The sequence below is a fragment of the Tachyglossus aculeatus genome, chromosome 18 (genome assembly GCF_015852505.1).
Source record: "Tachyglossus aculeatus isolate mTacAcu1 chromosome 18, mTacAcu1.pri, whole genome shotgun sequence".
In the NCBI taxonomy this organism is placed as follows: domain Eukaryota; kingdom Metazoa; phylum Chordata; class Mammalia; order Monotremata; family Tachyglossidae; genus Tachyglossus; species Tachyglossus aculeatus.
The window spans coordinates 27,505,694-27,633,608 of record NC_052083.1 but is presented as its reverse complement, the minus strand read 5'-3'; the positions used below and the strand labels follow the sequence as shown (position 1 = coordinate 27,633,608).

The 127,915-nt window shown below is 44.3% G+C and overlaps 2 protein-coding genes and 1 non-coding gene across 4 annotated transcripts in view; 1 reads left to right on the top strand and 2 right to left on the bottom strand.

The window, feature by feature from the left end:
* Positions 1-13,376: 13,376 nt before the first annotated feature.
* On the bottom strand, positions 13,377-109,289 carry SYTL5 (synaptotagmin like 5). 2 transcript variants are annotated; one of them, XM_038760395.1, is made up of 20 exons: positions 109,269-109,289; positions 108,502-108,580; positions 74,461-74,912; positions 57,857-58,066; positions 49,459-49,574; positions 47,759-47,873; positions 46,085-46,219; positions 45,521-45,670; positions 43,824-43,962; positions 42,665-42,794; positions 41,420-41,526; positions 40,072-40,164; positions 36,251-36,316; positions 34,819-34,997; positions 32,368-32,467; positions 30,583-30,744; positions 19,247-19,355; positions 16,820-16,958; positions 15,389-15,597; positions 13,377-13,865 (listed from the first exon to the last, which is right to left on the bottom strand). In XM_038760395.1, exons 3-20 carry the CDS (start codon positions 74,577-74,579, stop codon positions 13,723-13,725), a joined length of 2,421 nt encoding a protein of 806 aa, XP_038616323.1. In that variant the 5' UTR covers positions 74,580-74,912; positions 108,502-108,580; positions 109,269-109,289; the 3' UTR covers positions 13,377-13,722. The 2 variants fall into 2 exon arrangements, with proteins under 2 accessions (XP_038616323.1, XP_038616324.1); XM_038760396.1 differs by having other exon boundaries at positions 16,820-16,955.
* On the bottom strand, positions 79,910-80,047 carry LOC119940510. The gene has a single exon (XR_005454984.1). It is a non-coding gene; the product is annotated as a small nucleolar RNA SNORA7 (small nucleolar RNA).
* A 16,072-nt stretch (positions 109,290-125,361) lies between the features above and the next one.
* Positions 125,362-127,915, top strand: part of DYNLT3 (dynein light chain Tctex-type 3) — a 7,074-nt gene continuing 4,520 nt past the window's right edge. The window contains exon 1 of the mRNA XM_038760444.1: positions 125,362-125,428. Coding sequence (XP_038616372.1) covers positions 125,399-125,428 — 30 coding nt within the window. The 5' untranslated portion in view covers positions 125,362-125,398. The remainder of the gene's footprint in view (positions 125,429-127,915) is intronic.

Below are 127,915 nucleotides of genomic sequence, written 5' to 3'. Positions count from 1 at the left end.
GGAGAAAGGTAGATGATGGAAGGGTTTTACACCCAGGTCATCAACTGCCCTCTGGCAATTTCACCATTGCTTTCTGCTTAGACTGTGAGCCCCATGCGAGGCAAGGACTGTGTCTGACCTGACTACACTACCTCAGCGCTTACTGCATAGTAAGCACTTAACAAATAGCACAGTTATTAGGATAAGCATCCAAGCTGGCCCACACTTCACATCATTCATTTCAGTATCTGTCTCCCCTGCCACACTGTAAACTTACTGAGGGAAGGAATCAGCTCTGCTAACTCCATTAATGATAATAAAAATAATAATGATAATAGTTGTATTTGTTAAGCACTTTTTATGTGCCAGGCACTGCGTAAAAAAAGATAATCGGGTCAGACACAATCCCTGTCCCACATGGGGCTCAGAGCCTTAATCCCCATTTTACAGATGAGGTATATGAGGCACAAAGATAAGGTTAAGTGACCTGCCCAAGGTCACAAAGCAGACCAGCAGGGACTAGAACCCAGATCCTTTGTCTCCCAGGCCTGTGCTCTAACCACAAGACAAAGTTGCTTCGCCAGTGTTTAGCACAGTGCTCTGTACCCAGGCAGCGCTCAGTAGATACCATTGATGGATACAGTGGCCTCCAGCCCAGAGATATACAGTTTCAGGATTGAGGCCCGGGAGGAGAGGGACTGTTTTCAAATGAAGGGATCTGGCTCCGAAATAAATGCATACCCCACTACAGTGGGTTTTGTTGCATCAAATAATTTACGATTTACTGGGAGCTTCAACCGGGAAAGAGTGGCAACAGACTAGGAGAAACAGCATGCTTAGTGGAGAGAGCCAGGGCCTGGGAGCCAGAATGACCTGGGTTCTAATCCCAGCCTCCTCCGCTTGCCTCTGGGTAAACTTAGGCAAGTCATTTGACTTCTCTCTGCCTCAGTTCCCTCATCTGTAAAATGCAGATTAAGACCATGAACCTCATGTGGGACATGGGCCGTGTCCAAATTGATTAGCTTGTATCTACCCCAGCGCTTAGAACAGTGCCTTAATGAATATCACCACCACCACCCCCGCAAAAGAGAGAAGCAAAAATAATTCCCAGTACACTTTACAGAGAACACACAGAGAGGCTAAATTTAATTATGCAGGCTACATTTTGGGTTTGTTCCTGATGACTCAAGGCAGAACATGTAGTTCATATTAAAGACCAGAACAACTGGTATTAGAGAACTTTGGCCAGAGCTGTAGGGAAGCCTACAGGCATACTTTCAATAGGCATATTGGAACCGCTATTTTGGACAAAGAAAGAAAACAGCACTTATGTCCAGTACAACCAAGGGGTGCTTTCTTTTTCTTATCGTTGCTCAAAAAAACATAATAATAAAGCATTGGAACAGGTCTTCCCATTAGAAAGAGAACCTCCTTTCCTCTTTAAACTATGTTGACAGGTTGTCTTCCTCAGTAGACCGTCAGCTTCTTGTGGTAAGAATAATAATAATAATAATAATAACAATAATAATAATAATAATAATAATAATAATGGCATTTGTTAAGCGCTTACTATGTGCCAAGCACTGTTCTAAGTGCTTGGGGGGATACAAGGGATTGACGCTTCGCTTTAAGAGGAGCAGCAGGGTCTAGCGGAAAGAGCACGTGTCTGGGATTCAGAGAACCTGCGTTCTAGTCCTGGCTCCCCCATGTACCTGCTGTGTGACCTTGGGCAAGTCATAACTTCTCTGTGCCTCAGTTCCCTCATTTGTCAAATGGGGATTCAATATCTTTTCTCCTTCCTACTTGGATTGTGAGCCCTGTGTGGGACAGGGATTGGGTCTGACCTGTTTATCCTATATTTTCCCCAGCATTTACAACAGTGCTTGACATGCAGTATGCGCTTAACAAATACCACAGTTTATTATTATTATTGCTCACTTACCCCATCCAGTGCTCAATAAATGCTGTTGATGCAGATGTCTGGATGGAAAGCAGGAGGCTTCCACGAACTCCATGCAGGCAGCAGTGACTCAAGTCCTCCTGGTGACTTGCTCCATACAGGCAAACCGGGCTCTTAGTGGAGTGTCAAGCAATCACACAGTTCAAAGAAAAGCTGATTGATTCACTCATTCGTGCCTACCAGCTGTTGGATTGTACTCTCCCAGGTGCTTAGTACACTGTTCTGCACACAGTAAGTGCTCGATAAATACCACTGATTGAGCCTTATCTACCAACTCTGTTGTATTGTTCTCCCAAGGGCTCAGTATAGTGCTTTGCACACAATAAGCATTCAATAGGTACAATTGGTATGTGTCTACCAACTCTGTTGTACCGTCCTCTCCCAAGCGCTCAGTACAGTGCTCCTCATGCAGTAAGTGCTCAATAAGTACCACTAATTGATCGATCATCTCAGTTCCCCCTAAACCAGCCATCCTCCACAGGATGATGATGATGACATTTGTTAATCAATCAATCAATCGTATTTATTGAGCACTTACTGTGTGCAGAGCACTGTACTAAGGGCTTGGGAAGTACAAGTCAGCAACACATAGAGACAGTCCCTACCCAACAGCGGGCTCACAGTCTAGAAGGGGGATACAGAGAACAAAACCAAACATACTAACAAAATAAAATAAATAGAATAGATATGTACAAGTAAGATAAATAGAGTAATAAACATATACAAACATATATACATATATACAGGTGCTGTGGGGAAGGGAAGGAGGTAAGATGGGATGGAGAAGGGGACGAGGGGGAGAGGAAGGAAGGGGCTCAGTCTGGGAAGGCCTCCTGGAGGAGGTGAGCTCTCAGTAGGGCCTTGAAGGGAGGAAGAGAGCTAGCTTGGCGGATGGGCAGAGGGAGGGCATTCCAGGCCCGGGGGATGACGTGGGCCAGGAGTCGATGGCGGGACAGGCGAGAACGAGGCCTGGTGAGGAGATTAGCAGCAGAGGAGCGGAGGGTGCGGGGTGGGCTGGAGAAGGAGAGAAGGGAGGTGAGGTAGGAGGGGGTGAGGTGATGGAGAGCCTTGAAGCCCAGGGTGAGGAGTTTCTGCCTGATGCGCAGATTGATTGGTAGCCACTGGAGATTTTTGAGGAGGGGAGTAACATGCCCAGAGCGTTCCTGAACAAAGACAATCTGGGCAGCAGCATGAAGTATGGATTGAAGTGGGGAGAGACACGAGGATGGGAGATCAGAGAGAAGGCTGATGCAGTAGTCCAGACGGGATAGGATGAGAGCTTGAACGAGCAGGGTAGCGGTTTGGATGGAGAGGAAAGGGCGGATCTTGGCAACGTTGCGGAGCTGAGACCAGTAGGTTTTGGTGACGGCTTGGATGTGAGGGGTGAATGAGAGAGCGGCGTCGAGGATGACACCAAGGTTGCGGGCCTGTGAGACGGGAAGGATGGTAGTGCCGTCAACAGAGATGGGAAAGTCAGGGAGAGGGCAGGGTTTGGGAGGGAAGACAAGGAGTTCAGTCTTGGACATGTTGAGTTTTAGATGGCGGGCAGACATCCAGATGGAGCTGTCCTGAAGGCAGGAGGAGATGCGGGCCTGGAGAGAGGGGGAGAGAGCAGGGACAGAGATGTAGATCTGGGTGTCATCAGCGTAGAGATGATAGTTGAGGCCGTGGGAGCGAATGAGGTCACCAAGGGAGTGCGTGTAGATCGAGAACAGAAGGGGACCAAGAACTGAACCTTGGGGAACCCCCACAGTAAGGGGATGGGAGGGGGAGGAGGAGCCTGCAAAAGAGACTGAGAATGAACGACCCGAGAAATAAGAGGAGAACCAGGAGAGGACGGAGTCTGTGAAGCCAAGGTTGGATAGCGTGTTGAAGAGAAGGGGGTGGTCCACAGTGTCGAAGGCAGCTGAGAGGTCGAGGAGGATTAGGATAGAGTAGGAGCCGTTGGATTTGGCAAGCAGGAGGTCATTGGTGACCTTTGAGAGGGCAGTTTCCATGGAATGTAGGGGACGGAAGCCAGACTGGAGGGGGTCGAGGAGAGAGTTGGTGTTGAGGAATTCGAGGCAGCGCGTGTAGACAACTAGTTCAAGGAGTTTGGAAAGGAATGGTAGGAGGGATATGGGACGATAACTAGAAGGTGAGATGGGGTCAAGAGAGGATTTTTTTAGGACTTACTATGTAAGTTACATACATGGTAATTTACATAGTAAGTTAAGCACTTACTATGTGCCAAGCACTGTTCTAAGCGCTGGGGTAAATACACGGTAATCAGGGTGTCCCATGTAGGGCTCACAGGCTTCATCCCCATTTTACAGATGAGGGAACTGAGGCCCAGAGAAGTTAAGTGACTTGCCCAAAGTGATACAGCTGACAACTGGCAGAAGTGGGATTAGAACCCATGACCTCTGACTCCCAAGTCCAGGCTCTTTCCACTAAACCATGCTGCTTAACAAATACCATCATAAGAAACCCCCTCAAAAAAACAAAGCCAGCCTCGAAGGCAGGGATCATGTCTACTAACTCTATTGTGCTCCCCTGAGAGCTTACTACAGTGCTTGGCACACAGTAAGTGGTCAATAAATACCACTGATTGACTGACATACCCCACCCTCTATTCAAATAACTGACATGGCAAGCAGCCAAACCACGAGCCCCTGTTTCAGAAAGGTATTAGTATTGAGGGAAAAGCAAATTGCAGAACAAGGACACATTCGTCTTATACAGATATCCTGGAGCTGGAATATACAGGCCCTGCTTTGGCAGCGAAATCCCACATAAATAGTTCTCAAATATTCAAGATTTTTAGAAAGTTTTTTTAAAAAATGACTTTGGATTTGTGTTAAAATATCTTTGGATTTGTGTTGAAAAGCTTTATTTTTCACATGAGCCAATGAGCTAGTGGAGAGTTTCTTTGGCTAAAAGGAATATGTGCTAAAATAAACTATTTGACCAACAGCTGGCTCCATTATCAGTGTAAGCTTAATAAATAATTCAAAGCAAAATACCCAGTTTCTAAGAACCATCAAGGGCTACATTCTAATCATTGCACTTAGAATTCTGACATTCTTTTCATTAAAACCATTCCTTTGGCTGTTCCTTGGCATCCTGAATCTAAGGGCAAAGAAATTACCAGGAGGAATATTTGTCCTTAAATAAGAACTAAAACATATCAATTCATTCTCTAGCTCATAAACTCGGTGTGGGTAGGGAACACGCTAATCCTGTGTACTCTCCTAAGCACTTAGTACAGTACTCTGAACATTGTAAGCACTCAATAAATACAATTGATTGATTCAGTATACTAGATTGTGCTTACCTCACTAACTATATAATCAATACTGCTAAAAATATGATAAAAAAGTGTAAGTAAATGAGGTACAGTTGATAATTTCATGTGAATTATGTGTTACTCTGAATAACAGTTCTCTATTACTCAGTATCTTCCTCTAGCAGGAGTAAATTTTTTATATATATTAGACTTTAATCATCTCACTTTCCCTACGGAGAGAAACAAGAATTCTGTTTATTTTACACATGGGGAAAATGGAGGACAAGTTTTAAAAAAACTCAAAAGATAATTCATTTTATCAGAGTTCTTAACCACTGACCGTTTTGGCCACATACCAGCTTTCTCTCCTCCCAGTTAAGGGCTTTCAATGATTTGATGCTTATCTAGGATCAGTGTAGTAGAAATTTTCAATTATGTCTGAACTTAAGATAAAACCATGGCCCTGTACCAAAATCACAATCATACAATTTAGACACGTGAAACATATTCTGGATTAAACTGCGATTTCTCTCCGGGTCACTGTGGGCCATTTCCTATTTCAGTCAACACATTGGCATGGAATTTTCCACAACTGGTCAGAATCTACTGGGCCCTGGTAAGTTGGGTGCCTCCCTTTTGGAATTTCTTAATTAAACACGTGTGTATTTACACCTGTGCAGTGCCCTTGTGGTCTGAGGGGAATCCTAGGCCTGCTGCTGCTTCAACTATCTCTCCATCTTCCACCCACCAACTGCTTAGCATAGTGGGGGAGAGGGTGGGAGATGGAGAATAGAGCAGCAGAAGAGGAGCCCCTCACCAAAAATAAAAAAATTGGAAACACTGGTTTAGGGTATGGAATTTAAGCAGAAGATCAAGCCCCTTGGAAACAAGAACTTTATACAAGGTCCTTCCCAGTCTGCCATGTCACCAAAAGATTACAAAACGGATGCCGAGGTTCCGCAACGATTGACTGGAGACCAGCGATCTATAGCCAGAGCCTCCGAAAATATCTTTCCTCTTCAGTTGCCAATATTTCTAGACTGAGGTCTGTTTCTTTTCATGTGAAAGTATGGTCCCTTTTATCCTCTTTGTTCAGTTTCTCTGTCATCGTTTCTGTCTCTGCCAACTCTAATGCACTGCCTCTCCAAAACGCTTAGTACAATGCTCTGCACACAGTAAATGCCCGATAATACCACTGATGGACTGATTGCCACTCTGAAGACTGACCAGGAAGATCAGAACTTCTGATCAGAAATCCTGTCTCTCCACAGTTCTGAATGTCTGTTTCTGGGGTGTTTCCAACCCAGGGTGGCAGGACTTGGAAGGTTTTGTCCACAGTAAATCTCATTCCTGCGAGCTGGATTCAGATTCCATTAGGCTAGTCAATCCGTCCAAGGACATTTCACAAGCGTTAGGTTCCACGTTTATGATTTAGGGCTAAGAAAACATTAGAGAATTTAGGCAGAAAATACTTTTTTTTTCCCTCTTAGGTTGAAAGCAGTGTGATCTAGCGGAAAGAGCATGGGCCTGGGAGTCAGAGGACCTGAGTTCTAATCCTGCCTCTTCCAACTGCTTGCTTACCTTGGGTAAGTCACTTAACGTCTCTGTGATTTAGTTTCCTCAACTACAAAATGGGGATTAAATCCTACTCCACCTTCCTTAGACTGTGATCCCCATGTGGGAGAGGGCCTGTGTCTAACTTCAAATCTACCGCCATACAAAGACCAATGCTTGACCCATAGTAAGCGCTTAACCAATACTATTTTAACAAAAACAAGCGAACGGGAACATAGCATAGAAATGTTACCTTTAAATAACCTCAACCTAAAAGAAAAAAATCTTTGTTTTAGAACATTTGAATCATTAAAGACAGCCTTAATGACAATAATATCATCAGTGATGGATCACAGTGTAAACTTGAAGATCAGTGTTTCAGATTTAGGAAGGTGCTATTCATAGGAGAGGCTCAGAAAATATGGCTTTTGTTTTAGGAATGAAAATTTTAGCTTGAAGGATTCATTTCCATTTTACTACCTGGAAGTTGTAACTTTGCCATTTGTACCTGTCAAGATTGTCTCCCTAAATAGGCCACAAGCTCCTCATGGCCTGGGACTAACTGAATCTTTTCCTTCTATTAGAAGCACACAAACACCAATTACCCTTCTGTACCCATGGTAAGTAGAGAGATTGCATAGAATAGATTCTTCATTTCCACGCATTGTTTTCCTTTATATCAATCAGTGTGTGTGTGCAGAGCACTCTACGGGAAAGTACAATAAAATGGAGTTGGCAGACGTGTTCCCTTTACATATGTGAATACCTGTCAATCAATCAATGGGGTTTAGTGAGCAATCACTGTATGCAGAGCACTGCCCTAAGCACTTGGGGAGTTCAACAGAGTTGGTATCCCCCAAACAAGTTGCTCCTCGTTGGGCTCAAATTTGGCACCCCCAGAAAAAAAATAATCCTGTAAACAAATGAACACAAACATCTATTCATCCATGTACTTTGTGATAAGCGAGTTATGTATTTGTAAAGAGAAAAATATTACTGTGAAAAATGACAAATAAACAAGAGGCAACCCACACTGACAACATAAAGCAACACATCTGTTAGCAGTCAGGCTGAGTGTTAAATCAATGGAGATCAGTTTGCATATTATTTCTCAGTTGAACACAGGGGCTTCTGTGAAAAGCAACAACCAGAGACATTCATCAAGTCATGGACCATAGCTCTTTGTGAGCAGGGAACTTGTCTACCAACTAGGTTGTATTGTACTTTCCCAAGCTCTTTGGACAGCATTCTGCACACAGTAAGCACTCAATAAATGCTACTGTTCGAAGATAAAAGCTCTAGGGATAATTCTGTCCGAAATACAATTAGGAGCTGGAGACTTGCAAAGCTAATATTTGGCTTTGATTTAGGTGAATACTTGTGTTTTACACCCTCCTCCCGTCATTGCAAATGGGATGAATCATCAAAGGAAGTTGTATGGGCAGAAAACTTGCTCATCCTATTTTCCCCCTCCTCCTGTGTCACCTAGGCACTTGAGGCATACATACCCCTAAGCAGCGTGGCGTAGTTAATACAGCACGAGGCTGAGAAGATCCTGGGTTTTAATCCTGGCTCTGCTACTGGTCTGCTGTGTGACCTGAGGCAAGTCACTTCACTGGGCCTCAGTTACCTCATCTGTAAAATGGGGATTGAGACTATGAGCCCCACATGGGATAGGGACTGTGTCCTACCCGATTTCCTTGAATCCACCCAGCACTTAGTACAGTGCCTGGCACATAGTAAGTGCTTAAGTGCCACAATTATTATTATTATTAGGTGCTCACCCCCACAGTGCTTAGGTACATAGCCTTTAAATTGTTTTCCCTCCCTTAACTGTCGATCTATTTTAACATCTGTTTCTCCCGTGAGATTGTAAACTTCTTGGGGCCTGGAATTATGTCTACTCACTCTATTGGACTCTCCCAAGAGCTTAGTACAGTGCTCTGCACTCAGTAAATGCTCAGTAAATACCACTGGTTGATTGAAAATAGCAGGTTCAAGAAAATCTTGGTGAGTTCACAGCTGGGCAGGTGCATGAACTGTTGGTTACAGGGAAAAGTTGGGAGTGTTAGAAGAAAAGCGTAGGTACAGTAGCAAGTTCAGGTTTGGGCAATTATTTGCTCTGAAGAGCTCAACAAATTTTAGTAAAATGTTGAGGGCAGTGCACATAACACAATACGTAGCGATATATTTGTTCTAGCATTTATTGCGGAAGAACCTTCATGTTATTTCCAAACACAGTTACAACACTTTGGAGCATGCGATGAGAAAAATTAAAGTGGTTTACCCTGTGGCTGGACATAGAGATGGTCTGGATGAAGGCAGGAAGGGGGAGAGGGGGAATTAGATGCACCCCTGTACTGCCCCCCTGCCCCCTCTTAAGACTGTGAGTTCCATGTCTGATTGGATTGTCTCATAGGCCTTCCCAAGTCTTCCTTTCCCCTCCCTTCTGGGTCACCTATGCGCTTGAATTTGTATCCTCAAACACTTGATATTCAGCCCACCCCTGCCCCACAGCATTTATGTACATATCCTTATACACTGCCATTTCCCCGCCACCTATAATTTATTGCAATGTCTGTCTCTCCCCCTCTAGTCTGTAAGCTCCTTATGGGCAGGGATCGTGTCTCTCCCAAGCGCTCAGTACAGTGCCCTGCACGCAGTAGGCACGCAGTGATGGATTGTAGTGCCTTGCACATAGTAAGCACTTAACAAATACCATCATTATTATTATCACGATTTCACCCCAGTGCTTAGCATAGAGTAAACACTTTGCAAACGTGACAATTATTTCTTATTATTTTGCCCTCTCTGGTTTAGAGAGGGCTATGGATGATGGGGCTAGAGTGTGTTATTAGAGGGGCAGGTTAAAGAAGAGAAGACTCAAGGGGAAGGAGGTTAAGGTAGTTATCCGATTGCTCCTCCAGTTATCTCTGGAGCCATGACCAGGACAGAACATCAGACCAATCAGATCAATGGTGATACTGATATTTGTTAAGCACTTGCTCTGTGCCAAGCACCGAACCAAGGTAGATCCAAGATAATCAGTAGGAGAAAGAAAAGGTACTGGATTCCCAATCTGCAGATGAGGGAACTAAGGCTCAGAGAAGTGACTTGCCCAAGATCACACAGCAGGCCAGTGGCAGAACTGGGATTAGAATTCAGGTGTTCTGACCCCTAGACTCATGTTCAATAACAACAACAATAATAATATTTGTTAAGTGCAGCACGGCTTAGTGGTAAGAGCATGGGCTTTGGAATCAGAGATCATGGGTTCAAATCCCGGCTCCACCAGTTGTCAGCTGTGTGACTTTGGGCAAGTCACTTAACTTATCTGTGCCTCAGTTGCCTCATCTGTAAAATGGGGATTAAGATTGTGAGCCCCCCATGGGACAACCTGATCACCTTATAACTTCCCCAGCACTTAAAACAGTGCTTTGCACATAGTAAGCGCTTAATAAATGCCATAATTATTATTATTATTTATTATTACTATATGCCAGGCACTGTTATAAGTTTTGTCTGTTTCAATAGTGACTTTCCTGTGGTCATTTGACAAGTGTGTGTTGTGAGAGAGATGGAAAGAGAGAGAGAGAGAGAGGGAGACTGGCATGATGCCAGGAGAATTTGTTTACCCCAAACCCGTCAACCACTTCTTGGGGTCATGCATCAGTCTACTCCACAAAACTTAGACAGTGTTTCATATGCCTCCTAAGCTCCAGACCATAATCTGATTTGGAAACTGCCCAATTCACTCCTCTTTCCCAATAACCCCACCTGCACACTTTGCTTCCCTAATACCAACCTACTTACTGGACCTCCATCTCTCTCTTGCCCTTAGTTCTCTGCTTACACCTTCCCTTCTGCCTTGACTCCCCCCGCCTCCCACCTTCATATCATCATCAACATCATCAATGATATTCACTGAGTGTTTGCGGTGTGCACAGCACTGTACTAAGCACTTGAGAGAAACCTATCCGACAGATCACTCTCCTCCCTATTTTCCTCATCATCATCCTCAATGGCATTCAGTGAGCACTTACTATGTGCAGAGCACCGTATAAAGCACTTGGGAAAGAAGACTACAACAGAGTTTGTAGGCCCATACCAAGCTTACAGTCTAGAGAGGCAAGACAGACACTCATATAAATACTTTATAATGTATAATTGATAGCTATATACCTATGTGCTGTCAAAGTCTTACAAAAATCACCTCCTCCAAGAAGCTTTCTCTGACTAACCCCTCACCTCCCCACCGTTTTCTCCTCTGTGTCACCCATACATTTGGGTATCATCTTAAGTACTTTGATGCTCACTGCCCCCCACAAAACAGCACTTAACAAATCCTTATACTCTGCTACTTCCCCTCTATGTAAATTATTTTAATGTCTTTCCTGTTAGATTGGAAACTCCTCAAGGCTCTGGATCGTTCTAAGACCTCTGGTGAACCCTCCCAGGTGCTTAGTACAGTGCTGTGCCATTGGCCCAGTCTTTATGAAATCAAGGACCAACATCACATCAAGTGATAAAGTTGGATGTGTGTGTGTAGGATTACAGATCCTCTCCAGCTGAAGAAGGAACAGAAAGGTTTGCTAACTCATTGTGGGCAACGAACGTGTCTACCAACTCTGTTGCATTGTACTGTTATATTGTGCTTAGTACAGTGCTCTGCACGCGAGAAGCACTCAATCAATCTATAGGCCTGAAAATGATTCTAAATTCCCCCAAACCACTGCTCCACTACCCCTCTAGGCTGTATGTTCGTTGTGGGCAGGGAGTGTGTCTGCCATATTGTTATAATGTACTCTCCCAAGCATTTAGTACAGTAAGCGCTCAATAAATACAATTGAGTGATTATCCCTGACAAAGCTGGTAGGGTCCTGGAGTTGAATGCCCTATAACATTTGAGATGCAGAATGACTCTCCTCAGAAAGATTTCTAAAAGTCTTAGCAAATACAGACAGCCCTCTCGCCTTCGATGACACTGAGGATGGTGTGATTTTATCAATGGATGTGGGTGTGCGGCTGATCTGGGTAAATGGCAATCTCTTCTGCATCATGAACACAGGGAGATTATCCCTTGCTCTCCTCTTGACCCATGATGCCTTAGCATCTCTCAAAGTCATGATCTTCTGAGGGCCAGTGCTCTGAAATAGGCACCTCTTTGTCAAAACTACTTCAGGCCAGTCAATTCAGCAGCTGTCTCCTAAGCATCCTTCTCTATGCTACATTGTTTGAAGGCTTACCTCACTGGGTCTTTCAAACATTTCCTTTTGTCCATCCCTTTTTATGATTACCCCATTTCAGATGGCTGTAGAAAAGTTGCTTGGGTATCCTGCTGCCATCCACTCTCCTCTCATGTCCAGCAAAGGCGTGATGTGCTGAGCTCCAATGGCAGTGTTACTCATTGTTCTTAACGGGCTCCTGGTACACTCTGACTGTATTCCAGGACCCCACGGTTTGTGAGTCTGGCTTGCCACTTAATCCTATCAAAAAATGACAGACAGGATAATGCAGGTAGAAGTAATAGCATTTAGGTTTCTGGGAAATCTCATTAGGACCAGCTTGATGATGGGGAAATAAAAAAAATCACTGATCAATGTGAATAATGTGACAGGACATCTCCTACAGATTTGAGAAAGCAATTTTTTAGCATTGTGATTTTGTGCGGGTCGGAATTTCTCAACTCTCCCCCTTTAAAAAACAAAAACAAAAAACCCAAACCAATATCCAGATTTGTTTTTGTACTCACCATCTGCCATAAGTTATAAGAATTTTGCAATGTTTGGGCTACTTGGGCTCACTTTCCACCTCTCTAGTTTCTTAGCAGCATGTGCCTGGTGTAAAGCAAGGGCCTGGGACTCAGAGGACTTGGATTCTGATCCCAGCTCCGCCACTCTTCTGCTTCATGAGCTCGGGCAAATCACTTCACTTCTCTGGGCCTCAGTTCCCTCTTCTGGAAAATGGGGATTAAGACTATGAGCCCTATGTGGGACAGGGACTGTGTCCAACCCAATTAGCTTGTATCCACCCCAATGCTTAGTACAATGCCTGGAACATAGTAGACGCTTAAACACCACAGTTATTATTGTCATTATTATTCTGACATTCTCCAAGCAACTCCCTTGGAGGCTTTTGGAACAGCCAGAGAAAAAGAAGAACATTCTTAGAGAAAAGGAGAAAGGGAAGGTAGAGAAAGGAAGAGGAGGAAGTAAAGGCGACACTACATTTTTCCCCCATCAGGGATGGTGCAAGGGAAAACCTGCTACCTCCAGTAAACCTGTGTTTTCATTAACTTGATCCTGATAAGAATGATTTTTTTCCAAAATGCTTAGCACTTGGCAGTGTCCACCCTTTCTAACCCTTTCTTCATCTGGGCTTCTGCCATTTCCCTTTCAGGCTTAAGCTGGTGAAATGGTCTCCAGGGCATTTACTTCAAAGCAGCAGAACACAGGTAAAATGGGCAAGTCACTTCACTTCTCTGAGCCTCACTTACTTCCTCTTTAAAATGGGAATGAAGACTGTGAGCCCCATGGGGGACAGGGACTGTGTCCAAACTGATTTGCTTGTACCCACCCCAGTGCTTAGTACAGTGCCTGGCACATAGCAAGCGCTTAAGAAATACCACACTTATTATTATTAAGATCCTAGTTCTGGCTAGACCTAGGTGAATGAGCCAAGTCAACCACTTCCTTTACTGCCTTCTTAAGACAAATGTCTTTGAATGGAGCCTGAGGGTCCTTTGGAAGCTCTCAGGACCCAGGGGCCTCAGGAGAGGGTCTGGTTTTGTCGCACCCTGACAACCTCGTGGTTCAGAATGAGAGGGAAAGTCCCCACTGTGTCCTGGGCCTAAGCCTAGCATACTGACTCCCCCAGGCCCAGAAGGCCTCCTGGCAGGAGGAGGGGGAAAGCAGCCACACCGGCCTAGCGGTGAAGTCATCTTGTGGGAAGATATTTCTTCTCAGAGTCTGCGTTTCCCCATGCTGGATCTCAGCATTAATATTCCCTCCACGGACACGCCAGGACTAGTAGCCATCCTGTGCCAGAGGAGCTGTTCTTCCCCTTGGGAATCCATCCAATCCACTTCTTTCCCATGGCTCACACCTGACAGGAGGGAAAAGAGAAAAGATTCAGCAAGGTGGTAGCAAATGATCACCAACAATAGTATTAATAATTGTGTTATTTAAACACCTATGTGTCAGGCACTATACTAAGCACTGGGGTAGATACAAGACAATCCGGTTGCACCCAGATCCTGTCCCACAAGGGGCACACAGTCTCAATTCTCATTTTACAGAGGAGGGAACTGAAGCCCAGGGAAGGGAAGTGATTTGCCCATGGTCACACAGCACCAGTCTTTTTCTACCATCAGCTTCTAAGTTAGTGACAAAGATAAGAGAAGCAGCATGGTCTAGTGGATAGAGAACAGGCCCGGGAGTCAGAAGGGTCTGGGTGCTAATCCTGGCTCTGCCCCTTTCCTGCTGGGTGACACTTCATTTCTCTGGACTTCAGTTCCTTCATCTGTAAAATGGGGATTGATTGTGAGCTCCACGTGGGCATGGACTGTGTACACCCTAATTAGCTTGTATCTACCCCAGCACTTAGTACAGTGCCTGGCACAGAACTCAGTGTGGGAAGGGCATGTTTCTACCAACTCTGTTATGTTGTACCCTCCCAAGTGCTTAGTACCATACTCTGCACACAATAAGCGCTCAATAAGTACCACTGATTGATTACTTCACAGCCAGCCCCCAGGCTGAAAAATGACAGATTTTCATGTTCCCTGAGGCCACATCTCTTGAGCAGTGATTAAAACAAGGATTTTTTTTTTTTAGAGAAAAGATCTATTCATGAGGCATTCTCAAAGTCACACAGCTGACAAGTGGAGAAGCCTGGATTAGAATCCAGATTCTGGGACTCCTAGGCCTTTGCTCTTTCCACTAGGCCAAGCTCCAAAACTTGGATTAAAGCTGGGGTGAAATACCATAGGTCAGCAAAGTTGCTGTCACACTTCCAATGGGGAAGCGAGAGGCCATGCAGCAGTTTAGTCAACTGTGTCGGTTTCAAACATCTGGAAGGAGTCACATTGCTAAAAGAACACTAGCCAGATGGAGGCTGAGAGGGAATCGTAAAAACGAAAGCAACATTCAAACGACAAATTTTCCTAATTCAAACTAAACCCAATTTTTACTCAATTTCTGAAGAATAAAAAAAAGGAAGACCCATTTAATCCTGCAGTTTTAACCCCCAGAATCCACCCCATGCGTGAATCCTTATAAGCTTTATTGAAGGCCCATATCCTCCAAGAGGCCTTCCTTGACTAAGTCCTCCTTTCCTCTTCTCCCACTCCCTTCTGCTTCACCCTGACTTGCTCCCTTTATAATAATAATAATAGTAACAATGATAATAGAGGTACTTATTAAGTATTGGCTACATGTGCTGGGGTAGATATGAGATAATCAGGTTGGACACAGTCCCGTTACCACCTGGGGCTCACAGTCTTAATTGCCTGGCACATAGTAAAAGCCTAACAAATACCATAATAATAATTATTATTATTTTCTCCAAATGCAGTTTTTTGTGGAGGGTAGCATGGGGGGAAGAGCAATTCCCAAAGGGATTCTCACCGCTCCCAGTGTTCAAGCGAACTCCACCAAGGAATATATTGCTGGAGAGGGCCTCCTTGTCCCATACAGTGAGTTCGAGACACACGTTTTTCATATCCCGGGGATTCAGGCCACAGAAGGTGAAAGTGTGATTCCACTGAGGATTCACACTCTTTTTTACCACAGGGGTTTTGTGCTTGGTGATTTTGTTGTTGTCCGGGAGCAGGTATCTGGAAGACAGAAAGGAAAGCAAATTAGTCAATCGGATTAGGGAACTGAGGGAGGATCAGTGTGTAGAAATGTGTTCTGTTGAATGCGATGTTCTCATCAAGTTTAGTGAAGGATGTCTGATTTAGAATGAACCATGTCTTCGTAAAGTATTTCCTAGCAAGCTGACTCCTCTTCACACCTTTGAACTCCTCTCTCCATCAGAATCTTCTAGCGCGCTAATAAATTTGTTCTTTTAAATTAAGGCAAGACAACTGAATCTCAAAATATTAGCTGTTGGTGAGAGACAATAACTTCTTCATTGGTTTTGGTGTCTTGCAGTGAAGCACTCTGGGATTGCTGAGCTATCTCCCCCTCTAGACTGTAAGCTTGTTAATCAATCCTATTTATTGAGTGCTTACTGCTTGCACAGCACTATACTAAGCGCTTAGGAGAGTACACTATAGCAGACTTGGTAGACATGTTACCTGCCCACAAGGAGCTTACAGTCTTTGAGGGTAGGGAACATGTCTACCAATTCTACAGAACTGTACTCTTATCAAGTGCTCAGTACAGTTCTCTGCACATAGTGTTCAATGAACACCACTGGTTGACTGACTGATCAAACATTTGCAGCTTAATAAATCAATGGTATTTATAGAGCACTCACCATGTGCAGGGCACTGTACTAAGCGCTTGGGAGAGTACAACAGAATTAGCACACGCAATCCCTGCCCATAGGGAGCTTTATCCCCAAGTTATATGTAAAACTGGGTGGCTAGAACCTGGGGTATGAACTAGAGTGAATTTTCACGGTACAATCTTGCACAACCAATTAGCAAAAAGACACTTTGCTAGCTTCTTTAACATAAGACACTAATATACTTGAGGCCTGCCTCCATCTATGCTAGATAGATATGGCATTATCTAATACTAAATTGAAATGGGTTTTAACCACACCATTCAAGTCAGTCAAAATACTTCCAAGGGGAAGGGAGCTGCTTAAGACAAACCTTGTGACATTAATGTAGGAAGGGCTCTAAGAAACGATGGCATTAAAATGTAAATAGCTCGATCCAAAAAGAGTGCCAATAGAACATTAGAAGGGGGGATAACAGGACAGTTTCCTGACAAGATCCATGTCTGGAAAGAGAAAGTTGGTTGCTCCACATTACTTCCTCACAGGAAAAACTAATCCCGAGATTCACCAAGTCCCTCTTAAAAAGGCATGGACGTAAAAATTACCCTTTCACAAATGTATCAGAAGTGCCTCCCGATTTCACCGCTGTCAAATTCTTGGCTTCTTTGATGAACACCTCTAATATTCCCTCTGTGGGCAAAGGAATGTCCTTTTTCTTCCCCTTTTTGAGAGGTTTCTTTCCTGCTTCAATCGCCAAAAGAAAAATGGACACACATTTAAGCCTTGATAATTCTTAAGCAATTAAACAATTTTCTAATATCTTCTTTACATTTGGTGGAGTTGGACTAAAAGGCTATTTTCTCTGAAAGACGTAGGAGTGCTACACTGAAGTTTGGGGATCGGTAAGATGTTTGTATAAAGTAAACCAAGGTAAAAATCCTTCTCATTCCCCCTCTAGACTGTAAACTCAATATGGGCAGGGAACATATGTCTACCAATGCACTTTCCCAAGTGCTTAGGGGAAGTGCTCTGCACACAGTAAATGCTCAATAAATGTCATTAATTGATCGATTATTTGGTAAAGTTCTTTGCACATTTCAACAATCCTAGGAGGTAGTAGTAGAATTTATTGGATATCCACTTGGTACGGTTCACTGTACTAGGCGCTTGTGAGGTAAAGAATAACCCAGTGACATATTCCCTGCCCTCAAGGAAGGCAACAAGAAGTGTTCGCGATAGCATAGCTAGGGAAATTGAGGCTCACGCTTTCCCTTAAGGTCATATGGAGAGGAAGCCAATATTCAAATTTAGGCATCAAAACTTGATCATCATCATCAATCGTATTTATTGAGCGCTTACTATGTGCAGAGCACTGTACTAAGCGCTGATGTTAGATCAACATCAGTTGATGTTAGAAAGGCACACAGAGCAGAATATTAATTGATCTGTCAATGGTATCTGTTGAGTTTGTATTATCCCCATCCCACAAGGAGCTTACAGTCTAGAGGACGAGATGGATATTAAAATAAATTACAGATAATGGAAACGCCAGACTATAGAGATATGTACATGAGTTCTGTGGAGCTGGAGTGAATACCAGGTGCTTAAGGGGCACAGACTCAAATATACAGGGGAGGCAGAAGGTGGGTGAGTAGGGGAAAGTGGAAAGTGCAAAGCCTGGGCGTCAGAAGGACCTGCGTTCTAATCCCACCTCTTCCACTTGTCTGCTGTGTGAGCTCAGGCAAGTCACTTCTCTGGGCCTCAGTCCCCGCATCTATAAAAATGGGGATTACAACTGGGAGCCCTATGTGGGACAGGGGCTATGTCCAACCTGGTTATCTTGTATCTACCCCAGCCCTCTGAACAGTGCCTGATAGTAGTAAGCACTTAAATACCCCAATTATTATTAATACTTCAGGATACTGCAGAGTATGCCTAGGTACAAGAAGCAGAGTGGCCTTTTGGAAAAGAACTCAGGGCTGGGAATCAGAGGACCTGGGTTCTCACCCCAGCTCTGCCACTTTGCCTGCTGTGTGATTTTGGTGAGTCACTTCTCACTGTACCTCGCTCTCGCCTGTCCCGCCATCGACCCCCGGCCCACGTCATCCCCCGGGCCTGGAATGCCCTCCCTCTGCCCATCCGCCAAGCTAGCTCTCTTCCTCCCTTCAAGGCCCTGCTGAGAGCTCACCTCCTCCAGGAGGCCTTCCCAGACTGAGCCCCTTCTTTCCTCTCCCCCTCGTCCCCCTCTCCATCCCCCCATCTTACCTCCTTCCCTTCCCCACAGCACCTGTATATATGTATATATGGTTGTACATATTTATTACTCTATTTATTTATTTATTTATTTATTTTACTTGTACATTTCTATCCTACTTATTTTATTTTGTTGGTATGTTTGGTTCTGTTCTCTGTCTCCCCCTTTTAGACTGTGAGCCCACTGTTGGGTAGGGACTGTCTCTATGTGATGCCAATTTGTACTTCCCAAGCGCTTAGTACAGTGCTCTGCACATAGTAAGCGCTCAATAAATACGATTGATTGATTGATTGATTGATTCTCTTGGCCCCAGTTTCCTCATCCGTAAAATATGGATTAAATACCTGTTCTCCCTCCTATTAAGACTGTGAGCCCATGAGGAATAGGGTCTCTATCTCATCAGATTGTATTATATCTTCCTATTATTAATAGTAATAGTGGTTTTCGTTAAGCCCTTACTAAGTGTTGAGCACTTTTCTAAGCGCTGGGGAAGATAAGTAGGAGGGAGAACAGGATTGAATCCCCTTTTTACAGATGAGGAAACTGAGGCCCAGAGAATTTAAGTAACTTGCCTGCAGTCACACAGCAGGCACATGGCAGAGCCGGGATGAGAACCCAGGTCCTGTGATTCCTGGCCTATGCTCTTTCCACTAAGCCACACCCACTTCCAGAGTTCTTAGTACAGTGCTTGGCACATAGAATGTGCTTAATAACTACTACAATTACCACCTCGAAGACCTGGTCACTCGAAACTGCTTGCCGTCAACGTTCATTTTACCTTGAAGCTGTTCAAGCGGCAGAAATAGACTCCTGTCAGGGGGAATGTAGCGTAAAATGACCGTCAGCTCTCCTCTGTATTCAAGTCCAACATCTGCGGCCACGTCCATCTGGCAGGGATGAAAGGAAAGGCTTTTACAGTCTCATCTTTCAAGGTCCTTGCGTGGACCACAGTATGGTTGGAGCAGCAACCCTCTGCCGCTCAGTGAGGTGATTTCTGGCTCCAACCACTTTGAGAGATGGCTCAGACCAAAATGACCAGAAGCAGAGAAGCTGAAAGGATTTGATGGGGAAGTTCCCACCCAAACCTTTAGCCCCAAAATGATGGTTATCTTGAACTGCGATAGAATCTGCGCTGCCCTGTAGGATCACAAAGTAGTCATAGTGTTTATTAAGTGCTTACTGTGGGCAGAGCACTATACTAAGCACTGGGAAAGAACACACAAATGGGAGACCAGGCAGAGTTGACAATCGTATTCTGAAAACTCTTCATCTGTCTTCGATATGGCCTAGAATGAAGTCTCTCATGGCATTATTTGTTTGTTGTTTTATGGTACTTGTTAAAAGCTTACTATGTGCCAGCCACTGTACTAAGCACTGGGGTAGATAAAAGCTAATCAGGTTGGACACAGTCCATGTCCCACATGGGGCTCACAGTCTTAATCCCCATTTTACAGGATGAGGGCACTGAGGACCAGAGGAGTGAAGTGATTTGTCCAAAGTCACACAGCAGACAAGTGACGAAGTTGGGATTAGAACCCAGACCCTTCTGACTCCCAGGCTCATGCTCTACCCAGGCTGCTTCCCTAATTACCTTACATGTGCAAGTCAAGAAAACAATAGCAATCTTTCAATCCAAAGAATTAATTGAGCACTTAGTCTGTTCAGAGCACTGTACTAACTGCTTTAGGATAGTACCTCTAGATTGTAGCCCATCTCTAAACTGTAAGATCATTATGGCCAGGGAATGTGTCTGCTAATCCTGTTGTACTCTCCCAAGCTCTTAGTACAGTGCCCTGCACATAGTAAGCGCTCAATAAATACCACTTATCCATTGATTACAATAGAGCAAGTAGGCATAATTTCTGCCATCAAAGTGTTTACAGTCCAGTGAAGCATGGATCCAAATTGATAATGTATTACTTTTAAGCATCATTAATTAATCTCTTAAAATTAAATGTGGGCACAAAAGGAATTTATGAAAAACCAGCGGTATTTCAAGCAATCAGTGGTATTTGAGTGCTTACTGTGTGCACAGAATTGTATCAAGGGCTTGAGAATGTACCATACAGTAGAGTTGGCAGACATGAACCCTGTCCAAAGGAGCTTAAAGTCTCCCTGCCTTTGCCCCGCAAAACCCACGACTTTGATGTCTTGGAGAGACAGCAGGGCAGAGTAGCTTTTCTGTCATTTATTTTTAGTGAGCTCCTTAGACGTCTGTGACTCCGAGAAACAGCTGAATTGTGTCACATTGTCAAAAGAATTGGATTTAAAGCAGTCAGCTCACCCTCTCCTAGCTCCCCTCAGTGATCTCCTACTCCAGCCCAGCCTGCACACTCCGCTCTTCTCGTGCCAGCTTACTCACTGTGCCCCAATCTCCTCTATCTCGCCACCCTTTCCCACGTCCTACCCTTACCCTGGAACTCCCTCCCTCTCTATATACGCCAGACCACCCCTCTCTCCTCCTTCAAAACTCTATTAAGGTTGCATCTTCTTCTCGAGGCCTTCCCCAATTAAACCCTCTTTTCTCCGGCTCCCTCTCCCTTCTGTGTCACCCTTGGACTTGCATGCGTTTGGGCATTTGCTGTTCACTCCACCCTCAAACTCTCAGTGTTTATGTACTTACCTATAAGTCATATATTATAAAGTATTTATTTCTATAAGTATCTGTCCCCCCTCTAGAATGTAAGTTCATTATAGGTAGGGAACATGCCTACCAACTCTGTTGTATTGTACTCTCCCAAGCGCTTAGTACAGTGATCTGCACATAGTAAGCGCTCAATAAATACGATTGATTGATTGATTGATTGAATGAATGAATGAATGAAGGGAGTCCCACATGGAAGACTACCATCGACATAGCATGAATATAGTACAGTGCTCTGCACACACATTTCATTGTATTTATTGAGTGCTTACTGTGTGCAGAGCACTATACTAAGCGCATGGGGAGGTACACAGCAATATAAAGAGGCAATCCCTGCCCACAGCGAGCAACGAATACGGTTGAATGAATGAATAGCATGGTCTTCAACATAGCATCAACCTAGCAGAACTGACTTATATCACAACTTGAGTAATGTGATCTTTTGCAAAATAGGCATATATTTCTGACATATTTGTATTGATGGCAATAGGGTCACAGAAAAATTTTGAAAGAGGGAAATGTCATCTGGAGCACTTAGCCCCAGGAGCAGAAATGGGGTGTAGTAGCTGATTACTGAAGCAGTGTGGCTTAGTGGAAAGAGCACGGGCTTGGGAGACAAAGGTCATGGGTTCTAATCTAGGCTCCGCCACTTGTCAGCTGTGTGACTTTGGGCAAGTCACCTAACTTCTCTGTGCCTCAGTTACCTCATCCGTAAAATGGGGATTAAGACTGTGAGACCCACGTGGGACTACCTGAATACCTTGTATCTACCCCAGTGCTTAGAACAGTACTCGGCACACAGTAAGTATTTAAATACCATCATCATCATTACTGATGAAAACATCCCCCATTCACCATCACTAAAGCTCATATTTACTGTAGATCAAGCGCTAGGAATTTGACAACAACAATTTCGTGGACTTGAGTGTTCTATCCAGCGTTATCGCACCTATAGTTTTGTATTTTTCCAAATGCCTAGTACAGTGTTCTGCATACAGTTCAGCACTTAATAAATACCACTGATTGATTCATTCACAAGCACCAGAATATTAAATATAGGAAATAAATGAAATGGGCAGCTGTGGATATTTAATTACCGGATGAGAGGGCTCTTCATCCACCCACAGAGAAACAATTTCATTTAAACAAGCCTTTGGGATGTAACTGGAGTCTTTTCTGGCACCACTAAGTTCATTTTAAAGTAATCACGAGCCCATGGCAAATAGATGGGCCATCCCGACATGTGAGAACCATATCAAAATAACCCAAGGCAAAGCACACACTCTCAGCAAGCTAGAATTCTGTATATTGTTTGAAGCTGAATGATTTCTACTTCGGGCTCTAGATTAAACACAAAGGTATTTGCCAGATCTTTAGAAAAATAACCTAGTCAGTGTCGATTTTAAAACAATCGGGCTATGTATGACTCCTGGGGAAACGTGGAATGTCTTTTACTGAAAATCATTCTTTTACCGCTACATAACACACATTTCAAGAGGAAAGTTAATTCAGGTTGGGAATAATCTGTGTGTCTAGAAACCTCTGGTGAATGTTTGATTGAACAACTATATTTCTTTGCCTGTTTCGCCTTTAGTTTATCATGGTTTAAGGGCTGTAACTGATCTTGGGATATCAGAGACATTGTTCTAGTGCTTTCACTTAGATTAGTTCAGCAATTCACTTCCAAATAAAAGTGAGTGGTTTTCAAAAGAGACCCTTGAAAAGAGGAGATTTTTAAATTTAATCAATCTCCAGAAACCCCCAAAGAAATGAGCAGAAAGTACAGATTAATTTCAATTCAGCATTTCTAAATGGAATTAAGTAGGCCTACAGGAAAGAGAATGCCACATTAAAGACCAATTTTTTACAGTATGAGTCCCATATACTAACCAAATACAGCAGAGTTGGACCAGAAGAAGTTAATGGAAAGAGCCCAGGCCAGGTAGAAAGAGGACTTGGTTTCTAATCCTGGCTCCACCATTTATCTGCTGTATGACCTTGGGTGTGCCTCAGTTTTCTCAGTCTCCCTCTCTCTAAGACTTGTGAGAGTGACTGAGTCCAATCTACTTATTTTGCATCTTCACCAGCGCTTAGTATAGTGCTTGGCACATAGTAAGCACTTTAAAATACCAAAATCCTAATTATTATTCGGGGAGAGACTTTCAGAGATTAAAGCTGTTCCGCCTCTGGATCTCCAATGTTTGAGTCCAGGAACTGTTAATTGGCTTGTGTTTCTCTCTAGCCCTTGAATTCTGAGTTCCCTGTGGGCAGAGTACCCAATAATCGATTTTCTTTTTATATCACTAGGTGTGAACACTGAAGCTCTATAAATCATATTTCAACTGGATGGGTCAGCAGAAATGCTACCTCAGCTCTCTTTTCCAAGTCAAGAATAGGGAGGAGGTTCATTGTTATGCTCTGGTGTTTTACAGGCCAAACGCAAAGCCTTGACTAGAACTCGGATATGAAATGGAAAATGATTCGGTTTTAGGTTTAGGTGTTGTGGCGACATTGATACCTAGAAACCTCGCCTTACCTGGAGTGGCCACTGCTTATATGGAGAAGCAACGTGGCCTAGTGGAAAGAGAAAGGGCCTAAGAGTCAGAGGGCCTGGGTTCTAATCCTGAGCTCTGCCACTTGCTTCATTCATTCATTCAATTGTATTTACTGAGCGCTTAGTGCAGAGCACTGTACTAAGCGCTTGGGAAGTACAAGTTGGCAAAATATAGAGATGGTCCCTATCCAACAACGGGCTCACAGTCTAGAAGGGGCCCCATACCCCCCTTCCCAGTCCAGACCTGACTGACTCCCCGCCCACCTTGGGAAAAAGGCCCTTGTTATCACCATGTTACATTAAGGACAACCTCATTCACACCTACTCAGCCCTCCCATGCTATTTGGCTGTTCACTCCTCTCCCCAGGTATCTCTGCTCCCTGACCCCTCTTAACAGGTCCACCCTACTCCTGCACATAATAGTTTGTATCTGCTCTCTGTGACATCATTATCTGCCAATTTTATTATTGCCATAGCATGTGAATCGTTAACTACCCCCTGTGATGCCATCGCCTATTTATATCATTGCTACTGTTTTATCGCTTCTGCATCTCAATTGTTAACCTCCCGCTGTACTGTCACTCGCCATGCTGACCTCACCATGAACTTTCAATTCCCTTGCTCCCAACTGCCATTCCCATTCCTCACCTTCCCCTTCCCCTCTCCCACCCAGCTTTTTCCCTCCCTCTCCCCCACCAAGACCACTCCCCCTCACCCCCTACCAAGGATCCCTCTGTACCAGCACCAATCCTCCACTCCTCCCTCCTGGCCCCCTCCCTCCCCTCCTCCCCGCCCCCACCCCATCCCAGTTCTCCTCTCCCCGCCTAGGCCCCCGCCAGCTCATCCGAATCCAAACCCTCCCCACCCCTCGCACCCTTCCCCCTCCCTCCCGTCCCTCGACAGCTACTGCCAAGTGTGGCCTCTGGAACCCCCGCTCCGTTATAAGTAAGATCCCTTTCATCCTGGACCTATTCCTTTCCAGCTCTCTACTCCTCCTCGCCCTAACTGAACCATGGCTGTCTCCGGACGACACGGTCTCTTCGGCTGCTCTCTCCAGTGGAGGCCTCTTCATCTCCCACTCCCCCAGACTCACCGGAAAAGGAGGAGGTGTCAGTTTCCTTCTCGCCCCCTAATGTCACTTTCGCACTATCCCTCCTCCCCCTTCCTTTTCCTTCCCTTCCTTTGAAGCCCACATTATTCGCCTCTACCACCCGCTCCAGATTCTTGTAGCCGTCATCTACCGCCCCCCCCCCCCCGGCCCCACCTCCGACTTCTTTAATGATTTTGACCCCTTCCTCACCTTCCTTCTCTCCTTTTCCATGCCCACTCTGATCCTCAGAGACTTCAACATCCACATGGATATCCCTGGTGACTCCTCTGCCGCCCGCCTTCTATCTCTCCTTGACGCTGCCAACCTCTTGCTCCACCCCAACTCGCCCACTCACCAACTTGGTCATACCCTTGACCTCATCATCTCCTACCGCTGCACTGTGTCCACCCTCACCAACTCTAAAATCCCACTCTCTGATCATAATCTTCTCACCTGCCCCCTCACTCTCACTCCTTTCCCCTGTAAATCCATATTACTCCCTCACAGAGATCTCCGCTATCTTGACCCCATCCATCTATCTGAGCACCTCACACCCCACCTCGCCTCCCTCTCCTCTCTACCCAATCTTGATGATCAGATTACTGCTCTCAACTCTACCCTTTCTACTCAGCTAGACTCACTCGCTCCCCTTTCCCTTCGCCGCTCTCGTACCACTAACCCACAGCCCTGGATCACTGGCACTGTCCGCCTCCTTTGCTATTATGCTCGAGCTGCCGAATGCTGCTGGCAAAAGTCTAAACACCATGCCAACCTCGTTCACTTCAAGTTTATCCTTTCCTGCTCTAACTCAGCCCTCTCCTCTGCCAGACAAAACTATTTCTCCTCCCTTATTGACACCCATGCCCATCATCCCCGTTAGCTCTTCTGTACATTCAACTCCCTTCTCAGGCTGCCGGTTCCTCCCCCTCCTCCTTCCCTCACCCCCAACGATCTGGCCTTCTACTTCATTAATAAAATTAAATCCATCAGGTCTGACCTCCCCAAAGTCACTACCCCACCTTCTCCAACCCCCCGGCTCTCAACACTCTCTGCTACTCTCCCATCCTTCCCAGCAGTATCCTCAGAGGAGCTCTACTCCCTCCTCTCAAGTGCTACTCTGGCCACCTGTGTTTCTGCCCTATTCCCTCTCATCTCATGAAATCTCTCGCTCCGTCCCTTCTCCCCTCCTTAACTTCCATCTTCAACTGCTATCCAACCTTGGCTTCACAGACTCCGTCCTCTCCTGGTTCTCCTCATCTCTCCGGTCGTTCATTCTCAGTCTCTTTTGCAGGCTCCTCCTCCCCCTCCCATCCCCTTACTGTGGGGTTTCCTCAAGGTTCAGTTCTTGGTCCCCTTCTGTTCTTGATCTACACTTACTCCCTTGGTGACCTCATTAGCTCCCACGGCTTCAACTATCATCTCTACGCTGATGACACCCAAATCTACATCTCTGACCTGCTCTCTCCCCCTCCCTCCAGGCTCGCATCTCCTCCTGCCTTCAGGACATCTCCATCTGGATGTCTGCCCGCCACCTAAAACTCAACATGTCCAAGAATGAACTCCTTGTCTTCCCTCCCAAACCCTGCCCTCTCCCTGACTTTCCCATCACTGTTGACAGCACTACCATCCTTCCCGTCTCAAAAGCCCGCAACCATGGTGTCATCCTCGACTCCGCACTCTCGTTCACCCCTCACATCCAAGCCGTCACCAAAACCTGCCGGTCTCAGCTCCGCAACATTGCCAAGATCCGCCCTTTCCTCTCCATCCAAACCGCTACCCTGCTTGTTCAAACTCTCATCCTATCCCATCTGGACTACTGTATCAGCCTCCTCTCCAATCTCCCATCCTCTTGTCTCTCCCCACTTCAGTCCATACTTCACCCCGCTGTCCGGATTGTCTTTGTCCAGAAACGCTCTGGGCATGCTACTCCCCTCCTCAAAAATCTCCAGTGGCTACCAATTAACCTATGCGTCAGGCAGAAACTCCTCACCCTCGGCTTCAAGGCTCTCCATCACCTCGCCCCCTCCTACCTCACCTCCCTTCTCCCCTTCTCCAGCTCAGCCTGCACCCTCTGCTCCTCTGCTGCTAATCTCCTCACTGTGCCTCGTTCTCGCCTGTCCCGCCATCGACCCACGGCCCACATCATCCCCCAGGCCTGGAATGCCCTCCCTCCCCACATCCACCAAGCTAGCTCTCTTCCTCCCTTCAAGGCCCTACTGAGAGCTCACCTCCTCCAGGAGGCCTTCCCAGACTGAGCCCCCTCCTTCCTCTCTCCCTTCTCCCCCCTCCATCCCCACTGCCTTACCTCCTTCCATTCCCCACAGCACCTGTATATATGTATATATGTTTGTACGTATTTACTACTCTATTTATTTTACTTGTACATATCTATTCTATTTATTTTATTTTGTTAATATGTTTTGTTTTGTTCTCTGTCTCACGCTTCTAGACTGTGAGCCCACTGTTGGGTAGGGACCGTCTCTATATGTTGCCAACTTGTGCTTCCCAAGCACTTCGTACAGTGCTCTGCACAGAGTAAGCACTCAATAAATATGATTGATTGATTGATAGAAGGACTTGCTTGCTGTAGGACCTTGGTAAAGTCACTTTACTTTTCTGGGACTGATCTGTAAAACCTGTTCTCCCTCCCTGTTAGACTGAGCCCCAGACAGGCCAGGGTCATGGACAGGGACTGTGTCCAACCTGATTATCCTGTATCTACCCCAGTGCTTAGCAGAGGACTTGACAGAGTAAGTACTTAAAAATTTACCTCCATTGTTGTTTTTATTGATAGCACTAGGGAAAACCACATGCACTGAAAGCAACATCCATTATGCAATGTAACATAACGACCTTATCCGGAAGCTTTTGTGGAAAGACCACAAGCCTGGGAGTCAGAGGACCTGGGTTCTAATCCTGGCTCTGCCACATGTCTCATGGGTGACCTTGGGCAAATCACTTCACTTCTCTGTGACTCAGTTGCCTCATTTATAAAATGGGGATTAAAACCATGAGCCCCATGTGAGACATGGACTCTGTGCAACCTGATTATTTGCACCTACTCCCGCACTTAGTACAGTGCCTGGAACACAGAAAGCATTTAACAAATACCATAAAAAATGAGTATAATAAATACCTCATAACAGGAATGTTATGAGGACACAAATGACCTAAGTAATGGTGAAACCACCTTGGGCATAAAAGCACTATATACAAATCAAGATATTATCATGATTTTCACAAACGCCCTCTTTTGTTACCGGTGAAGCAGACATGGGGGCCGTTTATTTTATTTTTTTCCAAGATCACTGGGTGTTATTATAAGCTAATTCAGGCACCGACACCAGCTCATTATGGGCTCTTCGCTTCAGAGATTTGCAGCTTCTGGACACTGTGTGATTGGTAGACGGCAGGCTATCAGGACGGAGACTTCAGCCAGGGTCTCTTGCTTCTGTTACTTCACCATCGCCATTCATTTTCTGAGTGCCTATTGAGCCCTAATGACCTTGCAGGATATTATGCAGTTGAGCTCAAAATGGAGAAGTGAAAATGGAGAAGTGTAGCCTACACTAGCGGGGATGTTTGTTTCATGATGAGGAATCAGAATGACTCCTCGGATTCAGAAGCCACCGATAATTCTTTCCTCTGGCTCATGCCAAGAAACACCTGGGGTCTTATTTCTTTGAGCAGATGTTCATGTGTCCTAGCTTGATAAAGACGGAGGAGGAAATTGGAGAATCTCAAGTGTTGTTAAAATACCACAATTCTCTTTACTAAAGCAAATTAAAGGAGGTAATGGAGGAAATTATCCAGACAATTCAGGCCCACCCAAATAGAATTCAGGAAGACGGAAAAATAATAACCATCATTATGGTGCCGGTTAAGCACTTATTATGTGATTAAGCCCTCTTTCCCAACTCCCTCTCTCTTCTGTATTGTCTATACTCTAGGATTCATACCCTTTGGGCTTTTGTTATTCACACTCCACCTTCATCCCCACAGCACTCATGTACAAATCTGTAATCTGTTCATTCACATTAATGTCTCTCTCCCCCTCTAGACTGTAAACTCATTGTGGGCAGGGAATGTGTCTACTGTTGTATTATACTCTCCCAAGCACTTAGTACACTGCTCTGCAAACGGTAAACACTCAGTAAGTACCACTGGTTGATTGATTAAGCACTGGGGTAGATGAAATACAATTAGATGTGACACAATCCCTGATCCACATGAGACACACTCTGCCTAAGGGAGAGGGAGAACAGGTGAGGAAACACAGATTCGGAGAAATTAGAGTTTGGCCCTGAGCTGTGTAGATTGTCTAAAAATTTTCAGCAGATATGGATACCTGAAATGTTAGCATAAGTTCTTAAGAAAACACTACTGGAATTTGCTCTTACTACTCTCTCCTTCTTATGAGAAGCAGCATGGTGTAGTGGGTAGAGCATGGGCCAGGGATTCAGAAGGTCATGGGTTCTAATCCCGGCTCCGCCACTTGTCTGCTGTGTGACCTGGGGCCAGTCACTTCACTTCTCTGGGCCTCAGTAACCTCATCTGTGAGCCCTACATAGGACAAGGACTGTTTCCAACTCGATTTGCTTGTATCCACCACAGCGCTTAGTACAGTACCTGGCAAATAGTAAGCGCTTAACAAATACTATCATCATCATCATCTCTCCTGGCTGACATTTGTAAACAGGCACTACTCTTGTAAGCAGTGTGGCCTAGTGGAAAGAGCATGGGCCTGGGAGTCAGAGGACCTGGGTTCTAATCCCTGAGTACCTAGCACTTAAAACAGTAGTTGGCACATAATAAGCACTTAAACATCACCATTATTATCATTATTGTTACTTCTACTTCGTTTTCATTATTTAAAATAATAATAGCATTTGTTAAGCTCTTACTATGTGCTAAGCACTAGATAGAAGAGAAGCAGCATGGCCTAGTAGATAGAGCATGGGCCTGGGAGTCAGAAGGACCTGGGTTCAATCTTGGCTCTGCCACTTGCCTTGTGTGACCTTGGGCAAGTCACTTCATTTCTCTGGGCCTCAGTTACCTGGAAAAAGTGGGATTACTACTGTGAGCCCCAGGTGGGACAGGGACTGTGTCCAACCTGATAATCCTGTGATTACCCTAGAGTTCAGTACAGTGCCTGGCACATAGTAAGCACTTAATCAGTACCATTTAAAAAAAAAAGAGACAATCAGATCAGTTAGAGTCCTTAGCCTACATGGGGCCCACAGTCTAAGGGGAGGAAGAATGGGGATTTAATCTCCTTAAAAACTGATGAACTGAGGTATTGTGCTCTTTTTCCACTAGGCCATGCTGCCTCTCAGGCACTGCCTCAATTCAACGCTTAATCCTACCCACAGAGAACCATTAGATAATAATAATAACAATAACAATAATAATGATAATAATTATGGTATTTGGTAAGCTCTTACTAATGTGCCAGGTCTTGTAATAATAATAATAATAATCGTGGCATTTGTTAAGCGCTTACTCTATGCCAGGCACTGTACTAAGCACTAGGGTAGATACAAGCAAATTGGGTTAGACACAGTCCCTGTCCCACGTGGGGCTCCCAGTCTTAATCCCCATTTTCCAGATGAGGGAATTGAGGCCCAGAGAAGTGAAGTGACTTGTCCAAGGTCACACAGCAGACAAGTGGCAAGAGCCAGGATTAGAATCTAGGCCTGTGCCTCCCAGGCCTGTGTTCTATCCATTAAGCCATGCTACCGAACTAAGCACTGAGGTGGAGACAAGCTAATCGGGTTGGACATGGTCCCCATCCCCCAAGATAACTGACCCCGATGGGAATCCTACTTTTGGCTGAAGCGCGAACCACTCATCGCTCGGATGGTCAAAGTCCCACGAAATGAAAGGAATCTCCACCTCTCCGAGGAAGCTGTTGCGCCCAAACCGGTCATGATGCCAGACGGAGAGTTGCAAGGTACGCTTCGCCAGCTGCGTGTGGCTGATGGTATACTAGGAAATGATGGATGGTAAAAAAAAAAAAAAAACAGGACTCTGTCAGTCCCTGCTCAGTGTGTTTGGGGAATGTGTCTGTTTATTGTCGTATTGTCCTCTCTCAAGTGCTTAGCACAGTGCTGTACACACAGGAAGCGCTTAATAAATACCACCAAATGACTACCCCGCGCCCTCCCTCCAAGATGAGAATGCGTGTGCCCCTGGGTGAGTTCACCTTTCAATTGGGATTCCTCTAGCATAATAGCTGAATAAATCAGTAGTTGCCCAGTGAGGTGAAACTACATGAGTAGGGAATGTGTCTACCAACTCATTCATTCATTCTGTTGTATTTATTGAGCACTTACTGTGTGTGGAGCACTGTACCAAGTGCTTCGGAGAGTACAATATAACAAAAAACAGACACCTTCCCTTCCCACAGTGAGCTTACAGTCAAGGGGGAAACAAACATTAATATAAATAAATGGCAGATATGGACATAAGTGCCGTGGGACTGGGAGCGGGGGGATGAATAAAGGGAGCAAGTCGGGCAATACAGAAGGGAGTGGGAGAAGAGGAAAGGAGGGCTTAGTCAGGGAAGGCCTCTTGGAAGAGACGTGCCTTCATTAAGGTTTTGAAGGAGAGGAGAGGAATTATCTGTCAGATATGAAGAGGGAGGGTGTTCCGGGCCAAAGACAGGACTTGGGCAAGAGGTCAGCAGTGAGATAGATGAGATCTAGATACAGTGAGAAGGTTTGGATAACTCTGTAATGGTCTACTCTCCCAGGTGTTTAGTATGGTGCTCTACACAAAGTAGGCGCTTGATAAATACATTTGATTGATGGATGAACATACAATAGTTAAGAGAAGATGAGCTTAAATAAAAATAACCCACAGATACAGGGAAATGACAAGCAACAAATAGGCACATTTAGTGATATGGATACAGGGAGAGCTCAGAGTGATTATGTACAGAGCCAACAACCTGCTTTTTCTTCTCTAACCATTACAGTTGTTCCCTAAACTTTAATTAATGCTTTCCACCACTTCCCCACTTTACCTCTCTTTGTCTTAATTACTTATTATTTCCTTAAGAATGGTCATAAAACACTATTATCTTTTATAATAATTATGGTACTTGTTAAGCGCTTACTTTGTGCCAAACACTCTTCTAAGCGCTGGGGTAGATACAAGTTAAATCGGGCTGGATAAGGTCCCTGTCCCACAAAGGGCACACACTCTTAACCCCCAATTTACAGATGAGATAACTGAGGCCCAGAGAAGTGAAGTTACTTGCCCAAAGTCATACAGCAGGCAAATCAGAACTAGAATCCAGGTCTCTACTCCCAAGCCTGTAGTCATTGTGGGCAAGGAATGTGTCTGCTATATTGTTATACTTTACTCTCCCGAGGATTCAGAACATCACTCTGCACAAAATAAGCTCTCCATAGATACAATTCATTGAGAGCCGTAATTTCTTTATTTATATTATCTGTCTCCCTCTCTAGACTGTAAGCTCACTGTTGGCAGGGAACATGTCCATCAACTCTCTTATACTGTACTCTCCCAAGCTCTGCACACAGAGCATGTTCAATAAATGCCATTGATTCATTAACAAATGCCACAATTAATTAGGACTCTTACCTTTAGCATTTCATTAAATTCTGGATTGATGCCCGTTCTGATTTTGGTCTTTCGCTTATTACTGCGAGACTTGTCAGGAAGGAGGTATGACTTGACGTAGCTGAAAATAAACCAGTATTCCCAGGGAGTAAGTCTTTGGAAACATCGACTGTGTTTTGAAACAAATCCACCATGCAGAACAATGCAGTTCAGAGGGATCTAGCTCAATGAGTCTATCCACGTGCAAAGGATGAGAGACGAGGAAAACAACAAACAACACCTGGAATCTGTACCCTTTGATACTTGGCACATCACCAACCCACAATGGGCTTACAGTTTAGAGAAGGAGACAGGCATTAATATTAATAAGTTACAGATATATTTGTTAGGGCAGAGGTGGGGGTGTATGTAAATAAAGGGAGCAAATCAGGGTGACGCAGAAGGGAGTGGAAAGAAAGGAAATGAGGGCTTAGTCAGAGGCAGCTCTTGGAGGAGTTGTGCCTTCAATAAGGTTTTGAAGCGGGGAAGAGTCATTGTCAGATTTGAACAGGGATAGTGTTCCAGGCCATAGGCAGGACGTGGGTGAGAAGTCAGAGATGAGATAGATAAGATCTAGGTACAGTGAAAAGGTTAGCATTAGAGGAGAAAAGTGTGCAGGCTGGGTTGGAGCAGGAGAATAGCAAGGTGAGGTAGGAGGGGGCAAGGTGATTGAGGGCTTTAAAACCGATGCTGAGGAGCCTCTGTTTGACGTGGAGGTGGATGGGCCATCATTGGAGGTTCTTCAGAGGTGGGGAAACATGGAATGAATATTTTGGTTGAAAAATGATGTGGGCAGCAGAGTGAAGTAGGGACTGGAGTGGGGAGAGACAGGAGGAAGGGAGGTCAGCAAGGAGAACAGTAATCAAAGATAAGCATTTGGAATAACATGGTAGCAGTTTGAATCGAGAAGAAAGGGAGAATTTTAGTGATGTTGTGAGGTTTGAACCAACAGGATTTAGTGATAGATTGAATAGGGATGTCGAATGAAAGAGATGAGTCAAGGATAACACCAAAGTAACTAGCTTGTGAGACAGGAAGGAGGGTGATGCTGTCTATAGTGATGGGAAAGTCAGGGGGAGGACAGGGTTTGGTTGGAAAGATAAGCTTTATTTTGGACATGTTAAGTTTGAGGTGATGGGATGACATCCAAGTAGAGATGTCTTGAAGGCAGGAGGAAATGTGAGTCTGCAGAGAGGGTGAGAGATCAGGGTTGGAGATGTAGACTCAGGAATCATCTGCCTAGAGGTGGTAGTTGAAGCCATGGGAGCAAATCAGTTATTCGAGGGCATTGGTCTAGGTGGGGAATAGAAGGGGACAACCCCAGTTAGGGGGTGGGAGGCAGAGCAAAGTCACTGAATCATTTTCTCAACTCCTTGGGGAACTTGAAATATCACGTCTGAGAACAGACTGTCCCAGCTAGCTGCTTGGATCCTCAAATGTGGCCCTGATAGATTTCTAAGAAAGATAGGCCATTGTACACCTCAATTCTAGAATAATAATAATAATGATGGGATTTGTTAAACACTTACTATGTGCCAAGCACTGTTCCCCTCTCTTTCCCTTGATACCCTTCTCCCTCCCACTGAATATACTTCCCCAGGCACATTCCCATCTCTGCAGTCACTGGCGTGGCTTAGTGAAAAGAGCACATCCTTGGGAATCTGAGTACATGGGTTCTAATCCCAGCTCTGCCAGTTGTCTGCTGTGTGACCTTGGGCAAGCCACTAAACTTCTCTGTGCCTCAGTTACTTCATCTGTAAAATGGGGATTAAGACTGTGAGCCCCACATGGGACAAACTGATTACCTTGTATCTACCCCAGTGCTTAGAACAGTGCTCAGCACATAGTAAGCGCTTAACAAATACCATAATTCTATTACTATTACCAACTCTTCAGGGCAATAGGGATACTGAACCCCAAATCTGGGGGCTTCTGGAACCAGTCAGTTGGAGCCCCCAAGTCAGCCATCCATCCAGGAAGAGGGCTAAGGAGCAGAGTTTTGGGGAGCTTCTTGGGGAGCTGATTCTGTCCTCACTCCATTTGGGGGTGCAGCATCCTTGTTGCCCATAGCAACAAGTAACCTCATCCGACATGACCTGCCTTTTACATATCTCTCCCTCCACCTCCTCCCTACAACCCCGCCCTCCAAATGCACCTCCATCTGCAAAGAATGAGTCCAAAGGTCGGATGCTTGAAAAGGCTCAGGGAAGACTGAACATCAGGGCCTTCAGTCTCAAATCGTGCTGAGCAATGACATCGAGGTAACCACGGTAACACCCACTCTCTGAAATTTAGGGGGTGTTTTCCAAAGGAATCGAGGCAGGCCCTGGCACACCATTTTACAAGAACCAAGGTGAGGCACCCCGAAGAGGAATAAAACCATTTTGCCAAAAGGACATTCAAGATACTCAAAGGAACGTATGGTGTGCTTACGCGTATGTCCTCTGTTTCTTTTCATCAGCCACGGCCAGGTTTCTACAGTTCTTTACTAGGATGCAAAGCCCTCCAGTTTTGTAGCAGTAGCTGATATGGAGAAGGATCTCTCCGCTGACCTTCACGTTGCCATAGTCCCCGGTTTCGCTATAAACACTCATTGTGCTGTTAAGACTGGTCTGGAATAAACAAGACGAGAGGAGTCTGAGCTTGCTCCAGTGACCCCATGCGCAGAAACAGCTTTTTCTCTTAATTGGGGCTTTGGAAGGCCCAGTTCTCTCTCCACGGTCTCTCCACCCCTCGGTGGTGGAGAAGAAAGCAGCCATAGCTTCTGCTCCTTCCCCTCCTTTATTTTATTATTTTTAAGTGCTTAATATGTGCCAGCACTATACTAAATGCTAGGGTAGCAGCTTTTTGTGATCCCAAATCCTCATGTGGGCTGGGGATCTGTGTCCTGACTTCATGGGTGGGATTCTAATAATAATAGTTACAATAACAATTGTGGCATTTGTTAAGTGCTTAAAATGTGCCAAGCACTGTTTTAAACACTGGGGTAGATAACAAGCTAATCAGGTTGAGCCTCGGTCCCTCATGGGGCTCAAAGTCTTAACTGAGGTATGGAGAAGTGACTTGCCCAAGGTCACGCAGCAGATAAGTGGCAGAGCCGACATTAGAACCCACATCCTTCTGACTCCCAGGGCTGTGTTTGACTTATTTAAAACATAGGTTGGTGAAAAATCAAACAAGCCTGGTCTCCCCCTGGAGGAGACAATGAACAGCTTATTTCTGAGTGGTTCATTGGTTTTCTGGAGTGTGACATAGTCATTACTTCTGCCCAAATAATTGCTCCCCAAAGTGATACATTTGATGGGAGCCTAGTGGAAAAAGCATGGACCTGGGAGTCAGAGGACGTGGGTTTTATTGCCAGCTCTGCCCCATGTTTGTTGTGTGACCTTGGGCAATTCACTTCACTGTGCCTCAGTTCCCTCAGCTGAAAAATGGGGATTAAGACTGAGAGCCCCATGTGGCACCTGGACTGTATCCAACCTGATTAGCTTATTTCTACCCCAGCGCTTAGTACCAATGCCTGGCACATAAAAATACCATTAAAAAGACAGACAAAAACCACCCTATAGATTTCACATTCTGATATTTCAGCTCTGATGGCATACACTACATTGGGCACGCTGAGGGGGAAAATCACACACACAGTACCTCTCACAAATTAAAATAAAAGAAAGAATTATTCGGGAGGAAAAGTCTTTGCTCCCTTCCCACTCCCTGCCAAAAAGTCCGGCACAAGTAGGACTTGAAAGAGGGAAACAGAGTCAATCAATCAACCGGAGGTATTTATTGAGCACCTACTGAGGTGCGAAACCTTCAGCACTTGGGAAGAACACACCAGAAGCAGAAGGAAAGCTAGAGGACTCACTGTGTCAGGATCCACCTCAGGCACATTTAGGAAGGTCCATTTCCTGTCAGAATCAGCAGGGGATGTCTTAAAGGAAGGAATGATAGAGGCGGAGGGAAAAGCGCATTAGAAAGGCAGCAAGAACTCAGAGGAGCGATGAAAAGGCTGAAGAGAGCTCAAGCAGGCACAACGGTGGGTGCGTTTCACACAATGGGCTAAGTATGCCTAGCTTCTCCACATGGACACCCTCTTTTGACTGGCTGAATCCAGTGGATACCTTGGGAATCCAAGTCATTGGTAATCCTTTGCTCATTTCTACTCAGAAACAAGGAATAGAGTCTCAAAGCCTTAGAAAGGACATACTTAGTGGGGTTTTTCATCCTCAGTGGAATTAAAACATTGATAAACCTCTTTTTTTCCCCAGAATCCCAAGAGGACGACTTGGTGATGTTCTTTGTAGACCTTTCTTTGGCAGGTTAGGTACTACTACATGGTTGGACAAAAATATTACTAGTGGAACTTATATGACCCAATATGGGTAGGAGAGAGCTCAACCAGCTATTGTTTTGAATACTGTTATTAGAATTGACTGGGCAAAATGCAAGGCAATAAAGTTCTATATTTCACCATCTTTTCAGGTCAGTAGGGAAGCCACAAAAACACCAATGGGAATCATGAGTATTGTTATTTTTGGAACCATTCTGTAGCCTTACAAAATATTTTCATTCCTGATAGACCAAATATAAAACGTGTACTTGGGCATTTGTTTAATTTTATTTGTCAATTCCAAGCTGTGGTTAGCCTGAATGACAATCAAGAAGAAGAAAAAGGACAACTAAGTCCCTAAGTAAATTCATTTATTGCTGCAATAAATGCTTCATTGATGGAATTAAACTATCCACTGAAAGTTCTGCTTAATTCATTTTTGTCATTTAAAAATTGTTTTATGTAGGTTCGTATATTCATGAATTTATTCTGAAAACCTTAGCAGGTAACCCACTGCTAATACTCAAATGTTTCCTGTTGACTACAAGCAGAAGAAAGCAGAAAGCATGGGTTTCTAAAACTAGCCTACACCCTGCCTAATGGATATAGGTAAGGATGCTGTCAATTTTAGCTTTGCCAATCTTAGTTCCATTTTAAACTGGCTAATTGAACCAAAGGCACAGATATTACTTCTTGTTTCATAAGATTTTAATAATAATAATAGAGCCCAGGTCTGGGAGTCAGAAAGACCTGGGTTCTAATCCTGGCTCTGCCACTTGTCTGCTGCATGACCTTAGGCAAGTCACTTAACTTTTCTGTGCCTCAGTTACCTCATCTGTAAAATAGGGATTAAAATTGTGAGCTCCTTGTGGGACAGAGACTGTGTCCAACCAAATTTGCTTGTATCCATTCCAGTGCTTAGTACAGTGCCTGGCACATAGTAAGGTCTTAACAAATACCACTATTATTGTTATTACTATTATTATAATTGTAATAATAATAATAATAATAATAATGACAGTTAAGTGATTACTATGTGCCAAGCACTGTACTAAGCAATGGGGTAAATACAAGGGAAGCAGCATGGCCTAGTGAAAAGAGCATGGGCCTGGGAGTCAGAGGACCTAGATTCTAATCCTGGCTCCACCACTTACCAGATGAGTGACCGTAAGCAAATCACTTAATTTCTCTGTGCCTCAGTTCCCTCATTTGCAAAAATGGGGATTGAATACCTGTTCTCCATTCAACTCAGACTGTGAGCCCCATGTGAGATCTAATCATCTTGTTCCTACCTCGGTGCTTACTACAGTGCTTGTCACATAGTAAAGTGCATAATAAATCCAACAATTAACATTATTATTACTACGAGATAATCAAGTTGGACAGAGCCCCTTGATTCATTCACTCGATTCATTGAGCACTTACTGTGTGCAAAACACTGTACTAAGCACTTGGGACAGTATGATATAACAATAAACAGGAACATTCCCTGGCCCCCTACCAAACCAGACAACAAGCTCTTTGTGGGCAGGGATCATGTCTACCAACTCTATTGTATTCTACTTTCCAAAGCGCTCAGTCCAGAGTTTGGCACATAGGAAATGCTCACTAAATATCATTGATGGAATGATTGACTATGCGTAGACTCAACAGATTGAGGATAATAATAATAATAATGGTATCTGTGAAGCGCTTACTATGTGCAAAGCACTGTTCTAAGCACTGGGGTTGATACAAGATAATCAGGTTGTCCCACGTGGGGCTCACAGTCTTAATCCCCATTTTACAGATGAGGTAACTGAGACACAGAGAAGTTAAGTGACTCACCCAAAGTCACACAGCTGCTAAGTGGCAGAGCCAGGATTAGAACTGATGACCTCTGACTCCCAAGCCCAGGCTTTTACCACTGAGCCATGCTGCTGGTTTCTATGCATCCGGCTGTCTGGGGGAAGGACACTTGTCCATCGTTTCAGGAAAAGCACAGAAATGAGGGTGACGAAAGGTTTCACCTCCGCCAGCCAAAGACTCTGAAACCCTTTATAGTGCTCTTAGAACAGCATCGGGTAACAAAAACTGGGTCCAAAGAGGCTACCAGCCAGGAATTCTGGGAGAACCATGCCTAGAGATGAGCAGCAGGGTTGGGGAGGAATTGGGAATCATCTGGAAGCTGATTAGCCCAGAGTACCAGCTCCTGGGATAAGGTCTCTAGAATGTAAGCCCATTGTGGGCAGGGAATGTTTCCATTTATTGTTATATTATACTCTCCCAAGTTCTTAGTACAGTGCTCTGAACACAGTAAATGTTCAATAAATACGATTGAGTGATGGGCTGATCAGTAACTCTGACATGGCACCCTCCAAAGAGGACCTGGGTGTGTGGGGTGGGACAAGGAAATGCCCAGGAATCTAGAAAAATGGCATGGACTGGTGGAAAAAGCACGGGCCTCAGAGTCAGAGGACCTGGGTTCTAATCCCAGCTCTGCCACTTGCCCACTATGTGACCTTGAGCAAGTCATTTCACATCTCACAATGTTGAAGCCAAAATGTCTAGTGAAAGGGTATGTTATTGAAGGCTCATCTCCTCCAAGAAGCCTTCCCTAAGCCCTCCTCTCCTCCCACTCCCTTCTGCATCACCCTGATTGCTCCTTCATCCATCGTCCCTCCTACCCCCACAGCACATATGTATAGATCTGTATTTATCTGTAATTTATTAATTTATTTATGTACATTAATGTCTGGCTCCCCCTCTAGACTGTGAGTTCTCTGTGGGTTCTTTGTTTCTTTGTCAGTGTGTCTCTTTGTTGTTATATTGTCCTCTCCCAAGCACTTAGTACAGTGCTTTGCACACAGTAAATGCTCAAATTCGATTGAATGAATAAATGAAAGTGTTATGGCAAAACTGAACATATATTAGTTTGTGGTTTATGATCTCCCCTGGCTATACTGACTTCGGATCGCAGACCAGACTCCAAATACTTTTCAGGTGACAGTTACTTTTTGTCACCCTAAAATGAGTTCTTCAACAAGGATCGCCCATTCTCAGCTCTAAACTTTTACTTCTTCGAGCTGCTCACTGAAAAGCCAGGACTCAATCGTGTTCATTCCCCTACAGTGCCAGGGGAGGTATCCCAAACCCCAAACAGATCACCCTTCTGGACATTTTCTCGGCTCTTTACCTGCCCAGGATGAAATTTGCAATCATTTCTGAGGTTACAGCTTCTTTGCAATTGTCCCCAGACAAAGATATGGCCACCGCATACACCTCTTGCTTAAATGAACTGCTGGTTCAATTGGAAGATGAGCAGGGGGAATACAGATAAATGGAGAAAATATAAACGTGTTCAAGGTGAAGCTTACAGTGGAAAAGCCACTTGTCAAACTGCTCATTTTTCTGGAGAATTGGGCAGGCCCCAATTCCTCCACATCCTCTTCAGCCTCCTCCAAGTAGTCCTGAGAGAAGAAATGGGTGTGTTAAGTGTGTGGAAGTTTCAAATCTTTCATCACAGGCAGTTTCCTTTTTTTCTTTAAAAGCCACTTCTTTGCCTATATACTTTGCAGTCAAGGTTAGTGGAATTAGGAGCTTTAGACTGTGAGCCTCTTGTGTGACCAGACGGCATCTCTCAAGCACTTAGTACAGTGCTTTGCACACAACAAGCACTCAAAAAAGATAAATGAGTGAGTGAATCTAACTTGATTACTTTGTATATACCCCCGCATTTGGTACAATACTTGGCATTATTAAACTCTTTAGCAATTCCACAAATATTATTAACCTCCCACCTCCCCAGCCTGTGTTGATGCTTCTATTCCTCACTCCTCAACTCGGCATGGTTTCAAGTTGAACAAATGAAAGCAAAGGGTTATTCATTCATTCATTCAATTGTATTTATTGAGCGCTTACTGTGTGCAGAGCATTGTACTAAGTGCTTGGGAAGTACAAGTTGGCAACATATAGAGATGGTCCCTACCCAACAGAGCGCTCACAGTCTAGAAGGGTTATCTCTCTCCCACTTCTATTTTACTGGAATGGATCAAACCAAGCCCTCTCCTAGGATTTCCATACAGGGAGGCCTGGGTTCTAATCCTGGTACCACCATTTACCTACTGAGTGACCCTGGGCAGGTCACTTTATGTCTCTAGGCCTCACATTTCTCACCTGTAAAATAGGATTACATACCCGTACTCCCTCACTCATAGATGGCGAACCCCCATGCGGAACAAAAATTCTGTCTGATACACTGTAGTCTAGTGATTAGAGCCTGGGCCTGGGTGTCAGAAGGACTTGGGTTCTAGTCCCGGCTCCACCATGTGTCTGCTATGTGACCTTGGGCAAGTCACTTCAGCTCTTCAGGCTTTAGTTACCTCATCTGTAAAATGGGGATTAAGACCCTGAGCCCCACATGGGACATGGACCGTGTCCAGCCTGATTACCTTGTATCTACCCTAGTGCTTGGTACAGTGCCCGGCACATAGTAAGCACTCAACAAATGCCATATAAAAAAGAGTGCTATGACTGCATTAAATCCACCTCAGCACAGTGCACGGCACACAGTAGTTCCTTAAACACCACAATCATTATAATGGAGATACTAATTCAGCAGAATAGTAATGGTAAAGCTGGGTAAGATGCATCCATGCCGCCTTCTCAACTAAATGGAATGGAAGAAAGCCCAATACTCTGGGCTTTCTAGCTCATTTAACTTACCAGATTCTCGTCTAAAGCCCCAGGTACCGATTTGCTTCGGATGCTTATGGTATCATCGATTTCTTCCGAAAAAGACCCACTTAAATCTAACTCCGATCTACTTCGATCTGGAAAGGCAAAAGAAATGTCACCTAAGATTTAAAGATGTCAGTTTTTGTCTACAGACAAAATGAGATGTTACTGAATATTACAGTATTTCTAAATTTGCTGCTTTACAATAAAAATTCACCATACAGATTTTTGTGGAGGGGAGGTGGGTATTTGTCAAGCACTTGCTATATACCAGGTACTGTAGTATGTGCTGAGGTAGATGCAAGATAATCATGTAGGACACAGTCCCTGGTCTACGGAGGAGGGAGAAGGAGCATGGGCTAAAAGAATACAGGTCTGGGAGTCAGGAGACTTGTGTTCTAACACCAGTTCCACCACCTTTTTTTTTTTTAGTGGTATTTGTTAAGCACTTACTAAATGCCAGGCACTGTTCTAAGTGCTGGTTTAGATACAAAATCATTAGGTTAGATACAGTCCCTGTCCCAAATAGGGCTCACAGCCTTAATTCCCATTTTACAGATGAGGTAACTAGGGCACAGAGAAGTGAAGTGATTGGGTTTTTTTAATGGTATTTGTTAAGCGCTTACTATGTGCCAGGCACGGTTCTAAGCACTGGGGTAGATACAAGATAATCAGGTTGTACACAGTCCTGTGACTTGACCAAGGTCATACAGTAGACAACTGGCAGAGCTGGGATTTGAATCCAGGACCTTCTTACTGGCAGGCCTGTGCTGTATCCACAAGGCCAAGCTGCTTCTCTGTGACCTTGGGCAAGTCGCTTCACTTCTCCGTGCCTCACATTCTTCATCTGTAATAATGGGGATTAAGTACCTTTTACTCCCTCCCACTTAGACTCTGAACCCATTGTGGGCCAGGGAACTGTGTCTGATCTGCTGAGACTGTACCTGGCCCAGGTTTTCATTGTTTTTTTGTGATATTTGTTAAGCACTTACTATGTGCTAGGCACTGTTCTAAGCACTGGGGTAGTTACAAGATAATCAAATCAGACACAGTCCATGCTCCACATGGGGTTCACAGTCTAGAACCCATGATCTTCTGACTCCCAGACCCCATGGCCTGTCCACTAAGCCATGCTGCTTCTGAGGCCAGTGCTTTACCAGAACAAGCTCAGAACAAACATCACCATTACTCTCAGTTCCCTCTTTTTGTGGAAAACATTTCATGCATACACACCCGATGAGAGAGAGGCTCCAGAGATGGCTATCGAAGGGGTGCCTGAAGCATTTCTCCAGTGTCTGGGGGCGAAATCTTCGGGGATGCTTTCACTGGAAGGAATACCTGCGAAAATTTCTAAACCAAGGTCCTGTTTATGAAGAAATGGAGGAAAGAAAAATCTCAGACATGGGCAAATTTCTGACAGTCTTTCACTGATGCATTTACAAGCACCTTCAGTTTCAATCTAGATATTCAGGAAGAGGCATCTTGGCGTTCTCTCTGATTTTTAGCACTATTAGACCAACTGGAGTTTAAAAATCATTCATCCCTTAATAATATCATTTTCTGTGGTATTTGTAAAGCGCTTACTATGTGCCAGACACTCTACTAAGCACTGGGGGAGATGTAGCTGATTGGGTTGTATACGGACCATGTCCCACATAATAACAATTATGGTGCTTGTTAAGCACTGACTATGTACAAAGCACTGCTCTAAGCACTGGGGTAGATATAAGTTAACCAGGTAGGAGCCCAATAAATACCACCAAACGAATGAATAAACCAGGTGAGAGAATTAAGACAGCCTATGATAATCATGTAAGTTCATTGTGGGTGGTGAATATGTCTGCTTATTGTTATAGTGAACTCTTCCATGTGCTTAGTACAGTGCTCTGCATACAGTAAGCCCTCAATAAATATGATGGAATGAATAACTGTGGTATTTGTTAAGCCCTTACTATGTGCCAGGCACTGTATTAAATGCTGGGGTGGATACAAGCAAATCAGGTTGGATGCAGACCCTGTCCCATGTGGGGCTCACAGTCTCAATCCCCACTGAACAGATGAGGTAACTGAGGTCAGAGATGTTAAACAACTTACTCAAGGCCAACCACCAGACAAGCAGTGGAGGCTGGATTAGAATCCATAACCTTCAGACTCTCAGGCCTGTGCTCTCTCCACATGCCACGCTGCTTCCCTATGTTACTGTAACTGGACTCATTGCCCAGGTTGGTGTGGAAGGCCAGTGTTTATCCCCAGGGTCCAGGATGGTTATTCATTCATTCAATGGTATTTATAGAGCATTTACTGGGTGCAGGGCACTGTGCTGAGAGCTTAAGCCCTGGTCCTGGTGGTCCAGTGGGGTGTGAGTTTGGGGAAGAGAGGAAGAGTCACTCACTCTGCTGCTGGTGGATGTTCCGCTGCGGGCACTGGGAGCTGGAGACCTCTGAACTTGTGGTGTGTCGTTGTTGTGGCTGCCTCTTAGATGAGAGGGTGAGGCCTCCTGGTCACTGGAGTCCAGTGACAAGAAACTGCCCCTGGGCAAAAAATGCAAATAATAATAATACTTTAATAATATGTACAATTCATAATGGTTAGGATGTTTATCCAATGCTTTCTATGTTCTAAGCACTGGGGTAAGTACAAGATTATCAGGTTGAACACAGTCCCTATCCCATTCCAGAGAAGTTTAGTGACAGTGTGGCCTAATGGAAAGAGCACAGGCCTGGGAGCTGGAGGATGTGGGTTCTAATGCCAGCTCTGATACCTGTCAGCTGTGCGACCTTGGGCAAGTCACTTTTCTGGGCTTCAGTTACCTCATTTGGAAAATGTGGATCAAGACTGTGAGCCCCATGTGGGACAGGGACTGTGTCCAACCTGATTTCCTTGCACCTACCCCAGAGCTGAGAACAGCTCTTGGCACAGAGTAAGCGCTCAAATACCACAGTTAAGTGACTCTCCTAAGGTCACACAGTTGAATAGTGGCAAAGCCAGGATTAGAACCCAGGTTCTCTGACTCCCAGGCCCGTGCTCTTTCCATTAGGCCATGTTACTTCTCACTTGTGGTGTTTGTTAAGCAATAACTATAATAATAATAATAGTAACTATACATATTAATCATTAATGTACCAAGCACACTGCTAAGCCCTGAGGGAGACACAATGCAACCAGATCACACACAATTCCTGTCCCATAAGGGGCTCACAGTCTAAGTAGAGGGGAGAAAAGACACTGAATCACCATTTTACAGTTGAGGCAACTGAGTCCCAGAGAAGTTAAATGACTTGCCCAAGGTCGTACAGCAGGCACATGGCTGAGCTGGGATTAGAACCCAGGTCCACGCTCTTTTTGTCAGCAGACCACACTGCTTCACTTACTGCCACTTTTAATTACAGTTAAAATAGTGATAAAATCTAGAATGAGTGGAGGGCACCTTCTCACCTACCTGGAAAATCTCAGCTATAGCTACTCATTTTGTTCACTACTATTAGAATTTCAATCTATCATTCAGTGGTATTTTTTGGCCGCTTACGGTGTGCAAAGTACTGTACTAAACAACACTTAGTAGAGTACAATCCAACAGAGTTGTTAGTTTCCCTGCCCACAACAAATTTACAGAGTCATTGATGCCAAACATGCCAATATGCTAATAGTCAAATGAACGTGGGATGGATTCCTGGCATAGAGACATTGAACTCTGGACTGTAAGCTTGCTATGGGCAGGGAATGTTTGTTATACTGTACTCTCCCAAGTGCTTAATACAGTGCTCTGCACACAGTAAGCATTCAATAAATACGATCAACTGACTGACTCAAATTGCAAGTGATAGAAGGTTACATTTTCTGCCAAGCTTACCAACCGCCCCTCAAAATGACCACAATAATGGTGTATAATACTTGAAAATCGGACTGCTTTTTCTTCCTGGGGAGAAAAGGATACAGGCTCTACTAAGAGGAATGGATTCAATAAACTCATTTACCAGAAAGAATTTATGAAAATCTAAGACTAATAAAGGTTCTTCTCAAATCAAAGACTCAAGGATCAGCAGGGCTTAACCCCATGGTGGTCACACACACAAAAAAGGTTTGGTTTACCTAAGGGAGACAGGTGAGCTGTGTTTAGATACAGGATAAGCATTGGCTTTAAAGATGGCTGGGCTGAAGTGATCTGTGGTATCCTGTCCAGATTGAAAAAACGTAGCTTGTGGGGCTTCTGAGAAGCAGCGACCTTCAGGACTGGATCGTCTGGAGAACAAAGAACAATTACTGTATTACTGTATTGACAATTACCAAATGAATCAATTGTATTTATGGAGTGCTTTCTGTGTGCAGAGCACTGTGTTTAGTGCTTGGGAGAGTACAATATAACCATATAACAGAAACATTCCCCGCCCACAATGAGTTTACAGTCTAGAGAGGGAGACAGGCATTAATAAATAAATGACAGATACGGACCTTAGGGCTGTGGGGCTGGGAGGGGGTGATGAATAAAGGGAGCAAATCAGGGTGATGCAGCAGGGAGTGGGAGAAGAGGAAAGGATGGCTTAGTCAGGGAAGGTCTCTTGGAAGAGATGTTCCTTCGATAAGGTTTTGAATCTGGGGAGAGTCATTGTCAGATAATGGGCTCAGCTGTAAACTCTCCAAAACTGTTAAACCCACCTGTCAGACCCATGGGCTGATCTGCCACTCCTTAAACTTTGCCCATCTAAGTCCAGACTGAAGCTTCTGCGACTCTCAGCTTTCAGGCTTGGGATCTCCCCTCTGGTGGCTGACCTAAACTTGCTGAAGAGGAAGCTGAAATACAAGAAATAAATCCGAGTTGACAGTCCCTCGCCTTTAAAAGAGAAATATAATCGTTAGTCAAAGTCTGGTTTGGTTGGGGCAGAATAGCAGGTCTAAGCAGTATCTAATCTGAAGTTCCAAATTCTCTGAACCTCAATTCACTAAATTTGTTTTTTATGTTTTTTGTTCAGTTCAGTGCATACTATTTGATAGGCCCTGTTCTGGGGTACATATAAGCTAATTGTCATAGACACAGTCCCTGTCCCACATGCGGCTCACACTCTTAATCCCCATTTCACAGATGAGGGAATTGAGGCACAGAGAAGTGAAGTGATTTGTCCAAGGTCACAAAGCAGACAAGCGGTGGGGCCTAGATTAGAACCCAGGTCCTTCTGATTCCAAGCCCCACGCTCTACCCAATAGACCATGCTGCTTCTCAATGCAGAAAATGCAGACCAGTGGCAAATGTTCTAAACGAGCTTAGCTTAGGGTTAAATGGGAGAGAGGAAGAAATAGTGCCATTTTTAAGGGGAGAGGAAGAAAGAGGAATGGAAAAAGGAGAGGACAGAGATGAACCGAGGCCTGATTAGGTCCAGCTGCCTCTCTGACTAATCACCTTTTCCTCGAGGAATCGTCCTGAAACAAAAGTAATAAGTAACATACACGTAAGTAATTACCCAATTACTAAACATTCTCTCTGTCAAATTGCAAATAAAAGCCAAATGAAATGATTTTTCCTTCCCTGGGCTGGGCAGAAGGGGCAGGCGAGCCACAAGCTTCGTGGTTAGAGCATGGGCCTGACAGTCAGAAGGACTGTCAGAAGCAGCGTGGCTCAGTGGAAAGAACACAGGCTTTGGAGTCAGAGGTCATGGGTTCATATCCCAGCTCTGCCACTTGTCTGCTGTGTGACTTTGGGCAAGTCACTTAACTTCTCTGTGCCTCAGTTACCTCATCTGTAAAATGGGGATGAAGATTGTGAGCCCCACATGGGACAACCTGATCACCTTGGAACCTCCCCAGCGCTTAGAACAGTGCTTTGCACATAGTAAGCGCCTAATAAATGCCATTAAAAAAAAAAAAAAAAAAAAAAAAAAAAAAAAAAAGGACCAGGATTTTAATCCCAGCTCTGCCACATGTCTACCATGTGACCTTGGGCAAGTCAATTCACTCCTCTGGGCCTCAGTTTACCTCATCTGTAAAATGGGGATTGAGATGGTGAGCCCCATGTGGGACAGGGACTGTGTCCAACCCAATTAACTTGTATCTACCCCAGCACTTAGAACATTACTCAGCATATAGTAAGCACTTAATAAGGACCATTATTATTATTTTTTTAGAGTAAAGAAATTCAATACTTGCCTTTGCTATTACTTATCTAATGAAGGAGATAGTTTCCTTGGAGACTACTGGAAGCCAAAACACAATGTGTGTCAGTGTCCAGAGTCTTATTTAGAACATTGAAGCGAGGCCCCTCTGATGAGGGAGAGGACAGAGGTTTGGCAGGTAGATGGAGGTGAAGAGAAAAATTCATTTGAAAAAGTCACTGCTTACCCTTTCCTCCGGAATCCGTACTGAGCAGGTCTCTGGCCAGAAGAAGCTGGAGTTTCTGGCCTCTCCTGGGTATGCTGGGAGACTTGACCTTTGCCCTTCTGTCCTTCAGCTTCCTCTGGGTATGGGGAAAATCAGATGCAATAGGAGGGAGACATAAGAGGGTGAAGAATTAGGGCAAGGCCCAAGCCGACGTGCAGATGAGTTAGGTCAACCTTAAATCAAGGATGTGTATTAGAACTGGCAAGGATTGTTTTCCTCTGGCAGAAGCTGCTCTTTCCATATACGGATATTTCCTAAGCACGACTATAGAGCTGTTGAGTGCTTTGCTTCTTCTCGAGAAGCTGGACTGAAGGAGCAGTGTGGAGATGATAATTATCTTAATGATGATGACAGTAATTATGGTATGTAAGCTCTCCTCTAAAGCCAAGCTACTCACCGTATTTTGATCTCACCTATCTCACCGCCAACCTCTCGTCTTCATCCAGATTCTGGCCTGAAATGTCTGCCCTCTTCACATCCAATTGACAATGACTCTCCTCAGCTTAAAAGCCTTATTGAAGGCACATCTCTTCTAAGAGGCCTTCCCTGGACTAAGGCCTCATTTCCTCTTCTCCCTCCCTTCTGTGTCACCCTGATTATCTCCCTTTATTCACTGCCCCCCACCAGCCCCATGAGCACTTATTTACACACCTGTAATTTCTTTATTTCTATTAATGTTTGTTTCCTCTAGATTGTAAGCTCATTATGGGCAGGGAATGCGCCTACCAACTCTGTTACATTGTCATATTGTACTCGTCCAAGCACTTAATACAGTGTTCTGCAACAAGAAGAAATCTGAGGCTGAAAGCTGATGCCATTTTAATTATGTTCTCAGGTACTGAATCATATAGCAAAAGCTGTGGACCAATTCATCTTAGAAATGTTGAAAATCTTAAGTCCCACAGTGCTTTATGCACATATGCATTATTTATTTATATTAGTCTTCCTCAATCAGTCAGTCAATCGTATTTGTTGAGCATTTACCGTGTGGCTCAATGGAAAGAGCATGGGCTTGGGAGTCAGAGGTCATGGGTTCAAATCCCGGCTCTGCCAATTGTCAGCTGTGTGACCTTGGGCAAGTCACTTAACTTCTCTGTGCCTCAGTTACCTCATCTGTAAAATGGGGATTAAGACTGTGAGCCCCACGTGGGACAACCTGATTACCTTGTATCCTCCCCAGCGCTTAGAACAGTGCTTTGCACATAGTAAGTGCTTAAGAAATGCCATTTATTATTATTATTATTATTATTATTATTATTATTATTACTACTACTACTGTGTGCAGAGCACTGTACTTAGTGCTTGGGAAAATACAATATAACAATATAACAGAGACAATCCCTGCCCACAATGAGTTTACAAGCTAGAGGGGAAGACAGGCATTAATATAAATAAATTATAGATATGTACATACGTGCAATGGGGCTGGGAGGGATGAATAAAAGGAGCAAGTCAGGGCAATGCAGAAGAGAGTGGGAGAAAAGGAATGAAAGAAGAGTTTAGTAAGGGAATATTCATACTACCAACAAGTGCCTTGAGGGAAATCTGTTAGATTGGACTCTCCCAAGCACTTAATATAGTGCTCTGCATATGGTAAGCGCTCAATAAATAAATTTAATTGAAATTAAGTCATCACCAGGAATTTTCAATATGTGAATTACCTGGGCTCCTTCGTAGGATGGACTCTCTGACCACATCTGTACCCAGGACGTTGGCTTGTTTGAAGCGTTTTGCCTTTTCTTCCAAAAACCATTCACCCGTTACAATCCGGAGCTGCCTAAACAGGGAGGGGACAGAATTCAATCAAGCAATCAATCACATCATCATCATCATCAATCGTATTTATTGAGTGCTTACTGTGTGCAGAGCACTGTACTAAGCGCTTGGGAAGTACAAGTTGGCAACATATAGAGACAGTCCCTACCCAATAGTGGGCTCACAGTCTAAAAGAGGGAGACAGAGAACAAAACCAAACATACTAACAAAATAAAATAAATAGAATAGATATGTACAAGTAAAATAAATAAATAGAGTAATAAATATGTACAAACATATATACATATATACAGGTGCTGTGGGGAAGGGAAGGAGGTAAGATGTGGGGGATGGAGAGGGGGATGAGGGGGAGAGGAAGGAAGGGGCTCAGTCTGGGAAGGCCTCCTGGAGGAGGTGAGCTCTCAGTAGGGCCTTGAAGGGAGGAAGAGAGCTAGCTTGGCGGATGGGCAGAGGGAGGGCATTCCAGGCCCGGGGGATGACGTGGGCCAGGGGTCGATGGCGGGACAGGCGAGAACGAGGTACGGTGTGGAGATTAGCAGCAGAGGAGCGGAGGGTGCGGGGTGGGCTGTAGAAAGAGAGAAGGGAGGTGAGGTAGGAGGGGGCGAGGTGATGGAGAGCCTTGAAGCCGAGGGTGAGGAGTTTCTGCCTGATACGCAGATTGATTGGTAGCCACTGGAGATTTTTGAGGAGGGGAGAAATTCATTAGCAGCATGGGTAGAAATTGGGCCTGGTAGTCAGAAGGACACGGGTTCTAAAAAAGGTATAGGGAAATGTATCTGAATTATGTGGAAGAGGAAGGAGGAAAAAAAATTCCTGCATTTGACCTACTTTCACATTACCAAAATATGCTCAAAAATGATTAGATTAAGAATCTGGTCTGTCATATGTCCCAAGAACCGAATGTTGAATTCCAATTTAATTCCAGGAGGCTACTTGAATTATTATTGTTGCTCTCTGATAAGGCTTATGGCTCCAGAATTCTAGGTGTGGATTTTAATTTCACATGTGTTAACAATGGCCTTATAGCTATTAGTGCTGTTCTTAGATTTACTGCAGGGAAAAATCTGACCAAACTTCCTTTATTCTGTTTTATTGTCCTCTCCCAAGCACTTAGTAATAATAATAATGGCATTTGTTAAGTGCTTACTATGTGCAAAGCACTGTTCTAAGCACTAGGGGGGAATACAAGGTGATCAGGTGTCACACGAGGGGCTCACAGTCTCAATCCCCGTTTTACAGATGAGGGAACTGAGGCACAGAGAAGTCGAATGACTTGCCCAAAGTCACCCAGCTGACAAGTGGTGGAGTTGGCATTAGAACCCATGACCTCTGACTCCCAAGCCCGGGCCCTTTCCACTGAGCCACACTGCTTATTGCTCTGCACATAGAATGCGCTCAGTAAATACCACTGATTGAGTCCAAGGCAGGTTTTCTTTCCCCCCTCAATTGTGCAACAAGGAAGTTAATGGAAATCATGAGAGCTTATCTTCTGCTTCAACTTTTTCTATTGACCAGACTAGGGCTCCAATATGCATCCTGATGCCTGCAAAACTTTCTATTTCAGCAGGTTACCAAAACGGACCCAAATCCTTGAATTAGTCATATTGAAATTATTACATGCTGACTGGCAATTCAATGCAACTGCACTGGCAAGACAATATGCAAATAATTACCAACATTTTACAGAATCAGCAAGCATTCTATCTTCCCCAACAGCCCAAAGGAGAGCAAGATGATCTTAAAAGCTTGCACCTGGAATGCCCTACAATCAACCAAGGAGCTCTGTCAAATTCAGAACTGAAAGCTCTCACTGAATTCTGCACTTTTTTTTTCCTTCTTTTTAATTCATTCCACTTTCAGTTCAGCTAGCCTGCTGGAAAACTGTGGAAGTGTCTAGTGCCAATGTGGGATTAAGTTCTAGAGAAAAAGAGGTTATCAGAGGAATTATAAAATCCAGCAATCTGAAGGGACACAAAACCTAGACCAACCACAGATTGAATATCTGATTTCTTGAGTATTCCCATCAGCCTCTCCTAGTTGCCATAGTTAGAGAAGCAGAGTGGTCTAGTGGTTAGAACACAGGCTTTGGGAGCCAGAGGATCTAGGTTCTAACTCCAGCTCTGCCACTTGTCTGCTGTGTGACCTTGGGCAAGTCACTTCACTATGCCTCAGTTCCCTCACCTGCAGACAAGCCAGAAACAAGCCAGAGTTACAGATAGGCTCTACTTGACTTCCATCTAGTAACATTTTTGCACAACTGACAATTCCTTTTTGCCCAAGTCACTGCCAGTGCTCTGCTTCTTACTCTTTTTCTTTGTACTCTCATTGTCCAAAGCATGGCACTAGAATACAGAGCCCTATGAAAGGGTTTTATAATGGGTCACCAGGATCCAACATTAGAGCAAAAAACAGATTAATACCACGGGTGTATGTGTAAGCACAATCATCTTCATGGATGGAATTTATAAACTCTAAGCAACAAAAGAAGCAGCATGGCCTAATGGAGAGAACACAGGCCTGTTAGATGTCCTGAGTACTAATCCTGGCTCTGCCATTGCTTGCTATGTGACCTTGGGTGAGTCACTTAACTTCTCTGGGCGACAGTTTCCTCAATTGTAAAATGAGGGCTAAATCCTACTCCCTCCTACATAGACTGTGGGACAAGGTACTGTGTCCAACCTGATAAACATGTATCCAACCCAGCACTTAGAACAGGGCTTGACACATAGTAAGCGTTTAAAAAATATAATTAAAAAAGAAAAATCAAGTAGATCATTACCCATGGCTGGGGGATGAGACTAAAACCTGGGTAACTTCAAAAAGTTGAAAAGCAGCGTGGCCTAGTGGAAAAGGCCTGTGCCTGGGTATTAGAGGACGAGGGTTCTAATTCCCGCTCTGCCACTTGAGGAAAGAGCATGGGCTTAGGAGTCGGAGGTTGTGGGTTCTAATCCCTGCTCACCACTTGTCAGCTGTGCGACTTTGGGTAAGTCTCAATTTCTCTGTGATTCATTTACCTTATCTGTAAAATGGGGATTAAGACTGTGAGCCCCACCTGAGACAACCTGATAACCTTGTATCTCCCCCAGTGCTTGGCACATAGTAAGCACTTAACAAATACCTTGGGCAAGTCACTTAATTTATCTGTGCCCCAGCTACCTCATCTGGAAAATAGGGATTAAAACTGTGAGCCCTATGTGGGATGGGGACCAACCCAATAATCTTCTGTGTCCATCTCGATTATCTTGAACCTACCCCAGAGCTTAGTACAGTGCTCAGCACATAAGTGCTTAACAAATACCATAAAAATATGACTAAAATATAAAAAACCCACCAAATCAAACCAGTTTCCAAATCCTGGCAAAATTAGGGATTGGAAGTCTCTCTCAAAAAGACTTCCTACACTCTATCTTCAACAACCTCCCCCTGCTATATTAACTGCTCCAATGAATAGGAAAACCAGGCTGTTCATTGTCATTGCTGAGGATGAGTCATTCTCTGATTCATTACAGCTTCTCCTAAGTCGAGGCTAGAATTTCAAATGTATGTTCTATTAAATATTGCGACACACTGCTGGTACTAATTTAGAAATATATGAAAAAAGCTCTCTTGTCTTTCCAAAAAAGCCCTTTTCAGTAGCAAGGAAAATACTTTAAGCTTTCAGTACGCATGTTGGAAGCCTTCATTGTGGGGTTTTCTTTATTACCCAGCTGAAGCAAGGCAAAAGCAGATGCGCTTTAGAGATGTCCTGGATATACAAACCTAATGAAGCTGATGAAAAACAAGCACCAACTAGGTGAGCAATAGTAGCAGATGGGTTAGTTCTTTCTGAATAAAGATACCGGGAAGACCAAGGGTGCAAGAGGTAGCCAGAGACAGGCCCCGTGGATAACAACTGCCTTAATTTGGTTTGCCAGGGTTAATATGCAGCAATTGCTAGTCACTGCTAATCAATCATCATCAATCATATTTATTGAGTGCTTACTGTGTGCAGAGCACTGTATTAAGCGCTTTGGAAGTACAAGTTGGCAACATATAGAAACAGTCCCTACCCAACAGTGGGCTCACAGTCTAAAAGGGGGAGACAGAGAACAAAACCAAACATATTAACAAAGTAAAATAAATAGAATAGATATGTACAAGTCAAATAAATAGAGTAATAAATATGTACAAGCATATATACATATATACAGGTGCTGTGGGGAAGGGAAGGAGGTAAGATGGGGGGATGGAGAGGGGGACGAGGGGGAGAGGAAGGAAGGGGCTCAGTCTGGGAAGGCCTCCTGGAGGAGGTGAGCTCTCAGTAGGGCCTTGAAGGGAGGAAGAGAGCTAGCTTGGCGGATGGGCAGAGGGAGGGCATTCCAAGCCCGGGGGATGACGTGGGCCAGGGGTCGATGGCGGGACAGGCGAGAACGAGGTACGGTGAGGAGATTAGCGGCAGAGGAGCGGAGAGTGCGGGGTGGGCTGTAGAAGGAGAGAAGGGAGGTGAGGTAGGAGGGGGCGAGGTGATGGAGAGCCTTGAAGCTCAGGGTGAGGAGTTTCTGCCTGATGCACAGATTGATCGGTAGCCACTGGAGCTACCAATACTGGTAGCCCTATTAGTCTTTGAAACCACATGCAAACACAGATGGCATCACCGTCAATAGAACCATAACTTCCAAGTACAATTTTCCCCATTTTTACAATCACTCTCCCCACCTTCAGGAAGGTGTCTTCCGACTCTGTGGCACTGTGCTCTCCCAAGTGCTTAGTATAATGGTCTGCACATGGTAAGCGCTTAACAAATATGGTTGATTGATTGATTTGCTAAAATCTCATCTTTCGAGAGGCCATTCCCAACTAAGCCCTCATTTTCCCTACCCCTTTCCCGTCTGTGTCACCGTCGCACTAGGATTTGTACCCGTAATTCATCCCACCTTCAGCCCCACTGCACTTGGCCTAGTGGATGGAGCATGGGCCTGGGAGTCAGAAAGACCTGTGTTCTAATTCTGGCTCTGCCACTTGTTGGTGGTGTGACCTTGGGCAAGTCACAACTTCATCATCAATCGTATTCATTGAGCGCTTACTATGTGCAGAGCACTGTACTAAGCGCTTGGGAAGTACAAATTGGCAACATATAGAGACAGTCCCTACCCAACAGTGGGCTCACAGTCTCTGTGTTTCCGTTACCTCATTTGTAAAATGGGGATTTTACACTGTGAGCCCCATGCCGGACAGGGACTGTGTCCAACCTAATCAGCTTGTTTCTACCCCAGCACTTAGAACAGTGCTTGACACATAGTAAGAGCTTAACAAATACCATTATTATAAATACATATATATCTGTAATTTACTTTAATTTCTGTCTCCCACTCTAGACTGTAAGCTCCTTGTGAGCAAGGATTGAATCTACCAACTGTGTTACATTGTACTCTCCCAAGCGCTTAGTTCAGCGCTCTGCACACAGTAAGCACTCAATAAATACGATTCATTGGTTGTTTCCCATCTCCTTGGGCTTGAAAAGTAAGGTTGGGGAACTGGCAATTCAGATATGAATCTTCCACAATGGATCAATGGTATTTGTCTGAATCAATAGTAGCCCTAACCTTTTCTCAAACTGCTCCCTCTTCCCTCAGGGAACTTTTTGGTGGGTGTCCTGGAGCCTGTGTTCTTGTGATTCCCTCTCCTCTTCTCTGGTGCCCCAGATTCCACTGTCCCCCTCTCTGAGTCTTCCTCTCTGGATTTTTGGGGTGCCCGGGATGCTCAGGAAAGGAACCTCACTCCTCTGTTCATTATTCATTCTTTTAATCGTATTTATTGAGTGTATACTGTGTGCAGAACACTGTACTAAGCACTTGGGAGAGTACATATTAACAATAGACAGACACAATCCCTGACTACAACGAGCTTACAGTCTAGAAGGGACTTACAGTCTACAAGCTAGACTCCTCTAGAGTCTTAACTTCAGGTCCTCAACTCTTCTGCTTCTTCCGCCACTTGTCTGCTATGTGACCTTGGGCAAGTCACCTAACTTCTTTGTACCTCAGTTCCCTCATCTGTAAAATGGGGATTAGGACTGTGAGCCCCACATGGGACAACCTGATTACCTTGTATCTACCCCAGCGCTTAGAACAGTTCTTGGCACATAGTAAGCGCTTAACAAATACCATAATTATTATTATTATTATTATGGGTACCCTAACCTCGCTGGAATCACATCTCTGATTCCCCTCTGTGCTCTGGGACCTCTGAGGTATCACAGCTCAAGCCTTCTCTGGGCCCAGACCTCCCAGAATCATTCATTTCTTCAATCAAATTTATTGAGTGCTTACTGTGTGCAAAGTATTGTACCAAGCACTTGGGAGAGTCCAATATAATAATAAACAGACACATTCCCTGCCCACAAGAATGGCTGAGCAGTCCCCTCCTCCACTACCATCTTTTTTTTTTAATGATATTTGTTTAGCGCTTAGTATGTGCCAGGCAGTGGATTAAGTGCTGGGGTGGATACAAGCAAATCGAGTTGGACATAGTTCCTGCCCCATGGAGGGCTCACAGTCTCAATCCCCATTTTACAGATGAGGTAACTGAGGCACAGAGGAGTTAAGTGACTTGACCAAGGTCACCCAGCAGACAAGTCACTGGAGCCAGGATTAGAACCCATGAACCCGATAGCCCTGCAGTAGTAAAGGTATGTCCTCAATTGGGTCTTTTTTCTTAATGAATTTAATCAAGCTATTTGACCAAAAAAAAAAAAGTACATACATCTTCCAGGGTATCTGCCAGGTCGTTTGATGCATGAGTAGCAGAAAACCTCATTACCAGTTAATCAAAATAGGACACAATTCAAATCCATTGCCATTCCCTGACTACATGTCCTTTTTCAATAAAAAAAGTCAGGCCACTCTCAACCCAGGTAATTAAATGACTTTGCATGGGGAAAAACTGACATTTCTTAACAGCCTTAATAGAAGCTGTTAGTCTCTAAAAGAGAGGATTTGCAACTCTTTACAATTTTCTTTTTCCTGATTTAACTGGAATGGGCAGGAGTTTGGGAAAATTGCTTGTCAGATTGCTTTTCCTTAAGGGGCTTAGATTGGTCCAGGATGTTGTCAGATTGACATCTCTCTGCTGGGAGCCCTGTATCCCTTTCCTTCTCTTCAAAACTTGATATGTGCTTGCTTTGGTCTTTCTACAGTCACATTCTTTTTTTTTTTTTGATGACATTTTTTAAGTACTTACTATATGCTGTACTAAGCCCTGGAGTAGAGACAAGCTAATCAGGTTGGGCAAAGTTCACTTCCCATAGGGCTCATAGTCTTAATCCCATTTTACAGGTGAGGTAATTGAGGTACAGAAAAGTGACTTGCCCAAGGTCGCACAACAGGCAACTGGCAAAACTGGTATTAGAACCCAGAAGCTTTTGATTCCCAGGTCCGTGATCTATACCACACTTGCTTCTTAAAGTTGATGCAACTGCATTTGCAGATATGGATAAGCCTATACAGTGTACAAAAATACAAATTTATACACATAGATACATTACAAGCTTCAGGTACGATTTAGCCACAGCACTATAAATTTTGAAAACCACACCACTGCATTTGCTTTCCTGAGCACTTTTTTTTTTTAACTGACCACAACGAGTTAACAGTCTAGAGGGAGAGACAGACACTAATATAAATAAATAAATGGATGAATAAATTATATGTATATACACATAAACTCACTCGTGCTGTGGGGATGGGAGGATGAATGAAGGAGCAAGTACGAGTGACGCAGAAGGGAGTGGGAGGAGAGGAGAGCTTAGTCAGGGAAGGTTTCTTGGAGGAGATGTGCCTTCAATAAGGTTTTGAAGTGGGGGAGAGCAATAACCTTTCTGATATGAGGAGGGAGGGCGTTCCAGGTCAGAGGTAGGATGTGGGTGAGAGGTCGGCGGTGAGATGGATGAGATCGAGGCACAGTGAGAAGGTTAGCATTAGAGGAACCAAGTATGCGGGCTGGGTTGGAGTAGGAGACTAGCGAGGTGAGGTAGGAGGGGGCAAGGTGATTGAGTGCTTTAAAGCCAATGATGAGGAGTTTTACTTTGATGCCAAGGTGGAAGGGCAACCATTGGATTTTCTTGAGGGGTGAGGAGACATGGAGTGAATGTTTCTGAAGGAAAATGATGCGGGCAGCTGAGTGAAGTATGGACTGGAGTGCACATAGTAAGCACGCAATAAATAATAATGATGGTATTTGTTAAGCACTTACTGTGTGCCAAGCACTGTTCTAAGCACCTGACTGACCGAAGCGAGGGGGACTTACGCCATCCTGGCACAGACGGAGCACTTCCAGTTGCCATCGAGGCCCACAATCCGGCAGCCACTGCACACGCGGAGAGTACACGCCTGGCATGGGGCCCCCCGGTCGAAGACCAAGCCCAGGTTCCTCTGACAGTGAACGCAGATCCGGTCACTCTCCTGCTGCCACTTCCCGCCGCTTCGCTTGGCCTCCAGGAGCTCCTTCTTCAACTTTCTGTCAGGGTGAACAAGTGCTTTTCAGTAGGGATCTGCACCCTCCGGGCCCTTGGCCTTCACCCTGCCCTCTGCCCCACGGCACTTATGTCCACAGCCATAATTTATTTATCCATTCCTAGTAATGTCTGCTATCCCCTCAAGTTTGCACCTGGAGAGTTTCCAGTCCTCTACCAGTCTCGACTAAGGGAGGGAGAGTCAAGCAGGGGCCTGTCCATTCCATTCCTAGCTTGGCAAGTGGCTAGCAAGTGGCAGGCAATCTGCGACAAGTCAAACCTCACCCAAGCTGGGCAGCAGTGGCATGGGAGACAGTTGAGGGCAGAGAGTCAAGGTGACTGCATGGAATTAGGCGATAGTAAACCACTTCTGTATATTTACCAAGAAAACTCTGTGGGATACATTACCAGAATGATTGCAGATGGAGGTGGGGCGTCCTAGGAGAGAGGTGTCCATGGCATTGCTATGGGTCGGAGACGACTCGACAGCATAAGACAATGACAATGTCTGTCTAGACTGGAAGCTCGTTGTGGGCAGGACACGTCTCAAACTCTGTCATATTGTACTCTCCCAACTGCTTAGTCCAGTGCTCTGAACACAGTAAGTGCCCGATAAATAGGATTGATTGATAATCACCCTGACCTTGGCCCCACAGCACTTAAGGATGCATCCGTTATTTACTTATAATAATGTCTGTCCCCCACCTCTAGACTGTAAACTCACTGTGGGCAGGGCACCTGTCTACAACCTCTGTCATATCGTACTTTCTCTAGTGCTTAGTACAATCCTCTGCTCACGGCACTCAGTCAATACCACCAATTTATTGACTGATTGATTAGGGTCAGTTTGACATCCTGGCGTTCTCTAAAGGCATCATAGAAAGGAAAGGACGGCAATTAAATCAGGGTCAGAGCGTGAAGTTTTAAGGAAATCATCTTGCCCTATATTTAGCTGAAACAAGATAAAGAGTAAATACCATTGATGATGATAGAGTTGACGATGACAGAAAAATTAAGTGACTTGCCCTAGGTCACACAGCAGGCAGGCGGTATATTAGAACCCACGACTTCTGACTCCCAGGCCTGTGCTTTTTCTAGGCCACACAGCTTCCCACTCTCTGTTTAGAAAGTCACTTTTGTACTGCAGTGCATCAATCAGCAGTATTTATTGCGCACTTACTGTGTGCATAATCATCAATCGTATTCAAAGAGAACTTACCATGCGCTCAGCACTTGGGAGAGTAGAACGGGTTCTACTCCCCACAAGGAGCTGACAGTCCGGAGTGGGAGAGTCAGACATTAAAACAAACTTCTTATATGTACATAAGTACTATGGGGCTGAGGGTGGGGTGACTATCAAGTGCTTGAAGGATACAGAACCCAGGGTGAAGGGAGAGGGGGAAGGAAGGCAGAATGGAGAAGGAATAGGTAAATAAGGGTTTATTCAGTGAAGGCCCCTTAGAGGAGATGTGATTTTTAGGAGGGTTTTGAAGGTGGGGAGAGGAGGAGATTGTCAGATCTGAAGGGGGAGGAAATTCCAAGTCAGAGGGAGGGTATGGACAGGGTGGTAATAATAATAACAATAATGATAACAATAATAGTAGTATTTGTTTAGTGCTAACTGTGTGTCAGACACTGTATTAAGTGCTGGGGGGCTACAAGCAAATGGGGTTGGACACAGTCCCTGTCCCACATTGGGCTCACAGTCTCAATCCCCATTTTCCAGTTGAGGTAACTGAGGTCCAGAGAAGAGAAGTGACTTGCGCAGGGTCACACAGCAGACAAGTGGCAGAGCAGGGGTTAAAACCCATGACCTTCTGACTCCCAGGCCCATGCTCTATCCACTACCCCATTCTGGCAGAACAGATGAGATGAGGAACAGAAAGTGTGCTTGCATGCTGATGGTAAGGAGTTTCTATTATGAAGTTTGTCTCTGAGAAACTTCACATTTTCTTCCTCTGGTTCACGGTGAACTGCCCTGGGCTCTTTGAAAGAGATTGCCATTTTCGTCTTTAAAGACTTCATTTGATTTGTGATTCCCAAGGCTGAAATCCCTCGGATGGAAAAAGACAGGGAAGACTCCACTATGAAAGAGTTACTGGAAAGGAGGTCACCAATTCAGATCTTTCAAACGTCCCTCCCCCTCTAGACAGTAAACTTGTTGTGGGCAGGGAAAGTGTCTGCCAACTCCCATTTATTGTACTCTCTCAAGTAGGAAGGACAGTGTTCTGAATGAATATTATTATTAGACACTGTCTCTGCTCACAAGGAGCTTGCAGTTTAGAAGATTTCATAGTTGATTCAGGAAAAATGGAATTCTTCAAGTGAATCCTGTATGGTCTAACATTTGGAAATGGCATGGACTGTATTTAACCCTCTTCTCCTTATATAATGATGGTATTTGTTAAGCACTTACCATGTATCAGGCATGGTACCAAGCACTGGGGAAGGATACAAGCAAATCGAGTTGGACACAGTCCCTGCCCTATACGGGGCTCCCTGTTTCCACGCCCATTTTACAGATGAGGTAACTCAGGCACAGAGAAGTGACTTGCCCAGGGTCACACAGAAGACAAGTGGCAGAGCTGGGATTAGAACCTAAGACCTTCTGACTCCCAGGCCCGTGGTTCTATCCACTAGGCTGTGCTGCTTCTCTGCCTTAAAGGAAGGCAGGACCTGATGAGTTTGTGTTTTCTGTAGGGGTGTAGGAGACCCAAAGGAACAGGCAAACCAAGACCTAGACAAGTCTAAATACGATAATGGCTAGCTCAGTTGGAGGCAGAGAAGAGATAGCAACTGTTTGTGATTATAACATTCTTTCACATCTTTTTAAATGAGGCATAATTATTCACTCTTTAGACATTTCTCAAATGAGCAGTCATGAAATTAATCTTCTGCTATGAAGATAAAGTGTTATCTAATCCCTTGAAGATAAGAACCTTCCTGAAATTATTACTGTAATTCAACACTGGAGGGGGGTGGGGGGGGGGGTGTTTTAAAAAGAAATAACAATGCACTCAGACAACTTTCATCATGTAGATGTACACATATATGTGGGTGTCTGCATATGAGGTACGTAAGTATGTATGTATGTATATATATATATATATCCCCAGACAGACAGACAGACAGACACACACACACACACACACACACACACACACACACACACACACACAGAACAAGGGCCTGAGAGTTCCAACTTTGCCACTGGCCTTCTGTATGAACGTGTTCCAAGTGCCTCAGTTTCCTCATCTGTTAAATGGGGATAATACCTATCTCACAGGGATGTTTTGAAGACAAGCAGGGATAAGTACTGGTAGAAGTAGGTGCTTTGGAAAAGGAAAGCCCCGGGTACATTTTTTTATGGTATTCACTGAACAATTAATATGTTTCAAACACCGTTCAAAGCCCTTGGGGTAGATACAAGTAATAATAATAATAATTATTCAATCAATCAATCATATTTATTGAGCGCTTACTATGTGCAGAGCACTGTACTAAGCGCTTGGGAAGTACAAATTGGCAACATATAGAGACAGTCCCTACCCAACATTGGGCTCACAGTCTAAAATAAATTATTATTTATTATTATTATTATGGTACTTAAGTGCTTACTATGTACCAAGCACTGTTCTAAGCACTGGGGTGGATATAATCAATCAATCGTATTTATAATCCAATCAGGTTGGATACAGTCCTTGTTCCATGTGGAATTCACAGTCTCAATCCCCATTTTACAGATAAGGGGACTGAGTTAAGTGACTCTGAGGTCACATAGCAGATACGTGTCGGAGCTGGGATTAGAACCCACGTCCTTCTGACTCCAAGGCCTGTGCTCTATTCACTAAGCCAAGCTGCTTAATAAATGAGTTTGGACACAGTCCTTGTCCCACATAGAGCTCACAGCCTAAGCAGGAGGGAGAACTGAGGCAGAGAGAATAACAATAATAATAATGATGATAATATTAATATTAAGAGCGGTATTTAAGCACTTACTATTTACCAGGCACTATACTAAGTGCCAACTAGATAATCAGGTAGGATATAGTCCCTGTCCCATCTGGGGCTCATAGTCTTAATCCCCATTTAACAGACGAGGAAAGTGAGGACCAGAAAAATAAAGTGACTTGTCCAAGGCTACACAGCAGACACGCAGCAGAGCCAGTATTAGAAACTAGGTCTTCTGTCTTCAAGACCCAGGCTCTTTCCACTAGCTCTTTCCAAGCTGCTTTAAACTATTTACCCACTGAAACTGTCAATCTTCATTCAATAGGATTTATTGAGTGCTGTGTGCAGAGCACTGTACTAAGCATTTGGGAGAGTACAGCATAACAGTGAACGACACATTCCCTGCCCACCACTAGTTTACAGTCATCATCCTTATCCCAGGGGGTCCCTGAAACACACATTCATTCATATTCTCTCTCTCTCTCTCTCTCTCTCTCTCTCTCTCCAACTCCAAACTACAGAGGGAAAAGCCAAATTTCCTTCCCCTGGGGAATCCCAAAGAGCAAAGCCTCCTTTGCTTTATGCAGTCCTCTTGTTTCCACACGATGTTGTAGAATACAACTTAACAAGGTATTTGTCATCCTTGGTTGCCACCCTAACACTAGACAAGACTGAAAAACTTACAATCATCTCTATTAATCAAAGGCCCACAGTCCCCAAACAACACACTGAAGAGAGCCACCATGGTAATGAGAAAATTAAAGGAAATGCTAAAATTGCAATGATCAGTCTCTTGGGCTTCTCTTTTCAAATACCCTTCACCTCCCTGCTCAGCAAAGGAACATTCCAGGTTGGTGCTCTAATGGAATCACCCATATCTTCCTACTTCTAGATTTAGTCAGTTTTCTATAGGTGCCTTTCAGGTTTGTCTGGAAAGCATGACCATTGTTCATAGGCAGGTAGAGTCCAAAGACAGAAAAAGGTAACAGGCCAAAAAAAAAAAAAATCTATGAAAGAATTGGTAACGAGTAATATATTACCAAACAGATACAAGAGATTCGTTATACTTCATCTTGTTCAGCCGGATAATAAAAGGGAGTTAAGCTGTCAATTGTCACCAGCAATAAATCCTTCCTAACAAGCAACCTTGGAGGGAAAGTAATATTTTTGCACTGCTGAATTTTAACCTGTTTTGTTGTTGATGATTCAATTCTGATTGTTCTACAGGTCTTTCCTCCTCATGCGAGCTCATTGTGCAGGTGTGGTGGTATTGGATTTTCATGTATTTACTCCCAATGCTTTGTACATTGTTTTGTATACTGCAAGAACTTAATGTGGGAAGTAATAATAATGTGGGAAGTAATAATAATGTGGAAAGTAATAGAAAAACAGTGTGGCCTAGTGAAAAGAGCACAGACTTGGGAGTCAGAGGACCTAGGTTCTAATTCCTGTTCTCCTGCCTGACTGCTGTGTGACGTTGGGCAAGTCACTTTACTTCTCTGTGCCTCAGTTCCCTCTCTTGCAAAATGGGGATTAAGGCTATGAGCCTCCCCCTTCTAGACTGTGAGCCCATTGTTGGGTAGGGACCGTCTCAATATTTTGCCAACTTGTACTTCCCAAGCGCTTAGTACAGTGCTCTGCACAAAGTAAGCACTCAATAAATATGATTGAATGAATGAATGACAGGGACCGTGTTCAACCTCATGGCTTTTATCTACCCAGCATCTAGTACAGTGTCTGGCACATAGAAAGTGCTTAAAAACCACAGTTGTTGTTTATTAGTAGTAGCATTACCATTGTTCATAGGCAGGAAGAGTCCAAAGATAGAAAAAGATAACAGGCCAAAAAAAATCTATGAAAGAATTGGTAACGTGTAATATATTACCGAACAGATACAAGAGATTCATTATACTTCATCTTGTTCAGCCGGATAACAAAAGGGAGTTAAGTTGTCAATTGTCACCAGCAATATATCCTTCCTAACAAACAACCTTGGCGGGAAAGTGATTCAGCCACAAATGAAAATATAAGGCAAGCCACCAGAGACCTGAAAGCTGAAACCAAATTCATTCCTTCGTGTTTAGATGCTCTTCAAACATTATTGCCAAATGTAGGACTATTTTTTAGACTGTAAACTTGTTATGGGCGGGGAACGTGTCTGCTAATTATGTTAGTACTCTCCCAAGTGCTTAGAACAGTACTCTGAACTTAATAAGCGCTCAATAAATATGACTGGCTGATTGGTTAATGGTATTTATTTACTACTTATATGCTGAGTACTGTTCTAAGCACTGAAGTAGATAAAAGATAATGAACATGGACACAGTCCTTTTCCTACATGGGACTCACATTCTAAGGTGGAGGGAAAACAGGCATTTCATCTCCATTTTACAGATGAAGAAACTGAGGCAAGGAGAAGTGACTTGCATGAGGTTTTCCAGCAGACAAGTGTGTCAGTCAATCAGCTGTATTTATTGAACACTTACTGTGTGCAGAGCACTGTACTAAGCACTTGGGGGAGTCCAACGTAACAATAAAAAGACACATTCTCTGCCCACAATGAGCTTACACTCTAGAAGGACTCCAAGGCCTGTGTGCTTTCTACTAGGCTAGGCTACCTCTTAAGTGTTTAGTACAGTGCATTCAGCTTAGTAGGGGCTCATCCAATACTGTCACTGCTCCAACTACCTGGAGTTGGAGAAGAGGAGCGTTTCTAGACTGTACGCTCATCTCTAGACTGTAGGCTCATTATGGGCAGGGACTGTGTCTATTCATTTTAATAATGATGGCATTTGTTAAGTGCTTACTTTGTGCAAAGCACTGTTCTAAGAACTGGTGAGGATACTAGGTGAGCATGTTGTCCCACATGGGACTCACAATCTTAATCCCCATTTTACTGATGAGGTAACTGAGGCTCAGAGAAGTTAAGTGACTTGCCCAAGGTCACACAGCAGACACATGGGGGAGCCGGGATTAGAACCCATGACCTCTGACTCCCAAGCCCAGGCTCTTTCCACTGAACCACACTGCACTGTAGTACTGTACTCTCCCGGGCGCTTAGTGCAGGGTTCTGCACACAGTAAGTGCTCAATAAATACGACTGAATGATTGCAGAGACATCCAAGCCTGCTGCCTCTGACCAGGATATGGACAAAGCAACCAAATCCAGGAGAAAAACCGATAGCCCCAATTCCCTGGAGCCATGGTTTGCTTGGCTCAGCTCCTCAGACAAAAGGCTGTGCATCCATGGGAGGCAGGGGAGAAGGGGACGCCAAAATCTGTTTGGTTTACAAATGTTTTGGGGGATGGAGACAGGTGGAAATGAACAGGGAAATGTATCTACCAACTCTGTTGTACTGTGCTCTCCCACATGTTTAGTCCAGTGCTCTGCACACAGTAAGCACTGGATAAATACCACTGACTGCTATGAAGTTGAAAAGCCAGAAAATTTCAATTGAAGATGGGAAGACCTCGCATTTCTCTTGCCTTCAAGACATCTCTAGTTGGATGTCCTCCTGTCATCTCAAGCTTAACATGTCCAAAACAGAGCTCCTTATCTTCTCATCCAAACCCTGTCCTCCTCCTGACTTTCCCATCACTGTAGATGGCACCACCATCCTTCCCATCTCACAAGCCCATAACCTTAGCGCTATCCTTTTCTCCTAAATCCTGTCGGTTCCACCTTCACAACATCGCTAAAATCCACCCTCTCTTCTCCATTGTAACTGATGCCACATTAATACAATCACTTATTCTCTCCCACCTTGATTACTGTATCAGCCTCCTTGCTTAAACTCCCAGCTTCCTGTCTCTCCCACTCCAATCCATACTTTACTTTGCTGCCCGGATCGTTTTCCTACAAAAACATTCAGGACATGATTCCCCACTCCTCAAGAAACTCCAGTGGCTACCCACCTGCCTCCGCAAACGAAAACTCCTCACAATTGGCTTTAAAGCACTCAATCACCTTGCCCCCTCTTACCTCACCTCGCTGCTCTCCTACTACAACCCAGCCCCAAACACTTGGCTCCTCTATTGCTAAACTTCTCACTGTACCTCCATCTCGTCTATCTCACCACAGACACCTCGCCCACATCCTGCCTCTGGTCTGGAATGCCCTCCCTTCTCAAATCACACACGAATATTCTCCCCATCTTCAAAGCCTTATTGAATGCACATCTCCTCCAAGAGGCCTTCCCTAACTAAACCCCCCTTCCTCTTCTCCCACTCCCTTCTGCATCACCCTGACTTGCTTCCTTTATTCACCCCCTGCCCAGCTCCACAGCACTTATGTACATATCTTTCATTTATTTATATTCATTGTTTGTCTCCCCCTCTATACTGTAAGCTCACTGTGGGCAGGGAATGTGTCTGTTCACTGTTATACTGTACTCTCCCAAGAGCTTAGTACAATGCTCTGCACACAGTAAGCTCTCATTAAATATGATTGAATGAATAAATGAATAAATGAAGACCGGTGCTCTGTTAGATATGAAGCGGGAGGGAGTGCTTTCAGACACTGTATCATATTGTATCCAGACAGATATGCGTTATTAGAGTACCATTCCTTAATTCCGCCATCATGTTCAATCATTTATTGAGCACTTACTATTGTGCAAAGCACTGTACTAAGCCCTTGGGAGCATAAAATATGACAGGGTTGATAGATGCCAAAAAGTGTTATTATTATTAATAATAATAATAATAATAGTAATAATAATCATGGTATTGGTTAAGCGCTATGTGCCAAGCACTTGTCTAAGTGCTGGGATAGATACAAGGTAATCAGGTTGTCACACGTGGGGCTCATAGTCTTAATCCCCATTTTAGTGTTCCAGCCAAATGCTCATGAAAACATGTATTAGGGAAAAATTAAATGTATAAGCACTTTTTGTGGTATTTGTTAAGCACTTACTATGTACCAGGCACTATTCTAAGTGCTGGAGTAGATACAAGATAAATTGGTTTGGATATAGTTCCTGTCCCACATGGGGCTCACAATCTAAATCCCCATTGTACAGGTGAAGGCACAGAGAACTGAAGTGACTCGCCCAAGGTCACACTCACTTCAACCCCACAGCACTTATATCCATATCCTTATACTCTATTATTCCCCAACGTATAATTTATTTTAATGCCTGTTTCCCCTTGTAGGTTATAAGATTCTAGTGGGCAGGGATCATGTCTACCCATTCATATTGTACTTTCAAAAGCACTTACTACAGAGCAGAACACACAGTAAGCACTCAATAAACACTACTGATTGATAAGTCAAGAATTCAGAGGATTCTAGCCCTAGGTTCTGGTTATATAATAATAATAATAATAACAATAATAGCATTTATTAAGTGCTTACTATGTGCAAAGCACTGTTCTAAGCACTGGGGAGGTTACAAGGTGATCAGGTTGTCCCATGGTGGGCTCACAGTTTTAATCCCCATTTGACAGATGAGGTCACTGAGGCACAGAGAAGTGAAGTGACTTGCCCAAAGTCACAAAATGACTTGCCCAAAGTCACACAACTGGCAATTGGCAAAGCCAGGATTTGAATCCATGACCTCTGACACCAAAGCCCGTGCTCTTGTCACTGAGCCACGCTGATCAAGTTCCTAGTACAATGCTCTGCACACAGTAAGCACTCAATAAATACCATTGATTGATTATATCCAGGAATTTGTTTGTTCCTATATGGGACAGGGACTGTGTCCGAACTAATTTTCCCATATCTACCCCAGCGCTTAGTAAATTCTTGGTACATAGTAAGTGCTTAACAAAAACCATTATTATTATTATAATTATTTAAACATTTTCTTCAAAACCTGCTCAATCTCCCAGCAAATTCCAACCACTACAGATTATTTCTTCATCAAAAACTTTCACATTATTTCACCAAAAGCTTTTGCCAAATTAGACGGGCCTCACCCGGTTTTTATAAGTGTTTTCAGACTCAAGTGCTATTATGTTAAATGAGCTAAGGGTTCCAAAACAAAAGGGTTTAATTGCCTCTAGAAGGAAAGCTCTGGATGAAAAATCTCCAAGGAAACTCTCTTCCCAACTTGACTTTAAACAATCCCATCTAAACTGGGATGAGAAATGAAGGTCCAAGTAAGGTAACAAACATGACTAGGCATAGAGGTGGAAACTTTTTAATCCAATCCTGTATATCCAGACATTCAATCGAATTTATTAAGTGCTTACTGTGTGCAAAGCACTGTACTAAGCATTTGAATGATGCCAAGCTTGGCTAAAATCCAAAAATGTAGGCAGATTGTGGCTCACAATCTTTTTCATTCCCAGAACCAAGTAAAACTGAAATATACCCAAATCCTTTTCTAAAAACACCTTCATATACTTTGTTATAAGAGCATAGCGGTGAAGAGAGAAAAAGGTTATTTTAATATCCGTCTCCCCCTCTGGACTTTGCTCCTTGTGGGCAGGAATCTTCCAACTCTGTTGTATCATAGCCTCCTAAGTGCTTAGTACGGTCTTTGGCATCCAGTAAGCGCTCAGTAAATATCATAGATTGACTGATGCCATGGGAGACTGAAAGACTGTGCCACAAATGGTCCCTGAATGAATCCATCAATCAGTGGTATTTACTGAGTCCTTGCTGTGTGCAGAGCACTATGCTAAGTGCTGGGGATAGTCCAATCCAATAATCTTGGTTGACATGTATTAAATTATGGGTAGGGGGAGGGAGAGAGTATAGTGATATGTTCCTACCCGAAACCAATAAAATATCAGTGCCCTGGACCTCGCCTAATAATTCCACCCTCACTTTGGGATGGCATCAGACTGGTTTAGGAATCCCCTGGAGTGAAGCAGGAGAGAAAGGGATAGTCATGGTAATCTACCGCCTCCTTGGCCCCATTTCCCATTTTTTGAACCATTTTGATCCCTTTTTCACATTCCTCCGCTCTTTCTCCATCCCTACACTGATCCTTAGGGACTTCAATATCCACGTGGATGTTCCTGACGACACTTCTGCCGCCTGCCTTCTAGCCCTCCTCAACTCTGCTGACCTCCTGCTCCACCCCACCTCACCTACTTGCCAACTTGGACTCTCACTCGGCCTCATCATCTCTAGTTACTGTACCATCTCTTCCCTCACCAACTCTGAAATCCTTTCATCAGACCACAACCTCCTCACCCGCCTTCTCTCCCACACACCCCATTTCCACAACTCTGTCTTGTTCCCCAACAGAGATCTCCAATCTTTTGACTGTATCTAATTTTCTCAAGTCACCATGCCCTATTTACCAAATTGATGACTAAATTGACAGCCTCAGCATCATCCTAGCACGATGTAGCGAGGTATTTACACCCACTGTCTCCACTTTCTCTCCTCCAATTCTCTCCTTGATCTCCACCAATCTGAATTCTGTCCCCTTCACTCCACAGAAACTGCCCTCTCAAAGATCACCAGTGATCTCCTTCTTGCCAGATCCAATGGCCTCTACTGCATGCTAATCCTCCTCGATCTCTCAGCTGCCTTCAACACTGTTGACTACCCAACCTTGGCTTCATTGACTTCTCCTAGATCTCCTCCTATCTCTCTGGCCATTCAATCTCATTCTCTTTCACAGGCTACTCCTTTTCCTCCCATCTACCAACTGCAGGAGGCCCTCAAGGTTTAGTTCTGGGTCCCCTTTTATTCTCCATTTACACCCACTCTCCTTGGGAGAACTCATTCATTACCATGGCTTCAACTACCATCTCTATGCAGGTGACTCCCCAGTCTACTTCTTTCGGGTGGCATCAAATTTGACTAATGAGTCGGCCAGAGTTAGGACTGAAATGATCTCTGTGCATTAGGTCCAGAGCGCAAATTGCACCACTTGTTATTCCAAATTAAGTCACAAAAGGCCAGTATTATAGATATGCCATCTGGAGCATGCCAAGGGCAAAGCAAAACTGGTCAAAACATCCTTGCTGCTTCAAGCTTGTAGACTAGATGGTTCAGCTGGTGGAACACGCTACCTCCAGGGAGTGACATGGCCAGACGAACACTGCATGAGGTGAGAACAAAATAGCCCTCTTTAGTACAGCACAGATTCTCTTTTATTACATGCCCAGATGGGAAGAACAACCCAAGTGTCACCTTCCTTCTTCCTGTCCCTTACTTCAGCTCTTACCTCTTCTGCTCCTGCTCCAACCTCCCGACAATTGCCTACCCTTTAACCTGGGAGTTACATTCTTGATGAAGTCCACTTTGAGAAAAACTCACGTCAGCACTGACACACCTGGACCAAGGCCACAGAGCTTTAGGCAGCCATTTTTTCTGACATTACACTCTTTCCAGACAGCATTTTGGCAGAAAAAGACTTCTATCGTTCCAAAACATGGAGCGAAAATGTGCATTATGGAAGCAGTGTGACCTAGTGGAAAGAACATGGGCCTGGGGGCAATCAGGAGACCTGGGTTCTAATCCTGGCTTCTTCACTTGCCTGTTGGTGGCCTTGGGCAAGTTACTTCACTTCTTCATGCCTCAGTTTCCTCAACTGTAAAAATGGAGAGAAGATCCCTTTTTTTCCCTTCCCATTTAGACTGATAACCTTATGTAGGATAGGGGCTTAGATCTACGACTGTGTCCAACCTGATTAGCTTGTGTCTATCCTAACACTTAGTACAGAGCCTGGCACATAGTAAGCACTGAAAAACCATGAAACAAAAAAGACTGGGAATGAGATTTTAAAGATCTTGGTTCACAAATGCAAATTAACTCCTTTGTTCTGGTCGCAGGGTGTCTTTGGAGCAAATCTGCATCAATCAATGATTGGCATTTATTGAGCATTTACTGTGTGCAGAGCACTGAACTAGGCTTTTGGGAGAGTATAAGCCTGGTGTGGGCAGGGACTGTCTCTATTTCTGAATTGTACTTTCCAAGTGCTTAGTACAGAGCTCTGCACAAAGTAAGCACTCAATAAATATGACTGAATACAAAAGATCAGCGTTAGTAGACACGTTCCATGCCTATAAAGAGCTTACCAACTTGCCCCAACACGGGGTTGGGGAATAAAGTGGAGCGGCGGGGGGGACTCCAAACTCCGATTCTGGGGTTCAGAAAGAGAGGGAAAGAAAGCAAAAGGATCTTCACATTACCCAACAGCATCGACCCCAATGCTTAGCACACAGTAAGTGATTAAATGCCACAATTATCATCATTATCAAACAAATATTACTGAAAGCCTAACTGCCTTTTCTGGGCTATCACAAGCAAGCTATAAATAAACCAAACATAAAACTAAATATTATTTATATATGGGAGCTTTGGGTGCCCTCTGCTAGACAATTATGTTTCCTCTACTGGGGAGGGGGAAGTAACCAAAGAGAAAGAGGAGAAAAAGAAAAGAAAGATAGGAGAGAACAATGGAATAGTTGCAAAATTAAAATTATATTGTATTTCAGAAGAAAAATGTGTCTGCAACAAGTGACCTACGTTGTTATTATGCAGTGTTAACTGGAGCAAGAACCTGTCACTTGTAAACGGATTGTGTCCTGAAATAAGAGGTTGTTCGAGTTCCATTAAAACAGATTAATTAAGCCCGCTTCCTCTAAAAGTACTGAATTTTAAATTTTGCCAGTGTTCTGAAAATTTAGTTTTTATTTATGGCCAGACCAAAACTCCAAATGTAACCGTCATTCATATTCGAGGCCCGGAGAACTCAGAAGATGAGGAGATCGGAGCTTTCCGTACTTCAACACTGATTGAATATCTCTGAGGGGCTGAAACAAGAACTCTGGGATCTTAATGACGGCATTAGCATCAATCAAGACAAATGTGAATGCATTTTCAAGCAAAGTATCCAAGTGTTATATACACTCCTTCACAATTCAGTATTCTGCAGGTGTAAGGAAACAATCTTACGGCTCGCTTACGAAGTTCCCTTTAGCTCCAAGTATAGCTGCCGTGAGCATTCGATCGCAGGTTGTGTATAGAATGAGTGAAGTTCCAGATCCCAGTAAGCGCTCGAGAAATACAATCTATTCATCCATCCTGGATATACACTCATGAATGCTCTCAATATTCCTATATATTCCAATATAGGAATAGCATGGCCTAGAAGATAAAGCACGGGCCTGGGAGTCAGAAGGATCTGGGTTCTAATCCCAGCTCCATCTCTTGACTGCTGTGTGACCTTAGGCAAGTTACTTAACTTCTCTATGCCTCAGTTCCCTCATCTGTAAAATGGGAATTAAGACTGGGAGCCCCATGTGGGACAGGGACTGTGTCCAACCCAGTTCATTATATCTTTCATTCTCCTCCCACTCCCAGCCCCACAGCACTTATGTACATACCTGTAATTTATTGATATTAATGTCTGTCTCCCACCCTGTAGACTGTAGCTCAGAGAGAATGGGTCTGTTTATTGTTGTGTTGTACTCTCCCAAGTGCTTAGTACAGTGCTCTGCACACAATAAGGACTCAAAAAATGCAATTGAATGAATGAATGACTATCCACCTCAGTGCTTAGTACAGTGCCTGGCACATAGTAAGCACTTTAGTACCACTATTATTATTATTATTATTGTTGTGTATTTGCCAGTTCCTTCTCAGTCAATCATACATGTGGGTTCATTGAGATGGTTACCAAACAATCACATGATCATGGAAACAATGAAAAGATCAGTGCTCAGTACAGGGCTTGGCACATGGTAAGCGCTTAATGTCATAACTGAGAAGCAGCGTGGCTCAGTGGAAAGAGCACGGGCTTTGGAGTTAGAGGTCATGGGTTCAAATCCCAGCTCCGCCAACTGTCAGCTGTGTGACTTTGGGCAAATCACTTAACTTCTCTGTGCCTCAATTACCTCCTCTGCAAAATGGGGATTAAGACTGTGAGCCCCCCATGGGACAACCTGATCACCTTGTAACCTCCCCAGCGCTTAGAACAGTGCTTTGCACATAGTAAGCGCTTAATAAATGCCATCATCATCATCATTAAGACTGTGAGCCCCTGTGGGACAACCCGATCACCTTGTAACCTCCCCAGAGTTTAGGACAGTGCTTGGCACATAGAAAGTACTTAGTACCTGCTATTATTATTATTATGGAATCAGAAGACCTGAGTCCTATTCTCGGCTTCACCACTTTCCTGCTTGTGACCTTGGGCAAGTCATAACTTCTGTGGGCTTCAGTTTCCCATCTGTAAACCTGTTTTCCCTTCTAATTAGATGGTGAGCCTCATTTGGCTTAGGGAATCTGTTCAATCCATTTATATTTTACCTAACACCCCTTGGACACATAGTAGCCACTTAATACCCCTATCATTATTATTATTATCTTTTTACCTTTCACCCAACATAAAGAGAAACAGTGTGGCCTAGTGGAAAGAGCACGGGCCTGGGAGTCAGAGGACCAGGGTTCTAATCCCAGCTCTGCCACTTGATCACAGTGTACCCTGGGCAAGTCACTTCACCTATCTGTGCCTCGACTACCTCATCTGTGAAATGGAGATTAAATCCTCCTTCCTCCGACAGACTGTGAGCTCCATGTGGAGCAGTGCCTTTGACTAACCTAATTACCTTTTAGCTACCCCAGCGCTTAGAAGAGTGCCTTGCACTTAGTAAGCACTTAACAAATCCCACTAAAAGAAGAAAAAAAAAAGAGGATCCCTCATGTAGAAGTCCTCTTGGTCATTACGGCTAGTTTTCACCCTGCAGAAATAACTCCCTTCTTCCCACCATTTTTCTTTCATCACTGCCCCTGCTCCACGATGGCAAGAATCATGTCTAATCAATCAATCGATTGATGATATTTACTGAACATGTGCTGCACTTGGGAGAATACAATAGCATTGTTGGACACGATCCCTCCCTCAGTCAATTGTATTTATTCACATTAATTGCATTAATTTGTATTAATGTCTGTCTCCCCCTCTAGACTATAAATTCGGTGTTTATTGTTGTATTGTAATCTGCCAAGTGCTTAGTACAGTGCTCACTAAATATGATTGAATGAATTATAAATTGCTTATTTATTTATATTAATGTCTGCCTCCCCCTCTAGACTGTAAGCTTGTTGTGAGTAGAAAACATGTCTGCTAATTTTGTTGTATTGTTCTCTCCCAAGCACTGAGTGCAGTGCTCTGCACATAGTTAAGCGCTCAAATACCATTGATTGGCATGCCATCGGCTTTTTCATTGGGATGGGTTGATGGGAAAGGGAAGGGAAATCCGATAATGATTGCCAGAAAGGACACTAATTTGGATTCTATCATCCCATTCTGCAAAACCAGTCCTCTTCCTGAAGCTAGTTACCCAGCACTCTTCCAAACACACAAATTCCAATCCCCTAATACCCTAGACCAACTAGACCAAAAGAAAGAGCCCAAAGCTGCTTCTCAGCCCTCTGAGCAATAAAGAAGTCAAATTATTGACATTTCACTCAACAACACTCTTCTGACTTGAGACGCTAATGATAAAGTGAGAATAGATGAAAGGTTTTTACCTGATCCTCTTATCTTCGACTTTTTTCAAATATTCATCTCTCTTCAACACACCCAGGATCGTTTCCTTCTCGTGCTCCAACAAAAATGACAAGTTGATGATTTCCAAGTTCTTCGACATGGTGACTGAGGGTCAGTTCTTTCCGAGGTCGAATCTGTTGGAAGCTCAGCTGTTTTTCCTTGAATCTCAGAGTGGCCCTTGCTCACTTCAACAGGACACCCTTTTTGGAGTTCATGGAGAGATGCCAATGGTGTTCAGGAATTTCTCCAGCCTGAGCAGGAAAATGAAGTCCCTAGGACTGCTTTCCAAAACACCCATTATTATTTCGTCAGGAGAAGATCGAGCGATTCTTCAGAGTCCTGCTGGCTGCAGGAAACAGGTCCAGAGGTACTGTCTCACTTCAACTCTTCACAAGGCTTCAGCTCATACATCTGGTCCTGTTTTGTCTGGTTCCTAAAGGAAAAATAAAGGAAGAATATGAATCGGAAGGTGTTAGCCTATCAGCACGTGAAAATGTTTGAGGCCAAATCTGGGGAGGACATGAAGGCCTAGTGGGAAGAACACAGGATTGGAAAGTGGTAGTTCTGACTTTGCCATTGGGTTGCTGAGTTACCTCGGGCAAGTAACTTAATTGATCTGGGCCTCTGTTTCCTCACATATAGAATGAGGCTAAGATGAATCGCGAGCTCTTTGTGCTGCAGCGACTATGTCCAGTCTGATAACCTGCTATGTGACCTTGGGCAAGTCACTTTGCTTCCTCTGTGCCTTAGTTCCTTCATCAGCAAAATGGGGATTCAATACCTGCTCTTTCTCATACATAGACTGTGCGCACCCTATGGCCCTGATGATCTTATCTACTATCTATTCCAGTGTTTAGAAATTAATTAAATAATGACAGTTTTTGTTAAGCACTTACTATGTGCCAAGCACTGTTCTAAGCACTGGAATAGGTACAAGGTAATCAGGTTATCCCACATGGGGCTCACAGTCTTATTCCCCATTTTACAAATGAGATAACAGGCACAGAGAAGTTAAGTGACTTCCCCAAAGTCACCCAGCTGACAAGTGGCAGAGGTGGGATTAGAACCCATGACCTCTGACTCCTAAACCTGTACTCTTTCCACCAAGCCATGCTGCTTCCCTTAGTATACTAAGTACATTTAGTACATATAGTATTTAACAAAAACCACAATTATTATATCTACTCTTATGCTAAGTTCGTAGTAAGCACTTGAAGCAATAATAAAAATTAGTATTCTTAAAACAATAGCACGCTGACCCAAAACAAAAGTTCTGGAGAAGCAGCTGTGGTCTAGTGGCTAGAGCCCAGGCCTGGGAACCAGAAGGACCTGGATTCTAATCCCACCTCTGCCACTTGTTTGCTGTGTGACCTTGGGCAAGTCACTTCACTTCTCTGGGTCTCAGTTACCTCATCTGTAAAATGGGGGATTAAGACTGCAAGCCCCAAGTGAAGCATGGACTGTGCTCAACTAGATTAGCTTGTATGTACCCCAGCACTTAGCACAGTGTCTGGCAAATAGTAAATGCTTAAATACCATCAATAAATCCCCAGTCCCAATTTTTGTGTATAAACATCACATCTTCACTCAGTCCATTGCCTTTATTGAGCATTTACTGTGTGCAGAGCACTGTACTAGGCGCTTGGGAGAGTACACTATAACAGACACATTCCCTATCCACAATGAGTTTACAGTCTAGATGGGGAGACAGACATTAATATAAATAAAAGTACAGATATGTACAAAAGTCCTTTAGGGCTGGGAACGGGAATGAATAAAAGAAGTAAGCCAAGGTGATGCAGAAGGAAGTGGGAGAAGAGGAAAGGAGGGCTTAGTGAGGGAAGGCTTCTTGGCTTCATCCATTCGACTTGCCAACCGTGATGTTCTCAACCACTCGAGGGAGATACTCCCTCACTTCCTCCAACCAGTGAGGAGAAACTAAGTCAAATATTATGATAATAATGGTATGTGCTAAATGCTTACTGTGTGTCAAGCACTGTCCTTAGCACTTAGGTAGAGAGTTTCAAGGTAAGCGGGTTGAACACAGTCTCTGCCCCCAGAGGACTCACAGTCTAAGATATTTCTCTGGAGCAGATGGAATGTGACTGTGCTAGAGAGTGGTACTTGGCCGCAGAGGAAATCCTTTGAGAGCCTATGTTTAAATGTTCATGCGCTAACAAAGTGAAATCACCTCAAGAGCTTCAGTTGCATATGATTCATTCAATCATCCTTATGGAGCATTTATTGGGTGCAGAGCACTGTACTAAGCTCTTGGGAGAGCACAATATAACCGTAAGCAGACACATTCCCAGCCCACAACGAGCTTTCAAAGCAAGAGCACAGGGGGCTTCCAGGAAGGACCAGTAACTGCCATCAGGGCTCTCTTAGGGAACTTGAACTCTCATTCATTCATTCAATCGTATTTATTGAGTGCTGTGTGCAAAGCACTGTACTAAACAGACACATTCCCTGCCCACAACTAGCTCACAGTCTAGAGGGGGAACTTGGTGCTGAGAACCAAAGAAAACTGGGTTTTTGCTCCTTTCCTCCTCTCCTTCTAAAAGGGTCATGCAGTGAGTAAAATATTCAAGAAAAATACTGGAAGTCAAAAGAAAGACTTTAAAGATAGCAAGAGGAAGAAAGAAATATAAAGAGTAATTGATCAATGACATTCACTGAGGGCCTAGTGGATAAAGCCCGGGCCTTAGAGTCAGAAGGATCACCTGGGTTCTAATCCCAGCTCCACCGCTTGCCTGCGATGTGACCTTAGGCAAGTCATTTCATTTCTCTGTGCCCCAGTTACCTCCTCTATAAAATAGGGATTAAGACTGTGAGCCCCATGTGCGACAGGGACTGTGTCCAACCCGATTTCCTTGTGCCCACTCCAGCATATAGTACAGTGTCTGGCAAATAGCAAGTGCTTAAATATCACAATCATTATTATTATTAGAACACTGTGCTAAGCGCTTTGGAGAGTACAGTAAAATAGAGTTCGTATATACTCTGCTCACAGTAAGCACTCAATAAAAATCATGGGCTAGGTATACTGATAGCTACATAATGCGCTTTGCACAGTGCTCTGTACATAGAAAGTGCTAAATAAATACGATTGATGATGAACCTTGCCCTCAAGGAGCTTAGAAATCAGTATTTGTTGTCCACTCCCGTATGAATACATGCTAATGAAAAGACTGAAATCATGTGATTCCCATAAGAAAAACCCTCTTTCTATTTTTCCTAAGTTGGTCACTATTTAGAAATATGATGCTAATGTATTTAGGGAAAACAAGAGCATTTTTATGGAGTTTTGGGGCTTCCACAGTGCGTTTCACAATCTTCATTAGCTGTTTAATAGCATGTTCAAAAACAATCATGATAGGCTAATCAAAATGTTTCGCATAATAAATTTGATGGCCATACAGAGATTTGATTTCAACAACTAATTCAAACAAAACAACAATGAAAACAAAATCATTGGTGGCACTTAGAAGTAAAATGCTTGACCCTAGAGACAGAGTGTGGCCAAATAGATCCTAATCCATTGTGCGGTACTTGAAATGTAGTTCATCAATAATCCCACCATGGTTTAATAGAAGAATGTCCAATGGGATGAAGCAATATAAATCAAACTCTATTCTGATGCTTAATCAATCAGGCAATGGTATTTATTGAGCGCTTACCATTGGCAGAGCAAAATATAACAGAACTGGTAGACATTTTCCCTGCCCAGTGAGCTTACAGTCTAGTTACTTGAGTCTTTATTATTTGAACATTTTAATGGGAAGGAGAGATGGATTTTGATAGTTAAAATGGAGAAACCATTTTCAGACTAAAACAGAAGAACGAGGGAGGAACAGAGCTTAACTTAAAAAAATCATATTATGATCTACTGAGATTTCTTTTTTTTATTACCTCCTGAAACAGATGTGTGCTGTCATCACACAACCACCACAAAATCAAACCATTACAAAAGCACAAAAAACCTGCTTTACTATGACTTTTCCATTTGATTCCTACTGAGGGTTGTGGTTGTGTAGCTGGCTGGCAAACACCTCACATGATCATGATGATGATCGTATTTGTTAAGCACTTACTCTGTGCCAGGAACTGTATTTAGCACCGGGCTGGATACAGGTAAATCAGGTTGGACACAGCCCCAGTTCCACCTGGGGCTCTCAGTCTTAATCCCCATTTTCCAGATGCAGTAACTGAGGCACAGAGAAGTGAAGTGACTTGGCCAAGGTCACACAGCAGACAAGTGGCAGTGCCAGGATTAGAACCTAGGTCCAGATGTCTCCCAGGCCTGGGCTCTATCCCCTAGGCAATGCTTCTTCTCTGCACCCCCAGTTTGACTGTAACCTGGGACAAATTACCACACAATACAAACTGCATCTTCAAATTGGTTACAACCCAGGGTAACTTGCCTCACAACATCATTTGTATCTCCATGTTGGTTGTACCCTGGGATATGGTAGCAGTGTGGTCTAGTGGATAGAGCACGGGCCCGGGAGTCAGAGGACCTAGATTCAAATCCCAGCTCTACCACTTGTCTGCTGTGTGACCTTGGGTAAGTCATATCACTTCTCCATGCCTCGATTACTTTATCTGTTAAATGAGAATTAAGACTGTGAGCCCCATTTGGGAGATGGACTGTGTCCAACTTGACTAGCTTGGATCTAGCCAGGCACTTAACACAGTGCCTGGCACATAGTAAGAGCTTAAATACCGTGAGGGGAAAAAAAGGTATTAAACATAGGAGCAGTATTCCCAACTTGACTGTAAACTGGGATATTATAATTATCAAATGCTGCCGAGTCGTTTCTGATTCATATCGAGTCTTGTCTTACGCTGTCGTGTCGTGTCCGACCCATATCAACTCCATAGACTCTCCCAGAAGGCCCCACCTCCATCTGCAGTTGTTCTGGTAGTGGATCTAGAGAGTTTTCTTGGTAAAAAAAATCTGGCAGTGGTTTACCATTGCCTTCTTCCACACAGCCAACTTGAGTCTCTGCCCTGACTCTCTCCCATGCCTCTGTCCTGTCTCTTTCACATTTTCCCTGGACTTCTCTCTAGCCTCTCCAGAGAATGAGTCCTCCCGATGATGTGTCCCAAATATGCTAATCTAAGTTGAGTCATTTGGTCTTTCAAAGACCACAGTAGCTTTATTTCCTCCAACCTGGGTTTTGTTGTTGTTGTTGTCATTGTCTTATGCTGTCAAGTCGTGTCCGACCCACAGCCATGAAATGGACACATCTCTCTCAGAACGCCCCACCTCCATCTGCAATCGTTCTGGTAGTGGATCCAGAGAGTTTTCTTGGTAAAAATCTGGAAGAAGTTTACCACTGCCTCCTTCTGTGCAGTAAACCCGAGTCTCCGTCCTCGACTCTCTCCCATGCTGCTGCTGCTGCTGCCCAGCAGGAGTGAGCTTTGACTTGTAGCAGATTGCCTTCCACTCACTAGCCACTGCCCAAGCTAGGAATGGAATGGATATTCCTCTGCTTGACTCTCCCTCCCATAGTTGAGACTGGTAGAGTACTAGAAACTCTCCAAGTGCAACCATGAAAGGTGAACCTGGGTTTAGCTATGCAATAATACCCATTGTATACCCAGGAAGGTTATAACTGGGGAGCACTGTCTGGTTATAAACTGATAACTAGGGTTTATGTGGTTCAGGGCAGCAGCAGTAACTGTAAACCAGTTCATTCCCCATGCTGCACCTTTTCTCAATCAAAAGCCAGAGACCACCCCGACTCCGCAAAACCCTGTTCTCCTTCACTTGACAGTTCCCCACTGGACTGATTCATCCTTAGCCCCTAATTACAATAATAATAATGATTGTGGAATGTGTTATGCACTTACTATATGCTAGGCACTGTACTAAATGCTGGGGGTAGATATAAGGTCATCAGGTTGGACGTAGTCCCTGTCCCAGATGGGGCTAACAGTATTAATCCCCATTTTTCAGATGAAGGAGCTGAGGCCCAGAGAGGTGAAGCGACTTGCCCAGGGTCACACAGCAGACAATTGGGAGGAGCCAGGATCAGAACCCAGGTCCTTCTGAGTCCCAAGCCTGTGCTCTAACTACTAGGCCAAGCTGCTACTCTTAACTTCACTAAAAGAGGTGTTTTCTTCAAATAGAAAGGATGGCTTTAGAGTTGTCTGTATATATCTTGTCAATATTAAACCTCTAAATCTGGCAAGTGACTGTCTGCTATCTTTCCCCACTGATAAAATGCAGGATCTGTGAGATAAACAAGATATAAGCTCCTTATGGTCAGGGGATGTGTATACCAGCTCTGTTTTATTGTTCTCTCCCAAGTGCTTAGTACAGTGCTCTGCATGCACTAAGTGCTCAGTAAATACCATTGATTGAGAGATATCAGCTCTATCACTTATTCCTCCCATTGGTTACAAAAATTGCAACAGGAGACTACAAACTTCAAAATGAAGTGCAATAAAAAGAAAAAGAAAGCAGTTGCTTTTGTTAGTTGGAATCACGGACTAAGCAGTACCAGGCTCAATGAGAGTTAAAGCAAGGAGTGAATTGATAACAGCAGATTAGATTTTTGAAGTAGTATAGATTCTGCTTGGCAGTAAAAAACAGATTTTCTTTCTTCTTGTGGCAGATTTGACTTCCCTGGATTTTAGAGGAATGGGTTCGGCTTGTTTTCCTTTGTGCTATTTTTTTCCAGTGAGAATGGAGAGTGAAATTGAAGTCGAATAACTAGATCCGACATAGAATATGAGCTTTGCAAGAATAGTCATTTTTCCTATCAACTATCATCTATCTGATCCCTATTAAAAACTTTTGAAATGTGTTGCGTGGTATGGGGATGAGGAAATCGATGACCACATTGCTCCTTGGTAAAGCGTAGTAGAGATTTGCATGTGCGCACACAGAATGCACACACTTAGACATCATCATCAACGGTATTTACTGATCTATTATTATGCACAGAGTACTGTACTAATTGCTTGGGAGAGTACAATGGAACAGAGTTGGCAAACACGTTCCCTGCCCACATATGAGAGGAAGCATGGCCTAGTGGAAAGACCATGGACCTGGGGGGCAGAGGACCTGGGTTATAATTCCGGCTCTACCCAATGCTTACTGTGTGGCCTTGGGCAAGTTACTTCACTTCTGCATGCCTCAGTTCTCTTGTTCTCCCTCCTACTTAGACTGTGAGCCCCATGTGGGACACAGACTGTGTCCAATCTGATTCACTTATCTACCCCCAGTGCTTAGAACATTGTATGACACACAGAAGCACTTAAGATAAAAAAAAGACCATTTGCCCAATACATCAAAGGGAACATTACTTTATAGATTTAAGTTGGTTTCTTTGGAAGACCCTTTGGCAAAGATGTAATCTATTGTCTGTGGACCCTGGAATCTCCAACATCAGAGAAGCAGCGTGACTTAGTGGATAGAGCATGGGTTTGGTGGTCAGAAGGACCTGGGTTCTAAGCCTGGTTCTGCCACATGTCTGCTGTGTGCCCTGGGGAAAGTGACTTAATTTTTCCGTGCCTCAGTTCCCTCATCTGTAAAATGGGGATTAAGAGTGTGAGCCCCATGTGGGATAGGGACTGTTTTCAACCTGATTAACGTTTATCTACCCCAGTGCTTGACATACTAAGAGCTTAACAAGTACCATAATTATTACTATTAAAGCACATTCCGGGCACAAATTAAAAAAAAAAAAAACATTGGGAATTGTCTGACCCCTCTAGACTAGCAGCTCACTGTGGGCAGGGAATGTGCCCACCAACTCTGTTGTGTTGTACTCTCCAAACTGCTTAGTGCAGCGCTTTGCACACAATAAGTGCTCAATAAATTCCATTTATTGATCAACTGGGGCTTTTTCTACCTGGAATTGGAGGGTCCACTGGGCCTAGAATGGTCTCTGTTAAGTATGTGCCAGGCACTATACTAAGTGCTGGGGTGGATACAAAGAAATCAGGTTGGACACAATCCCTCTCCCATGTGGGCTTACAGTCTCAATCCCCATTTTACAAATGAGGTAACTGAGGCCCAGAGAAGTGACGTGACTTGCCTAAGGTCACACAGCAGATGTGGCAGAGCCGGGATTAGAACCCACGACCTTCTGACTCCCAGGCCTGTGCTCTATCCTCTACACCATGCTGCTGTACCCCTACCATAAACCCTGAGCCCCCTGGGCAGCTCAGCCTTTGAAAGTGGTCTGTCCCACCCTTCTAAGAGATTCTTTCAGTTGATTCCAGCTAGAGACTATTTTTAAGGAACTAATATTCTAACAATTCCTCCACTCTGGAGATTGAGCCTGCATAGTCAAGGAAAAAAGAAAAAAAATCAATAAGGCTCTCACTTCCTCTCCCACCCCGCCCCTACATTTCACTCCTTTAACGCCAACCTACTCTCTTTGCCTCATTCATCTCTCACTGTCGACCCCTTGCTCACATCAATCGAACGTATCTGAGTGCTTACTGTGTGCAGGCGCTCTACTAAGCACTTGGGAGAGAATGATACAACAGAATTGGTAGATGTATTCCCTACCGGCAATCCTCCATCTGGCCTGGAACTCACTCCCCCTTCATATCTGGCAGAAAACCATTCTCCTCAGTCAGTGGTATTTATTCAGCGCTCACTGTGTGCAGAGCACTGTTCTAAGTGCTTGGGAGTGCACAATACCACCCATTTGGTAGACACAGCCTCTTGGCTTCAGCAAGCTTGCAAAGGCCTTCTGAAAGTCTATCTTCTCCAGGAAGCCTTCCCTGACAACTCCTTCATCTCCCCACCCTCTTTATCTCCAGACTGTGTCAACTATGTTTTCCAGTTATCATGCCCTTAATTACTTGGGTACTCAATCCCCAGCCTCACTGAGCACTTATGTACACATCTTTATACTCCATAGCTTTCCCTACCTATATTTACTTAAGTGTCTGTCTTCCCTACTAAATTGTAAACTCTTTAATGGCAGGGATCAGGCCTACCCCAGCTCTGCCACTTGTCAGCTGTGTGACTTTGGGCAAGTCACTTAACTTCGTGCCTCAGTTACCTCATCTGTAAAATGGGGATTAAGATTGTGAGCCCCACATGGGACAGCCTGATCACCTTGTATCCTCCCCAGCGCTTAGAACAGTGCTTTGCACATAGTAAGTGCTTAACAAATACCAAAATTATTATTAATTCTGTTGTCCTCTTCAAAGCTTGCGGGACAGTGTTCTGCACAATGTAAGTGCTCAATAAATAAATATTCTCGATTGATTGGTGTTAAGGCTTCCAAAGAACTCCCCACAGGTTCAGAGACTGAATGATACTGCTTTTCACACACACTGAGACTCTATTTACCAAGTGGGATGCTGACAACACTTGACATTCTATCATCCAAATAAAAGTGGATTTGCTGCCAGTTTGGGGGACACATATCACCACATCATCTCATGGCTACACTACTCACCTATTCCCACAACCCTTTCTACGCTGGTTGTATTTTGCAGTCCTTTCTTCTGCTCTACAAACAAGCATTTGCAGCGGTGGTTCTGAAAGGTTTTCTCCTGCCCTGTTTTATTCATTTAATTGTAACAGTGGGAAATTTCAAGATGTTCTGTGTCACTGTTCTTAATTTTCTTCACACGGCTTCTATTTAGCTTTATTAGGTGGGCCACAAATGCTTAAATTAATTATATACACATGCATGCCCGAGAAAACATCTCCAGCAGAGATGTTCTAACATCAAATGAGTCACACCACTTCCACCCTAAGGGTTGAATCAGTGAGGTGGCTCGCTCTAATCACATTGATGCTGGAATCTTTCAGAACCAAGAGATTAAATCGTCCTGATGGGGTGGGTGCTATTTCATAGCCCTGTTCCCTCCCAAAGAAGGCTCATATTAATGTCCCAAACATACTCCGGGATGCAACAACAAAGCAGCCTGGCCTAATGGAAAGAGCATGGGAGTCAGAAGGCCTTGGGTTCTAATACCGGCTCCACCACTTGTCTGCTGTATGACCTTGGGGAAGTCGCTTCACTTCTCTGTGCCTCAGTTCCCTCATCGGTAAAATGGGGATTAAGACTGTGAGCCCGTTGTAGGACATGGACCGTGTCCAACCTGATTAACTTGTATTTACCCAAGTGCTCAGTAGAGTGGCTGGCACATGGTAAGTGCTTAACAAATACCACATAAAAAAAAATACAACTAAAAAACTCCTGAGGGGCTGATTTGCTAGAGGTAGGGAGAACAGGGGAAACAAGTTAAGAGTAGCTGAAGGAGACTTAGACAGAGTCAGAGAGCCAGTGTTCTTGGAGACCCAACTTGCTTTCGCAGTATCTCTGAGACACATTCACAAGAGAGACATTCCCTGGAAGAAGAGGAGGCGGATCTTCAACTCAACTGAACCAGGTTTATGATTTCACTTCCCAGGTATGGCTACAGGCCTGAAATAATAATTGTGGCAATTGTACGGTCCAAATTCTATGGTAGAACTGCCCCTAATTGGTAGTGTTCCAGATTAACTGAGAAGCCATGTGCCCTAGTGCAAAGAACAGTGGAAACAAACACGGGGCTGGGAGTCAGAAGCCCTGGGTTCCAACCCTGGCTCAGTCCCCCGGCCTGCTGTGCAACCCCAGACAAGTCACTTAACTTTTCTGGGCCTCTGTTTCCTCATCCATAAAATGGGGATAAAATTCTCCCTCCCTCCTAGACTCTGAGTCCCATCTGATTCTCTTTTATCTGTCCCAGCACTTAGCAAAGGCACTGAAACAAAGTCAGCCCTTAGCCAGTAAAATTATTATTAAATGGAGGCAGAAGCCTAAGAAACTTAGCCTAAGGTTGATTTTTAGGAATTGTGCAAGCAATAGAAGAAGAAATGGCAGAGAGATTACAAGTATATCAGCTGCAATCAATCAGTCGTATTTATTGAGCACTTACTTGTAGACAGCATTGTGCTATGCACCTGGGAGAGTACAATATAAGAATAAACAGGCACATTCCCTGCCCACAATGAGCTTAGGGTCTAGAGGGGAGACAGACATTGATATAAATAAACAGATATGGACATAAATGCTGAGGGACTTGGAGGGGGGATGAATAAAGGGAGAGAATCAGGGTGACACAGAAGGGAGTGAGAGAAGAGGAAAGGGGGGCTTAGTCAGGGAAGGCCTCTTGGATGAGATGGGCCTTCAGTAAAGCTTGGGGGGTGGGTGGGAAGAGTAATTCCAAACTCCACCTCAAGAAGCCAGTGAAATCCTCCAGATAGATGCTCTGCCACTAACCTGCTGTGTGATCTGCACCAAGTCGCTTCACTCCTCTGGGCCTCAGTTTCTTCATCTGTAAAATGGGGATTCCAAACCTGTTCACCCCCCTACTTCGACTGTGAGGCCCAGGTGGGATGGCGACTGTGTCTGACCTGACTAGCTGATGCCTACCCCAGCGCTTAGTACATTACTTGGCTCACAGTAAGTGCGTAACACAGCCCATTATCAACATACTGCAGGACAGACCTTTTACAGGAGTAGTTCTTACCTGACAAACAAGACTGGGGAAAATTTCTTCCTCTCCTGTTCTCCCAGAGCAGGCACAAGGTCTACCCTGCCACCACAGCTTTACACGGAGATATATGAACACGGTCTGGAAAAACCAGCCCCTCCAGTAATCTATTTACACAGTAGACACACCCGGTTGACAGCGTAATTTTTTTTCCCTCCCTCTATAGTCAAAGCTGGTAGCATCTCCACAGCCCAGCTGAGTTTGTCAGAGGAATCAGAAGGGAGTCCTGGAATTCACTAAGTAGGAAGGTCTAAATGACTTTGGCCATTCCAACTTTTATCCGTCAAACTTTCAATTCAATTGTATTTATTGAGTGCTTACTGTGTGCAGTGTACTGTACTAAGAGCTTGGGAGAGTACAATAAACACATTTCCTGCCCACAAGGAGCTTACAGTTGATGTGGTAATAATAACAATGATAATAATTGGCATATTTGTTAATCAATGGTGTTTATTGAGGGCTGTGTGCTGAGCCAATATTTTTAAATGCTATTTCTTAAACATTTACCATGTGCCAGGCAGTGCACTAGGCACTGGGGTAGATTCAAGACAATCAGGTTGGGCACAGTCCCTGTCCCTTAAAAGGCTCACAGCCTTAATCCCCATTTTACAGATGAGGCAACTGAGGCACATTCAAGTGAAGTGACTTGCCCAAGGTCACACAGCAGACAAGTGGCAGAGCCGGGATTAGAACCCAGGTCTTCTGACTTCCAGGCCTGTGCTCTTTCCACTGGGCCACGCTGCTTCCCAGTGCTCAGCACTTAGAACAGTGCTTGGCACATAGTAAATGTTTAACAAATGCCATAATTATTATTATTATTACTAAGCACTAGAGAGAGTACAACAGAACTGGTCAACACATTCCCTGCCCATAAGAAACGTGGCACAGAGGAAGTGCTTAACAAATACCATAGAAAAAAACAAAAGTGTCTTGGGGCTGAGGGTGCGGTGACTTAACATCATCAACTCCACCCAACCCTGTCACCCTCAATGTCCTCAGAACAGTTCAGCGTTTACTCAAGCAGAAAACAAGCAGCAGCATGGCCTAGGAGAAAGGGCACAAGTCTGGGAATCTGAGGACCTGGGCTCTAATACCACTCAGCCAATTACTTGCTATGTGACCTTGGGGAAAGTCACTTCACTTCTCTGTGCCTCAGTTCTCCTGTTTCCCTCCTACTTAGACTGTGAGCCCATGTGGGACAGGGACTGTATCCTACCTGATTCACTTGTATCTTTCCCAGTGCTTAGAACAGTGTTTGACACATAGTAAGCACTTAAATGTCATTAAAAGAAAGAGGCAAGTAGCTACAGAAAACACAATAAATGTCACTGCCGCTCAACAGAAAATAAACCTAGCTATCAAATATAAAGTAAGCCAAGGTAAACTTTGCCAAATGTCTCATGGAAAACTGAAACATTCCTTCAGTAGAAACTATTTTTAGAACTGTGGCAGTGGCTAATCCCTGACCCTTACGCACTCTGTACTAAGAGGACATATTAAGGGTTTACTCTTGGCAGAGCACTGTATGGGAAAGATTACAAGGCGGGGGGAGGGGAAATTAGACATGGTCCTTGGTCCTGAGGAGGAGTCTCACAATCTCAAAATATAAAAGGTGAGGTGGGAGGGGGAGACATGAAGTGGGGGTGAAGTCTTCCCAGAGAAGCAGCAAACCTCAGCACTCAACTCTGCAGGGCAGTTTTCCTGGGAGGGTTTTATTCATTCATTTATTCATTCAATCATATTTATTGAGTGCTTACTGTGTGCTGAGCACTGTTCTAAGCCCTTGAGAGCACATAACAACAAACAGATACATTCCTTCCTACAAGTTCACAGTCTAGAGGGGGGACAGGCATTAATATAAAGAAATGGATTACAGATATATAAATATGTGCTGCAGGGATGGGAGAAAGGATGAGTGAAGGAGCCAGTAAGAGTGGCACAAAAGGGAGTGGGAAGAGAAGAGAGGAGGGCTTAGTCAGGGAAGGCTTCTTGGAGGAGATGTATAAGGTTTAGAAGCAGGGAAGAGAGGTTGTCTGTCAGATATGAGGAGGGCATTCCAGGCCAGAGGTAAAATGTGGGCGAGAGGTCAGTGGTGAGGTAGATGAGATGGAGGTACAGCGAGGTGGTTGGCATTAGAGGAGCCATGTTTGCAGTACCTTGGACCTCAGCTATCCTGGTCTGTTAAGCCTTCCCAGGGAATTACCAGAGAGTTATACTTTTCCTGATGGATAAATATAGCTAGATCTATTGGTCAGTAACAACAACTGTGGTACTTAAGTGCTTACTGTGTGGAGAACACTGTGCTATGCGCTTGGGAGAGTACAGTACAATATGATGTCCCGAACATATTCTGGGATGCAACAACAAATCAGCTTGGCCTAATGAGAAAAGTTTACTATGTGCCAGGCACTGTATTAAGCTCTGGAGTGGAGACACAGTCCCTGTCTCACATGGGGATCACAGTCTCAATCCCCATTTTCCAGATGAGGGAACTGAGGCTCAGAGAAGTCAAGTGATTTGCCCAAGGTCACCCAACTGGAAAGTGGCGCTGCTGGGATTAAAACCCATGACCTTCCGACACGCAGGCTTGTGCTCTATGGGGATGAAGGGGTGGGAAGGCGTCACCCCCACAGCCTGCCCTTGTCGATCCAGAGTCTTGGGGGATAGTTGAATGAGTACTTTGGCTGTGAAGCAGTATTGTCTAGTGGAAAGAGCAGGTGACTAGAGTCAGAAGACATAGGTGCTAACCCTATCACATGCATGCTTTGAGATCCTGGGCAAATCTCTTGGGCCAATGTTTCCTCATCTGTAAAATGGGGAATTAAACATCCATTCTCTGTCCTTTACACAGTGGGACAGGGCCCTGGTCCAATCTGCATACCTTGTATCCACCCCAGCATTAGTACAGTGCTTGGTACATGCTAAACACTTTAATACCACAATTATCATCAGTGGAGAAGCAGCTTGGCTTAGTGAATAGAGCGCAGGCCTGGGAGTCAGAAGGACCTGGATTCTAATCCCGGATCTGCCTCTTGCCGGCTGGGTGACCTTGGGCAAATCACATGACTTCTCTGGGCCTCGGTTCCCTCGTCTGTAAAACAGGGATTAAGACTGTGAGCCCCACGTTCCTTGCTCACAACAAGTTTACATTTTACTTACTTTTTCGTCCTACTAGTTAGATGCAGTTACAAATAGAGACTGAAGTTCCCTAGTAGATTGTATGCTCCTGGAGGGCAAGGATCATGCCTACTAGCTCTATTATACACTTTCCAGTGCATAGTACAGTGCTGTGCACACTGTAAGTGCTTGATGAATACCACTGACTGATTGAAAAACAAACTAGCCAAAGCCGCAGATCCCCTAGGAATTTAATATACCTAAAATGGGTTTCCAGGCTAGGATTTAGTGACCAAAAAATTACTAATGTAATTTTTGTAATTAATGTAATGAGAAGCAGTGATTCAGTGGAAAGAGCCCGGGGTTGGGTGTTAGAGGTCATGGGTTCTAATCCCGGGTCTGCCACTTGTCAGCTGTGTGACTTTGGGCAAGTCACTCCACTTCTCTGTGCCTCAATTACCTCATCTGTAAAATGGGGATGAAGACTGTGAGCCCCATGTGGGACAACCTGATTACCTTGTATCCCCCCCAGCGCCTAGAACACTGCTTGGCACATAGTAAGTGCTTAACAAAAGCCATCATTACTATTATTATTATTAATGTCCATTCCCCCAAGGATTCCCACACCTTCATAAGGTTCTAGTGTCACAATATTTCAATATTCCAGTCACAGGACAAGCATCGCACCATGCTCTCCTTGCTGGTCACTGGATGAAATGCACTCAGTTCTCTCAAAATGCCTGTTTATTCATTCAATCATATTTATTGAGCGCCTGTGTGCAGAGCACTGTATAAAGTACTTGGAAGAGTACAGTATGTTCTCACTATAATAATAATTGTGATATTTGCTAAGCGACTACTATGTGACAGGCACTGTACTAAGCACTGGGGTAGATACAAGCAAATAAGGTTGGACACAGTCCCTGTCCCACGTGGGGCTCACAGCTTTAACCCCCATTTTAACTGCGGCATAGAGAAGTGACTTACCCGAGGTCACACGGCAGACAAGTGGTGGAGCCGGGATTAGAATCCAGGTCCTTCTGACTTCCAGGCCCAGGCTCTATCCCTTAGGTCACGCGGCTTCTCCACTAGGTATTTTGGCTACAGTGTTGTAAGGAATTAGGGAAACACTTCAGATGACTGCCAAGATCTTGGAAGAGATAGCTGAAATGGGTCAATACCATAGTGAGAAGCTCCCTATCATGGAATTTGTCACCCACCTAATAATGGCAACAGCACAGCCTGGTGGAAAGAGCACAGTCCTGGGAGAAGACCTCGATTCTAATCCCGACTCCGCCACTTCTCCGTGCCTCAGTTTCCTCCTCTGCAAAAGAGGGATTCGAGCCTACTCCCTCCGGTTTCGACTGTGAGTCCCATGTGGGAGAGGGACTGGGTTCAACCTGATAATCCTGCACCTACCCCAGCTCTTAGAACAGTGCATAGCTCATAATAAGTGCTTAACAAGAGAAGCAACATGGCCTGGTGGATACAGCCCGGGCCTGGGAGTCAGAAGGACCTGGGTTCTAATCCCGGCTCCGCCACATGTCTGTTGGGTGACCTTGGGCAAGTCACTTAGCTTCTCTGGGCCTCAGTTACCTCATCTGTAAAATGGGGATGAAGAGTGTGAGCCCCATGGGGAACAGTGACTATGTCTAACCTGATGAATTTACATCTATCCCAGCACTGAATACAGTGTTTGGCACCTAGTAAGTGCTTAAGAAAAGAAGTAGCATGTCCTGATGGATAAAATCCTGGCCTGTGAATCGGAAGGACCTGGATTCTAATCCCAGCTCAGACACTTGTCTGCTGGGTGATCTTGGGCAAGTCACATCACTTCTCTGGGCCTCCATTACCTCAGCTGTAAAACGGGTTTAAGACTGTGAGCCCTATGTGGGACGGGGGCTGTGTCCAACCTGATTAACTTGTATCTACCCCAGCTTAGTACAGTGCCTAACACACACTAAACGCTTAACAAATACCATTAAAAAAAGTACCAGAAAAGAAAAAAAGAAAAAGAACTGTTTCAACCAGACCAACAAGCCTGACACAGCTGCTCTCAGTTTACTTGCTGCTGTTCTCAAGAAGTTTGGAGCTTGTTAATATTGTGGCCTTGAGCGATACCAGCTCTTATGTACCTATCTATGAATCATACATTATAAATGATTTATTTATAGTAATGTCTATCTCCTCTAGCTTGTGGACTGGGAGCATAACAATAATGAGGCTATTTGTTAAGTGCTTGCTGTGTGTCGAGCATTGTTCACTTCTCTGGGCCTCAGTCACCTCAGCTATAAAATGGGGATTCATGTAAGCTCACTGTGGGCAGGGAATGTGTCTGTTTATTGGTATATTTTACTCTCCCAAGTGCTTAGTACAGTTCTCTGCATCCAGTAAGTGCTCAATAAATATGACAATGACTGTGAGCCCCATGTCATCATCATCAATCGTATTTATTGAGCGCTTACTGTGTGCAGAGCACTGTACTAAGCGCTTGGGAAGTACAAGTTGGCAACATATAGAGACAGTCCCTACCCAACAGTGGGCTCACAGTCTAAAAGGGGGAGACAGAGAACAAAACCAAACATACTAAAAAAATAAAATAAATAGAATAGATATGTACAAGTAAAATAAATAGAGTAATAAATATGTACAAACATATATACATATATACAGGTGCTGTGGGGAAGGGAAGGAGGTAAGATGGGGGGGATGGAGAGGGGGACGAGGGGGAGACGGGGACAGGGGCAGGGACAGGGACCGTGTCCAACCTAACTTGTATCTACCCCAGAACTTGGAACATTGTTTGACACCTAGTAAGAGCTTAAATATCTTTAAAAAAAATACACTCTAAATCACCAACACCGCTTTTCACCTCCCAGATATGAGGAAGACATCATTGATGTCTCCAAGGCCTAAACAAAGCCATCCCAACTATCAGTGAGCCTTGGCGGATATCATAATTATCATGGTAATTATTTAGTGCTTACTCTGTGCCAGGCATGGTACTAAATGCTGGGATAGATACAAGACAATCAGGTTGGACACAGTCCATGCCCACATAGGGCTCACAGGCTTAATTCCCATTTTCCAGATGAGGTAACTGAGGTCCATAGAAGTGAAGTGACTAGCCCAAGGTCAGACAGCAGACAAGGGGCGGAGCAGGGATTAGAACCCAGATCCTTCCAACTCCCAGGCCCATGCTTTATCCACTAGGCCATGCTCCTTCCGTGGAAACGGCTACAGCCCTGTGAACGTTGGCTCAATTGTGTCCAACTCGACCGACCAGAACCACTGTTGCATTTAAAATAAATAATAATAGCAATTATTGTGGTATTTAAGCATCATCAGTGCCAAGAGTTGTACTAAGTATTGGGTTAGATTCAAGATAATCAGATCAGACAGTCTCTGGCCTGCATGAGGCTTGCTATCTAAAAGGGAGGGAGAACAGATATTTCATCCCCATTTTACAGATGAGGAAAGTGAGGCCCAGAGGAGTGACGGGGTCAAGATCATACAACCCTATTTGAAAAATCAAGAATCCATGAAAACCATGAGTGATTATGTGTCTCAGAGACACTACCAGGCAGTCATCAAGACTGCAGGTAAAGGACAGAGAAAACGCCTGGATTGCCATGAGGAAATCAACCCAGCGATTTAGAAAATAAAATAACCGTGCCACAGAACAAGAAATGCACCGCCAACATTTCACGCCTTTTTGTGAGCATAATAAAACAAGGGCTGAAAAAATCCCTAGACGGGACATTCAGATCAAGCTAAGAAATCCGTCCGACCAGTGTGATGAGGGGCCGGGGGAGAACCAAGCTGAAGGGAATGGGAGAAAATGCTGACCATCATCGGACTACCATCACTTGCCTGCTCTGTGACCTTGGGCAAGTCACTCAACATCTCAGGGCCTCAGTTTCCTCATCTGTAAAATGGGGATCGATACCTGTTCTCCCTTGCCCCTCAGACTGTGAGCCCCCTGTGAGTCAGGGACTGTGTCCAACCTGATTATCTTGCATCTGTCCTAGCACTTAGTCCTGTGTTTGGCACATGCCAAAATGACTATTATTAAGGACTTCCACTCGTTGCCAAATAATTTCCATGGACCCATATGCATGAATTACACCACAAAGGACTGCCTTCTCTCACTAAGTGTTTAGGAGCGTAAAAATACAACAGAGTTGGTAGACACATTCCCTACCAACAATGAGCTTGCCATCTGGAGGGGCAGACAGACAAGAGAGTTGGTAGATGTTTTCCCTGCCCACAGCGAGCTTACAGTCTAGAGGGGGAGACAGATGACAGTCTGTAGACATGTTCCCTGCCCACAAGTTTATAGTCTAGGAGACCCGCTGCCCCACCTCCGCCCCCCCACCCCGCCAAGCCACTACACACCCTCTTGAATGGATGGGGCCCGAGGGTAGCTAAAATAAGCGTGGAGATCTTCACCACTGGCTCCTGGAGAGAGATCCAACCTTAATCGTTAATCATTGTCAGCTCCATGAGGGTAGAGACAGTGCCCTATGCACTCTTCCAGGATCTACTTGAGTGCTCAGGACACTTAAGGTGTCCAAGAAACGTTGCTAACTTCCCAGACAAACTAAAGGAAACAAAACAAAGGCCAGGCACCTACCGTTTGCAGGTTTGTTTCCATGGGAAGGGGAATGGGTCATGAGTCACGGTTGGTTCTCTGAACGCAAACATCTACTCATTTAGTCAGATTCTCCAAGGGCCTCAGTGACTCCCTGGTGATCGTTTGGTACTTTTTAATGCTGAAAGAATCTGTTTGATAATTAGGAAATACTGCAGTTCTGAGAAATAAAAATGACTCATATCTCTTTGCCCCTCTTACCAAAAAAAAAAAATTTGCAAAATACAGGTCTTTGGATTTTATTTTACTTTTGACTTTATTTTTGATTAATGGCTATCAGCCCTTTTATCATATCCTGGCAGAAGTCTCCTCCTTTTTCTGAAATAATATCTTTTCAGCAGAGGAATGACTCATTGTGAAAATTTATCTCCTTGACTAAGAATGAGGGGCTAGGAGATTCTGAAGCTGCTGCCGTAATAGATTATTATTATTGACCATTATAATAACAATGACATTTGTTGAGCACTTAATATCATCTTTAGTGGTAGTTATTGAGTGCTTACTATGTGCAGAGCAATGTATTAAGTGCTTGGGAGAGTACAATAAAACAGGGTAGGCAGATACCTACCCTACCCACAACAATCTTCCTACTATGTGCTAACACTGTGCTAATTGTTGGGGTAAATACAGAATAATCATGTCAGACAGTCCCTGTCCCTCCCAGGGCTCATGGTTTAAGGGGCAGGGATAACAGGAATTTAATCTCCATTTTACAGATGAAGAAACTGAGACATAGAGAAGGGCAGTGATTTGCCCAAGGTGGGATTAGAACTCAGATCCCCTGACTCCCAGACCCATGCTCCTTCCATTCATTCAATCGTATTTATTGAGTGCTTACTGTGTGCAGAGCATTGCACTAAGCGCCTGGGAAGCACAAGTTGGCAACATGTAGAGACAGTTCCTACCCAACAGTGGGCTCAGTGTCTAGAAGACGTATAATGTGGTGTCACCCTTCTAAAAGGGAAGCTGTGTGACCTTGGGCAAGTCTGAGCTCACAGCTTGACAATGTTGATGTGGCAGCTCTCTGCGCTTTCTTGACAAAGAATCTAAAATCAGGTGATCAATCCATCAATCGATGGTATTTGTTGAGCGCTTTCTCGGTGCAGAGCTCTGTACTAAGCACTTGAGAGACTACAGCACAGAGCTGGCAGCCAGATTTGTTGAGTGCGTACTGTGTGTAGAGCACTATACCACGTGCTTGGGAGAGTACAATATAACAATGTAACAGATTCCCTACCCACAATGAGCTTACAGTCTAGAGGCTGTATATAAAAATTTGACACACTCCCTGCCCACAACAAGCTTAGTCTAGAGACTTTGTAAGACAATTTAACAGATACATTCTCTGCCCACAAAGAGGCAATTGGACCTATTTCAACATTTGGCTTTGAAAGGTAGAATTTTCCATTTTTTCTACTGTATGACTTTGGGCAAGCCACTTCACTTCTATCCCAGTTATCTCATCTGCAAAATGGGGACTGAAATGGTAGAACAGGGACTCTGTCCAACCCAATTTGCTTGTATCCACCCCAGCGTTTAGTTTAGTGCCTGGCACATAGGAAGCACTTAAATACCATTATTATTATTATTATTATCTGTTCGTTGCTTCCCCTGGACTGGCCCTTGGTTCATCAAGACCCACCCAGATCTGCAGCGTAAAATTCCCAAAGAAAGATGAAGAGAACTGAGGTGACTCCAGCGCTTAGTACACTGCTTTGCACACAGTAAGCACTCAATAAATATGACTGAATGAGTGATTTAGCCTAGAGAACAGAGCACTGCACTGCGATTTTATTCCTGACCAAAGATATCGCTTCTCTTCAAAGGGATTAATTAGAATCAACTGATAATCTTCTTAGAGAAAGGCCAACTTTTATTGAGGTTTAGGTTCCAGCACTGATCACTTGAAATATCATCAATCGTATTTATTGAGCGCTTACTATGTGCAGAGCACTGTACTAAGCGCTTGGGAAGTACAAATTGGCAACATATAGAGACAGTCCCTACCCAACAGTGGGCTCACAGTCTAAAAGGGGGAGACAAGTCTAGAGTCAGTCTAGAGGCTTACAGTCTACAGTCTAGAAGTGTGTGCTCTGCACACAGTAAGCGCTCAATAAATAAGATTGATTGATTGATAGAAGTCTACAGTCTTCATCCCCACTTTACAGATGAGGTAACTGAGGCCCAGAGAAGGGAAGTGACTTATTCAAGGTCACACAGCGGACAAGTGGGAGAGCTGGGGTTCAATCAATCAATCAATCGTATTTATTGAGCGCTTACTATGTGCAGAGCACTGTACTAAGCGCTTGGGAAGTACAAATTGGCAACACATAGAGACAGTCCCTACCCAACAGTGGGCTCACAGTCTAAAAGGAAATAGTTCCTTTAGGGTGAAAAAAGGCAAAAAAGTTGGTTTGCATCTTATAAAAATAGCCATCTCAAATTCCTGTCTTTGTTATAACTCTGAAAATAACCACAGTGCAATATATTTTGAGAGTGTTACTACAGAAGTTTCTCCTGCCATTAAGTCCTCAACCAACAGAAAAATTAATGTATCTTTACAGCAACAAAATTTAAGCAAAAATATTGTTTGTCTTTTCCACCTGATTTCTTAAAAACAAAAAATAAAGCTATTATTATGGGATGAGGCAATTGCCCCTTGAAAAGGGCAGCTTTGAAAAATCTAACCTGGAAACTATATAACTTCACTTTTCTTCCATCTTTTCCCCTAAATTCTAAGGCTAAAACATGGCTGGTTGTTGAGGCTTGGGGAACTTTATAGAGATATCCCCCTCATCTCATCAATCACTGTGTCCATCCTGAATGATCTTTTATCTACCTCATCACTTTTCCACTTCGGGCAGTGGTTAGCGAGTGGAAGGCAATCTACTCCAAGTCAAAACTCCCCTGTGCTGGGCAGCAGAGGCAGGGGAGAGAGTCGAGGGTGGAAAGTCAAGTTGACTGCGTGGAAGGAGGTGATGGTAAACCACTTCCAAAGATCGACCAAGAAAACTCTTTGGGTCCACTACCAGAACGATGGCAGATGAAGATGGGGCGTTCTGGGAGAGATGTGTCCATGGAGCCACTATGGGTCAGAGATGACTCGACAGCGTAAGACGAGACAAGCCCATCTGGACTGCAAGCTTTTCGTGGGCAGGAAAGTGTGCAATAAATACAACTGAATGAATGAATGGTATACAGCCAGTAAGTGGTGGAGCCAAACCAGGCTGCTTCTCTGTAGCCCATTTGAATTCATTCAAACATATTACAGTGCTCTGCACACAGTACGTGCTCAATAAATGAATGAATAATGAAATAAATAAATCTGTAGTTACAGGAGAGGGACCCTTGGCGGCAGGAGGAAGCACGGGTAATGAATCCCCAGCTTGCAGATGAAGGAACTGAGGCCCAGAGAAGTGTAGTGACTTGCCCAAGGTCACACCTCCAGTAAGTGGTGGAACCGGACCTAGCTGCTTCTCTGTAGTACATCTGTAGTTACAGGAGGGGGTCCCGGGGGAACTAGCTTTAAAAATAACCCTTTATTCTTTCATATTTATTGAGTGCTTCCCATGTGAAGAGCACTGTACTAAGCACTTGGGAGAGTATGCTATATCATCAGACACATTCCCTGCCCATAAAGAACCAGTCACTTTGGACTTTAAAGGATGAACCAAGGCTGTTTGTAGCTTTGCTTCTCTTTTATGAGTTCCAACTTAACTATCACATAGAAATTCACAAACTAACCCACACAAATATTATATCCAACTTCATCTCCTCAAGAAAGCTTGCTTTAGCCAAAGTTAAAAACATTCTGGAATGTGCGCTCTCTGAAAGTAGACTTTTAAAATAAATCGGGAACAGGGATCACATGAGGAGTTCTTTGAAAATGAAAGGAGGATAAAAAAAGCTACACGAGTGCAATGTTTACAGTTAAATATTTTACAGTTGCTTAAACAAACACAACTGCTACCCTGAAAGTGTTATAACACATGAGGAGGCATTTGTGACACAAATACTACTTGTTTTCCAGATTCCAGTTAAATAGGGCTCCTCTACTGTCTCAAGAGATTATTATACTTTTAAAAATTCGCAACTCTCGGGAAAGTGGAGATTATCTAAAAATCACCTAACAAGCATTAGCCATGCTTTTGCACACATGACCCTTGAGGTTGTCACCTTCCTCAGTGGGAATAGTCAAGTTCACTCCAAGAGCATGGTTTTAGGAGTCTGAGAACCTGGGTTCTAATCCTGACTCTGCCATTTGTTTGTTGTGTGACCTTGGGCAAGTCACTTCACTTCTCTGTGCCTCAGTTACCTCATCTGTAAAATGGGATTGAGACCAGAGTCCTGTGTGGGAAAGCGCTTAGTACAGTGCTCTGCATGCAGTAAGTACTCAATAAATACAATTGAATGAATGACAAGGACTGCACCCAACCTGATAATCTTGTACCTACTCCCAGGACTTAGTACAGTGTCGGCACATAGAAAGCGCTTTAAAAAAAAAACAAAAAAAAACTGGGAACGCTGGTACTCTGATGGTGCTACAAGTCCTCAAGAGACCCACCCGCTCAAAAGCATCAATCACTGCTATTTATTGAGCATGCGTATTATATGTATTATTAGTAGTTATTATTATTATTAGTTAGCAGTATTATTATTAGTATTATTACTGTGTATTATGTCTTCGGGAGAGTCCAGTACAACAGAGTTGGTAGACACATGCCCCGCCCATAACGAGTTTACGGTCTACAGGGAAAGGCAGAAATTAATATAAATAATTTACGGATACATACATAAGCACTGTGGGATTGAGGGTGGGGTGAATACCAACGTGTCTAAGAGGGATAAATAATGCAGAAGGGAAAGGGAGTCATGGAAAAGACGGCTTAATCAGGGAAGGCCTCTTGGAGGACATGTGACCTTAATAATGCTTTGACTGTGGGGAGTGTGGTGGTCTGGCATACATGGAGGGGAAGGGAATCCAAGCCAGAGGGAGGACGTGGGAGAGAGGTCAGTGGCGAGATAGATGAGCTTAAGGTACAGCTGGCTCTAGAAGAAAAGAGTGTGTGGGCTGGGCTGGAGAGAAGTGAGATGAGGTATATTTCTGGCATTATTGATAATTAATAATAATGACGGTATTTGTTAAGCACTTGCTATGTGCCAGGCACCGTTCTAAGTGCTGGAAACAAGCTGGCATTCGGCCTTTAAGGCACCGGATAAGTAGAACTAACTGTGATTAGTAAAATACATAAGGCAATTTAACCTGAGTTCATTCATTCAGTTGTATTTATTGAGTGCTTACTTTGTTCAGGGCACTGTACGAACACTTGGGAAAGTACAATATGACAATAAACAGTGACATTCCCTGCCCACAACGTTCATCTCAACTCTCAGACCTTTGGGTCCCTGGTTCTTGTGACTCATTCAAGCAGAACTGGGACATGAAAGGCAGTGTTGCCTAGTGGAAAGAGCCCGAGCCTTGGGTCTAATCCCTGCTCCTCCACGTGCCTGCTGTGTGACTTTAGGCAAGTCACTAACTTCTCTGTGCTTCAGTTTTCTCATCTGTAAAATGGGGCTTCATTACCTGTTCTCCCTCATACTTAGACTGCATCCAGCCTGCTTATCTTGTATCTACTCCAGTGCTTAGAACAGTGCTTGACACAAAGCAAGCGTTTAGCCAACACCATTAAAAAACCTGAAATAGTTAAAATTTAACTTGAGAACTGAAAATCTAGTAATGATAAAAAAATACAGAGTGCAAAAAAGTCAAGGTTCAGCATGCAATAAGCAATCAAATTTGCACATCATTTGGTATTTGAGGCATTATTATATTCATTAGATGATTAATAGTTCCAAGAAAGAAATTCTCATCACTTCCCACTGTTCTAAAATCTCTTCAAATTCAAATATAAAATGCTATTCTGGAATCTTATAAATTGAGTAAGCCTGATAATGAATTAAAATAGGTTTTCCATGATCTTAACAAGGAAAGTACTTTGCATTTGTTCATTGCCTTGGGAAGAGAAGTTGAGCTGCTGACAGAATGATCACTATTTCATCAAAAGGAGGGTGCTGGACCATTCTGGAATATCCTCATAAGACGGAAAAAAGAAATACAATGGACTAAGGTAATGGCAGGAGAGATTTCAATTAAGAATAGGGAAGATTTGGGGAAATCTGAAGATTATAAAAAAAAAACTGGAAGAGGCTCCAGGGGAGGGTGAAGAGTCATTTTTCATTGAAGATCATGGAAAAAAAAGACATGGGTTTTCCTGAATGATGGAGACATTCACTTCTCTAAAGACAGGGGATTTCTTTGAGCACTGGGCTGCCTCAGACATACCAACCTCATTCAATATTCATTCATTCAATCATACTGATTGCACAGTTACTGTGTGCAGAGCACTGTACTAAGCACTTCAGAGTACAATAATAGACACATTTCCTACATTCCTTACAGTCGAGAACTCAACGCTCATCGGGCTAAGGAGACACAAATTTAGTACATATGTTCCTGGCCCACAAGGAACTCACTGTCTAAACGTATGGGTGGAAAAGACAATATTTGACAACAGAAGACATGTGGTTATCTCCTAATGCTTCTATCATCTCAGTCCCTCCCATTTCCACCCTATCTGTATTACTCCTTCAGGAGCCACTGCTGAAGGGAGAACCCAGCAGGAATTCCCCAATTTGAAAAGAATGTGGCAGAGGAAGGGGTGAGGAGGGACCAGTCTTCTCAACAGCGATCAGATGAAGCATTGGACAGGTCTTGTGCATCCCTACAGTATTTTGCCATTGACTTTAAGGCCCTCGGTCAGCCCTCCTACCTAACCTCACCAATCTCCCACCATACTTTCCTTCTCTAATGCCAACCAGCTCACTGTTACTCCATCTCATCTGGCTCGTCAATGATCCCTTGCTCCTTTTCAGCCTGGAACTCCCTCCTACTTCCGATCCAAAAGACCACCACTCTCTCCATCTTCAAAATCCTACTAAAAATCACATCTTCAAGACTGACACTTCATTTCCCCATCTATGGTTCATCCTTACTTCTGCCTTGCCTATACACTTGGGTCTTAATCACTTGGATTCTCTCCCATCACCCGTAAGCAGTCTTATGCTCATGTCATTACAGCCCCATAGTATTTCTGCCATTTTCCCCTATTTGTATTTCTTTTTAATGCCCATCTCCCCTTCTAGACTTTAAGCCTCTTGAAGGCAAGGATCATAGCCACCAAGTGTACTGCATTGTACTCTCCCAAGCGCTTAGATCAGTGTACACAGTAAGTACTCAGATATCATTGATTAATCATTTTACAATTCAAGAAAATCTTCAACTTCTCAAAAAGTCTCAATTTCTCCTGCCTTCTACAGTCTTGGGAGATATGAAAGCGGGATAAGTATGACATCCAACACAAAAAGCAGGAGCTGAAGAGTCTCCAAAGAGGTGGAAAAGGCATTTCAAAATCAGTCAAGTATATCACTGTACAAGGGGACTATTGAACTGAACAGGAACACTTCTCTACCAAGTGTCGAGGGGGACAGTAAAGTGAGAAGACGGATTTTGCGGGAGGATGATTCTCTCTTGGACCCGAGGGTAATTCAATATTTAACCCACTGGAGGAGTTACATAATATCCAGAGCAATAATACTACTAAATTAGTTTGTTTGAAGCACTTGTACTTTTTACAGCGAGCCATCAATTCTCAACCCCACAATATCCTTTGGGCTGGGAAGATGCCTTGCCAACATCCTGCCTCTGGCCTGGAACTTGCCCCCCACACCCCACCTTCAAAGCCTTATTAAAATCACATCTCCTCCACAAGGCCTCCTCAAAGAAGCACTCATTTCCCCTACTCCCTCTCCCTTCTGCATCGCTCTTATGCTTGGATTTGTACCCAGAGTCAGGGGTCAGAGTCAGAGATCATGGGTTCGAATCCCAGCTCTGCCACGTCATCTGTGTGACTTTGGGCAAGTCACTTGACTTCTCTGTATTTGTTACCTCATCTGTAAGATGGGGATTAAGACTGTGCACCCCATGTGGGATAACCCAATAATCTTGTAGCTACCTTAGCACTTAGAACAGAGCTTGGCACATAGTAAGTGCTTAAATACCATTATTATTATTATTACCCTTTATTCAACTCACTCTCAGTCCCACAGCACGTAAATACATAGCCATAATTTATTTTAATGTCTGTTTCTTCCTCTAGATTTTAAACTCCTTGTGGGCAAGGGACATGTCTACCAACTCTGTTTCATTGTTCTCTTCCAAGCTCTACATATAGTGCTGCGCACACAGTATTATTATTATATTTGTTAAGTACTTACTTGGCATTCAGCACTATACTAAGCACTGGGGTAGATACAAGATTATCAGGCTAGAACAAGTCTCTGTCCTACATGGGGCTCACATGGGGGTTTATTTATGCTAAAGGGGTACAGATCCAAGAGCAGAGGTAAGGCAGAGGGGAGGGCATACAGAGAAAATCGGGGAAGGCCTCTGGGAGATGTCTTTGACCCTACTGAACACCTGTCTCCTGGAAACATCATCCAACCTCGGCTTCACTGACACTGTCCTCTCCTGCTTCTCCTCCTATCACTGGGGCTACTCATTATCAGTCTCTTTCGAGATCTCCTCCTCTGCCTCCCACCCCCTCAGTGCGGGGGTCCCTCAAGGTTCAGTTCTGGGTCTCCTTTTATTCTCCATCTATACCCACTCCCTTGGAGAATTCATTTGTTCCCACAGCTTCTACTACCATCTCTACGGGGATGATTCCCAAATCTACGTCTTCAGCCCTGATCTCTCTCCTTCTCTGCAGTCTTGCATTTTCTCCTGCCTTCAAGACATCTCTAGTTGGATGTCCTGTCGACATTTCAAACTTAGCATGTCCAAAGCAGAAGTCCTCATCTTCCCAACCAAACCCTAAGTTTTATTAATGTCCTCGGCCCCCTCTAAAGTGTAAACACATTGTGGACAGGGGATGTGTCTACCAACAGTTACACTGTACTTTCCCGAGCGTTTAGTACAGTAAGCCCACAGTAAGTGGTCAAAAAAATATGACTGATTGAGGTGATTTTAGCAGGGCTTTAAAAGTGTGGGAGTGGTGGCTTGCAGAGACATAATAGACCACCTCGACTACTGCATCAGCCTCCTCGCTGACCCCAAAATGCCGATAGGTCTATGACAGTGCCCACCTTACCCTGTCCCCTGTTCTGCTGAATTCCTCAGGCAAAAAAGGAGTTCAGCACATACTTGCATCTAGCTGTACCTAAAGGGAGAAACCAGGGCTAGCAAATGCACAAATCTTGCCAACAACGCTTTGCAAATATAGCTGTGCTTACACTGATTTCCTTTTCATTCCTCTTTTGTGGAAGAGAGCCTTTATTGTGTTTTATCATCCAGAACAATGCCTGCTGAGAGCAATTAGGCCAGGATGTATTTGTATTAACTGTCTACAATGTGTTATTAAATGCTATAAAATAAGCAAACAATAGCAAGTAAATGAAGAGTGAGCTGGTAAAAAGTGGTTTCAGTGTCTTTTTTTCTTCCCTATATTCAGGGGGCAGGCAGGAATAAATGTGGAGCAGGGCCCCCAGTAATAATAATTATGGCATTTGCTAAGCGATTACTATGTGCCAGGCACTGCACTAAGCACTTGGGTGAATACAAGCAAACTAGGTTGAACACAGTCCCTGTCCCGCGTGGGGTTCATAGTCTTAATCCCCATTTTACAGATGAGGGAACTGAGGTATAGGGAAGTGAAGTGACTTGCCCAAGATCACACAGCAGACAAGTGTAGCATGCTTTCAGCTTCCCAGTATTACTTCAGGATAGTATTTCCAGATAGTCCATTACCCTGCTTCAATCAATCATATTTGAGCACTTGCTGTGTGCAGAGCACTATACTAAGCACTTGGGAGAGTACAATATAACCGAGTATATTATTTATTTATTAAAATAAATTATGTATATAGATATGAGTTGTGGGGTTGAGGGTGGGTGAATAAAGGGTACAAATCTAAGGGTGAGGGCAACACAGAGAGGGAGTAGAGGAAATATGGACTTGGAGAAGGCTTCTTGGAGGAGAAGTAATTTTAAATAGACTTTGAAGGTAGAGAGAGTGATCATCGTTGGTTAGGAAGTGGGAGGGAGTTTCAGGCCAGAAGCAGGGTGTGGGAGAGGGGCTGGTGGTGAGATAAATGAGATTGCGGTACTAATATTTTTTTTTACCACTGATTGATTGGCTTCTCCATTTCTTTCCCAGTGTTTTTTTTCCTCTACAAGCACTTGATCGCATTTGTTTAAGCTTCTCCAAATTCTCCTCTTTTATTGGGTTGTCCTAAACTGGGCTTACTAATATAACAAGGATCTACCCAATCTGTGTATGATGGGGAGGTCATTTAGTAGATTACTACTTACCAGAAATTTAGATGTTGGATGTATAGGATGTGGGAAAGGGGTTGGGAAAGGGTGAGATAGAGGAGATCAAGGTACTAATATTTTTGTAAGTGCCTAAGGGATTTTGAGAGTGGTGAGCCCACTGGGGTAATGTGACTTCTTACACTGCCTTCAGATTTGTTTCTTTCCAGCCTCAGATGGACCACTGATTTAATCAAATGTGAAGATGGGTCTTTTTCCAAAAAATTGCCTATAGCTGGCTGAGCATAAAAGACAGCCCTTTTGGATGAAGTGTCACCAGATTCCTCACCAATCTCTCTGCCTCCAATCTCTCCCCGATTCCCTTCTGCCCTCTCTTTATCAGATCATTTTCCTCAAACACTGTGCTGCACACATCTCCCCAGGCATCAGAAATTTCCAGCAGCTGCCCATTCTTTGCCACACCAAGCAAAAACTCCCCACCATTGACTTTTGGCACTCCATCAACTTTCTCTCTCCTACTTATCCACTCTCTTCTCCCTTTACACCAATCAATCAATCATATTTATTGAGCACTTACTGTGTGCAGAGCACTGTACTAAGAGCTTGGGAAGTACAAGTTGGCAACATATAGAGACAGTCCCTACCCAACAGTGGGCTCACTGTCTAGAAGGGGGAGACAGAGAACAAAACCAAACATATTAATAAAATAAAATAAATAGAATAGATATGTACAAGTAAAATAGCTCACAAAATCTTCATTCTAATAACACTAATCGACTCATCTCACCTCACATTCTCTTTCTCGCCGGCCATCGACCATGTCCTCATACTCTCCCTTCATTTGACAGACCACAACTCTTCTCATCTCAAAAGCCCTTCTGAGATCACACCTCCTCCAGGAGGCCTTCTCCATCTTGTCTCCTCACTTTCATTCATTCAATCATATTTATTGAGCGCTTACTGTGTGCAGAGCACTGTACTAAGCGCTTGGGAAGTTCAAGTTGGAAACATATAGAGACGGTCCCTACCCAACAACGGGTTCACAGTCACTTGCATCAGTCAGCTCTCATCTTGGTCCTTTCTGGGCCACTAAAACTCTTAACTGTGGCATTTATTACTATGTTCTAAGCACTGCACTAAGCTCTGGGGGAGTTGAGATTATCAGGACAGACAAAGGCCCCGTCCCACACAAGGCTCACAGTCTGAGGAGGAGAGAGAACTGGTATTGAAACCACATTTTACAGATGAGGAATCTGAGGCACAGAGAAGTGGTTTACCCAAGGTTACACAGCAGGTAAATGACAGAGCTGGTATTAGAACCCAGGTCCTCTGACTCCCAGGTCCCAAGATCCTTGTCCTTTCCACTAAGCCAGGCTGCTTCTTACTCATAACTTTTACCTTATATGCTCTAAAACTCCCCCAATTGTTCATTTAAGGATCTGCCTCCTTCACAGAATTGTTAGCCCTACGAGGACAAAGACTGGGTCTTCTAGAATCCCATGAGAGACAGGGACTATGTTTGATCTGACACCCTGGAATTATCCTCAACTCCTCTTTGTCATTCAAACCACATATTCAATCCATCACTAAATCCTGTGGGTCCCATCTTCACCACATCACTAAAATCTGCCCTTCCCTTTCCATCCAAACTGCTACCATGTTAATATGATCACTCATCCTATCCCACCTGGATTACTGCATCAGCCTCCTTGCTACCTTTCCAGGCTTCTGTCTCTCCCCACTCTGGTCCATATTTCGCTCTGCTGCCCGGATCACTTTTCTACAAAAACATTCAGGACATGTCACCCCACCCCTCAAAAAACTCCAGTGGTTGCCCATTCACCTCCACATCAAACAAAAAGCCCTCACCATTGGCTTTAAAGCAGTCCACCACCTTGCCCCCACCAACCTCACCCTCCCTTCTCTCCTTCTGCAACCCAGCCCACACACTTTCCTCCTCTAATGCTAACTTTCTCACTGTGTCATGGTCTCACCTGTCTCGACACAAACCCCTACCCCACATCTTGCTTTTGGCCTGGAATGCCCTCCTTCCTCAAATTCGTCAATTACTCTCACGGCCTTCAAAGCTTTGTTGAAGGCACATCTCTTCAAGGAGGCCTTCCCAATCTAGCCCCCCCCTTTCACCTTTTCCCACTCCCTTTTGCATCACCCTGACTTGCTATCTTTGCTCTTCCCCCCTCAACTCCCAGCCCTCCCAGCCCCACAACACTTTGTACATATCTATAATTTATCTGTATTGATGTCTGTCCCTTCTCGACTGTAAACTCCTTGTGGGCAGGGAATATATCTATTGTTGTATTGTACTTTCCCAAGCGCTTAGAGCAATGCTCTGCACACACTAAGTGCTTAATAAATACTAATGAATGAATACTCTGTATCTACCCCAGCTCTTAGCATAGTGGCACATACAGTAATTACTTATAATAGTAGACAGTTGCTATGTAACTATTTTGTACTCCAAGAACTTAGTACAGTGCACAGAGTAGACCCTCAGTAAATGCTATTATGAGGAATAATTTTAAAGAACAAAATCCTAAAACTCCAATGTGAAAGGATTCTTACTCATGATTCCCAAAGATCCCTTGCTTTCCTTCCTCTAGCCCCTCTCCTGTTGATTAAATACTTCAGAAGCTCCTCTTTAACATTTGAGCTTTTAAACGTCTTCCTTACCATTTTGTCACATTGTAAGAATTTGTACTTTTTTTGGTAAGTCATTTAGTAACTTGAGGCATGGAAAGGGGTGAGTGGAAGAGAGTGCAATTAAAGCTCTCTGCCAATTCTAAAAGATTATGACTGAGCTCTGAAAATACAGATCACTTACTATTTTAAAAATACCTTGCATGGTGAGGGTAATTCTTCCTCTTGAGCAAACAGTATCAACCCAAAGAAACACACTGATTCAATCCCTAGAGGGCAAATTTTTCTACGTGGCTTCCTCCAAGAGAAAAGGAAATCTTTTTCCTTATATGAATCACGGTAATCCTAGTTTTGGAAAAAAAAAATTATTCAATCTAGCTTCCCAGCCCTGTGGTGATCGTTTAGCGGCCAGAGACATAATCCTCTAACGTCTCTGTGAACACCACCTGTTCAAATTTCCAACTGAATAACAAATGAACACAAAAGCCACCAATTAAGCATTCTGGGAAGACTATTCCTTGACTTCCTTTAAGCAAGAGCCGCGAAAATAATTGGCATTCGTTTAACTTTCCCAGAAAGAAAAATGAACTTTAACATGACCAAATGAGAATGCTTCAACCTTTCTCTCCATCTCCCTGCTCAACGGGTTAAATGAAACAGAGTATAATACGAAAGAAAAAGGAAAACCAGGATGCTTGCTTGGGTTATTGGAACACGCCTTCAGAAATCCAGATTGGATTTTCACTAAATCACTGTAGAGGAAATTAGGGAGGTAGGAATTGGGGTGGGGGCATAGGAATAGGGGTGAGGGGGTGTTTGGGGCATCTCTAGAACATAGAAAGCAAAGCCAGCCATTATGACTTCTAAAATTCCCAGGATGTAATCTATCCCTTTAAATAATTCCTCTGTGAATTCAGCCCAACTCGGATATCTAATATCGGCACCTTTGGAGGATTTTTCAATCCTTTAAATGCAGTTAAGGAGAAGAGATGCAGAGTCACATAAATGCAGTGCTACAGACAGCTGTGTGAAGAAAAAAAAGTTACAGGGTCTTATCAATCTTTATCCATTAGTGCCTGGCCACAGGTAGATAACTAGGCTAAATTCTAAATCACCGAATCAGGCAAAAGACTGTAAGCAGGGAACAGGTCATTCAGTCGTATTCCTTGAGTACTTACTGTGTGCAGAGCACTGCACTAAGCGCTTGGGAGAATGTCCTATAACAACAAACAGCCGCTCCCTGCCCACAACGAACGCCCAGTGTTTAGTACAGTGCTCTGCACACAGTAATAATTCTATTGATTTATACTGATACCTGTTTACATGCCCTGATGTCTGCCTCCCCCATTCAGGACTGTAAGGCCGGTGTGGGCAGGGATTGTCCCTCTTTATTGCTGAATTGTCCTTTCCAAGCGCTTACTACAGTGCTCTGTGCAGAGCAAGCGCTCAATAAATACGTCTGAGTGAACAGGTACTACTGATTGCTAAAAGAAGAAATAGGAGATAAAAACCAGGACCACGAAGATAGGGAAACCCGGCGATATATTGTCCCTTGGGTTCACCTTGTGTGGACGGGAAAAGCGACAGAGATGTTGGATTTGCTTTTTTATCAAACTTTCCCGAGTCCGAGGTGGGGTGGGGGTGGGGGGAAGCCGGAGGAGGAGCGGGCGGGAGACTTACCGGTCCTCGTGGGGAGCAGATGTGGAGCCCGGTGCTGGAGCGGCGGACGAGAGGACAGGCGAGCAGGCGAGCGGGCTCTCTGCAGGGGTGGCCGCAGGACGTGACGCTCGACCCCCGGGCTGGTTTCGGGACCCGCCCCTCTCCCCCCCGTGCCCGATTGCCCATGCACCTGTGCCCAAGCACACTGCAGGACGCTCGCTTTGCGGGGCCACGTGGGCTGGGCTGGGCTGGGCTGGGCTGGGCTGGGCGGGGCGGGGGGCCCAGGAACATCAGCCAGGCCAGCCACCCCCCTCAGCCTCGGGACCCCCCATCCAAGCCGGATCCCTCACACACACACACACCCCTTGCCCGCCACCCACTGCTTTTCCCACTACACCTCGTCGCCCCCATTTCTCTTCCCCACTTCTCCTCCCCATCTCTCTCTCCCCATCTCCCCCATATCTTTCCTCCCGCATCTCCCTCCGTCGCCCCATCTTTCTTCCCCGTCTCTCCCTCTCTCTTCTCCCCATCTCTCTTCTCCCCCGTCTTTCTTCTCCCCCATCTCTCTTGTCCCCCCGTCTCCTCATCTCTCTTTTCCCCCATCTCCCCAATCTTTCTTCTCCCCCATCTCTCGTCCCCGTCTCCCCTATCTCTTGTCCCCCGTCTCCCCCATCTCTCTTGTCCCCGTCTCTCTTCTCCCCCGTCTCCCCATCTCTGCCCTCCACAACCCTCCCCATCTCTCCCCGGTCTCCCCCGTGCCCCCCGAGAAGTGTTCAGTTGGTGCTCACCCGGTCCTCACTTTCCCTCCTTCTCCTCCTCCGCCGGTCCTGCTGCTGCTGCTCGGGACCTCAGCGCAACGCAACACACTGCACCGCAACACACCCCACCCCACCCCACACCTGGCCCCGCCTCTAGCTGGCAGCCACCGCACGGCTGGCACCCCGCCAAAACTGCCACCTTCCCCCCAGATCTCACTTACACTTCAGACCCCAATCTCACCCCTTCCTAAGGATGATGATGATGCCATTTGTGACTGACTGACTTACTATGGGCTAGGCACTGTACTAAGCGCTGGGGGGGCCCGAGCAAATCAAGTTGGATCCTGTCCCACGTGGGGCTCACGGGCTCAGTCCCCATTTTACAGATGATGACACCGAGGCCCAGAGAAGTCAAGTGATTCACCCCGGGTCACACAGCAGACAAGTGCAAGGACTAGCACGACAAGTTGGGGGGAGGGGGAGGCATTCCCAGCTCCAAAATCCTCACCAAGACCCCCCCTCCCCAGCCTGAAAGCCTGATGGAAGCAGAAAGGTGGGGGCTTTGAAAATCAGAAGCCCCTCATTTTCTCTCCATTTAGCCCCCTGGCTAGCTCCAACCTCAGAGTCGGTCAGTCCTATTTATTGAGCGCTTTCTGTGTGCAGAGCACTGTACTAAAGGCATGAGAATCAATCAATTGTATTTATTGAGTGCTTACTGTGTGCAGAGCACTGTACTAAGCGCTTGGGAAGTACAAGTTGGCAACATATAGAGACAGGCCCTACCCAACAGTGGGCTCACAGTCTAAAAGGGGGAGACAGAACAAAACCAAACATACTAACAAAATAAAATAAATAGAATAGATATGTACAAGTAAAATAAATAGAGTAATAAGTATGTACAAACATATATACATATATACAGGTGCTGTGGGGAAGGGAAGGAGGTAAGATGGGGGGATGGAGAGGGGGACGAGGGGGAGAGGAAGGAAGGGGCTCAGTCTGGGAAGGCCTCTTGGAGGAGGTGAGCTCTCAGTAGGGCCTTGAAGGGAGGAAGAGAGCTAGCTTGGCGGATGGGCAGAGGGAGGGCATTCCAGGACTGGGGGAAAGCACCTTATAACAATATATCACGGACCCACTCCTTGCCCACAGGGAATTTACAGTCTAGATGGGGGGACAGATATGAAAAAGTTACAGATATGTTCCAAATCTCTCAGCAGAGCCCCAACAGTAGGTGAATAAGTAGTCACAGCTGGGAAAGTGACAAGAAGCCAAATTAAATGAAATGTATTTCCAACAGGTGAGTATCATGATAACGTTCCTTCTCAGCTGTTCTTATTTAATCCTTAACTGATACTTACTGAATTCAGGCTTCCCCTTTTCTCCCTGGGGTTTCAAACTCTTGTTGATCTCATTTTACCTCCAATTTACCTGCTTATAACAGAATATATTATATAGTCATAATATAATATATACATAATATAATAGCAGTGTCAAGCACTGTTCGAAGTACTGGGGTAGATACAAGGTAATCAGGTTGGATGCAGTCCCTGTTCCACACATAGGTTTCAGGGTCTTAATTCCCATTTTACAGATGAAGTAACTGAGGCACTGAGAACTCAAGTAACTTGCCCAAGGTCACACAGAAGACAAGTGGAGGAGCTGAAATTAGAATCTTAATGTCTGCCTATTTATTATACATATTATACATTGTACATATTTACTGTTCTATTTATTTTAATATGTTTTGTTTTGTTGTCTGTCTCCCCCTTCTAGACTGTGAGCCCGTTGTTGGGTAGGAACCGTCTCTATATGTTGCCAACTTGTACTTCCCAAGTGCTTAGTACAGTGCTCTGCACACAGTAAGCGCTCAATAAATACGATTGAATGTATGAATGAATGAATTATTAATGTCTATCTCCCCCTCTAGACTGTAAGTTCAGCATGGCTCAGGGGAAAGAGCACAGGCTTTTGAGTCAGAGATCATGGGTTCAAATCTCGGCCCCACCAATTGTCTGCTGTATGACTTTGGACAAGTCACTTCACTTCTCTGTGCCTCAGTTACCTCATCTTTAAAATGGGGATTAAGACTGTGAGCCCCCGTGGGACAACCGGATCACCTTGTAACCTCCCCAGCATTTAGAACAGTGCTTTGCACATAGCAAGTGCTTAATAAATGCCATTATTATTATTATAATAATAATAAGCTCATTGTGGGCAGGGAATGTGTCAGTTTATTGTTATATTGTATGTTCCCAAGTGCTTAGTACAGTGCTCTGCATAGAGTAAGTGCTCAATAAATATGATTGAATTTATTAGTTTATTAGTAATTACTTTTCAGTAGTAGCTGCTAGACCATAAACTCACTGTAGGCAGTGAACATGTTTATCAACTTCTTTTAATTGCATTTTTTAACACTATGATGATGATGGTATTTGTTAAGTGATTACTATGTGCCAAGCACTGTTCTATGTGACAGGCATGGTTCTAAGCACTGGGATTGATAATCAGATTGGACAGTGCCTGGCACATAGTAAGTGATTAACAAATACTATTAGAAAAATAATAATAATCATGGTATTTGTTAAACGCTTGCTATGTGCCAGGCACTGTACTATGCGCTGGATTGATCGATTAGAAAACCCCCCCACAAATTCCTCTTCCCTGTCTTCCTTGCCTCTGGCAATTCTTCTGAGAGAACAGTCCCGAATGATACAGTGGTGGGTCAGGAGGGTGGGAGGGTTTTCAGAGAAGCTGTTTTCTAGAATTTTCAAGAAAGACAGTGTGGGGAACAGTTTACAGGTTAGCCGTTTCATCCTTAAATCTCCTCCTTCTCTCTGGAGGGACAGTGTGAGACACCCCCCCCCCCCCCCCACACACACACACACACCTCACATAAATTGGGAATCATGGCAGTTTGTGAGTTTGTGTACTCTGATAGGCTTCTGTGACACCCACCTGTCACTAAGGAAGATTTAAGCTGAACGTGCATTTCATGTATTAATGGAGTCCATTTTCGAAAGACAGAATGTTTGAATGACTTGGCATTGTTAATTTAAGATAGCTACATGTCATCTATCAAATTAATAATGCCATGTCATATCACAGCATATATAACACATGTATATACAAACACATATAGACATATACAGGTGTGTACATATATATATATATATGATATTACTGATGGTCAAATTTACCTCTGAGCATATGCAACTGAATTTCAATCACAGTCCTGGCAACATCAGCCACACACAAAAAAACTGCCCCTTGTTTTATTTTTGTTGTTGTTTTTATGGTATTTGATAAGCATTTACTATGTGTCAGGCGCTGGTCTAAGCGCTGGGGTAGATACAAGGTAATCAGGTTGGTGACACAGTCCATGTCCCACATGGGGTTCAGTCATAATCCCCATTTTACAGATGAGGTAACTGAGGCACAGAGAAATCAAGTGACTTGCCCAAGGCCATACAGCAGACAAGTGGCAGAGCCAGGATGAGAGTCCTTCTGACTCCCAGGCCAGTGCTCTATTCATTAGGCCATGCTGCTCCTCCTTGTTATAATAATAATAATTGTAACATTTGTTATGCGCTTACTATGTGTCAGGCACTGTACTAAGCACTGGGGAAGATACAAGATAATCAGGTCCCACGGGAGCTCACAGTCTAAGTAGCAGGGAGAACAGGGGCTGAATCCCCATTTTGCAGATGAGGCAACTGAGGCACAGAGAAGTCAAGTGGCTTGCCCCGTTGTGTTGCCATGTTTAATGTTTGCAGCATCTGCTTGTGCATAGCATAGTTCGAAGCAAAGAAGCACTTTCAATTCAAAATATGCAGCTTTAAATGTCGGAATTAAGCCTGAAGGGTTTGTTAAAGGAAGTCTTTAGGTTGCGATAATGTTCTCAGAAATGGATATTCAGTTGATTTGTGCTCATTTAGATGCTGCTTGTGTCTGTGCAATCATTTTTCTATTGAAAGAACTGAGAGACAACACATAAACGGCCAAATTCAGATGCAGAAAATTACACTTTTCAGACCATACCACAGATGAAAATCTTACTGCATACATACCATCGCCCTCTAGGTTCCAAGAAGTCCTGACCAGCATTACTGTTGTATTCGTGATGACTGTTTTACTCCACCTATGTCGAAGGTTATTTCTCCATTTACCACTTTATATATTTCTGAGTCCGTCACTGGGGGATACTTGTTCACTTTCATGGTTGGTCTGACATCTTTGCCCAAAATGAGCTACTAGTACAGCACCAAATGGCCCATGGGAATACTGGTTCTAATCCCGGCTCTGACACTTGTCTGCTGCGAGACCTTGGGCAAGTCACTTCACTTCTCTTTGCCTCAGTTCCCTCATCTGTAAAATGGGGAGTGAGACTGTAAGGCCCACATGGGACAGGGACTGTGTCTAACTCAATTTGCTTGTATTCACCCCAGTGCTTAGTACGGTACCTTTCACATGGTAAAGGCTTAAGAAGTAGTAGTAGTAGTAGTAGTAGTAGTAGTAGTAGTAGTAGTAGCAGTGGTGGTGGTGGTGGTGGTGGTGGTGGTTGTGGTAGTAGTAGTAGTAGCAGCAGCAGTAGTAGTAGTAGTAGTAGTAGTAGATGTAACAAGGGCTTCATCCCCATGATTCCTGTGAGAATGAGCCTGTCGGTTTCTAGCATTAATCCCATGTGGGACAGGGACCATGTCCTACCTGACTGGATCTAACTCCAGCGTTTAAAACAGTGCTTGCTAAGGAGTAAGCGCTTAACAAATACCACAGTCATTCCTGTTGTTATGCTTTTAGAATCTTTCTTTCTCCTCATCGTGGCAACCATAAGAGCTGATGTCTTGACAACTGTAGCACTGAACATCTATTCAGCCACATCACTGGGTATTTTCTAATCCCTCCAGGCAAAGAATATCCAGCAGCTGGAACATTATGTAAGCATTCAATTTCTTTCCAGCTCAATGCTTTTGTTTTGCTCTTAAATATTTACCTCCAGTATGTATGTAATATACTGCAGAAATGCAGATTCTCTACAGTCATTTAAAATGTTTCTGGAGTAAGATGTCCCCCATTTCTCCCCTTATTGATGCGGAAAACAAGTCAGTGAAAACCTGGAGGCTAAAAATTTACGCAGAAAGAGGAGAGGAACATCGATCCTTTCCTTGTATCTTTGGGATGCTACAAACTGTGTAACGTTCAGGGTGTAACGTTCAGCACATTGTCCTGCACAGAGTAGGGACTTAGTTCATTCATTCAATTGTATTTATTGTGCACTTACTGTGTGCAGACTGTAGTATGAGTTTGGAAAGTACAATTCAGCAATAAAGAGAGACTATCCCTGCCCACACTGGACTTTACTGTTCATATACATACTGATACCTCCCATGAGTGGTCTCTAGATAAAGTATAGGACTTCTGGGTGGTTTGGTGAAATTCTTTCTATTTTTTTTTACAATGCTACCTGTTAAGCACTTACTGTGTGCCAGGCACTTATTCAGAGCTGGGGTGGATAAAAGCAAATCAGATTGGACACAATTCCTGTCCTACATGGGGCTCCCAGCCTTAAGCCCCATTTTGCAGATGAGGGAACTGAGGCATGGAGAAGTAAAGTGACTTGCTCAAGGTCACACAGCAGACAAGTGGCAGAGCTGGGATTAGAACATAGGTCCTTCTGACTCCCAAGCCCATGCTCTATCCATTAGGTCATGCTGCTTCTTGTACAATACAAAAGCATTAGTAGATGCATTCCTGGTCTTGCATCACCCCCAAATTTAATCTAATGAAGGAGAGAAGAGGAAGAACTGTACTAAAACGGATGGGTTTGGAGTTTTGGATTTTACGGAACATAGCCCAGGACAATATTTGGAAGGTTATGGTCTGGGCATGCCATGCTGGCTCCTCTTGTTGCAGATTTATTTAGAAGATGACTGTCTTTGAAAGCACAGCTCTTATATGCCAGGCACTGTGTTAAGCACTGGGGCAGAAACGGGTTAATCAATTGGACCCAATCCATGTCCCACACGGAGCTCACTGTCTTAATCCCCATTTTATAGATGAGGTAACTGAGGCACAGAGAAGTAAAGTGATTTACCCAAGGTCACACAGCAGATACGGGGTGGAGCTGGGATTAGAACTCATATCCGTGCTCTTTCTATTAGGACATACTGCTTCCCATGATCTTCTCGTATGCCATCGTACTTCAAGTCACTTTACTTCTCTGGACCTCAGTTACCTCATCTGTAAAATGGGAATTAAGGGTGTGAGCCCCATGTGCAAAAGGGACTATGTCTAACCTGATTAACTTTTACGTACTCCAGCCTTTAGAACAGTGCTTAACACATAGTAAGTGCTTAACAAGTACCATAATAATAATAATTATTATTAGCAGCATGGCTCAGTGGAAAGAGCCCGGGCTTTGGAATCAGGGGTCATGGGTTCGAATCCCGACTGCCACATGTCTGCTGTGTGACCTTGGGCAAGTCACTTAACTTCTCTGAGCCTCAGTTACCTCATCTGTAAAATGGGGATTAAGATTGTGAGCCCCACGTGGGACAACCTGATCACCTTGTATCCCCACCAGCGCTTAGAACAGTGCTCTGCACATAGTAAGCGCTTAACAAATGCCATCATCATTATTATTATTATTATTAGGAAGCAACATAGCCTAGTGGTTATGAGCCCGGGCCTAGGAGTCGGAAGGATGTGGGTTCTAATCCCAGCTTCGCCACTTGTCTTCTGTGTGACCTTGGGCAAATTACTTCACTTCTCTGGGCCTCAGTTACCTCATCTGGAAAATGGGGATTAAGACTGTGAGCCCCTTGTGGGACAGGGATTGTGTCCAACCTGATGATATTGTATCTACCCCGGGGTGCCACTTGTCTGCTGTGTGACCTCGGGCAAGTCACTTCACTTCTCTATGCTGCAGTTCCCTCCTGTGTAAAATGGGTGTTAAAGCTGTGAGCCCCGTGGGGGACATGGACTATATCCAACGTGATTCACTTGCATCTACTCCAGTGCTTAGTACAGTGCCTGACACATAATGAGTGCTTAACAAACACCATAAAAAGAGAAAATCAGATAGTCGGCTGGTGAAGTGCAGATTTCTGAGCTGGACATTCTCAGGTGGCGAAATAGAGTTGCGCCGAGGCCTAATGGATAGAGCACAGACCTGGGAATCAGAAGGATCTGGGTTCTAAACCTGACCTGCCACCTGTCTGCTGTGTGACCTTGGGCAAGTCACTTCACTTCTCTGGGCTTCAGTTACCTCATCTGTAAAATGGGGATAGGGACTGAGCCCAATCTAATTAGCTTGGGTCAACCCCAGCACTTAGTCTTTGAGGCCTGCTGACTGATTTTTATTCCATCTTTCAAGGTCCTCTGCCCAAGGTCAGTACTTGTTTTCATGGTTGAGGAGAGACTTAATATGAATTTAAAATCAAAGGTTCATTTTATTTCTTTACATCCAACCTACTTTCAGTGCACTAAAGCATAAATCCGTTTGGTAATCATTAAATAGGCACTTAGAAAACAAAATCTGATCAACCAAGACGCATAATGAAAAATGAATTGAGAATGGTACAATTCAATTAAAAAATAAGGACTTCCAATTTCTTCTCCTCCTTCTCCCCAGGAAAGGTTCACAAACTGAAATGGGTGAGCTCAGAAAAAATGATTCATCTAATTTATATCTCTCAACTTTGACCTTTAAATGGCAAACTTTTAATAGTTCATTTCTCTGCATGGATGTCACTTTTTTTTTTTTTTGGTTGAACTTGTCCTTTGCTAACTGGATTTTATTTTACCTGTTAAATCACTGAATACATTTCCTTTCCAAAAATGATCTATGTCCACTGGTATTTTAACTCTATGTAATATCTAACATACCCCAGTAGATAAAGCCTTGGCACATAGTAAGCTCTTAAAAAATACCACAATTATTATTATTATTATTATATTCTATTAAATTATTTGCTCATATCCCATCTTAACAACTCTGCTGACCTACAGATATAATTTCAAATAGTCAACTCAAATAATCAATGGTATTTACAGAGCACTTACTATGTGCTAAGCGCTTTACAAACCAGAGGACAAGCTTTCAGTCTGGGTCATTTTTTTTTTCTTTTTTGTTTTATGGTATTTGTTAAGCATTTACTATACACCAGGAACTGCATTAAACTCTGACGTAGATACAAGTTGGGACAAATCACTGAAATTTTCTGTGCTGCACTTTCCTCACCTGTAAAATGGGGGTTCAATACCTTTTTTCTCTCCCCCTTTAAACTGTGAACCCAGGGTGAGACAGGGGCTTTGTCTAATTTGATTTTCTTTTATCTACCGAGGTGCTTAGAACAGTGTTTCACATGTAATAATAATAATAATAATAATAATGGCATTTATTGAGCGCTTACTATGTGCAAAGCACTGTTCTAAGCGCTGGGGAGGTTACAAGGTGATCAGGTTGTCCCACAGGGGGCTCACAGTCTTAATCCCCATTTTACAGATGAGGGAACTGAGGCACAGAGAAGTTAAGTGACTTGCCCACAGTCACACAGCTGACAAGTGGCGGAGCCGGGATTTGAACCCATGACCTCTGACTCCCAAGCCCGGGCTCTTTCTATTGAGCCACGCTGATCCCCTAAGTGCCTACATGTAGTAGGCACTTAACATTTGCCATAGTTATTTTTATTAGTGGTGGAGGGAAACCACAATGGAGATGCCAAAGAGCTGCTAGGGAGGTGGTGGGGGTTGAGGGGGAGAGGGAAGGAGAGGTTCAGTCTGAGTCAAGAAAAGAAAAATAAACTTAAAGTCTCATGTGTGAGGCAAATCACGCAGAAGTGTGAAATATCTGTGCAAGTGACAGATAATTACAGACATCTCTCTGACTTACCTTTTCCCCCTTAAGGCCCTGTTCCCTATTGAACCCTATCAACCGATACAAAAATGAAAAAACAACACCAACTCCAATGTAGAAGGCTGTAGTAATAATAATAATAATTGTGGTATTTAATAATGATGGCATTTATTAAGCACTTACTATGTGCAAAGCACTGTTCTAAGTGCTGGGGAGGTTACAAGGTGATCAGGTTGTCCCACAGGGGGCTCACAATCTTAATCCCCATTTTACAGATGAGGTAACTGAGGCACAGAGAAGTTAAGTGACTTGCCCAAAACCACAGCTGACAGGTGGCAGAGCTGGAATTTGAACACATGACCTCTGACTCTAAAGCCCGTGCTCTTTACACTGAGCCACGCTGTTTCTCTACTGGGCCACGCTGCTAAGCACTTACTATGTGCCAGGCACCGTACTAAGCGCTGGGGCGGATGCAAGCAAATCAGGTTGGACACAGTCCCTGTCCTGGGTGGGGCTCATAGTCTTAATCCCCATTTTACAGATGAGGGAACTGAGGCACAGAAAAGTAAAGTGACTTGCCCAAGGTCACACAGCAGACAACTGACAAAGCCAGGATTAGAACCCATGACCTTCTGACTCCCAGGCCCGTGCTCTATCCACTAAGCCATGCAGCTTTCTCATGTTCCTGTGTTTTTCCTGTCCCAGCTTTCCCTCTCTTTCTTGCTTATCTTCCTAAATCCATATCTCCCAAACCCGAGCTCTTTTTGCTATGCCATGCTGCTTCACGAGGAGCTTACGGTCTATTGGGGCAGACAGACATTAAAGTAAATTTGGGCTGTGTGCCTAGGTGCTGTGGAGTGGAAAGTGGGGTGAATATCTAGGGCTTAAAGAGGACAGATCCAGGTGCAAGAGTGATGCAGAAGGAAGAGGGACTAACGGAAATAAAGGCTGAGTAGGGAAGGCCTCTTTGGAGGAGATGGGATTTTAAAAAGGCTTTGAAGGTGGGGAGAGCGATGGGTGAAGCCAAACAATTCATCTGGTATCGCAATCCCCTCTGAATCAGAAAGGGATTACACTCTTCTACAAGGCCTCCCTCTAGTGTAGCAAAGCCACAAGCAGCAGCCCTGTCAGATATTTTCAAACCCCATGAGACAAACTAACAAAGAAGCTGTTCTTCCTCAGGCTGGAAAGGAGAATTTTTGAAATTTTGCACTATTTAAAAGATCATAATTTGAGGATCTAGACGTGTATTAATTATTTAAATCTTTTTTAGGGTATTTGTTAAGCACTGACTAGTCATTCAGTTGTATTTATTGAGTGCTTACTGTGTACTAAGCGCTTGGGAGAGTACAATACAATGATAAGCAGATGTGCCAGGCACTCTATGAAGTGCCGGGGTAGATACAAGCTAATTGGGTTGGACACAGTCTATGTCCGACGTGGGGCTCACAGTCCTAATCCCCATTTTACAGATGAGGGAACTAAGGCACAGAGAAGTGAAGTGATTTGCCCAAGGTCACAAAGCAGACAAGAGGCAGAGCCGGGAATAGAACCCAGGCCCTTCTGACTCCCAGGCCTGTGCTCTAGCCACTAGAACATGCTGCTTTCCTATTCCCAGCCCACAGCGAGCATACGGTCTAGATGAGGAGACAGGCATTAATACCTTCTAAGAGATGGAGAAGCACCTAAAACCACCCTCTGTATGTGATTGTGATGGTGGTAGGGATTGAATACCCCATCGTAAATAATGCTTAGCCCGGTCACAAAATCCTCACTCGATCCACAAATACAATTAAAAAAAAAATCAGACAGTACTTTTTTATGGTATTTGTTAAGTGCTCACTAGGCTTGTTGGGGGCAAGGGTCATGTCTACCAACTCTGTTTTATTGTTTATATTGTACTCTGCCAAGTGCTTAGTACAGTGCTCTTCATACAGTGTAAGTGCTCAATAAATAAGATTGATTAATTGATTGATGTGTCAAACACTGTTCAAAGTGCTGGGGTAGATACCAGCTTATTAGATTGGACACAGTCCCTGTCCCAAATGGGACTCACATGCTAAGTAGGAGGGAGACTAGGAGAACTGAGGCACAGAAAAGTTAAGTGACTTGACTATGGATGCACAGCCAGCATTTGGCAGAATGAGGATTAGAATCCAGATCCTCTGATTCCCAGACCCATGCTCTTTCCATTAGGCCCTGCTGATTCTCTCATCTTGTTCCACATGGGGCTCATAAGTGGGAGGGAAACTGGGTAATAAATCCCCATTTAACTGATCAGGAAATAGAGATACAGAAAAGTTAAGTGACTTACCCAAGGCCACACAGCAGGCGTTTAGCAGAGTCAGCATCAGAACCCAGATCTCCTGCCTCTCAGATCCACACTCTATCCATTAGGCCACACTGGTATATCTAGGATTTAGGACTGAGTCTTCATTCCCATCTTTGTATGTAATTAGCTATGGGATCCGCAGAAGTGGTGAAACCTAGAGCAAAGGTTAGGTAACTGTTACTGCTAATTAAACTCCCTAAAACTGGGTGAGAGAACACCCTCAGCCCCACAGCACTCATGGACAAATTGATAGATTATTTATTTATATTAATATTCATTCAATCGTATTTATTGAGAGCTGTGTGCACAGCACTATACTATGTGCTTGGAATGTACAATTTGGCAACAGAAAGAGACAATCCCTACCCAACAATGGGCTTACAGTCTAGAAGGGAGAGACAGACAACAAAACAAAACAAGTAGACGGGCATCAACAGCATGAGAAGCAGCGTGGCTCAATGGAAAGAGCATGGGCTCTGGAGTCAGAGGTCATGGGTTCAAATCTCGGCTCTGCCAATTGTCAGCTGTGTAACTTTGGGCAAGTCACTTAACTTCTTTGCAACTCAGTTACCTCATCTGTAAAATGGGGATTGACTGCGAGCCCCCCGTGGGACAACCTGATCACCTTGTAACCTCCCCGGCGCTTAGAACAGTGCTTTGCACACAGTAAGTGCTTAATAAATGCCATCATCATCAAAATAGATAAATATAATTATAGATATATACATATTATTAATAAATAAAACAATAAATATGTACAAATATACACAAGTGCTGTGGGGCGGGGAGCAGAGGGAGGGAGTCGGGGCAATAGGGAGGGAGAGCAGAGGAAAAGGCAGGGGCTCAATCTGGGAAGGCCTCCTGGCCTCCCCCTCTAGACTTTAAACTCATCATGGGCAGGGAACATGTCTACCAACCCTGTTGCACTTTACTGTCCCAAGCACTTAGTACAGTGCTCCGCACACTGCAACTACTCAATATATACCAGGTTGGCTCCGCCACTTGTCTGCTGTGTGACCTTGGGCAAGTCACTTCACTTCTCTGTGCCTCAGTTACCTCATCTTTAAAATGGGGATTAAGACTGAGTTCCACGTGGGAAAATCTGATTACCTCGTATCTACCCTAGCGCTTAGAACAGTGCTTGGTACATAGTAAGTGCTTAATAAACACCATTATTATTACTGATTGATTGATTTAAAAAATTAATACAATGAACTATATGAACAAAGATTTCCAGTTTGCAAACCAATCAATCAATACAGTAGATTAGCTGAGGAAGCATGGTCTGATGGCATCATTGTGAAGAGCGAAATGTAGTAATAATAATAATAATAATGATGGTATTTGTTGTGTTTACTGTGCGTCAAGCACTGTTCTAAGGGCTGGCAAGCTAATTAGGTTGGACACAAGACAGTCTTCATCCCCATTTTATAGCTGAAGTAGCTGAGGCATAGAGAAGTGAAGTGACTTACCCAAGGTCACCCAGCAGACAAGTGGCAGAGCTGGGATTAGAACCCAGGTCCCTCTGACCCCCAGGTCTGGGTTCCGTTATGCAACTTCATGCGGCTCATCAGTTGTCACCAACCGGTGGTGACACACACATGTAAAACCACGTCACGGGCACAGTTCAGCTGTAGAACCTGCCAACAGAGCAGCTCCCATGCCACATATTGGCAAATATAAACCCAGGTGGCAAGGGTACTAACGGTGAAATGAGAGGAGGGTATCTTCAAGGGAGCAGGTAGCACAGCATTGGGAATGGCAGGCAGGCACGGAAAGTAGAAAACTACAGGTCTTTAGTCCTATTCAAAAATTCTTATTTCTTTCAGCTGCGCTTTGAAATTTCCAGTTCTGTTTGAGGTGAATCAGCCTAAGGAGACCACTCCTAAAATGGAAGAAAAAATAATATCTTTGCTTCTGCAGCTGGAAAACCTTGGGGAAAATGGTCCCATTATCCCCATGGAGTTGGCCCTCTGCACTATGAGCACTTTGCAACTTGGCCTAGTGGAAAGAGCACAGGCCCGGAAGTCAGAGGATTTGTATTCTAATCCCAACTCTGCCACTTGCCTGCTGTGTGACCTTCAGCAAATCGCTTAACTTCTCTGTGCCTCAATCGCCTCACCTGTAAAACTAAGTACCTGTTTCTCTCACTTCCTTAGACTGCAGGCCCCAAATGGAACAGAGACTGTACCTGCCCTGATTATCTTGTATCTACCTCAATACTTAGTATACTGCTTAGCACATAAGCACTTAACATAGCATTAATGTTAAATTACTGAAATATTGGAAAAATGTATAAACGTACTTTTAGCAATCCATTGGTTTGGGTGCATATTACATGAGAGTTAAATCTACTCACTGTGCCGCTTTTTCAGTTAATCATATTTATGGAGTGCTTACTGTGTGAAGAGCAGTGTACTAAGTGCTTGGGAGAGTACAATATAACAGACCCATTCCCTGCCCATAACAAGCTTACAGTCTAGAGGGGGAGGCAGACATTAATATAAATAAATAAATGACAGATTTGTTCATAAGAACTGTGGGGCTGGGAGAGGGGATGAATAAAGGGAGCAAGTAAGGGCGAGCAGAAGGGAGTAGAAGAAGAGGAAGGGGGGCTTAGTCAGGGAAGGCCTCTTGGAGGAGATGGGCCTTCAATAAGGGTTTGAAGCAGGGGAGAGTCATTGACTGTCTGATTTGAGGAGGAAGGGCATTCCAGCCAAGAGGCAGGACGTGGGTGAGAGGTCGGCAGTGAGACAGGCGAGATGGAGGCACAGTGAGAAGGTTAGCACCAGAGGATACTTTCATACATACCTTCTCTTTACTTTTTTATCTTTTTCACAGTCTATTTCAGAACCAGTCTTCTAAGCTTAAAAAGCAAATTCCTTGAGGTCAGGGATGACATTCATTCATTCATTCAATCGTATTTACTGAGCACTTACTGTGTGCAGAGCACTGTACTAAGTGCTTGTGAAGTACAAGTTGGCAACATATAGAGACGGTCCCTACCCAACAGCGGGCTCACAGTCTAGAAGGGGGAGACAGACAACAAAACAAAACATATTAAAATAAAATAGAATAGTAAGTATGTACAAGTAAAATAGAGTAGTATATCTGTACAAACATATATACAGGTGCTGTGGGGAGGGGAAGGAGGTAGGGCTGGGGGGATGGGGAGGAGGAGAGGAAAAAGGGAGTTCAGTCTGGGAAGGCCTCCTGGAGGACATGAGCTCTCAGTAGGGCTTTGAAGGGAGGAAGAGAGCTAGCTTGGTGGATGTGTGGAGGGAGGGCATTCCGGGCCAGGGGAAGGACGTGGGCTGGGGGTCGACGGCAGGACAGGCGAGAACGAGGCACAGTGAGGAGGTTAGCGGCAGAGGAGTGGAGGGTGCGGCCTGGGCTGTAGAAGGAAAGAAGGGAGGTGAGGTAGTAGGGGGCGAGGTGATGGACACCCTTGAAGCCAAGGGTGAGGAGTGAGAAGTAGTGACATCTACTAGCTCATTTGAAGTCTCCCCCAAGCACTTAGTACAGTGCTCTGTACTTCATGATTAATCAATACTATCGCTTGAGCAGTCAGAAGGACCTGGGTTCTAATCCCTGTACTGCCACTTATCTGCTGTGTGATCTTGGAAAAGTCACTTCACTTTAGAGAAGCAATGTGGCTTAGCAGAAAGAGCCCAGGCTTGGGAATCAGAGAACCAGGGTTCTAATCCCGGCTCTGCCACTTGTCTGCTGTGTGACTTTGGGCAAATCACTTCACTTCTCTGTGCTTCAGTTTCCTCTTCTGTAAAATGGGGATTAAGACTGAGCCCCACATGGGACAACCTTGTATCCCCCCAGTGCTTAGAACAGTACTTGGCACCTAGTAAGCGCTTAACAAATGCTATTATTGTTATTATTCTTTGGGCCTCAGTTACCTCATCTGTAAAAAAATGGGGATTGAGACTGTGAGCACCATGCGGAACAGGGCCTGTGTCCAACCTATATCTACCTCACCACTTAGAACAGGGCTTGGCACCTAGTAAGCGCTTAATACCAAAATTAGTATCATTCTCTGGGTTTTAGTTAACTCATCTGTAAAATGGGGATTAAGACTGTGAGTCCCATGCGGGACAGAGACTGAGTCCAACCTGTATCTACCTCAGTGCTTAGAACAGTGCTTGGCACGTAGTAAGCGCTTAACAAATACCAAAATTAGTATTATTCTCTGGGTCTGTTACCTCATCTGTAAAATGGGGATTAGGACTGTGAGTCCCGTGCGGGACAGAGATTGTGTCCAATCTGTATCTACCCCAGCGCTTAGAACAGTGCTTGGCAAGTAACAAACACTTAAATACCAAAATTAGTATTGTTCTCTGGGCCTCAGTTACCTCATCTGTAAAATGGGGATTAAGACTGTGAGTCCCGTGCGGGACAGGGACTGTGTCCAACCTGCATCTACCTCAGCGCTTAGAAAAGGGCTTGGCACCTAGTAAGCGCTTAATAAATACCATTATTCAGCGTGCCTCAATGGAAAGAGCACGGGCTGTGGAGTCAGAGGTCATGGGTTCAAATCCCGACTCCGCCAATTGTCAGCTGTGTGACTTTGGGCAAGTCACATCTCTGAGCCTCAGTTTCCTCATCTGTAAAATGGGGATGAAGACTGAGTCCCCCGTGGGACAACTTAAATTACCTTGTATCCCCTCTCCCAGAGCTTAGAACACTTCTTGGTACATAGTAGGCGCTTAACAAATACCAACATTATTATTATTTTTTTTATTTCATCAGGGTGGGATATTGAACCTCGGGTCGAAAGGCAGATTTCCAGCGAGTCTGCCGGCCGCCCGGCAGGGGGCGCTCCCGCCCGGTGCGGAGGCCGCAGTGCGCCTGCGCAGAGCTCTCCTCCCTGAGGAGGGAGAGGGCTGGCCGAGCTGGACCAGGTGACCAATGAGCGGCCTCCCTGGAGCCCCGCCCCCAGGAAGGAGAGCAGCAGCTCCCGACATGGAGGAGTATCAGCCCCACGGTGACGAGGTATCGGTTCTCCGCGGGGGCCGCACACGCTCTTCTTCCCGCCGGTGATCCCCTCTGCGGGGGCCGGACCCCCTTCTCCTCCCTTCCCGGGGGGTCCCGCCGCGCGCATGCGCCGCGGAGGAGGCTCGCGCCCCGAGGGCGCGAGGCGGGGAGCGGGCGGGCGCGATGGCGTCACGGGCGGGCGCGATGACGTCACGCCGCGGCGTCCTTCCCGGTGGGGATCCTGTCCGGCGGCCATTACTGTCAGCCGGCCCGGCATTGTCGTGGGAGGTGGGAAACCGCCGCCAATCCCCCTCGGAAGGGCGGGTGGGCGGCGGTTTTCGGGTCCCCGTCCCGTTTGTCCCCGACGAGCCCCTCCCTTCCGGGCCGAACCCACGAGTAGGGAAGGACCTGAGGCCGCCGTCACTTCCGGCGTGACGTCACCAGGGGAGGGAACAAGGTTATAGGCTCCTCAGCCAGTCATTCATTCATGCCATTAGTCATTCATTCATTCCGCCAATAATAATAATAATTATAATAATAATAATAATAATGATGACATTTGTTAAGCGCTTCCTATGTGCAAAGCACTGTTCTAAGCGCTGGAGAGGTTACAAGGTGATCAGGTTGTCCCACAGGGGGCTCCCAGTCTTAGTCCCCATTTTACAGATGAGGTAACTGAGGCACGGAGAAGTTAAGTGACTTGCCCAAAGTCACACAGCTGATAATTGGCAGAGCCGGGATTTGAACCCATGACCTCTGACTCAAAAGCCCGTGCTCTTTCCACTGAGCCACGCTGCTTCTCTATTCATTGTCAGTCAATCATTCGTTCATTCCGTCATTCATTCATTACCTCATTCCGTCCCTCATTCCGTCATTCATTTATTCTCTCATTCATCCATTCGTTCATTCATTCAATCGTATTTATTGAGTGCTTACTGTGTGCAGAGCCACTGTACTAAGCGCTTGGGAAGTAAGAGAAGCAGCGTGGCTCAATGGAAAGAGCACGGGCTGTGGAGTCAGAGGTCATGGGTTCAAATCCCGGCTCCGCCAATTGTCAGCTGTGTGACCTTGGGCAAGTCACTCAGTAATAATAATAATGGCATTTGTTAAGCGCTTACTATGTGCAAAGCACTGTTCTAAGCACTGGGGAGGTTACAAGGTGATCAGGTTGTCCCACGGGGGGCTCACAGTCTTAATCCTCATTTTACAGATGAGGTAACTGAGGCCCAGAGAAGTTAAGTGACTTGCCCAAAGTCACACAGCTGGCAATTTGAACCCATGACCTCTGACTCCAAAGCCCATGCTCTTTCCACTGAGCCACGCCACTCAACTACTCTGTGCCTCAGTTACCTCATCTGTTAAATGGGGATGAAGACTGTGAGCCCCCCGGGGGACAACCTGATCACCTTGTAACCTCCCCAGCGCTTAGAACAGTGCTTTGCACACAGTAAGCGCTTAATAAATGCTATTATTATTAATTATTATTATTATTGCAATTCATCAACAGAGACAATCCCTACCCACAATGGGCTTACAATCTAGAACCTTGATAAACTTCCAGGATGGGATCTTGACAAACATCCTCACCAGACCATAAGCGTCTTAAGGCCAGAGACCTTGTCCACTTAATCCAAGGTACTCTCCTATATGCTTACTACAGTGCTCTGCACACATCATTCATACCCTCAGTCATTCATTCAATGCCTCAGACATTCAATTATTTATAGTTAATAAGAGCCCGTCGTTGGGTAGGGATTGTCTATCTGTCGCCGAATTGTACTTTCCAAGCGCTTAGTACAGTGCTCGGCCCACAGTAAACGTTCAATACATGGGATTGAATGAAATGAATGAATAATAATAATAATAATGATGGTATGTGCCAAGCACTGTTCTAAGCACTGGGGTTAGGTACAAGGTGATCACGTGGGTCTCACAGTCTCCATCCCCATTTTACAGATGAGGGAACCGAGGCAGTGAAAAGTGACTTGCCCAGAGTCACACAGCTGATAATAATAATAATGATGGTATTTGTTAAACACTTAACTATGTGCCAGACACTGTACTAAGCACTGGGGTGGATCCAAGCAAATCGGGTTGGACACAGTCCCTGTCCCATGTGGGGTCACGGTCTCAATCCTCCTTTAACAGACGAGGTCACTGAGACCCAGAGAAGTGAAATGACTTGCCCAAGGCCACACAGCAGACAAGTGGCGGAGTGGGATTAGAATCCACAACCTCTGACTCCCAAACCCGTGTTCTTGCCACTGCATTTGCTGTGTGTAGAACACTATACTAAAACACTTGGGAGAATCTGATACAACAATAAACAGACTTTCCACTAGGCCACACTGCTTCTCTTCGTTCTGTGGATTAATATGCGGCTATTTCGCTTCCCAAGCCCTCATCTTCCAGCACTTCCTCACCTAAGCTAATAAGAGAAAGGGAAGTGCTAAAAATATTGAAAAGAATTTAGAAATTAATCACCAAATTATGTATTTATTTACC

Bases quoted from the DNA above. Each gene is read 5' to 3' on its own strand.
- SYTL5 (XM_038760395.1), bottom strand. From the start codon at position 74,579: ATGTCGAAGAACTTGGAAATCATCAACTTGTCATTTTTGTTGGAGCAC. The intron at 47,874-49,458 runs GTAATTCACATA...CCCCATACCCAG, and splicing joins CATCCTACGAAGGAGCCCAG to AGGAAGCTGAAGGACAGAAG. The intron at 43,963-45,520 runs GTAAACCAAACC...TTTTTTGCCCAG, and splicing joins AGCTCACCTGTCTCCCTTAG to GGGCAGTTTCTTGTCACTGG.